This window comes from Corvus moneduloides, chromosome 3, assembly GCF_009650955.1.
Source record: "Corvus moneduloides isolate bCorMon1 chromosome 3, bCorMon1.pri, whole genome shotgun sequence".
Classification (NCBI taxonomy): Eukaryota; Metazoa; Chordata; class Aves; order Passeriformes; family Corvidae; genus Corvus; species Corvus moneduloides.
The window spans coordinates 113,405,303-113,549,481 of NC_045478.1; the positions used below are offsets into that span (position 1 = coordinate 113,405,303).

The following is a 144,179-nucleotide window of genomic DNA, read 5'->3' on the forward strand; positions in this document are numbered from 1 at the left end:
TTCCCGCATTTGAAATAAGCTCTTACTGCAGATCTTCTCAGAATAAAATTCCCTGAAGGGAGATATCCCTTATAAAAGCACTATTTGTCCTTCACCACCACAACTAAGGTACTTATGAATGCCAACAAGCTTTTGAGCAGACTGCAGCCAAAGACTGTGTTTAGGTATTTTCTTGTTAAGTATTTCCTTGGACTGTAGAGTTTAATACTGCCACAGGATCCTGTCTCAGCCCTGTCACTTGCAGTCACATGGAGCTCCTCCACAGGACTGTTGGAATAAGCAGTACCTTTCCACCTCCCCATGCCTGGGGAAGCAAAAACCAACACTTGCAGCAACAACAGACTCTTACAGCTCCCAGAAACCTTCAACTCAAGAAAACAAACAAAAAAACACAAACAAAAAATCAGGGAAAGGAAATCTTTCACCTGTATGTGTGCAAATACTGAGCTCTACTTAAAGTGCTCATACATCATTTAGGGCCTCAGCTTGACTCCAAGCACACAAACGATCCCACTAAAGCCCAGGACTTATTGAAGGGCTATATTAGATTAGTCTCTACACATTTCTTGTCCAATCCTATCCCAGTTCTCTTAAGTTTTCATTTATGCTTCCAGCATTGTTGTGCCTTTTCTTTCTGCCTGTTAGTTCCTGTCAGCTGCAGCAAGGCAGGGCTAAAAGCCATTTGAGCTGACAACCCTGAGCTTCGGAACCTCCTCACAGAACCCAAGACTTTCCTTCAGTAATAAGTTGGCTTTGGTTATTTCATTCATGAAGTCCAGGACAGGTGTACATCTGATCTACTGTGACTGTCTAGTAAAGTGGCACCTTATTCTTTGAAACAGGGACAGGTAACTCTCACAGTCACAATTTTAGTCAGGACTTTTTGTCAATGCTGTTTTATTGGAATGCTATGGGAGTAGACATGGCTTACTAGAGTTTGTTGCTTTTCAGTTTAATTTATTAACAGTGTAAATAACTGCAGAGAAGGCATTTATCAATGCCTATGCAGGCTGGGCTGTGGTGAGCTGGGACTAACTGCTCAGAGTAACTGCTGCTGAAAGAGAGTTTGACTGCTGCAAGGTAAACAAAAAATCAAAAAAAACCCTACCCTCATTGCAGCAATAGGCAGGCTGCTTAATAATTCTGTCACAAAACAGGGTGCAAACAGGTTCAGGCAGTACAGAGGTGGAACTTCCCCCTCTCCCAGTCCATCTGATTTCACTGCAATACAGTGGACCCAATGTTCAGAATACAAAAAGCCTCATTCAATGGCAAGGAAGCAATGTCAGGACAGCCTGGGCGAGGTGTCCACTGTGTGAATACCTCCACCAGCTTAATCTTTTTTGTGTTGTGGTGTCACCACTGGCTGCTGACCCAGACCTGGTTTTTGATGCCTGTAACCATTGCTCAGCAGCTCAGTGTGATGTAAGAACTGCTCCTAAAGTGGGTTTGATGTCATTTATTGCTGAAGGAAGTCACATCTGCATTGCCTGGGCAGCAACCAGCCGAAGTCAAGGACCAAGAAGAGGTGAGGGCTAAATTCTGCTACAATCTCTGACCTGCCTTCCACGGACACTGCAGTTGCCCAGTAAGGCCACAGGTCACAGGCCTGTGCATGAAAATTATATAGAAAACCACTAGTAGTCTCTGGTTCACAGTGACCATGCTGAAGTGTATAATAAATCTCATGATTTAGGGGCTAACCTCTTCATTAAATGCAGATTCTCAATGAAGTGCTTATGCTCAAGTTTAATGGTGAAATAGTTGCAAGCATCTATTCAACAAGACACTGGAACGAGATTCAGGTTACTAGAGGTGCATTTTCACTTCCGAGGCAACCAGAACTAGATCAGGAGGTTCCTTGCCAGCTTGTACTGCTGCAGACATGGTAAGATATAAAATGAAATGTACTTTCTGCCACGGGAACACATGAGCTAAAAAGTACCCAAAAGGTATGGGTGGAAAGTAGAGATGAAAATGGAAACAGGGTTTCATGTGAATCAAAGTGCTCCAAACAGCAGAGGAAAAAAATCTGCTGTAGCATTTCCTTGGGACCAGAGCTGCTAATGAGCTACAGTGCAAAACTGTCACGGTGTCTATTCCTGATCATCGCCTTCCCAAAGCAGCTCAGCACATGCACTGCTGCTGCCTTTGCGGAGCAAAAACATCTTGGAGCCAATGGATTTGAACCACGTAAATAATGTTATGTAAATAAAAACAGCTCCTCTCAGCCTGTGGCTTGACTCTTGTATGTCCTAGAGTTTCACAGAGTTAACATAAAGCACTTTACTCTTAATCTGTTGCTATCAACTCTTTTGGAGTCTTTATTTTCTCCATATCCAGTATATGCAGGATACACATTTCTTTATCAGTGTAAAAAGTAGAGAAGTAGGAAGTCATCCCACTGAGAGCAGCATTTTACCTCCCGTGTACCTTCAGATAGGCGATGATGATAGGACCTGCCAGTTTGTAACAGCTCTTTATTTTGCTGATATTATCAAACATCATCACAGGGCTCACCTGTTTTGCATCATGAGCTTCATCTTTCCCTTTATTATAAATACTAACAAATCAACTTTATCTTCCATCAGCAATACCATAAAAACTCAGTCTAACTGGACATAATTTTCAGTGATCATTGAAACAAAAATCCCCAAGAATTTGAAGTAGATCTCTATATTGTATATACATCTAGTTTTATATATATAATTATATCAAAACTCACCACTTCTGTATATCACTCATTATTGTGATTTTTCAATTACTAAATTATGTCAGCATTATGAAAATATGAACAGCCATCTAGTTATTTTGCTGCTTCATAAGATATTTAATAATTGAACAGAGAACTGCAAAATTACATGAATGCAATGGAAAGTCATGTACATATTCATTTAAGAATTCCACATGGACTTTTCTTATTCCAAAACTTTTCCACATTTTGGAAGTCCTGTAAAAACCTTCAGTAATCTCTTTCTTTGATCACATACACACAAAAAGTTACGATGTATGTGTATTATACCTTACATACCATATGTAATTCTAGACATATTTATATGCAAATATATGTAACGTACTCTGAATATATATATCGTATGTAATATATATATGTATATATATACACAGAGAGAGCAATACCACAGGTGTGTATGTATTTAGTCATACAGGTGTATGCAGTAATATATATATGGTAAATTTTTCTGATGGGACTGCTGCACGCAACGAGGAACCTGTGAGTAGTGTGAGGCTGCTTGGCTTGGCTTTAGGGTGTAATTCGCATAGACTTTGAGTAGGTTGAGCTGTTTATTTTTCATTTGGAAAAGGAAAGAGCAGGCCTCTTATGGAAAAATAAAAGATGGATATTCACTTGAATTAACAGCACAGGTTATACATTCTTAGGCGAAACACGTCCACCATAGAACCTTTGGGTTATGTTTTTAATTTGTTAGACAAGTATTTACTTACTGAATGTGTTTCTACTACTATGCACCGGATCAACCAGGACAACTCTTATTAAAACATCTTAGATTAATACTCTGCATATTAAAAATACATAATAAAATTCTGAAACTAGTCACTGCTAAAATGTAGATCTTGGATCCTGCAAAGATCTGAAATACCTGCTTAAAATTACCATTTGAGTAGGTCCACTGATGTGGTTTAGTGTAAGTGCCTGAATATTTGCAGAATCAAGACCCTTTATTACTCAAAGGTTAAATTTAGGATGTCACACCTGAGAACATGTAGTGGTTGCTTCCATAAGTAATTCCACCAGGGAGAATGTTATATTTTGCAGCAATAGCTAGAGCATATTCTGAGGGTGAGAGAGATGGACTTTAACTCATGTCCAAAAAACTGAGGTGGGACTGACTTTAAACAGCAAAGAACAATGCCAACAAATCTTCCCAAATACACTACATTTTATTTCTCAAGAAGGCCAATTTTGCATTACACTTTAATAACTTCAGCATATTTTTCTCCTTAAATATATTCGTATCACATAATATCAACAAATATGTAGCTTTAAAAAAAGAAATTTAAATTAAAAATTGCTTTGGGACTTAAACTGTGTGCTTCAAATTTTCCCCACAGCAGTTTACTGGCAGCTAGGTTGTAAACCCCAGGAAACAGGTGTCTGTGGTTGGTACTGCTGACACAGTCTCATTTTACAGTGCTGGAGAACATCTCAGTAGAGAAACCAGCAGATGCACACAAACTGCCAGAAATCCTACTGCTTATCCCTGTGTGCTTGTTCTGCTGTAAGATGGTAAATTGATTTAAATTGCCAAAATTGCAAAACAAAAAAAAAAATCAACACAGGAAAAGAACCCCTAAAACAACCAAATTTAAAAAACTCCAGCAAAACTGGGACTTGTGCTTCTAGAATGCCCTGACCCAGTTTGCAAATCACTTCTCCCTGCTACTCAGCTTTGGCATCACTTTGCCTTCCTTATTGCATGTCTGTTGATCCATCCTGTAGCTGAATTTTGTATGTAGTGTAACTGTAGTATGAAAAAAACTCCCAAAAAATTGCATTTCTGCAAATTGGATTGGTGAATTTTCCTTATCTCTGGATTATTTCTTTTTGTGGGGTATAGTGCTACTTTAGTTGAACCCAATGGAGGAAGTCCCACTGAAGTCAGTGATGCAGAAGGAGCTGTTAGACAGTTAAAGACCTCACCAGACAACCTCTTTGTGATTCTCTCTCTCAGTGTCATTTTTAAAAATGTGCTCATTATCACCAACTTCCAATGTTAAAATTCACTCTTTTTTTAATACAAACCTCTACGACAGAAATATGAAGGGAAAAGACATTAACTTCTTTGCAGGTTATTACCTATTTGTATGACACAAAAGAAAAATCATCATTTACAGTCACAAACTGTACATAGTATTTGGTGGGAGTATATTTTGTGGTTTAGAGCTAAAAAATGGACTGCTTCAGTGGCAATTTAAATAATTACTGACAAGATATAAGACTTTAAAATCAAAAAAGGGTGATAATTTGGCTACAGAGACAATCATTGTAATACATCTAACAGAGAGGTTTGGATAGTAGAACAGTGAGTAGAGGGGTCTGGGGAAGGAAAGACACTGTCATGCAACACAGCACTAGTTCTTGCTCAGTATACTCTTCAGGCTTCTCTCCACCGCTTCATCTAATTCTTCTTCCAGCTCTTCCTTCTTGGACATGGCCAGTTTGGACTGATAATCTTTTACTATTTGGTCTATATACGGTGCGCTCTGAGTCCCGTGCAGCATCAGTGTCCACTCCTTCAGCACACCCCGCTGGGGCTGGCTGCCAACAAACCCAATCTCCAGAGCCCAGGTGCCTCGGGGGTCTTCTCCCCAAGTGTGAGTGGTCATGAAAGGCCATTTGTCAAAACCCACCTTGGAGTCATCATCCCGGGGGCGCCAGCTCAGCAAAATGGACTTTGTTCCCATTGGTGAGGTCATGTTGATATTGAGGTCTCCTCGTCGAGTGGAATTCACAGTTATGACTGCCTGGACATGTTCAAGGTATCGGACAAAGTTTTCCTTCCCCTCACACGCGTCGGTTGTCAGTGTGAGGACCAGTTTGCCAGTTGGTGGTATCTTTCTGTGGATCAAAAGATAATTGAGCAAATTAAAACAGCACAACATGGCTTACTGGGTTTTGGTGCCTCACAGAAACCATCGTATTATTTTTCTTATTAATACATGAAAAAGTAAGGAAATAATAGTTGCAAACTTAGCCAAAAAGTGAATGTTCTCTTTTTAGAAAATTACACCAAAACCTTAATTTGAAAATAATTATGAAATGTACACCTACACGAAGAGAGAAGTAATACAACTAAGAAGCACATACTGCTCTTTAAGAACTAACATAAATGGTTGTCTTCACTTATCACTCCTTTATTGGGTAATTGCATAATAATGTGTATACTCAGTAAAAGAACCGTGAGTAGTCAGTCATGTCAGTTTCCTTAAATGACAGCAGCAAATGGCTCTCTGGTGTTGGAGGAACCAATTGCACAGAATTTCAGTGCAGTCACATTAAAGCCTATGTTCTTGTTCTGCTTTGGAAACCAGCACAAACATGGGATCCCAGAGTCGGTTTATTTGAAAAATACTTTTTCATGAAGATTTCTATTCTCTAACAGCTCCTGTACATGAGCACATACACCAAGGAAAGAAGTCGCACGTGTTTACTGAGTTGCCAAAGTGCTGTCTGGCCCAAGAGCCAAGGCTGTCAAGTGCCTTCTAAACCCCTTGGGGTCAGGATGCAACTTCAATTACCCACTGCCTCAGAAACTGGCTGGCAAAACACATGGAAAGTGTAAAAATGCTCTACATCTTCATCATCAGTGTTCTGTGAGCAGTGTGACATCTTCCTCTGTGTAAAAGAAATAATTGAAAGACAAGAATTATAGCAATCATTAAAAAAGGGACTAAGTCACAAAATACTCCAGTCACCTTGTCATTATCTTGTCTTTCAGTGGCTTCTCCCTGACCTCAATTCTGCAGCCTAATTGAGAGTCTTCTGAAGGGCATTGATCACACGGTGGTAATGAATACCTTCTTTTCAAAAGAAATCAGTACCAGCTTTTTCCCTCTGCTAATGAAATATTGTCTTCTTTAGAGACCAGTGAAAGCATTTAATTCAAGCCTAGCTTCCAGGAATTCTTTTCTTCTTGAGAGGAACTCCAGATATTAGAGCTTAGTACATCACTAACTGGCTCAGGCCTTTCATAGCGTATTACCTTCTTGGAAGTACTTGCAGAGTAAAACGTCATTCAAACCCAGATCCTCAAGGCATTTAAACACTTACCTTAAACTGAAAAACCCATGTTGTTCTGAGTATTATGGAGCAGAAGTTGGTATAATATAAATATTGTATAGATAAAATATTTGAGCATCTAAGACACTTGAGATACTTACTTTACATGCCAAAGCACAAGAAAAATGCACTACATGGAGACAGAGGTGAAGGATCATAATTTCAGTTGCCATGTGCTTGCAGTTTCTCTGCATGGGAAGCCTCAATCTCAACTTGATCTGAATTCCTGTTGTCTCACAGCCTTCTCACACAGTGGATAAAGCTTTGTCAAATACTGCTTCATTCCCAGATATGTGATAAGTGTTTTATCTCCTCCAGTTAATGAGGAGGGACATCACAGTGTGAGTCTTTTCTTCCTGTCAAGACTAAAACCAAAGAAACAAGGGCAATGTGTTCCCACTACATCTGCTCTGCAGACAGCTTGACAGCTGTAAAAAGCTTTTCTCTCCACCTTCTCAAGTACTGCAGTGCAAAAGTTCTCTCAGCCCTCTAAAAACACATGAGAAAAGGCTTGCTCTATTTCCCCCTTTCATATTAATTAGGATCTAATAGTCTTTGCTTCACTAGACTAATTATTGTAGTCCAGGTGAATTTTCCCAAAGAAACAAAAAGAACCAGGGGTGGTGGAAAAAGCCTGACATAAAGGAGCAGAAGTGAAGACAGCTATTCCACAGCCTTAAAATGTGCCGCTGCCCAATTTATGTGTGTGTATACATATAGTACATCCATGGCATAGTACCCAGTGGGAGATTATCTATAGTATATCCACTTCTGCATGTGTAGTACCTAGTGAGAGATGAGCAGGGGGAGCTCCTGTGTGCTCCTGTTCCTCAGCTAATGGACTACATTATTTTAAAACTTTCTATTTCCCTAAACCAGCCAGAACCCTTGTCAGGAAAAGTTCCTATTGCTAACAAGTGTTTCTATTTTAAATACTGATTGCTTTCAGCACACCGTATATTCTGTCTATTAAGTATTTCCTGGCCTTTTGCTTAATTGACAATGCTGCTCTGAAACACACCTCCATATCAACTACTCACCTTCATAAATCTATACTAAATACATGTTTTATGTATACAAATATCTATACTTAACTACAGAGAAAATATATAAAAAATGTTGCTCCAGCAAACCAAAATGAAAGAATAACCCAATTATCCACAGCAGAAGTGCAGAGTAGTCTTCATTTCCAAGGAATCTCTGGAGATGCTGCGACTTAGCTAGCTTTGTTTTTTACACCTCATAATGCTTATTATCTCCTGTCAGCAACATTTCCATTGGGGAACACAAATCTTACAGCAGTGCTGTTAATATATAGATATGTCAGGCAGTTGTCAGGGCGGTACTCTTACAGACTACAGAAAGAAATGTTCTCTCCTCCTCTAGGATGATCCCCATTTCAATAAATGGAGCTGCCCTAAGATAAATAAGATTATTTGTCTGCACTTAATTATTAATAAACTAGAGATATATTAAAACTAGCTTCAGTATTCTCATTTGTTTTTTACCTGTGAGCATGCATAGGCCAGATAAATTAAAACTCAGACCTCAGCTGTAGAACCTTGGATCATGAAAATTCAGTCTGGAAGGTTGGGGAAAAACTCATTCTTTGCCTGGTTGAGCTATGTGCTAGGGTAGCATCCTAGTCTGTTTTCTTTTTCCAACAGAATAATGTTGCCTTCAAAAATGGCACTGGAAAATCAAATTTCAAATGGTATAGATATAATTCAGGCCATTATTAGGTAGTATTTAAATTAAACTACAGCTGTTGTAGTCAATTAGTATTAATTCATTCATTTGTTGACTCATTCACTTTAGCACATAAAGGTAAATCAGAAAATAATCTGACTACCTACCCTGCAATTAGAGATTTGAAGATCTTAAGTGCAATTAAATGCTGTAGTGTTCAAACTGTATCACTGGTACCTGCAGATGATTGTTTCAGTCTTCTGGAGATAGAATTGTCTGCTGAAGAATCTCACAATCAGATATGGCTTGGCTGATATATATTTCATGTGGCAGCAGTTTATGTAATTTACAGTGCCAGTCTCCCAGATTTTCATTTGGGGATAGGCTCTTTATTCATAGAAACTTTAGCACAAACATACCTGTGAGTGCCCAGGAGAAATGGATGTTGCTATTAACACTACTGGCACTAGCAATGAGGATACAGATGTGCTATAGAATGTACTCCTCCAGCAAGTCAGGAACTGAAAGATCATGTAGTTTCATCAAGCATTGTTGATAAAAAATATTTTATCAACTTATTACTGGTAACATTAGGGTTACTTAGAAAAAAAACTTCATTAAGTTTCTTTGACTGTCTTTGTCAACGTAATTGTATGCTTACAGCCTCCCACATGCCTGGAAGAAGCCAAACACATCCACTAGACTATTCACTTACTCAGGTTCCTGTATTGACCCTCCAACACAATGGAATCTCTCAGGAACAGTCTTCCAGTCTTTTGCCATTTTAACCATTGCTCCTGCATCTAGGACACCATAGCCAAACAAATGGTTGAACTCCAGCCCAACGCCATTCCTACGCCACCTATGAACCTCATCATGAAGCTGGTTCCTCTTGGAGGTGAGCACTGTCAGATGCTGCATGTCTCTCCATGTCAGATGCAAGCTGTGGAAGAGCAACATGGGAGACAAACATTACAGTATTTCCAAGCAGATATTAAAGAAAAACTGTGTTTGAGTAAGGCTTTGGGTAAAATTTGCTTCTATGAATAATACCAAAATTGTAACTACCCACATATCAATAACAAAGCTTCTACTGATCTCATGGGGACCAAAATAGGTTTGAATTATATAGTACTTTTCCAAATATGTTCTCCAAAACTGCAAAATCATTTCTGATTAAAAATAACTTATTTTAACCAGACATTATAGATCCAACATGCAATTTTTAAACTAACAAAATGAGTAAGATATTATACCAGATCCTGAGAAAAGTACAAAAAATTAAAAGATTATTAAAAACTTTCACCTAGCTTTCCTCTTAGATCTTGCCCCCTTTTTCTTGCCTGCTCCTCCTTCTTTTCCCATGGACCTTCCAAGATGCAACCTGAGAAGCCCCAATCTGATGAAGCAGATGAGCTCTAACGATCCAGGTGTTAGTAATGTCAGGATTCTGTGAATATGGATATATGGGCCATGGGTGTCTATAGCTTTGCACTGTAAGGTATGGCAGAGGTTTGTCACCCATGTTATATTAGCATGGATGGATGCAGTCAAGTAATATTTGCCTAGTTTCAATGGTTATTTTTCATCATCTCCTATTGTCTTCCTAGATGTACAGTGATTATGATAACAGGAAGGGCACTTATTATTCTAAAAAGCTTTAGAACTGACATTCTAATTCTACATAACTAAAGCTTTTCCAGTTGTTTTATGATGAACTCTTTCAACATCACAATATGTCTGATTAAAACCATCAGCCTAAAAGGATCTGCTTTTCAGCTTTCTGTGCCCCAAGTAATAAGCATGTATGCATGCTGAATGTACACTAGAATAGCCAATTAATGTCATTCCCCCAAGGTGACACAAGAGAGCTGAAAAGAAGATATCACTTACATCATTCTTATTGAAATCTTTTAAGAGCTTGCTACATATCTTAGAGCTGTACTTTCTATTTCATAGATTGGTCTGGTTTGAGAGACATGTCAATCCTATATTGTGTATGAGCTGACAGACATAATGCAGGCAAGAACAGGCTTCATGGGAGATTGTCAGTCGTTCCCAGGAAGGTTCATCCAGGATAGTTCTGCACAATACAATTTAATAGAGCCAGAAAGAAATAGGAGACACTGAAAGCTCCTTCTCTCTCCAGTAGCCTTCTCAGTAAAGCCTAGAAATTCTAGTGCAAGCCAGGGATGCTAAGTCTAATTCCTATTGATGATAATTTGGCAGAGTACAGTTCTCAGAAAATTCATTAAACGTTTATATTTTTATGGCCACATTAATATATTACATAGCAGCTGTCCCACTGAATGAGTTTGATAGTAGAAGGAATGATCGTCCAAAGCTAAACATTTGGCATGTGTTTTACATGTATAAAACCTGAAAAATGAGACTTGGCCCAAGTCATGCTCTGAGCATGATAGTCATTGCTCTGCTAATGTAAACTTGGCCTCCTCTCACAGATCTTCATTATTCTGCACTGTTGAAGGAAACTATGCACGCTGTACTCACTTCATGCCATGGTTACAGCAACTGAAGCTCTGTAACTAAGTAAATACTGCCTCAGTTCATGAAAAAATTTAACATAAAGTAAAAAGCTGGTATAAATTATCATAAGGAAAACTTTTCCTAATCAACAGAGAAGAAGATAACGATTCCAAGATATACAAAAAGTTCCAGTGTCAGGAATACCATGGAGATGGTAAATAGACAATGGAAATTTATTCCTTCATGTAACAGAGCACAGAAGCAAGCTACCAGCAATGAGTTAAGAAAACAAAAAAACCATTCTACACCACCATTGCCAAAAAAATATTGAGGAACTGATTGTTACTGGATTACCTAGGTGCCAAATACAGACAATATGAAAAAGAACTAGACAACTTCAAGGAAGATCAATCTGCCTGTGGCTACTAAACAGGAGAGACCGACTGCTGTCTCTACAAACTATGGATTGACAAAGCTCTTGTTGAAAGATCACTCTTAATCCCTGTTCTCTGTCCTCTCCCTAAGTATCTGTCATTGCAGACAGTACCCTGGCACAAGATGAACTCCTGTCTCATACTACAGGTTCATTCTTATGTTTTTGTAGGCTGAGCATTTCGCAGAGGACATGTGGAGAAATTAAATAATCTCTTCCTCCAAACAGTGCTAGAGAAGTCTAATCCCTGGATATAGAGGATGGGGAGGACATAGAGAGAGCCAGACAGCCAAAATACATCTGCCATGTGACTTTGGCAAGGCTGTTGCTCCATCTGCAAGTCACTATGCACGTCACTACTGTATGAGGCGGCTTTTGAGCTGGTTATTGCAGCCTCGTGCCATAGCCAGCCAACTGAAATGATGAACACCATTAAACAAACCACAGGCCCTCTCCTCTCTAGAGCTCATGAGGAATTTCTCAACAGCATACTTAGCCTCCAGGGCAAGGGCGAACACTCCGGCTGCTTCCGGGGCAGCTGCAGACGTGCCTGAATGACGCAGGGTGCAGTTGCCATACAAATCTGTTGTAGCCTGCAATGATATTATATGTAATTAATGAAACCAGCTATCCCTTTTTCGTTGCAGCTACAGACTCAGAAAAATACAGGAAGTGGAGTTTGTAAAGAGCCCTTGCTCTTTAATTGTGTTTGGGCCCACGATCTGTTTTCTTTTTTGAAAGAGCATATCAATTTAAAACCACAGTGAGACACATTTAGAGCATAAATGAAAGAGCAAGTCATCAGGTAGTAAACCAGTGCTCATTACCACTTAGAACCCATTTATTTCTTATAAACTCAGTTTAACCAAAGGCCTTAAATTCCTTTCTGATTACCAAAAAGATTTGAAACTAGAATTGTTAACACTATTGACTTTTTAACATTTGTCCAACTCTAGGACCAGCAGCAGCACCAGGCTTCTGTCTTCTGTGCAGATTAGTCACTAGCAGAAACCAGTAGAAAACCTTAGAAATGCATTTTATCGCAGTAATTACAAAGGTGCCACAGATCATCTTGGCTGGTATCATCACAGAGCTGATATGAAGACAGAAACCAGTGTTCTGTCTGCTACTGCATATGGGTATTTAGGATTGTGCAATGTGTCTTGGGGGTTTGAGACAGGGTCATGGAAAATGTACAACAGCTTTTGGCAAAAACTAACCTTGAGTTAGCACATCTGCATTTTCCACTCTGTAAAATGAACTATGTCCTGGCTAGTCTGACGGTGCTGAAGAGCTGAAGAGCAGTGATCACCACAGTGGAAGAGAATCCCAAATACAATTGAACAGAACCTGCCTGTTTTCCAGCTGTAAGTATGGCCCTGCAGCAACAGCAGGCTCTTGTGGTCTGAACTCCCATATATCTTCTGTGGGTGACTAAATGTCATTCTGCTCTGTGCTGCTTGTACAGCAGAAGTCTGCCAGTACAGGTAAATATGATCTCAGATGTTAACTTAGATTTTTACAGAGACCTTTTGTCACACTGTCCTCCAGGAAGAGGGCAACTGAACTTCTAAATCTGGTTTCTGATAAAGGAAAGCACCAACTTTCCTTTGAAGCTCTAAGAGATGGAAGATCATTGCTGTTCTCAGTATAAATCCCATGTCTTCTCAGCTGACAGTTTTGGCACCATCACATACTGCAGATGAGAAAATATTCATCTCAACAAAGAACCATCTGCTGCCCCAAAGTACACAGAGTTGCAATAGGTCATGCACATAGACATATATCATGCACAAATATAGCAACAACAGCACAATAGTATCAGGACTCACCACGCCAGCCTCTGGATTTCTCTTCCTCCCATTACTAAAGGTGGAGGCTAAGGTTGAAGAGCAGCTTTCATCATACAGAGCTGTCCGTCCATCGTTTATGGCAGAATTGATGGAGATTGTCCACATGCTTGATGCATAACCATCGCAGTTACAGTCATCATAGCTGCCCCCATCTCCAGAGGCCCAGACATAGATGCTGCCTTTTCCACCCCGGCCCTGTGAGAGGGGAAAATCGACCCTCTGGATTTAAACAGCAAATAGAAGATAGCAGCAACTTTAAACTGCTGAAGTACTCAGGCCTGAACAACAGGCCCAAGCCAAAGTTGACTCAGATGACTCCTGAAAATCATGTAATAGACACTGTCTCTGTTAGTCATTTAACAAAAGAACCTTGCATACAGACTGACCATACCACTTTAATGCCTTCACATGACCTTGTGTAATTATCTGCAATATATGTTAATAAAGACATCATTTTAAGAAACCACCTCAGCTGACATCACCAGATGCTTATTTGCAAGAAACCCCTACCCCCACCGTGGCCTGGGCTCTGGCCAAGCCCTGGTCCTGGCTGGTTGGAAGGTATTTTATAAAAGCTGGAACCCTGCCTTGCAGCAACTTTGGAGACCTCACTTATGAGTGGACACACTGTGTAAGACCTCCCAATTCCTGGGAAAGTTCTCCAAATTGCCACTGTAACAGGGGCTCCCCAGCGACTGCGGGTTCTGGATGATTGTAAAGTATTTAGGAAATTGGTGATGTGTCTTCCTCAATCACTATTCTCTCTCTTTCATATAGTACTGATTAGATGCAGTATCTTGCTTATTTTGTTTGTTGCTAAAGCCAAGCACATAGTAAGCTTTTTGTTTTATTAAATGTATCATTTTACCTCTGTGTTACCTTAATATTAGTAGTAGAATAAGACCATTCTTTATTGGTGTCTGTGTCATTTAAATCGCCCCCATCAATTGGCAAAACAACTGTGCATCTAATTGTAAAGCTGAGCATCTATAAAGGAGAAAACTGGTACAAACAAAACATACATCAAGCTTCAGACGAAATACACAGACCTACACAGGTTATTAATCCAGGCAACTGGCAGCCAAAGCCAGTTCTGCAGTCTTGTGTAAGTAGAGCACTTCCATTTATCTCCTGGTTTGCTTCACACCCTGAAGGCTCCTGTGGCAGATGCTAAGACATTTTACGGATTCATCAGCATTTATGTCATGGTCTAAGTGTCATGAGGAAAAGTGTTCTTCTAAAAGGGATATAGGTCATCTCACAGGCGGGGTTTGTAAGATCCAGTTAGGTTCAGACAATGGCTAAAAAGCTCTACCAGCACCTTTTTCTCTCAATAGATTTCTTTTTCCAAAGGTATGATTGGCTCGGAGCTGTTTTTCTGACAAACCAGCTTCTACTTCTAAGGAGAAAATAAAGTTATGAGACCATAAAAATAATCTACAGAAAAATGGCCCAGCAATTATGTTGAGATGGACAGGAGTGACTGAAGCTGAAGGGTCACTATAAAGGCTTCCTGTTAATTAAAGCAAAGAAATCCATACCCTCTCCCCAACTTCCAGATAGGCAGGGAGTGCAAAGGGATCAACTCAGCTCCTTCTAATTCCATAATCAGAAAGAGGTAGGAGCTGCCTGAGAGTCAGATCTGAGAACTACAACTCTCAGGGAAAGATCAGTGCTATGGAATTCAAAGCTCAGATCTCCAACTGATTCCAGCACAGCAACCACTCTGTGTTTAGTTCAAGTAATCCAACATTTACTTCCAAGAGGACCGCAAGTCTGCAAGGCTGGAATTTAACACACTGTTTAGACGCACTGAGCAAAAGACTAAAAAATTTCTTCTGGCCTTCTCAATGCCCAGCATGAAATAGAAGTTAATGAATATACAAACTTAGTAACCTGCAGTGGCATTTTAATAGGGAACCTTTTCAGTCAGGATTTTAAATCAAATCTGAGTTCCCAGCAGTACCTTCTATTTTTCATTGCACCCCACAGAACAGAGCAACCTCATTATTTCAAGCACATTAGTGAGTTGCATTATAATCCACTGAATTGCACAGCAGGTTTGCTGACACTGGGATATGTAACATCTCAGGACACAGATTTTCATAATAAAGATAATGACTATGAAAAGCTCACTGAAATCCATCTAAGAACTTCCACAAAGAGCTGGTATCAGTCGAGTTTTAAGGGAGGATGATATTGTTGCAAAAATATATACTTTTAAGAACAAAATCATGCTAGCAATTTATTTAAAAAAATAAAATAAAAATCAGTAGAACAAGACCAGATACACCTTTTTTCTCTTTGACTTTTTCCATATCCCACCTTGTGCTCTGACTGCCATTAGTTTACAGGACCCAAACATGGTCTTTGGACTGCCTTCAGAGGCTACATCCCAATCTTGCCACCACCATGCCCACCTACACCACCACACCACTTTGCAACCCTCCACCTGCTCTGGGCAGCCTCTGTCCCAAAAAAAGCAGGTAGCTGTCCAACACAGAGATCAGGTGGCTGTTGGTGGCAGGAATGGGATGCTTGTAATGTGTGGACCCATTCTTAAACAATCTCCCTTCCTGTCATTTGAAAGGGAGAGGGAACACTTCAATTTCACGTGAGAAATTCACTGAAGTGCTAACAAGAAGTTAACCTCTGCAGTGTCCAGAACAAAGACTTAACCCTGCTCAGCAGGACTGTTCCATGTTGCCAAGTATTTTACCCCACAGATGGGATTCGTGGCAGAATGGCAGAAAAAGCATGTAACAGATTGCTGGTATGAAGCAAGGGGAACTCACAGAGGAACTGAAACTCTGGGAAAGGTTTTTATGCATGCAATTTCTGCAAATTGAGAATGGCCTCAGGATATCACTTTCATGGGAGTCACATCCACAAGTGGATCTTAGTGTTAAAACCTGTAATTCATCTCTTAATACTCAAATTTCAATTGCCTTTCTTCCTAGCCAGGACTGGAAAGAGGAGCAAATACTGCTGGAATAAACTGATAGCAGCCCAACTGCGTTATTTGCAATGATGCTTAGGACTCGTTGTTTACATGTCCCACAGCCAGACCCCACAGTGGGACTGTTTGCACAGGCAAACTGTTTGCTGGCTGTTCTCAGGCATCATGTAATTTACCAGACAGAAATATATGGCTTCAGGAGAAGAGAATTTTCAATTCTCTGGATGGTAGTAATAAAACAGATCTAGTCCTGATCTAGTGGGTGGCATCCCTGCTCATGGCACGGCAGTGGGTTAGAACTAGATGGTCTTTAAGGTCCCTTCCCACTCAAACCACTCTATGATTCTACGATAAGCCAGAAAAAAAATCCCAGTTGGGTTAACTAAGCATCATATTTAAAGGGAACTGAAAGCTCCTATTTGCATCTCAACCTTATGTGAACCTAGAAAATATTACTAGTGATTCAAGCTGCTGTACATTTGGACCAAAAACAGGACTGGAGAAGGCAGTAGTAACATACACTATAAATACCAGAGGGAGCCTGAAGGAAGAGTCAGGAAGAAGACAACACCAGCAAGATTGTACAATACATTTTAAAGAGTATCTTTCCTCCAGAATCCTGTAGAAACCTGTTCATTTCCTCCAAAAGTGATGCATAGCCTGGCACTTGCCCTTCTGAGCCATCTGAAGATGTATCTCATTCAGAGCTGAAAATCGACCTTGGTGCATTTAGTACCAGCCCAAGAGAGGCCCAGTTCTCAATTCAGGTTAAACCAGAACTAAATTTTGGGCAAGGCTGTATGTTTAGTAATTCACAGATAGTTCCTGAGAAGCTCTCTTTGAGAAAACATCAGGTTTTCTATTTCCAGTGTCCTTGGTGGGAAGCTGCGCTACGAGGAAAAAGTATCCCTGAGAAATATTCTTACCCCTTTTCTCATCTTCCACAAGTGCACAATCCCAGAGAGATGTCTTTACTGAACTACCTTGAAAAAGTGAGCTGGCAGAAGACTTCAGCCTTTCTCACTTTATGTAACTTCAGGCATATCTTAAACTATTTTTTTCCCCCTTGTTATTGTCTTTATTCATCATGCTTGCCGGGCTAGTACCTGAGCCAGTGTTTCCCAAAGTTTTGATTGTTGGATCACACTTTCCAAAGAAAAATGGGTGTATTTGGCAAATAAAGCTCCTCCAGCTTCCCTGACTTTTCTCATCAAGGCTGGCAAGGTCCCATATGAGTAACAGTCTGACCTCTAACACAGCATGGCCTCTGCAATGGCTTCTCCAGTTCTCTCACTACCACCCAGCCACTGGCTGATAATGGGTGGAAGGAATGTAACAGTCTTTAGAGCACATTTTTCATATGGACTTGGCCTAATGCTTCAGTTGTAGATCAGAAAAAACAGCTTCCAACCAATACAAATTCAAAACAAAGAACAGGCTCCTGCCCTGAAAAGCAAAGTACCCGGGAAGGACAGAATCAGGACACCAAGAGGCAGGTAGGAGTGGGGTAAGAAGAAAAAAAAGCGGCACCTGACTGTGAGGAGGTTTACATGCAGTGAAAAGGTATTTCAGGATAAGGATAGCCAAATGGCTTGCTGATGTTTATGGACTGTTTTATTCCTATGAAAGCAAATTAAAATGGAGCATATTTGAAAAAAATGCGAAAAAATTATTGAACTGAAAATTGCTTTCTGCAACAAATTCAAAGCACACATTATTTTATATGCATCTTTCTTTCTGCTTGACATATGATAGCTATTTTGTAATTCTTCCTCCTAGGAAAACAGAGGTATTTCAGCACCTTCTCTATAATTTAATACTAATTTGTGTGCTGGCTATGGCAAGAGATAAACTGGTTTTCCAGGAAAAGCAAAAAATTCTACAGTTTCTTCTCATCTTTCTCAGGGGTCCTACTGACTTATGAATAGGACACAGTTAATTTCTGGCCTCTATTAATTTTGATTGCATTTTCCTCTGAAAAGAGGATTCCTTTCTCTTCATGACTGAATTATGTGAAAATCCTTACACGTTTTGTAATTAAAACCTGCATCCTTCAGTAATGACTGCTAATTATTGCAGAAAGTATAGTTTGCAGCCCACACAGGTAAAATGAAATCACCATTGTATTCCCAGCCTGGGACACGCCAAGGCAAGGACAGACTGGAAGAGCTATGGGACCACTTTTCTGCTGTCGTGAGCTGGTGGGGAGCATCAGCCTGCTCCCAAGACCTCCCTCCATGAGATTACACAGAGACCTCGTTCTGCCTTGGTCTCCCCAACCTTCTTTTTCACTGGCAATCTGGCTATGCAGTATAAGCCAGCTGGAGGCAGCAAGTCCTTGGCGTCCCTGAACTGCTGCCCATTTTTTGCACTGTCAGGGTCTTCTGGAGCCTGCGTGCATGTTCCTGCATTCCTGACATCCCTCGCTCTCCTGGCTCCTCCAGCTGCCAGGATGATTTGCCTAGAGCAATCTGCTAGCCTGTGACTTCTTGGATCCCTTTGCTCCTTTCCTATACTGATGACTTGGGGACTGTTAAAACCTGAAGCAACATCTAGGCAGAAACATTTCTGACAGCCAGCCAAGTAATCTTGATTTAACCTTAGAGATACCAAAGTTTAGGCAGGAAACATATCTGGACTGCCAAATTTGCTACCGCACAAGTTCAGAGGGACAGCTACCTTGTTTTAGCTGAATGCCTTTGCATGTCTAGATCCAGTTCCTTCCAAAAGCCTGGAGATACTGAACTGTAACCGTAGAAAAGCCCAGCACAGCCACAAGTCATGGAGTTCAGCTCAGAAGAAACAGCAGCTGGGTTATCCTCTCAAATTCACCACTGATGAAAGCCCTGTCCCTTCCCTGCTGGCCTGTCTAATCTTCCGGTATTCAACAGTGGAAGAGGAAAGGCTGTTTTGGCAGGAGCAAGAACTCAGTTCAACATTTGGCTACTGTGCAAAGGATAACTGTCACTTGGAACCACATTTCAGTCATGCTTCTCCTGTTTGTGTCCCTTTCACATTTTGCTGTCTTTAATAACTATCTGTCCGGTTTGTCCTAGCAGATTTCTGAAACTATTTGGGTCAAGTAATAACCACCAACTCCAAAAGACTGCTGCATACGAGACTCTCAAAAAACCTAAGCCCTATAATTTGTAAACCCTAATAAAAGGCTTTCTGTAACTTATTTTAGAATTGGTTGCAGAAGAGTACTGAACTCACATCCACCAACCCACAATTAATTGCATAATTGTTAATACCTCCTTTGGCTAAAAATAATGCTTGAGCCATTTTCTACATCTAAATTGCTGTTGAAATTGGATGGACTTCTCTCAGCCAAGAGAAATTAATGTAAAATTATACTTTTGGTGAAGAGGGCAGCATTAGGTCTCAGTTAGGGTTCAGTCTAGCAGGGAAATGAGGAGGGAACTTTGAAAATGCTAGAGCAAAAATTAGCCATTCCTTTTTTGCTGGATGCTGGGCTGTGTACCACAAGTGATAAAATAACAATTCTACAGGCCTAATTCTAGTATTGATAATATTTGCAAAAAAATCAATCTCATCCTCTTCTCATTATCTCTGAGCTAGATTATCCCTGAGAAAGACTCTAAACACCTAATTTACTCTTTACCAGTGACAATGCTGATTTCCTTCCCAGCATTCCCAAGTGGTGTGACGAACTCTGGCCTCATAGCTTCACCTGTGCCCCTGGAAGCACTGTGCAAAGGTTCCCAGCTTGCAGCATTAGCCTTGCTGGGAAGCTAAACCGTCTATCTGCCAAGATGTGGCACAGAGATTAGGCAAAAAACACTCTTGAGGGCAGAGTGAGACAACAAAATTAACATTTTCAGGCTACATTATTGTCTTGCTTCCTTAGAAAACATCCCTGTCAGATGACCAGGGTTCAGAATTCCAAGCAGATACAACATGTGTGGGGTTTTAATAAGGTTTGATTTTATCTTACATGAATAAGACAAGGCATGGAATTATAATGCATATTTCAGACACAATGGCAATATGATAGTAAAGGGCTCCCAAGTTATAAAGAAGCTTATTGGGCTTCCTCAAAAATGGAGTCATCAGGTTGCCATATCATAAATTTCCCTGTCCTCACTTAGCTGTTGAACAAATAAAATTATTTTAGAGGTATCTAACTGTATATACTTGTCTTGGGATGACCTTATGATGTGTATCCCATATTGCTACCTATGGCCAGAAATTAATTCCTGTGCCTTTCTATGCCTCTAAACTGAGCCTGAGAGGGGGAAGGAAAAAACTGAGCAAAACTTTTTCAAAGCAGTTTGCAGCTTGTTCAAGGTCACACACAGATAGCAATTTGTTTTCCCCACTGCGGCAGGGGAGGGAGGAAGCACCCGGCTTGCTGTTTCCCGAGGACAGTTTTTTGGCCAGTGGTTCAGCTGCTTTGTTCTCCAGAGAGAGACTGAGAGTTGAATTTTTCCTTCTCTGGAATTTCGGATTTTTCTCCCTTTTCTACTGGACTGCTTGATTTCTTTAACATCAGAGCACATCGGGAGGACTTTCCACCGGGCACAGAGGGCCTGGCCCTGGCCCAAGCCCCAGCTCCGAGGATACCAAAGGGAGGACTCTAACACTTTCCCAGGTTTTTCCTCCACAGGAAAAGATTTTATCATTTAACATTATTTTCCTTTCCCGTGTGTTTGTTAAATAAATAGTTTTATCTTCTTCACTTTCCTTCGAGGAAAATTTATCTTTCCCGAACCTGGTGGGGGAGGCGTGGTTGTGCCCTCTCTCAGAGGATATATTTCTGAATTCGGCCAAACAAAGAAATATATACTTTTCTTTGCAGAGTATCTTAATACATAACAACCAATAAGCACCATACACAATACCTTTACATTTGCCTATAGCCTATCATAGCTACTACCATCACCATATTATAGTCATTATTATACAATCACAAGAGTAAGTAAGTTACAATTTAAGCTTACAATGGAAAATTCTCAGACCTCTCTTTTTCTTCCTACTTCAACATTTCTTGTTTGCCTGCCATATCTCTCTTTTTGGTAAAGACATGTTTTCTATTTACTTATGCTCTTCTTGAGACTTACTTACTTGGTGAAAAACATCTTTGTTTGTAGTCACATACCTTTGTCCTATTCATAAAAATCTCCTTCCAACTCATCTCCAACCTTTGCCTTCTCAGGTACTCAGCAGTCAGTGTTTCAGCAAAACATCTTTTACTCTATATCAAAACTTGCTTCCATTTCTACCTCATCCTCAGTTTCTACATTCAGAGATCTTTCTGCCAAGCCTACATATCTTTGAAACTTTCTTACCAAACTTTCATCCTCCCCAACAGTATCTAACGGTATATACTTCATTAACATGCTATTTTCAAAGAACAATACCACATTTTCTGTGTACTTGGAGAGAGGCAAATGAGAAATATTTCCTTTTGTGTTTTTACATTGTATTTTCTTCCATAATTGGTAAGCCCAATTACAAAGCCATGATGTGACTATGAATTCTTAGTACTGCTCTCCTGGTAATTTGCACTTCGGCATTACTTTCTTAGGTAGCACTACATTAGGAAAGCAATAATGTTTTCACCAGCACAAGCACGAACAGATCATGTCTTATATATTCTGGCTGAGCCAGTGAAGTCTGAAGGAATTAATTCAGTCCATGAGCAACACCTCACAACCTCCTAATACAAAAGCCTACATCATAAAAATGCAATAGAGACCAGTTTAGTTGATGACTTATTTTTATTGGCTTAAATTCCAATAACTGAAGCTGTAAAAAACTGGACTCACAAAACGGCAAATAAGAAATTTTTACTGGACACTACACTAAAGACAGTATCTATCACAAAATATGAGTGGAATTACTTCTTGACCTAAGCTGTCTTTTCCTGTTTAAGATGATGGCTGATACAACTCTGAATGCAAAGATACTAGAGAACAAAAAGTCTCTAATTAAGAGAGATGTGTTGTCACAGGATTTCCACATACCATCTCTACCTCCCTCTCCAAGCTTTCTAGCCCCCAAAGTGGGTAAGCACAGCTCAGACAAGGGATATGTAAATCACACAGCATTGCTTTGTCCAGTCACACTATACATACAATGAATGCAAGGCCCCCTTGTTAGGCAAGTACTGTATACAGACAAGTTTCAACCTAATCTTTAGGAACTAGACGTTTTTAAAGGTCCTCTCCGATTACATCTCAAGTATGTCTTTTCTAGCAGCTGAAAGTTGCTAGAGTAGTAAGAGTGTTCACCTGTGTCAGGCCAGTGCTGGTAATTGCCAAATACTTGTGGACCTTTTTGTGTATGAAACTCTTTTCAATCTCTATTCTCAAATTCTTGCTAATTCAACTGTGAGCTCATTATCCTTGCAGTGCAACTACCACTACTCAATGACCCAATCACTACTGTCCCTGAACTAAAGCCATGAGATAACACAGTGAAGACAGATCACATTAAAAAAATGAGTGGGATTGTGTCTTAGTAACAAAAAGCTGCTTGAGTACGTTTCCCAATAACTTCTGATTACATGGGTTATGCTGACACCCAGTTCACACACACTACCCCTTTTGTGTTCAGCCTTAGATATACTGTTAGTAAGAGCCCATAAAGGAGTTGTCAGTGTGATGGTAGATTGTGTTGTCCTTAACTGTGCTATTTTAGTGCTGCCTCTATTAATGCTATTTACCTTCCAAGCAAAGAGCACACACAAGGAACGTATGATTAAGACAGAGGGCAAGAATGAGTTTAACACATACCAAGAATGGATAACAGAAGAGGAAACACAGGAAAATAGAATCAGAGAATAGTTTGGGTTGGAAGAGACCTTTTAAAGGTCAGCTAGTCCAACTCCCCACTGCAATGAGAAGGGATACCTTCAACTAGAAGAATATATATCAGAAATAGAAGATCTGTTGGCCTTAGCCCACCTAGTTATAGCTGGATGGCTTCAAGACATAAAAATAGACATATAAACATGAAGTTCCACAGTTTCTGCAGTTTTTATAACATTGTCATTATCAGGTGACTAGTTACTCCCACATCTCAGTAGCTCTGGAAGGAGGAATTCTGAAGGACAAGACAGTGGAATGGAGATTGTGGGAGGGATGAAACACTTGGCAGTGAGTTCCTCCTTGAGCTGGGCTCCAAAGTGTGGTGGCAGCAAAGCAAACATTACCTATGTTTGTCAATTCAATTAAATGCATCACTCCCACTTACTGATTTTTTTTTTTATTGCATTAGAAGCAAGGATATTAATCTTGCTCCATGCAAGAGATCTTATGTTGCCTTCTAGGACATTTGGAAGTATTGCTTTTAGTTTAAGAACATATTTTTATTCTCAGCATGTTGCTTCCTCCTCACCAGTATTTCAGCTTCATCATTAATTTGTGAGCCGTAACTCTGGTGAGAATCAGCTCTAGGCTGAGAAAAGGAATTCCTACATTTATTTGTCTCTCAGTTTACAAAAGACACTTTTTGATAAGACAGGAGGGTTATACTGAAAAATAATCATAAACTAGATTTACATTTTTACAGTCAATAGAGAATTAGATGCATATATTATAGACCTAAACTAGGTAAAAGGGTATTATACCAAAGGCATGTTAGTCTTCCTTTGCATGCAGCCAACTCTGTAGTGGGTTTTTCAGAGCACCATGAGAATACCCAGCATCCACTGATAGTTTGAAATATCTCTAGAAAATCTGGCTCTCCAAAAAAACCAGATCAGAATAAACTATACCCAAAAAAACCATTATATTAGGAAATGTAATGAGCTAAAGAACGGTAAACAAAGCTATGATCACAACACAAAGCAAGTTACTTGGGGTGGAACTGTCTCATCTTCTGTGCACCTATTGCTGGGAGATAGCTGGGATACTGCCACTATAAGATAAAGTGTAATTGCCCCTGGACAACACTATTTTTTTAAGGTAGAATCCAGTATCATTCCTCCTAATTCTGCAATGGCCAACAGAACTGTTTTACTAATGCAGGCTCTCCTGTTAATTTTGTGTCTTCTGATAAGGTATGAGAGCAACCCTTGGCAGAGCACAGCTCACTGTCACTGTTCTCTCGCTTTCCTGAGCCTTCAACCTGAGTGATCTCAGGGCCCCTTCTGCAAATTATTTCTTGAAGAGAACCACAAACACTTCTGAGGGCAAGGTATTAAAAAAGTAATATGCCCAACACTCTGAGTATGGGACTCCAACCAAGCACTAAAACAGAAAAGAAAAATCCCTATGCCAATATTTAACATTCAAAGAGAAGGCTAATTCCAGTGTAACTCCACAAATTAAAGCATAGGGAAATATGACAGCAAGTTAATTCAAAGGTATTTTATATAACAAATTGCAAAAAATCCTCATGATTATGATTTAAAATCTGCTTCTCTTGAAGGGTACAATAACTGTAGTTCAGTTTTCATTCTCCCACTTTTTTGCTACTTTTAGACAAGTTCTCCATTGGAGGAGGACAACGCAAAAATTACATGGAAACTTTTCTGTGTTCACAGTTTATATCTGCTACAATCAACATTAGTGGAAGAGAGATCAAGCAACTATAACACATCAAGGTGCTGCTAAAACTGTCACACACCTAAAAAAGATTCTCCTCAAAACCAAAGTGTTTAAGGGGATCTTTACAGAAACACTAGATAAATTAAAATCACAAAAAGAAACACAGCCTGTGGAAGGTTTCTGGACTTCAGAGGGACTCTGAATTCATCAGAGGTTTGTACAGTTTGTACTACAAAACTGAGCAGACTCAGAAGGAATTTGTGACAAGTCTTCCAGTGTTATTGCATACATTGCCAGTTTTATGGGCAGAAGCATGAAGATGACTATAATCCCTCTGTTATAGGCAAAACATCTGAGGCTCAGCATTTGAGAAAGCTTTAGATGCTTCACTACTTATCACAGCAGTAGATTTAATTATCATGTCACAAAACATGGTAAACTAAATGTGCTGCTTACAGTGAGCTGGTGATGAAGAGTGGGAGAATTTGGCACAAGTAAAAGGAAGAAATAATTTGGATGGAAAAGTGAGTAATTGTAGAGCTCCCACAAAAAACCATCCCAGATGTTCTGGGTAATTTCAGATCTTGTCAATACAGAAACCCATCTATAATCAGCCAAGGGGAGGAGGTTCATTCCCTACAACACCAGGGGCAGCCGTGGTTGTCTTGGCTGCATGACACTGAAGAGGTGGAAATGAAGCAATGGAAGGTTGGTTTGTTTGGGCTAATTTATATTCTTTCTGAGTTGTGGCACACACATTTCCCCCAATCTTCTTACAGTGTACTGTTGGAATTGTAAAAAGAAGAGAGGCCCGGCGACTCCGGCGGGGGGAGTTACTTGCAGACTAGCCAATATGGTTGATAAGAGCAAAACTCCGTTTATTAGCAATCCAAAGGCACTTATATAGTATACCAGCTTGTTAACTCTTAAGTGGCTTAAAACTTATCAAAGCGCATTTCTACTTCTACATAATTGGACTTACATTGGCAAGCTTCTACAGTTATGATTAAAAGAATTCAGAGTTCATCTTCCTTCTGTCTCGGTCTTACCTACACAGCTGTACCTTCTCAAAACTCCCTTCTTGTTCCCAGCTTGGTTCTCACAGAGATTTTTCTCATGGAGAGTTTTTCTCACACACAGGCCTTCTGCTTGCAGGCTCTTGCTACTGTTCTTTTATTGATCCCATAATTCTATGAATGATCCATGCCCCTGATCCTTTAATAATTGCAACAATTCCCTCTTTTTTTTTTTCTTTTTGTACAAGTAATACTTGATGAGTCACAGATGTAGTGACTTCGTATATTATCTTTTGCAAGCATTGGAAGGCAAGGTGAACACAGTATTATTAGTAATATTACTAGTCCTACAGTAATCAAATGCTTCACAAATAAAACTAGCCATGAATTTAAATGTAGTAACTTTAACCATCCCTCTATGTTGAGACCGTCTTCTTTTTTCTGTAATTGTGTAGTTAATTGATGTAACTCACTTATCTGCTTGTGAAGTAGGAAAAAGTGGTTAGAATGATTTATACAGCACATACCTTGGAACCTTTCACAGCCGTGGCTGTGAGCTAATGGTAGAAAATCAATGGCTGCTTAATCTTGTAATATTATATGTCTAACACTAATAACACACACACTTAACTCATTAAGCGTTTGCAAAGTCATATTAAACTTATCCCTCTCCCAGCAAGCAAGTTTATGTAATATAGCGTAAGCCCTGGCTGCTAAGAGTACCAGGTAAAAACAAAAATGCTAACTAAATCAACTGCTTTTACTTGATCTAAATGGGCAGACAGCTGATTGAAAATGTCTGCTAATGCTCTTGTTTCAAGACAGTTAAAAAACAACTTTTCACTTTACTTCTGTGTTTGGTGTTATACTCAAAATTTCATGCAATATACCCAAAAATTTATGCAATTCTTCTTCTTAGTTTTGTCTTTGGAAAGGGTTCCCCGACACCCACCACAAGTCACTAGCAACCACCCCGGGTAGCTGTCACATTTGCCCTAGAGTCTCACTATTTCTCCTGCTACGGAGAGTGGTGGATCTGGCAAGTCCTCAGCTCCTTCACTCAGCCATGTCTGCAGCCTCTCTCAAGGCTCCTCAGGACAGGTCTCAGAGTCCCAGCTGTTGAAGTAGTGGCGTCACTTTCCTCAGGAGCTGATGCTGACTGTGCCTTCTCGTTTCGGGGTCCTGTAGCATGGCACCACTTTGCTGGGCACAGCTCTGGTCAGTGATGCAGAGATGACTTGTTCCTGTTGTTGCAGGACATTCTGTAGCATTGCAGTCCACATTCGTTCCCCAGAGCAGGAACTGTGAAGGGGTTAATAACAACTGTACGATGCTGATGAAGTCATTTGAACACAGGACATCTGCTGTAAAGATAGACTGCAAAATGCTTTGTGTAGATAAGTCAGCAAGCTTTTTGATTACTTTTTGTGTCATTTCTTGGTGTTTCTCCCCGTCCCGGGGCCGACCCCCGGCTGGCTTTGGCTTTGCAGGAGACGAAAGCGCAGAAGCCGCGCTGCTGCCTGACGTCCCGCTGTTCGGCGGGGGGGGTGGTTTACTCTCTGCCGCTTTTGGCCGGGTTTTAGGACCTCTCTGTTGCTCTGCCGCTTTCAGCGGGACAGCAGGACTGCCTGTGTCTCCTTGGCCTGCCTGTGCCCCGCCCCCTGGATCGGGTGTCTCTGCTTCCGCTTTTGCAGCCATTTCTCCCTCGGCCGTCGGAGGGATAACATCCGGCTCTGCCGAGTGTAGCAGCTCCTGCACTGAGCGGATGCGCGCCGCCGCGTTTTTAACCGGTTTTCTCGCGGCCAGCCCGAAGGACCGTGCTACCCCGGACTCGGCTCCGGTCTCTGCCCGCCGCTCCGTAAGACCCATGTCTGTTTCTTTCCCGGAGCTGCTACAGCCAGCACTGCCACTCTCTAAAGTCTCTATGGCAGCTGCGGCCACTATCTGTTCTGTTTTTATTTCTGTGAGAGTGCTAGTTACTGCTCTCCAGGTAATTTGAGAGCTTTTGTTTCTTTAGCTTTCTTTTTAACCGATCTTGGATCAGCTAGTTCCTTATAAAGGTGTACTTCTTTAAGTCCCCACTTTTCTAAAAAGCATAAACCAAGGGCCACCTCAGTTTCCGTAACTGCGTCTTTCCGCAACCCCCCTGCGTCTAACCACAAAATCCACGTCTTACCGCTGTCCCTGCTGTCAGGGTCGTGCAGCCTTGCAGGTTTAGCCCTTGTCAGCCGATTCGGCGGACCCCTGATGTCAGGTCAGTCCAGGCACGGATCAGACACTCGCCAGCAGGTGTTGACCTTTTGCCCTCCGATCGCCGCTTAATCGGTGCCATGTCGGCTGCCACCGAAGTCAAAAAAAACGAAGTGCCAGTCCTCAGTCCGAGTTCCGAGTTCCGAGTTCAGGCACCAAATGTTGGAATTGTAAAAAGAAGAGAGGCCCGGCGACTCCGGCGGGGGGAGTTACTTGCAGACTAGCCAATATGGTTGATAAGAGCAAAACTCCGTTTATTAGCAATCCAAAGGCACTTATATAGTATACCAGCTTGTTAACTCTTAAGTGGCTTAAAACTTATCAAAGCGCATTTCTACTTCTACATAATTGGACTTACATTGGCAAGCTTCTACAGTTATGTTATGATTAAAAGAATTCAGAGTTTATCTTCCTTCTCTCTCAGTCTTATCTACACAGCTGTACCTTCTCAAAACTCCCTTCTTGTTCCCAGCTTGGTTCTCACAGAGATTTTTCTCATGGAGAGTTTTTCTCACACACAGGCCTTCTGCTTGCAGGCTCTTGCTACTGTTCTTTTATTGATCCCATAATTCTATGAATGATCCATGCCCCGATCCTTTAATAATTGCAACAGTGTACAAGTTAAACAGATTACAGGATGACACTGAGTGTCTTTTACAAAGACCCCAGACTACTCCTAGAAGGAGGGGGAAATGCGGGAATAAATACGGAGGCTCCTGGATGACATTAGTCCATGGACATCTGAACCATTGCAGTTCAATCACAGCTATAATAATGACCATACATGAGTGACCTAAGAGACACTCCAAATCCAAAACAATAATTAAATTGGTAAAACACCAAAACAGATAATGCGGTGTCAGTAGCTCAGCTGGCATGTTTCAACCTGGGGAATATTTAGAGGATCAGGATCTTCCATTTTGACTGTGATGGTCTATGAAAAGTATATATAAGCTAACTAGAGATAAACACAGTATGCTGAGACTATACAATAAAAGCAAGAGCAAAATATTGCAGAATGAACATCAAAGAAACTTGAGATACGCTGAAAGTTGGATAATTTGTGCAACTGCACTGTGTTCCCAAGTCACTGGTTTCAGCACAAGCATGTACACACCATTCTGCCACAGAACCCAGATTATTAAGACTGTTACCTTATTCACACCATCTGCCATTGCTTGCAGTGTTAACTCTCTAGGTCCATCCACAGTCTTCCCATTGTCAGTTGGTCCCCAGCTGGCACTATATATATCTATGACTTGAGGCATATGACTGATGGAGGAAGCCTCAATAATGTCTGTCATAAACGGCTGGTCGAGCATTCGAATACCTGTAATTTTAATCAACATAAACATGAAATATGCATTACCTAGCACAAAATGTAATCTCAGCACCTGCAGAAGGCCCCCAGTTACAGGTATTTTAAGTAACTGGCAGTTTCACCCATTCAGTAATTCTGCACTTGAAATTCCCATTTCACCAAGGTGTACTTACCCAGCAGGGTGCCGGTATTAAACACCCAGCCACCAAGGCAGCGTGGCCCAGAAAGACAAAGAACTTTATTGTTAGCTTTCTAATTAAACTGTGTTTTCCATCTACTCTTTGAGAACACTTAAAAAATACCAGAATTCAGCAATCTCAGAAATTCAGTGTTTAAATAATATTAATGGCATTTAAAATAGTATTCTGTAAGCCAGGGAAAAAGAGTAAGGGCACCCCTCATCTAACTTATATTCAGTTTTGTGTTCACATGTCATTAGCTTTTCAAGTAATTTTTCTATTTTTTTTGGTGCATCTCCAGAATATAATCAGAGGAGGGAAACACACTGCACAGCATTTTTCCTGGAAAAATATCATTCTGCCAACATGCAGATGCAATAGCAAAATATGGCCAGCATGTGGAGGGAAAAAGCAAACTCAAACCCACTTCCTTTAACCCATACTGCAGTAGAAGTTAAGAGTTTAAATGATGCAATCTTAGGACATGTCAACTTCATAAAACCTCAAAGTGTTGACTCTAAGCCAGCCAGAGTGCAACAGACAGCAGTGCAAGCCTTACATCCATCGTGCCCCACACATAGGACAACTTCACTGACAGCCAACTTGTCACTTGTCCTCTGGATGAGATCCGAGTAACCAGGGGTTCATTCCAAGTTTAATTTGTAGCCCTGAGTTGAAGTTCAGTTTTTCCCAACAGTTTAGGGCACAGGGCAGAAATCAGTAGCACAATGCCAAACAGTGTGAATGGCGATAAAGATCCTGATTTAGAAGCCAGTAACTTTACTATATTCAATAGAAAACCAGTGTGTCAAATATAAGGCTGGAAAAAAGGTGACAAAAATAGAAATCAGACCAAAGCTGGATGTTCTTGATGGGCTAACTCAAGCTAGAAATGATGAAGTCAAACTCAAATTTTGCTTCCCATATGTATAAAATGCAGATCTGCCCAGAAACCACCATCCTGGTTTAAAAGACAAACGTCTGCCAAGGAGGGTGGGAACCCTTCCTGGAATGGAAAGACGACCCCCTCCTTCCAAGTTATTGTAACTTCAAAATTATGGGGCTTCCAGGCAAAAATTACGGGAAAAGGAATAATAGTTATTTACTAGAATATATATAACAAGACAGACAAACAACAAAAACGCAGTAACAGACTTTTGCCCCCCGTTAAGCAATTTCCCCTTTTTGTGTAGCTATGACCACAGCCGGCAGGGGGCGCTGTTGGCTCAGTCGCTGCAGAGGGGCTGCAGTGACTCCCCACGGCTCCAGGGGGCGCTCCGACAGGAACCCTCAGACTCTCCGGGGGTTAATGCCGGCCCCGGGAAGAGAGAGAAGGTGGGGTTTGGTTTCCCCGGTTGCTCACATCCTGGCCATGGCAGCCACCGAGGTTCCAGTCAAACCAGCAGCATGGACCATGGGGGCCCGGTTTCCCCTGAAACACCTGCAGATGGTGAGGGTCTCTCCTGGCGAGGGCAGGTGCTGAAAACTCCCAGTCAGCTGGCAGCTCCTGCAAGCAGCGGGCTCACCAACGGGCAGCAAGGAGAATTCTGCAGCAGCACCAAGCCCTCTGAGAAGCAGCAGTCCAGTACCCAAAACCTCAACCATCTCCCCTCCAAGCCGGGCAAGGACTATCTACCCCCAGCTAGAAACTACCCAAACCCCCATTCCCCCCTTCTCTGAACCATTTAAATGGCATGTCAAAGCACTTGGCTACCCCTTTTGTCTCCGAATCACTGTCCATTCACCATCTCCCTAACAACAAATGGGAAGATATTCCCTAAGAAACCTAACCCAGAACAACCACAAAATTAATTATTGACCCCAAGAAAAGTGGGGGAACAACAGGAGGAGCCAAACCATCTTCAAGGAAAAAAAGAGGTACAAGAAAAAAACCAAGTGATGCCCCAGATCCTTGGCAACCAACTTCCAGTTCAGTCTGCAAACATGGACTCTGAACCATGACAGCAGCACACCATCAACTTTCATGGACTTCCACTGCCCATGGACCACACAGTGGTGTTGCCAATGCACATTGTCCTCAGGCACGGAAGGCTGGCTGGCACTTCCAAAAACTTCAGGGGATTTTACTACAAAGTGGACAAACACAGATGATTATTTGTAGGCTGTTGGTCATCAGAAAAAGTCTTCACACCTCTTGACTTTTAAACAACCAGCCTGAAGTTGTAGAGTTATATGAATAATATGGACATGGCCCAGTCAAAATCCCATGCCTCAACTCAGATTCCTCTAAGACTAACTATTGCTAGAATGCAAATTTTGTGGAATGTCCCATCCCTGAAGGAGATGTTACCCTTGCTGAAGAAAGGAGACAGTCATTAGACCTGCCCAGCTAGTTACTAACTCTCAATGGTATTTCTTGGGTAACAGCTTAGCAAACATTGCTTGGTGCCCTTCTCTGGTGGAGATTCAGCTTTCAGTCATGTAGGTGACAGGTGAAATGTAGCCTTCCCCAGATTCACCTGACACTACAGTGAAACAGGGACTTGCCAAGCAGAGCAGAACTGTCTCTGAATACACACTGTGGACCATCTCCACGAAGCAATGGGTACATCCATGCTGATGTTCTGGTGTGGATCAAGGAAAGTAAAGTGAAATTCCTAAGCATTTATCTCTGCCTGCTGTGCCTCAGTTCTCATCATGAACAGTCTTAAGAGTGGGAAAACTGGATTTCTTCAGATTCAACTAAACTGACACATGGTTTCGAGAGCCTAACTGACTCCAAGCACTGTATTCAGTATATCTGTGCAGAGAAAAACTCGTTAGAAGTAAAAATACCCAACACACCCAAGGTGTGGATGCTGGGTGCTAGGTACCAGCTGTTTCATTCTCTGCATCTGCTCCTATCACTCCACATCACTGTTAAAACAGAGGAAACCTACGACCAGAGATTTATACCACTGCAGGTCCTGCCCTGTGAGAGCCTAAAGGGTAAGAGCAGCATGACATTTGCCTTTTCAGATAGTTTCTAAGTGCAGCAGGAGTTTATACTCTACCTCCTGAAAAATGAGATTTGCCACAACTGATTCTGCAGCTATGCAGGGAAGAAGCACTGAAAATCAGTATACAAACAAGAGCTGAGCAGGAGCAGAAGGAGCAGAAGCTGCTCTTTTGCACTGTTATTAAAGAGCTTATGTAAGGCCCTTGATTGAAAAGGCAAAGCCATGGAGAAATTCCTCTCCCCAGCTACTGTGAAAGTCCAGTATCAATCTGCAGCCCTGTCCTGGGCAACACTCCCTGGCTCTGCAGAAGTTCTGCCTGAAGCACAGTGGACCATTTACACCTTGGATTGTTACCATACCTGCCACTTTGGAGTTGTACGCAACTCCCACGCCGCAGATGTTGTTGTTGGCAGCAGCAGACACCTCTCCTGCACACCTTGTCCCGTGGCTGTGAAAAGGAAGGCAGAGAGACCAGATGAACCCCAGCTAATGTACGTGTTGAGCTGAGCTGGATCACTGGGAGCTTGTTTTGCCTCAGTCAGCTCCCAGTACTGCGGAGGAAAACCATTCCTCAGGCAAACTGTTGAGTGCTGGATACTGGGATGAGTTCATTCCTTCGTGAAGCAGGCGATACCCAGTTTCCCCTCTGCAGGATGAGTGATGCTTGCTCTGACGTTAACATGTATCCTTACATTGCATTTAGTCGTCAAGTTATTCAGGCCTTTTCTTTTTAGCTTGTGAGATAGGTTCTGCCTCATTACCAACTCTTAGTCAGTAGAAACACCCCCTGACAGAACAGTGTAAATTTAAGATCAATGTTAATGCCTTTATTTTTGTGGCTTGACAGTGTGACACCCATTACTTTGAACCTCAAAGAACAAAGTCTGGTTGCCTTTTTGCTGTTTGAACACGTGCAAAGAGCCTATCGCTGCCCACAAAAGAAATGCTACAGGAAGAGGTGGGTGCAATACCAAGCTGGAGTAGCAGAAAGGAGCCACAATGGTCACTGCACTCCTCAGCAGCAGAGCTGCAGCCTGGCTGGCCAGGCCCAAAGCTGTGGGACTTAAGGGCACATGCATCCCTCTCATCCAGTGCCTAATTCCCAAAAGAACTGACAAGGTGCTCCAGCTCACACAGCCACTGCTGTCTGCTCAAGTGGGAAAAGTCACTGCTTTGATACAGAGGTCTAGGTTTGAGCCGACACATGGTATTTCAATAGTATCTGGTGTCTCTAAAGTGCTTTACAGCTCTTAACAGAGACCCTTTAACCAGCAGTGGCTCCTGCAGGAAGGGAGATTGCATTTTCCTTTCTCCTAATTCATCATAGAAATTAAACTCAGGAGAAGAGAAATACAGACACCATAACCTAGTTTTCAAAAAATAGCATAGCAGCAGGGAAACTACTGAAACCTGTGCTGCTGCCAGGGTTTTTTTCAGTTTAAGATGCTGAATCAATATATGAATCCATCCTACTGCTCACATCTCTGCATTGAAACTGGCGTTGATTCTACAGTATGCTAAGGATTCATGCAATTAAAAATGCTGTATTATGGTTATCCTGAGTATCAGATGGACCACCCTGGGAGGCAGCAGAACTGTTTCAATCACCTTTTCCTCTCTCTTTCCCTTTACGGGCGTCTGGCGAAGATCAGTGTAACATTAATAAAAAGGTAAGAAGCAACACATACATTTTCCTGCTCTACTTGGGAGTATATATTTTTAAAGGCAGTTCCATAAAGGAAGATGACTGAAGATCTTATCCACTTCCTTTTACAAAGGGGGCAGAGAGGACAGCAATACAGATTTTTTATTCAGCTTCTACAGAAATTGCTAGCAACAATCAAACAGATTTTCCCTCATGTTCTTGCTCAAGGAAGTGTAACAGAAATACAACATTCATTGCTAGGTGCTATCAGTGCTAGGCATTCATTACCTAGTCACCTATGGGCCAACTACGAGCCACAGAGAAGAATAAATGGCTTTGTTCAAAATTGGCTTGACTAATGCTGGGGTGCAAAAAATCAGTGATGCTGCCAGATTACGGTGAGAAAAACTGTATTACAACCTTCCTGACAAAGAAGTTTTACCAGAAGGTCCTCTCCCTGTCCTGGCCTCTCCAGAGCAGTGGCCCATACAATGGAGAGTGCAAACAGGCCTATTCCATCAGCTCAGAGTTTCAATATTGTGCTGCTGACTAGAGAGAAAAAAAAAATCATTTATCAGTTAGTGGAAATGCATTTGGTTGAATGATTAATGGTAAATAGCAGACTTTTCCAACTCAGACCTATTTGCTGTTCATGTACTACTGATAAACCCTTTGTGGTTTCTATGAAGTGGCTCATGTCACAGGCACAAATCACAGCCTTTCTCTACAGTGTTCGCCTCTTCCCTATTTCAATATTTAAAACAAGGGGACAGAATACAATTAAAAGTATTTTCGTCTGTGAACAAGCTACTTCAAAGGCCAACCATATATTAGCAAGTAGAGCAAGTCTTCCATAAACTTTATGTAAGTGAAAACATTTTACACAAACATGCATGAAAAAGTAAGGTGGGAGAAGTGGATTTAGTTAAAAAACAGTTTTGCATACTGTATTTTAAAAAAAATCTATACTAGCTATGAAAAATTCACTCTCCTTTGTCTTTGAAAACAATTCTGTTTCTAAAATCCACTACCAATGGTACTGTGCCTGCCTCTCTATTGACATGTTTTTGAAAGTGTCTGAGGTGGCACAGATTTTTATTGAGGGTCCTTTTCATCTGCTTTGAAATGCTTCTGCAGACAGCAAAGAACAGGACCCATCCATCCTATCTTCAGCTGTTTGCAGGGGAGTGCTATGCAGTGCTGCAGTCTCAATAGCTGGGACCATCTGCCTTTGTTGACCACTTTAGCCGCTTGCATTAGGCAGCAATTAAACATGCAGACCTCAGATGGACACTTTTGTGGGGCAAGTGCAATCCCCTGTTTGCTCATATGACATTGTCAGCTTCTGAGTATTTGAGTGTTCACAGAAGGGAAAGGATTCCCCTACTTTGGTTTGGATCCATAATTAGTAAAAGACATTCTTATGTCTGAAGAATATAGGTTTCCAAGATAGCAAATAAATTTTGCCCTGCTAACTCATTAGCTGAATGAGAGAACAAACAGAATACAAAGGCCACAGGCGTGGAAATAATTACTGGTTATTTAGATCGGGGCAGAAATTTGTAATCTCAGTGCTCTAAGGTGGAGAGCCCAAGTTGTGCTTTCTGCATGCTCACAACATGAAATCAGAGAGCTGTAGGAGGCCAAGCAATCACTGATTCCTGTGGCTACTTCCTCACTGCAGAACGTGATACATGCCTTGGCTGAATGTGGTTCAGAAGGAGAGGGTGTTCAAAATCACAGTCAGTCCCCAAAGTGGTTCTTAAAAACCACTGATTTCTGTGGGGCTGCCTCTAGTTCTGGACACAGGGCTTGATTCAGGTTCCTGCACTGCTCCCACTCCTCCTCATGCTCCAACACAGTTCTGTTCAACGTTGCACAAAGTGTACCCTCTCCTGCTGGGTTCCCAAGCTGTGGACCTGAACACAGTCAAACAGTGAGTACAGTAAACATGAGAATAAACTCCTTGGCTGCCAAGCCATCTATGGGCCTCTGCCCATAGCAGCAGCTGAACTGCCTGAAAGCAATTTCCTGCCTGAGGCACCACTCTCCCCTTCCAAAAACCACCCTGCATGGTTTTGTAGGCCAGTGGCTGTTAGATGGAAAGGCCAAAGTGATTCCAGCAGTCTTAAAAAGAATGAAATGGAAGGGGGATCTGCAGAGCAGCTGTGATTAATGAAATACTCCATGCAAAAACCTTTCCTATTTATTCTTAAAGTCTAATGAACACTTTGCACATGCAGCTGGCAGCTCACAAAAGCCCCTTGGTGATCAGTCCTCTGCTTCTTGTTCCACAAATCGCTTGAATTACTCACATAGAAATGTATTCTTTATGGAAAAAAAGGGTATTACGCTATCCTATTTTGAGTGTGATCCTTCTGCATGCATAAAATTCAGTGGGAGATACATGACTGGCTGTGCAAAATGGAGCCTTTATTTCAGGTTTCTCTCAATAGATTTTCCATGTAATCATGCCCTATCCAGATGCACCTGTGCAGCTACACATAGGGACAGATGGACTGTCAGAGGCAGACAGTTGTTACGTATCAGTAACAGTAATTAAGGAGTCAGAAGCCATGGCAAGAGCTTACATAGGAGTATGTCAGCTCAATTAACAGAATAGCAAAGAAATACACAGAGAAAAACAGTCACAGCTACTCCTGGACAGCTGGATATGGTGTGCTGGTTTGTATCTTAACCTGCATAAAACTAAGAATCTTGCATCTTAAAGCCTTCTTATATTGTGAAGGCAGGAAAGGGATGCTCCACTGAATGTGCTGCTCCCTGTCTTGCAAAAGAAATCTCATGGTTCATAGTATCATAGAGTGGTTTGGGTTGCAACGGACCTTAAAGATCATCTAGCTCCAATCTCTCTGCCATGGGCAAGGATACCACTCACTAGATCAGGCTGCTTAGGAGCCCCATCCAGCCTGGCCCTGAACTCTTCCAGGGATGGGGCATCCCATCATGGCTAAGGTTTATTGACAAGCAATGTTATACGTCCTAAGTATCAATTTTAATTTTTTTCTGAAAAGAAAGAATAATAAAGGAAATCTGCAAAGCAATTTCTCTGTTGTTTTCCTCCTCCTGTTGCTGACCTGAACTCCCCATTCCCCCAAGAAACAGAAGAAAGTGTTGCAGTTCTCTGAAAACCTGAATCATGTTTTTCTCAATTATTACAGATCGGGTCGCAGACAATAGTGCTGCTCACCCTCAATTCTTCACTTGAGTGCTTGAAGTTAGCCAGGGGCACCTGGAAGCAGAGACGATAACCCATACCACATCTGGAATGCTTGAGGTGTATTTGAAGAGACTTTGGGAGGTAACTTTCCCTCCAGGGAGAGTTTACCTTGCAGAACAGGTAAGGATGGCAGACGGGGCCCCACTATAAAATACTTGATAGCAGCAGAATCAGTGTTAATGGGACTTGGCAGAACACAATTTTATGAAGTTCACACTGAAAACAACAAGAGCTACCATTACACACTAAAGCTAAATTTAATTTTCTTCCTCTCCAGAGCTAAGTGGTATCTTTCTCCTAAAAAGATCCTCTGCATAAATAAGGCAAGAAAGGCAGCAGACCTTCACAAATTAGAGCCCTAGTCTTTCTCTGACTTCCCATTCACTAATTGGAATCATACTACTTTAAAAGTGTCAGATGTCCTTTCCCAAAATGAAGCAGAAATCTCATCAAGATCTTGCTTTGGCTGAAAAACTGCAGGACTACAAAGAAGAACATCACAGCTCCTAACTCTGTTTAATCCATTCTAGGAGGTCCATATCTGAGGTAGAAGCACAGCTGCTTCTTTGTTGTGTCACTCTGACAGAACTACAATTGATCTCTTTAGAAATAAAAACAAAAAACCCCACCCAAAACTTGGAGACCATCCAGTCATCCTAAATTAGAGATGAAAACCACATCAAAAGCCCTGAAATATTTTTTGATAAACACTCAGTCCCTGAAATCTCTAAAAAGCTTTCAAATCCTCAGCACTACTGGCAACTTTTGTCTAAGGGATATTTGGAAATTTCACTGAAAATATCCTGAAAGCAGCTAGAGCCTGCCATGGGACAGCTACAGAACCCAGGACACATTTTGTAAATAACTGTTGAAACATGTTTCCATTCCATGTAAAAAAGAAGCCAATGAGTTTAGGGAAACTAAAAGTCACACTTCCTAAAATCTTAAGCCTTTTCTTTTGGGCCATCCTTATTTATACCATACCTTGAGAACCAGTCCTTCGTCTAGTGAAAACTGGTTAAGTGGAGAGCTAAGTTCAGAACATACTGAAGAAGGAATGGGTCTTGGGCAATCACTATGTGTTCAGGAGAACTAACACAGCAAGCACAGCTGAACTGTTGATTCCAAATTTATAAACATAACAGAACAGCTTCCACTGTATGTGGACTTTAACTTCTCCAGCAGCTAGAAAAACGCTACCCATGCACACTGCCCTTAAATCAAGGTGATTCAGAACTTAACATACGATCTAATTGTTTTTAAACTGGTCATTCTACACCATGCTGCTTTTCTGGCTTCTTAGGCTACATTAGGATGAAAAGACTTTTTCCCCCAAAGTCTTTCCTCTCTCCAGCTTACTCCCTTTAAATTTAGCTAGCAGATGGGGAGCCAGTTTATACAGGTTTGGATTACTGAACTGTCCTAGGACAGCTGACAAAAAGGTATGTAGCTATCACCTATTCAAACAATCTGAAAATACACTTTTCTGGAGCAGCAACTTCATTTATAAACTACAAACCTAAAAAAATGAAGCTGTAAGTAATCTCTAATTTTCAAGCAGTAGTGAGACTGCAGTGTCTGTTCTGTGACCATTGAATTTAGCAGAAAACAGACATTTCACAAAGATGCAGAATTTCTTACACAAACCAAAGTGAAGGGCAGGTTGCCCAAAATCCATTTACCTGTTAAACCAGTCATCTGTATAGCGGGGATAGGGGTAGGGATCATTACTGCTGAAGTCGTAGCTGGCTTTGGCATTCTGCAAAACACAGGGAACACAGAAAATCAGCTGAAGAACAGACATGCAGGGCAAATGAAACACAAATTGAGTGAGAAGCTGAGAATCAATAGCAAACTTTGCCTTCTTCATTCTGTGAGACGTATCTGGACAGAAGCCTGTCCCTATTGTGCTGTGCCATTTCCCATTTTCCACACCAGCAAGCCTGGGGAACAATGTTTTCTGGCATGCAAAGCCTCCTGCAGACTACTGATATTTCCAGTGTGGTTAACTGTGAGGTGGTGTGAGAGCTCAGGTCACTACTGAGGGACTGTTCATCAACACTTAGAAGAGTATTCAGGTATTAAACTACTTGGTACAGCAAAGCAAAGTTTAAATCCTATTTTCCAAACAGTGATGGAAGTGACAAGACACATGGGTCTTCCACAAAAGAAGTATTTTTGCAAACCTCATTTACGGTACTACAACAGTCAGATTTTTAAAAGCATTTCAATGCCTAAAAATGAAATTTTTTCAAAATTCAATGGTGAAAACTGCATTAATGGCCAGCACATATGCCTGAAAATCTCTTTGCATATTTTCTCATTCCTTTAGTTGGCTGAACAGCTTCACAAATGTGGCTTTCAGGCACTTTTCAAAATGTCATCCCATGTCTCTGCTTTCTATATAAATCTACATCACTCCTGATTTGTCTTATCAGCAGTTAAGGACACTCAGCAACTTTTTGATCTGAAGCAAATGGGAAGTTTCAGAAAGTCAAGTGCCCTCTTCTTTATTCTCTCTTAATGAAAAAATAAAGGGTGACTGAAAATTAGGCTTTTAAAAATATTTAGCAACTTCCTCTCAAGTGTATGTTTGTTGAGTTTATGTTTTAATAATCACCATACTCAAGAAACAAAATTATGTTAATTCTTAATTAATGTGTACTTGTATTCATTTTAAGATTTGGCTGAGCATGCTATTGAAGATAATTTGAGACTTGTGCATGAATAGCTTCACTCCTAAAAACATTCTCCTTCATCTGATTTTCAGTTCCTGGGATACAGGAATAGACAGTCCATTGGTAGCACCCAAGTCCCTGGGTTTTGGATTCAAACCCTTTAACTCCCAAAAACTTGTTCCAGAATGAAATGAGGACAACATTGTGCTTGATACTTGGAGGGTAAAAATAAGTATCTTTCAAGTTATCGTACAGTGGCGTTTTTTGAGTGGTCATTTCATAAAGCCTGGTTGTTTATATTCAGCACAGACAGTAAATATTTTGCAGCATTTGAATGAAACAGAGATCTTAAGAATGGCTCTCAAATGGCTTGATGATGTCCTCCAGCTCAGAGATTAATCCCTTTTTGATTATGGATCTCTCTGTATCTCCACACTAAAGCCCTGATTTTCAGCCTGAAGATGCCTTCCAATCATGTCAGCTATAGCCAAAAATTCTCAGTGCTTCTTTGTGCCAAGGTGTCTGATTAATTTGCTTCTTTTAATTACCACAATTGCTTATACATCACTTTGAATGGCATAGGTTTGCATGAGCTAAGAGTAAACAGAACATCACTTTTCAGCCAGCGAAAAACGGGGAAATTGACAGTTGTCTATAAATCATGAGTAGTACAGAGAAGGTGGACAAGGAGTTATTTTTTACTACTTCTCATAATTCAAGAAATTGAAATTACTGGGTGGGAAACTTAGATGCAGCAGAAAGCAAGAAGTACTCTTCCACAAAACGTGTAATGAGTTACAAAATTCACTGTCATGTAGATACCACACAGACATATTGTCAGCTTCATATTCACTCAGAACTTCTGCTTCCACTCTAAAAATATTGCACAAAGGAGAATTTAAACTCAGTCATGTGTCAACTGTTTTATTTTCCCATCTGGAAGAAATGCAGTCCCACTTACATACCCTAAGCTCAAAGGGGGTCTGGTGAGCCTGACTTTCCAGAACATCATCAAATATGCAAGCACCTTGTACTTGCTATCATCCACTCTTGACTCCAGAATTTCCTTGAGCAAAAATTACAGGTGAAAAGCCCTTCTAGCTGTGCTGATGTACCACTCCTGTTCATAGTAGTAACAGACAAAAGGATTACAGCCTGAATGATTGAGACACCCTACAGGAGACTGCAGCCTTGCTGTATGCCCCAGGTAACCCAGCTTATGGAAAGATGCCTTTTGGCAGGCTACAAACCAAGTTGTGCAGCCACATCCTGTAGCTCTCATTTGCTTCATTTTGGATCACTGCACTCAAAGGAAAAAGATATCTAATGGAGTGGGAACCATCCACAAAGGGCAAAATTAAGAAGAATTCTTGGAAAGAAAACAATGTCTAACTGAACAAGTTATCTTCATTAGGGTCTTTGAGAAAAGACAGTGAGTTTCAGCATTCTGAAGGAGTATTTCACCCACACTATGGAAGCAGTGAAATGGATAATGAAACAGAGACAAATACAAATGGACTGCTTCAAGTTTCTAATTTAAAGATCAAATCCATAAATATCTAAGCCTCAACTTTTGTTGACTTTTTTTTTTTAGCTTAAGTGAGAAATTAAATCAGTTCCAACATTGCACCACAAAGGAAACTGCTTCAGTGGATACCTTAAATATTTCATTTTGTGTTTTGCAAAGTGAATATTAAAATTTGTGGTTTGCCATTGTTCTCCACAGGCTGGAGTCCCCAGCAGGCAGCAAGAGGGCATTTATTGCTAACATGGAGAATAAATCAGCATAGGAACCTGGGAGGTTCCAATCAAAACCAGTGCAGATGAGGATCCACAGTAGCACACTCAAATGAGAACACTTTGCTTTTCCACTCAGGTGATTCAGTGCCCAGATTCATTGCCAAACTAGTCTACTGGCAGTTCCTTCTCTTAGACTTGAAGTGTTTAACATTTGGTTTTCAATATCTAAGGTAGCTGCCTGTTTTTTAACTTCAGGGAGAACTTGAGCCACCAACCTCAGACACTGGTCTGGCCTTAGACCAATCATTGGCACTGGGTGTTACAATGAGGTGAATCTAATCCCTCATGTTCAATCAAAACCAGCTCATTGCTGCAGATTGATTTGATGATTATCAGTCACTATCTATACACAATTACTTATAAATAGCATCTATTATATAATAAAAATGCTACTACAGAGAGGAATGGTATTGCTTTTTAAGGCATATCTCTATTTTTGCTTTCTAGCCTCTATGCCAAATAAAATACTAACAGAAGAGTATCAGATCCCAGGATGAGACCCTTTCAGTCATTTATTAAGCAATGGCTTGTATACCTTGACACAAATAGATTACTTTCGCCTCTGTACAAAATTCTGATTTCCTTAAAAATAAGCTTAGACTAGAATTTCCCAAAGAATTGCCTTGTACCTTTTAAAACACATGCAGTAAAATCATCTGTGGGAAAAATTCATTATGCAAAATATGACACTAACAATAAATCAGCTGTCACCATGCGTTGTTCAGCACTGTAATAAAATTATGTACCTTGAATAATGCAGCAAGCCCATAAATTTTTGTATTACTTCACCAGCCCCTGCAGTGCAATTAACATATACTTCTCTTTTTCTCTGTAAGTCAAGAAATATGCCTATGCTCACATGCTAGTCCAGGAGAAAATTAAAGACACATCCCACTGGTCACAGGGTGATTCTATTCATGACATTAATGTCCTGGACTAGATCTGAGGCAGAAAGATAGCTTTTGTTTGTTTTATTTCTTTACTGATCCAAAGAGAAAGCAAACCCCTGAACTCAAATTACAACATATAATGTCTCAGGGAAACTGTACTAAAATAACACTCAACGTCACGTGGTGGCAAAATGAAATTCAGTTTTGCACGCACAGGCTTAAATAAATGGAATATGTTCACCAGAAGGCGAAAAAGGAGGTAACATATTTAACCTAGGAGAGTTGCGGCAAGGCTTCAAGATCATTAACAAGAAACAGAGGCACTGCTGCTAAGTCAGCCATTATACAATAAGCCCTCTCCTCTCTGCCACGAGAAGCACACTTTTATTTTGGTTTCATTTATGGGGTTTTTAAATGGAAATTAAAAAAACCCTGTAACTTTTTAAATACCTCTGCCTCTACAGGAACTAACATACATGTCCTATATCTCTATCCAGAAAATTCAGAGCTGTATTGAAGACCTTGTAAACACCAAGAATATATCCACAAAGTAATGGGTTTTGTTAAAAAATATTAACTTTAACGAGCAAATTCACAACTGGTGAAATCTACCATGTCTCTCCAGAAACAGCAGCCTTTTACCCAGTTCTTACAGGTACATCACAAAAGTAAAAATACTGAGCCAGACAACACCAGCCAGATCTTGAATAATAAATAAGACAGCAGCACACTTCTCTGCTGTTCTTCTTTTCAAAACAGCCACAGAATAATAAATCAGAACATCATTTGAAATTGATGGAGTTGCGTCCTGGGTCCAGAATAGTACTTGAGGTGCCTGTAAGCCCTCCTGGTACTCCGGTTCCAGGTATTCAGTACAGGCTCTATTTGGCCACAGAATGAGCAAGTAAAGAACTCATCACAGTAGTGATTTCATTTTGTAGTTATTACTGAAAAACTTCAATTTCCTCAACAATCACCAAGAATCTGGGTATAGGTCAAAGGAAAAATGAGTGGAATTACAGTCAAAAGAAGATAAACTGACGGTAAACCACAAGTGACTACTGCTTAATTTTCAACACTTAAAATAGTTAAGATAACAAGAAGTAAGAATTCTAATAATCTAGCTTCAGAGTTTATAGGAAGAGAGGTTGGCTGTCCCCTACCTATCTAACAACTTAGTTTGCAAAGTTGAAAGTTCTTCACTGCTTATGTTTAAAAACAAACAAAAATGCAGTTGAAAAACACATGGAGTCTCACTTTAACATTTGCATTTATCTTCATTAAGGTAGTATTATTTTTATAGTTACAGTTACGAAGAAAAATAGCTTTGCTGAGGTCATATCACATTGTATTCTCTTTCTATATTAAACAGATCTCTTTGTCAACTAACTGATGATCCTCTCTACATATCACTTAGCACTACAATGTCACACAATCACTTATTTTACTTTTTCCTCAGTAACGGCCTTCCTATTTCCCCTGCAGACAAAATGAAAAAACCAACATTAGTTACACTGCTGGCTGGTGCTCTTCAGCATGCGAGCATCTTTAAAAAAAAAGGTGCAGTAAACACACTTTTTATTTCACACAGGGTAAAGTACACGGGCAGTACAGCAGTGCTGTATACCACCCAGGTAGATCTAAGCACAGATATTTCCCAGTTCCAAAGAATTGGAAAGAAATCAGAAATTAATTCTTAGGTACCAAGATTGTCAGGTGTTTTCCCAGTGAACAACATGGAAGTCCAAGTGCATCCAGCTAAATGCCATCTAACCCTGTGGCTGTTTGTTAATGCTTAGCTCAGAGGTGTATGGTCAAACAGGACCAAAAAAATGGGAGTCAAAAAGACTCAAAGAACATGTTAGGTTGGGCAGAATTTTTAAGAGATATTCTTTTTTCAAACCAATTTTTAAAAAGAAAACCAGCTTATTTAAATACCCTCCACTTCTTCTCCCCTGAATCTTTACCTGACATAGGAAAAAAGAGTAAGAAATTGAGGGAGGCATGAGACTTTACTAAAAAGAAGCAGGCAAATGAACTTCTGTTTATAATAAAGACACTGCTTCATGATTCACCTCTTGGCATTCCTAGCCTGCTCCACAATTTTCAGGTTGATGGGGAGAAAACCTAAAGCACATCACCAGTTGTTAATTGCTCACAGCCAGAGATCTTAAGGCAAAAGCAAGTTAACCTACAGAACACTGAAACCTATTTGTGCTCAGCCAAACATTCCTTAATTTTCAGAGGGGGTGCACAAGAATCTTTAAGCTGTACCTACAACATACCAAGGAGGTATGTTCATAGGGAGTCATATGGCTAAGGCAATGAAATGAGTAAAATAAAAATAAATTAAGCAACTAGTTGCTGTTAAAGATTTTCAGGACAAGTAGAAAATGTAAAGCTTTGGATTACGGAGAGAACTCCTTGGTTTCTTTAATTCAGGGGGAAAATAAAAGGAAAAAAAATGGCATATAAGTTGTGAGAGAGATATGAGCCCCTGGATTGCTTTATTATAACAGCATATACAAATTGTGCAGTGACTTCTACCAAAAAATACTCTGAACACACTTTTCATTTAGGTTTAGTGTTCCATTTTATTAAAAACCTGGCCCACATTCCCTTTTCAATACATGGAACGTTTTCCCCTTCAGATACTTTGATTATGCATTAGTATGACCTACTGAAGCTGAGAGACTAAGAGAGGTATAAAGTTGGCAGCAGAGAAATGAGGTCCAAGTCCATTATTCTTAGTTATGTCACTGTAAGAAACAGCTGACAAGTCTGTCAGTGCATCAAATATGTGCTTGCTGGGCACTGAGCTGCAGTAAAGGTTGTGTTTGCAACGTTTTGATGGCAGCCAGCACTTAGACCCTCTTGGAGGGATAAGCAGGAAGGGAAGGGGAGCTAAATCATCTTGCTCCTGCCAATGAGACCAATATCCAGCAAAATCTGCCATGGGCTCTTCTCATCAAAACATAGCAAGATCCAGATCACACCCAGCATCAAGGTCTCTTAAGCAGCATGTGGGGGATAAGGGAGAATTTTTTTCCATCAGTGTAAGAAAATCTATAGCTCAGAGCCTGCAATACAAACTCAGCAGTCCTTCAAGTCCAGCCATTCAGCATGACATGGTCTGGCAAGGAGTGGTCACTTATGCCAGGAGAGCCAACCCTTCCCTGCTGCAGCACATGATCAGCAGGCATTGGCATCCACATTGAGAAGTCCATAAAAACTGACCAGTTATCAGCAATGCTCACAGCAAAGGGCAGGAATACTGGACTTGTGGTTGCAATGGCACTCAGAAAACAAACATGGCAAGTTGTTAAAGATAACCACTTCTTGAGGCTACACCAATCTATTGTTACCAAACAGCCAAACTGTGGCTTTGCAAAAAGGGAAATCAAAGTGACTTAGGTGGTTTGGGGGGCGACCTACAACAGAGAGACCTGGTCCATGTGGGTTATGGAGAGGGGAGGACAGGCAAAGCAAGTCTGGTGATGCAGAGGATCTGAAAGTGAAAGCAGACAAGACAGAAAACTGGTTGGGTATTTTCCTTTTCATGAAAGGCTTCTCAGCTGACAAAAGAACTGTTAACAACCTGTCTTGGGATGACCTTATGATGTGTATCCCATATTGCTGCCTATGCCCAGAAATTAATTCCTGTGCCTTTCTATGCCTCTAAACTGAGCCTGAGAGGGGGAAGGGAAAAACTGAGCAAAACTTTTTCAAAGCAGTTTGCAGCTTGTTCAAGATCACACACAGATAGCAATTTGTTTCCAGCTGCAGCAGGGGAGGGAAGAAGCACCCGGCTTGCTGTTTCCCGAGGACAATTTTTTGGCCAGTGGTTCAGCTGCTTTGTTCTCCAGAGAGAGACTGAGAGTTGAATTTTTCCTTCTCTGGAATTTCGGATTTTTCTCCCTTTTCTACTGGACTGCTTGATTGCTTTAACATCAGAGCACATCGGGAGGACTTTCCACCGGGCACAGAGGGCCTGGCCCTGGCCCAAGCCCCAGCTCCGAGGATACCAAAGGGAGGACTCTAACACTTTCCCAGGTTTTTTCTCCACAGCGAGAGATTGTATTATTTAGCATTATTATCCTTTCCCCATGTGTTTGTTAAATAAATAGCTTTTATCTCTTTCACTTTCCTTGAGGAAAATTTATTTTCCTCGAACCTGGTGGGGGAGGGGTGGTGACCTGCCTTCTCTCAGAGGATGTATTTCCAAATTTGGCCAAACCGGAACACAACCACACAGCTGGTGTTTCACCTAAATTGCATGAATATGGAAGACGAATGAACACATAAAAGTGACATTGTAGGTGAAGCAAGAGGAGGTGAAGATGTCAGAGAAGAGACTCAAAAAATGTAATGCAAACTATTACCTACATGTCTTCTGTCACAAAAAGCAAACACAAGTTGATTTACAAGCCTTAGATTAAAAGGTCTTGAAGACCTATTGTGTTTTATTCCAGTTGCATGCTGACCTCATTAGCACAGTTTGTGAGCATCCCGGGGGAGAATTAACAATGTGACTAATACCTGTCAAGACATGCTGGGCTCTCACGGATTTTAATGCACCAAATTATATGCTTTGGCATTAATTAAAAAATTTGCCTTCCTTATTCTGTGTGGAATCAGCTAAATCCAAAATTACAGAGAGAGAATGTGGAATCTTCAGAATGTGCTCATGTAAATCCACACATACTAAATTTTTCAAGTATTTAAGTACATGATCATTCCAGGTTCTTCTGTTAAAGATTAGCATATTTGATCATAGCTAATATTTTCACAGTAATTTACTGGATGTTTAAATTTAAGAAGTGTCCTACACAACATGAGATGACTGACAGAAAGATTCACAACTACATCTGTCAGACATGGTATCACGGTTGACTAATCCTGCAAATGAGTTAAGTGCCACTGAATTAAAGTGATTTAGTTTCTCACAAGAAGGAATTCTAAAAAACATGCTGGCATTGAAATTATGAAGTCCTTGAACACAGCACAATCCTCGTGCTCACCTTTGTACATATTTAGAGTCACCTCATTTAACAAAATTCAGAACACAATTTGCCTGAAAAGCATTTCCAACAATCCCCAATCTACATCAACGCTTACAAGTAAGGACAGCAGAGGGAACATGTGACTGAGGTATCCACTACCATATCCATTTAAGTTTCACCAAACAACAGCTATACAGCACTTGAAGTAGCCAAAATTTCATCATATACAAGCTCCTGTTCCACAGCAAAACGTTATCCCAGTCAGTCATGTTTCCACAGCCCTTAGTATCATTATTTGCTCTGTTGAAGTCTATGCCTCTTACTGTAATGCTTAAAAAAAAGGCGTTGCATAGTAGAACAAACATTAAAAACCTGCTATTCATATGATCTGTCAAATTGCTGATTTTAATACAAAAACTACCAGTGACTTCAATGTGGCCAGCATTTTATTAGACATTGTGCACTGCTATTCTGTTCCCCAGTAAGAGATGTTCATTATGCGTATTGCTTTTATTGGGAATGAAACAGAAATGACGAACGTTATACTTAAAGCAATCTGAAATAAGGCAGGTGTCTAAAAATATCTTAACCACCTATGTAGCTACCAAGAAGTAAAATACTAATATGGAGAACATAAATGCATACAACTAAAATCAAATAATGCAAAGCAAACCACCATGCCAAGATGAAGTGCCAGGATAGAAAAGATTGAATTATTTTCAAATTAACCAAATTAATTTACAGGTACAGTGAAGGAGAGGTGTTTAAAGTATTGGAGATCATCTGTTGATTTATTTACTGTATTTAGGCCATTTTGATATCACAAAAGAAGGGGCACTACTTGTGAATCCCAGGTCTCCTACCCTCCTTCACTTTGCAAGACTGGCTTATCCAGAGGGCTTGGCCAAAACTCTCCTTTTAAAACCGGTTGCATGTCCAGATTTAAGAGTGGGTTTGTGACCTTCTTTGCCAAAATCATCACTGGGCCCAAAAAACTCTCCCTAAACCCCATCAAAATTTGATGAAGCTTTGTGAGGGAATAGTGTTCTCCACATGCACCATCTAATTCAGACTTCCCTGGTGATACCTTGGTAACCAAAAATAACTACAACATTAATTTTAATTGTTGGGTTTAAATGTTGATGGATATTCAGGGATTTCCACACTGGTTAGGGTCTTAAACACTATGAGCAATAACTATTCTTTGAGAAACAGAAAACAAAGGCTTTCAAATGGAAAAATCTTAAAAAATTGTTTGGGCCATTTTCAATGCAAAATGCGTTACTTTCTTTTTGGGGAAAGGAAAGCTTTCTTCTTCAATTTGTTGAACTTGGTTTTAAAATTACATGGCGTTCACTGCCTCCAGGGGACCATGTGTCTGACCCTCTTCTCTCAAGTGCACCATGCACCAGAGTGGGATTTTGTTGCTGCTGTTTTAATTCAGCACATTCTGCATGTCAAATATTTTAAATTAGGTTAAACTGATCCAAAATTAAAATATTTCACTTCCATTTTCCCATGGACACTTTAATTTTATATAAAGGCTTACTTGGAGAAACCCTGGAGAGAGGCACAAGCCAATTCCAAAAACACCGGCCAGAACTCATGCAGAAATGTCATCTGCTCTTTCATCCTTGTGCATTTTTCATTTCAACAATCTTAATTTACTTTCCACAAATGACGCCTTAAGTGAAAATTAATACTACTGCTTTATGATTAAAACAATTAGCCAGCTTGCACTTTCTCAGTGTGCAACTGATTAATTAAATGCATTGATTATAGAGACAAATAAATGCTGCAGACAATGAGTGGTTGTCAGCTTGCAAAGTGAGTATCTTTGGCACCATCTCATGTTGCTTGCACACCAGGCATGCATTTAACTTGAAAATTCCCCTTTCAGGTGGTTCTAATACAGAATAAAGCTGGAAACTTTTTGAAGCATACATTGATCTGAAAATATTCTCGGGCAAAGGCAACTACAATATGTGAGTATCTTTTGATTCCAAAGGAACAGTGTTTTGAGGCTATTTTATAGCCAGTATAAATCAGTGCATCCCCCTGGAGAGGCCAACATCAGCAGAGTGGTGCCAACTTCAGCTGCATGGATGGTACTAAGCACCAAGTCCCAGGTCTTGCCAAGTATTCAGGGTCCACATATCTTAAAATGGGCTTTAGCAAAGCCATTCACATAACTTTCAGTGGAAGAAATCCAGTTTTCAGCTGTAAACACAGGTCTGTGACACAAATCATCTCTCCATAAGGCAATCACAGCCTCTTTTGCAGAAAAAGCCTCTTTCTGTGCCCTCTGGCCATATGAAATAATCCAGAGGAGAAACAGTCTTCAAATTCTTTTTGCTGTTCCATCTTTTTAATCAAGTTGAAAGCTAGAGGGTTGTGGTAACAGCTACGATTATAGAAAATTTTTATCTTTCATTAAATAGGAAGACCCTGACATATCCTTTACACAGGCTTCTCTCCCTCAGTGCTCATGTTAAACAGCAGTAAGGTACAGAGCAAAGGGACAGTACAGTCATCTTATTTAGAGTTTAATACACGAGCACCAATGATATGTACCTTTACGAACAGTTACTGTTGGCAGCAGGGAAGGACTGTTTGTAGGAGCCCATTATGTTTTCCAAGATTTGAAGCATTTTCTGTACGTGACTAATTCAGGACACCCTGCCAGGTACACTAAGAACCTTATATGCCTGGGTGATATGATCAGAGAAGGCATAATCTCTTTTTAGCCTTTAATATGTTCTGAGAAAAAAAAAACAGATTGCACAGAACATAGAAATGAGCCCACAAATTGATCCTGCACAGAATAACAGAAAAATAGCCACGTCTGAAAGAGAGAACTTTGTTCTCTTCCCAGTAACTTCTAATTTTTGCCAGTGAAACTTCATTGTCATGCATGTCCTGAATAATCATTCTAAATGCTAAAACCAGCCCTTGAGCTGCCAGAAGCCACCTGAGCAGCATAAACAGCCCAACAGAAGGCCACCAGTTTTGATTGCTAAGGCATCAGTCAGCCTGGCATTTAAACACTTGATCCATCCTTCCATCCTGACAAAAGAGAGGCTTCATTTTGTGTCAGCAATTTCTTGAAGTAGATTGTGGCATAAATTTCATCAACACCCTTCATCCATCAGTGTTCTAACTGAATTTTCGGTGCTAGCAGAAGGATGTATTGTGACTTTGTCCCAGGGTTTGGCTGATAGTTTTTAGGTTTTATGATAGTGTTCATTTTAGAAAACCTATTAGCAAGAACCCAACTCCAAATAGCACCAAAAAAATGAAAAGAAACCAACCAAGCTGTGCCAGTTTGAACAAATTCGGAGGAAAATATCCTCTGATAGAAGGCAGGTTACAACCATCCCTCCCCCACCAGGTTCGGGGGACAAAAAATTTCTTGGAAGAAAGTGAAAGCGATAAAAAACCTATTTATTTAACAAACACACAGGAAAAGGATAATAATGATAAGTAATAAAACCTCTTGCTGTGGAGAGAAACCTGGGAAGATTTCAGAGTCCTTCTGTAGATGTGGTCTCTCTCCTCCTCTTCCTCCTCGGAGCTGGGTTGTGGGCCCATCTCCGGGGCCTTGGCGGAAAATTCTGCCGATGTGTTCTGATGTTGAAACAGTCCAGAAGAGAAGAAGGGGAAAAACCAAAGTCCCAGGAAAACAAAGTTCAACTCTCTATCTCCCTCCGGAGAAAAGGAGCCGAAAGCTGGCTGAAAAGCAAGAAGGCTGCTTCCTCCGCTCTTGCTGCAGCCACAGCAGAATGCAGAGGAGTATGCATCTGTGTTCTTGAACAACTGCTTTGAAAAGTTCACTCAGTTTTTTTCTCTCTCCCCCCTCTCAGGCTCAGTTTAAAGGAAGAGAAAGGCACAAAGTTAATTTCTGGGCATAGAGCAGCGACAGGGGATACACATCATAAAGTCACCCCAAGACACAAGCCCAAATCTAATTTGTGATATGCTGACACAAGTTTATTCTGTTCTTTATTTTTTTATAATATGTGCTTTTTAAACATTACAATTAAAAATAGGTGCTAGCAATGATGGTCAGCACACAGAGTTTGCCCATAAAATACCTTTGATGTATCAGAAGCAAAGGTTTATTGAAATGAAGTGTCTATTGCACATGCTCAATAGCCCTTTGAAATGCAGTAGGAAATGGCAGTGTAACTGTCTCAGGATCTTTTGAAAATCATGCCATGGGAATCAGATCTCATAAAGCTGCCTGAAATCATTCCCTGACACTAGGCCAGTATGAACCTAACTCTGCTATGGTTTGGCTTTACGATCCCTGAGGATTCCCTGGGTTGATATTAATGTCAGTGCAGAGAGAGTGGGAGCTCTTCAATGTCTTCAGAGTATTTCCAACAAATTTTGCTCTTAGAAGGGTCACATTTTTCTCCCCACCAGTTATATGTGGACTCTACTGGACTCAGGAAAAAAAATCAGCTGGGATTTTGGGGTGGAAGGGTGGTGGGTCACCAAGGCCAAAGCAGTGTGGTTCAATAAATGTCAGTGGAGCTTTGTCAACTCTACAAAATCCCACAACTAGGCCCCACAGATTTTAGTGGAGATACTGATGGTTTGTACTGGTAAATCATTGAGATCAGGCTCATGGCCGCCAGAACAGTTTGCTGGTCCTTTTTGTGGTGCGCAGGGAGGCCAAAGCATACTCAGAAATTCATGCTAATGAAGGAAAACCAGACTTTCTTACAGTAAGAAGATCCTTCATGCTGTTGCTACTCTTTGCTGATCGTATTGCAGTGTGAAATTTATTGGCTGTACTATTTCTTATTTCTTTTGTGGCTGTAAAACGTATTCAATTATGTTTTTGTTCCTCTAGCAAACAACGGCAAATGCAGCTCAGAACAGAAGCGGGACATTTCCCTGTTTCACTACTTATGTGGTAACATAATTATTCCAAAAATATGCTCCCACTTGCCTCTCAGCAAGGCAGGGGGAGCCGTTATGGTATTGGCTGGAGACAAGTTACCAAAAGTTATGAGAGAGGGACTGCTTTGTGTTTGGAGATGCTGACAAAGTGGAAAGAGAAGACAGGTAAGACCATCTGCTGTTCACATCTGAATGAGAAATGGTAGATGACAGAAAACTGACTAACCCTGAGGTAAATCCAAAAAGTCTTCCCTCATTCCTTACATAGGGCCTTTCCTGCATACAGTTCGAGTGACAGCTGGCAAGGACCTTGGAAGGTAAGGCTGCACCATAAGTACTCATAGTACAGAGAAGAAAAGAGAGGAGTGTTGGAGTCACTGAGCCAACAGCTGGGGCAGCTGGGGGGCCAGAGAGCCCTGAAATAGCAAAGGCCTGCTGGTGGAAAAACTCAGATATTTGAGACACCACTCTCACCTTTGTGTGAGTAAAGGAAAATCTTCTCCCACAATTCCTTGCGAATGAAATGTAACCTTATACACTCCCCAGACCCTGATTGAAGAAAACTACCTCTCCCAGCAGCCTGTGTGGTTGCATACCTGACCTGGTCCCCCGCTCCGCCTCTTCCCTCTGCTCATTGGTTCCTTTCCCTAGTCCCGCCTGTGTACCGCCCCCGTGCCCTCAGATCACTGGTTCTGTAACACTATGTAAACCTGATCACGAACGCGATTTGTCCTCTCTCGCATCTGGTTCCGTCTGCGGAGGATGAAATAAACGTCGTCTGTGGAACGCGCCATGCAGCGGGCCCTCCTTGGCTCCTTATCTCGGTAACATTGAGCTATCTGGCTTAAATGTGTGTGTGTGCGCGCGCGCGTGTGTCCGCAGCGCTAAACATCTGCGCGGGGCTGCAAGGAGAAGCTTGCTAGTGGCTATACTGCCGCACCCGAGCGGTCTTGCGCCCAAGACGGTTGTAGGGAACACAGCAGCGATCTCCCTATCACCCTAACACCACACACTTTTATAGAGGAGGTTTGGGGAAGGCCAGTAATGAAGCACTGCTCAGGTTGATGCTTGTTTGCACATGTTACATCTGTGCAATTCTACAGAATTCAAAATCTTTTAAATTACTGTCTATTACTAAGAATTGCTGATTGATTCTCACTCTACCTGTATCAATACTTTGTGAAAATGTTACCTACTCACATAGTTTTCCAGTTTTCCTAAAGGGTTTGGCTTGTTCTTTCTCTCCCTAGGTTTTTTGAAACAAGCTTTCAGCTTCAGGCACAGTTCAGACACTGAAACCAGCAATTTTTTACTCCTGGCATGAGTCTCTTGGTGGCAACCTGATTTTTCTAACTATTGCTAATCAGGGACAAATCCACTTATAGGAGATGATCAGCTCCCCACTGCTCTAAGTGGGATAATGCTGCTACACTGACCTTCACCAGCAGACAGTGGCCAAGGATAAAATACCACAATAAAAAACTGGTATCAGCGAGAGCTCAGCTTATGTTTCTGTTTGTGGCACAACAAATCTCCATTTGGTTAGTTTTTTCTTTAAAATAGTTTGCTATGTCCATCCCCAACAGCTGCTTTTTTCCCTTTTTATTAGACGTATCTCAGATGTAGCCCCTGTAACTTGACTTTTCTTTCTCACTCAGATGCTTGGAGAAGTCAGTCCTGAAAATTGCTGGGTTTATATGTACATTATGATTTGAAAGCAAACCATGGTATACATTAGGCCCTAGCTTTTTAATTATCAGTTCATAATGAAGGGCTGGCTTTGCAGTGTAAAAAGTAATTTCCTGAAGGTTTCCAAGGTTCCCTGCAGGGTTTCCAAGGCTTGGAAGAAAATATAGATCATTTGACAATGAGTCTCTCCATGTTCACAGTGTAGAATGGAAAATTCCAGCTTTGCCATAATTGCCTGATCCCAGAAAAGCAAGTAGCTATATACACAGCAAGCCAGGAGGCAATGCTGGGAGAGCAGTACACCCACACCATGAGCAGGCATATGTCTTTCCATGTATATAAAGAGCATTAAAACCAGAAATGGATGATTCAAGCAGTAAATCTTAAAAAACTACAAAGAAAAATATGGATGGAAGTGCACTCCATATTATAGGACAAAGTTCAGCAGTTTAAAGAGAAAATACAAAGTTTTCTTCTTTAGAAAGATCTTTCTCTTCCCTGGCCCTGCATTTCATCTAAGTGCTAACCTCCATTAAACTATTCAAGCAAGAAAACCAGAAAGTCAAAATCATAAAGCCAAATTAAACTGAGGAACCAACGCCAAGCTTTTACACTTGAAAATGCTCAACTGCCAAACCCACCACCTTTGAGAGACTTTCTGATTGCTCCCAGTTTCCCAAACAAGATGTACAGACACTGCCAGGGTATGCAGGCTTTTCTACAATCAAGAAGCTTTTTATTTCCTAAAAAGAAACAATAGAACTTCAGAGAAAGCTGCCCCAAAGTGCAGATGTAGTGAAACACCACGAATGTGGTACAGGAGCTGTACAAAGATGACTATAATAGCTATGCCAGCCTGAAGCAAGTTAACAACTCACTCCTTAAGAGACTCAATTCACTGCCTTTTTACATCTAAACTGATCTTTTCTTCAGCAGAATTTAAGTCCTCATCTTCAGTTCACACCCAAATTACTACCTACTGGGAAAAAGGCCCCCATGGCCTCTTGAGAGACAGCAGATGCTTCCAGAGCAGGAACTCCTGGGGCCCAAGGAGGCCCGTGCAGCCTCACAGGGAGAGGCAAAGTACAGGTGAAACAAGCCCTGCACTCACTCTGCTGTGGTTCAGCAAGGGAGGTGATGGCACGGTTTAGCAGTAGGAGAAGGAGTCACCCTGTCCCTATCCAGCCACCTCTCAGACACAGCACTGTGACAGCCCAGGACCATAGACCTCATGTGATAAATCCTATTTTTGAATTTCAGTATTAAATCATTGAGGTCTTACCTCCTACAAGATCTTTTGGATGGGGTTTCTGCTGCTCCTTTAATGACTGTCTTACCAACCAGTCATTTGCTTCTGCATTTTGTATTAGCCAGCTAATCTTCTCTTTTCCCACCACAGCCTGATCACTGCTCCGCTACAGAACCTCTCCTCACTTGGACAAAGTCACTTCTACACAAATCTTTTCAGATCCTCAGTTTCACAGTGTCCTCACAAGTCTTCCATGACTGCCATTAAAGATTTGCCATTCCTAGACAGCTTTTCTTTCCAATTTTCATCCCAGTATGTCTTATCTCAACTCTCAGATTTCTCTCCAGCTCCATTATTTTGGATTTCTATCATCATGTCTGTGCATTGTCCTTCTCTGTGTCGTTTTCCATTAATTTCCACAATACTCACTATTGCCACTCTAAAACCAATATATTTCTACTAAGCCTGACAAATATTTATCCGTCAAATAGAACATACTTTGGAATTAAAAGAGAAAACACTATATTACAGCAGAATCTAGTTTTGGTTTCTGGGCATGATCCTAGATTCACTGCTAACAACAGAACTGTTATATCAGGCATGTTGTGCAGACTTTTTACTTGTTTATTTGAAACATGATTTTTGGAAACAATATTCCCACATACTTTCTCCACACCTGCTGCTGAAATATGAGTGTAGAGCATGTGCTTTGTCCACATCACAAGCTAGAACATACACAGAGCACAATTCCTGCAAAGAAAAAAGCTGCTTTTTACAAACTTTTTTTATTTCTATCAATTTATGTGAATATCCTACTGAGTTATTTCACTTAGGAGAGAACTCTGCAGTCAGGGCATAGGGTTTAATTAGCTGCTATCAAGTTATTAAGCCAGTTCATAAGGTGTGAAACTGGCTAATCTACATTCTGTGGTCAGCTGTTTCCCACATTCCTTCTCCAAAGCAAACACCTTCTATACCCACTTATTATTTACCAAATGTGCTTTGTTACTTGCAACATAAATAGGTTTTCATCCTGTGTGTTATTATTTTCCAAACTGCAAGTTTGGAAAAATTACTTTCTCATTTTGAAGCTGTTCTATCCAAATGGCTGATATTTTTTTCCAAAATCTCCAGCTCTCCTTGTTCCTCTTTTCATTTGATTGCAATTGCAAACTAAACCACAGTTTAGCCTGGGCTTCCCTCAGGAAGGGATCTGCAGGCACCGGGAGATAGGAGTGCTAGTGCTAATGGAGGGTTGGAGAGAGACAAAGTGTTAAGAAATGCAAAAACCCTCTAGTCCAAAGGTCTGAATCCTGAGGTAGGTTTGAGGAACAAACAATTTCCACAGCATGTGCTGAGAATACACAATCTGCCCTGCATATACTTTGAAGCACTGGATCAAAACACCTGTTATAAGGGAATCAAACTGTTCCTGGAGGTTTCAAAGGCTAATACATGCCTTGCTGCAGCCCACAGCTCCATGACCCTCCAAGTGGTAGGGGCATTCTGCATCTTAATAGCAGGACTTAGAGCCAATTCACAGGTTACTAATTTCTGTCCTAAATCCAATATTGCAAGCTGGAGCTTATTTAATGTGACACAGGACTGTCATTCCTCCACCAAGAGCCTTGTCACATTTCCATTCCTTGCACAGGCAGTCCCATTTTCAGTCTACTTCTTTCAATGGAAAATGTATCATCACTAAGATCAGGAGTCCAACTGTACTGCTGTTCTACTCCCTATTTAAAATTTTGTAGCAGAAGGACTATAATAGTAAGAAAATCCACATCTTACAGAAAAGGTCAGCATGAACTTACGTAGTTTGATGCAAGATCTGGATGCAGATAATCAATTCCTGCAATAAAACAATGACAGAACAGAAACCAAAGGTTAAGAGTTTCAAAAAAGATTTTCTAATGATCACAGAACAAGATTCCTTTACGACCACAGGAAAATAATCATGCCAAATAATGCAACTGGTTGAAGTGAGATTCCAGTTTTAAAATGTGGACTTTTCAATTATTTATGTCAAAATCCAGATGCCGTTTGAAAAAGTGAGCTGAATGACAAAGTTTACTGTTTTGTAGACTAGATCACATTTACTTATAAGGATTAGTTTAAATGACAATTTATCTTTGTATGAGTTTTGTCATCTCAAAGCATACCAAAACTAACAAGATTGGTAAGCACTGGATCAGTACAGGATAGAAAAACAAGTGTTTTTAACCACTGAAAATTGTAAACTAAGTAGAAAACTACCTAGAGTAGACTTGGGGTGATCACTAAGGCAAACATTTCAGATTATGTGCATGAAAGAGAACTTTTAATATTGAATTAAACCATTTTAGCAAATACCTGTGCATAGGCTTCACATTTTGGTAGCATGCTAAGGATTCTAACAGAGCACTGATGTGTAATATACTCATTCTATTGCATGGCATCTTTCTACACATGGCAAATGTACAAATCCCAGGGGATGGTGTAACAGAGGCAGCAGATCTACACTCAGCTAGGATGACCTATTACATAGCCAGTTAAAGCATACAAAGAATGGTCGCCAATCTCATGTTACATTTTCATCATCACGACTATCCTGTTTTTCCAACCACCTCACCACTATAGATTATATTTTATTTGCAAGGAGAATGCCATATTGTCATAGTTATTCTGATGAAAAGATTACTTCTCATTTTGTAGGGTCCTTATTACTCATTAGGAAACCCTTGTTACTGATCCACATAGTAGATGGACAATAAAAATCTCAATGAAGAATCCTGTTATTCAGGCCCTCTTTTTTAGAGTTACTGGAAACAAACAATAAGGCAAATTACTCCCTTCTCTAAAAGCTGTATCTGATGGACCATCAGTTTTATTGACACGAAACTCAAATAGTTTGCCATCATTCCCATCGCAGTCATGCCTTACTAATTTGAAAGCCAAGTCCTGCCTTTGTGAGATCAGTGAAACTGTGACTCAAGAGATCATCTCTCAGATGAGATTGATCTTTCATCAGTACACAGATCAGGTTGCTCAAGGCCTTATCCAACCTGGCCTTGAACACTGCCACAACCTCCCTTGGCAACATGTTACAGTATCTCACCACCCCCATAGCAAAGAATTTCTTCCTAATATCCAGATGTCTGAGTTTACTTTCTTGCTTCCACAAAAACCTTGCCATAGAAGTAAGCAGGTGAGGATAGATCCCAGCTGACCCTAGAAAACATATATGGATACAGACATTTTATTGATTTTTAGTATTATTCAGCCCCATTACAGGAATATACTCAAAATTTATTCCAAAGAAGAGTGTTGAGAGACTGCATGGAATTCCTGTACTTCAGCAAGAACCCATAAGTAGAACAGCTGTAATTTCAACTGTACCTTTTATATTGATCTTTCCTGAACTTAGTCTCAAATTAGTAATATATATAATATGCAGATCTTTATTGGCATTCAGCATGAAAATGTTTAATTATTTCAGCTACCAAGTATGACTTTGAAAATAATGTAATCCAAAAAACATTTTCTTAAATGTTTTTTGCACAGCAATTACATCCTCCAGTCACTGCCTACAGAAGTTAAGGGGAATTTTTCCTTAGGTTTAACAGCCATTACAGTGTGCCCTGGAAAATATCTGAGTGGTAATTGCAAGCTACTTTTTATGCTTGGATATCCATGCTTCAGTACCCCTATCTTTGTATCATATTTTCCCTGAAGATCTCAAAGTATTTATGTAGGCTGGCAGTCTCACCACTACAAGCAATCAATTACTACTTTTTAATCTTTTTTTTACTTCAATTAGACGAAAAAAGTCTACTTTAAAGTATTAAATTAACACTCAGTCTTCACTTACCATCATCCATAATTCCTATGGTTACTCCCTTCCCTGTGTATCCCAGCTCCCATGCTTCAGCTACATTAAGGTCAAGTCCAGGAGTCCCATCTGCTTGACCAGTGTTAATCTAATACATCAGTGAAAAAGAAAAATAGCTTTTTTTACTTGACTGATTTTTTCCTTTATGTCTTTGCATGTATCTTTGGTATGGAAAATACATCTCATGTTTTAGAGTATACATCTGTCCATAATCATATCTACTGCAATAATGCAGCTGTAAAAAAAAGAAAAAACCTGAAAAAATCCAATACTGGCAAAATTCAAGTTTTTGTGGTTTATAAGATTTGGTTAAACACTGAATTTTCTGAACCCTAAAAAAGGACTTTTCTACTTAACATGTCAGGCCAGTGGGTCAATCCAGGAAAAAAGATCAATTGATTTTACAGAGTACTTTTTTATGAACAGGAAATGCTTTCTTCTTGAAAGCAAGGATCTACTGTATAGCTTCCTAAATTGTTATTTTCAGCATTGCAACATTTTGATTAACTACCAGAAAATAAGTGAATTAATTCTCACTTTAGTTTATTGACTCATCAAGGATAAAATCCCATCCACACTAATGTGCCCCCATTCATTTGAAAACTTTTGCCTTAAAAACAAGAAAAACTGCAGCCATATTGGATGGATTAATGAGATGTAAGAAATTGATTAAGAGGAAAAAACATTACTCTTAAGCAAAAATACCCTTCTTAATTTAACAAGGCATTTACTGAGTATTTCATCATAAATATGTTGCAACAATGTAACTGACCAGAAATACTTTATCAACTTTTTAAATAAAAAAAAATCATTTCATTTCAAAGTAAAAATATAACTTTTCTTTTATGACTAAAGACTTCTCCCTCTAAAAAAATGAAACAGAAAAACTGAATTAATTTAGCAAAATATTAATTTCCTTTGACATTAGCGTAAACCAAAATTCATCAGTTTTCAGCTGTTCTGTTTTTGACAAAAGAAATTACATTCAAATTTCCATAAGAAAAGAAAAGCTTCAACTTTTTAGCAAACACTAGAATCTTTTGTTATAAGTCCATAACAATATTTTACCTGGCAACAGCTCAGAGACATGATTCATATGCAGTTTTAGGGGTCACATCAGCACACCAGCAATGCCCGCAGGACATCAATACAGTTCTCTTTCAAGCCTTTTAAGAATCTTTCCATTGACTGAAATGAAATTTTTCTCTTGAAATATGCTGGATCTTCCCAATATAAACGGCGTACAATTAAAACCAACACAACAGAGCCTTGGATCCATACCCAAGTCCTCATGGTGCATTTGGAAAGAACTGTTGGAAAACACTGCAACTGCACAGAATGGCTTGGATAACATTTATTTAGTTATGATTACTGTGATTTTCTCTCAAAACTTACCAGGTACCACTGCTTTGTAAATAAAGGATCATTCATGTTGATGTCAATGTCATTGATGTCTCTATATCCTCGCTTCCTTCTGCTGAAGCCCTCCTGTTGCACAGCTTTCCTCACCTGGAAGGGTTAATTTTTACATCTTTAGCTTAGCATTCTTGACACACATAAAAAGCTTTTTTTAGACTTGTTTTCATGAGAGATAAGGGTTATGAAAACACACTATTTGTGTCTGTGTCATTCATTTGCAACTTCTAAACCAGGGACTGATTCCAGTCAGAATTTATAAAGAGGGAGAAAGCTCCAGGACTACTGCAACAGCTGTGAGGGGAAGACTCCCCCAGAGTGTCCTATCTGGAGAAACGCTCAGCTTGAACATGTTTTAGACACCAAACAATCAGCATAAGAGTGAGCACCTCTCCAGGCATCATTATTATCATGGGTCTTCTTGCCATAGTTGGTTTTTTTTGGTTTTTTTTTATTGCCACCAAAAGAGAAGCTAAACTTACTTAACTAATTCCAACTATGTCACAGCTCCAAGTTGTATACATTTAATAAAATCACGATGCAGTTCTCAACCACACTTCTACTTTTTCAGATTTTTCTTCAGGGCATTATCAGATTATTGGATAGCCTTTCCTGCCTGAGAGGGACCAATCTGATTTTCATTTATACCTCAACATATGTTATACATGAGGTGAAGGGATTCCTACAGGGGCTGTACACGTGCTGGCAGCCCTGTCCCCAGGGAGACTTCACCTGGCAGCCAATCAGGGGAGAGAGAGCTTGCACGATCAGGCTGCGAGCAACCCCCCACTTTCCGGCAGAGCAGAGCCGCAGATGCCCGGGAAAAAAATGCTCGGGAAATCGGGCTATGGGAGGAGCTTTAGCAGATAAAAGCAGTGAACTGCGACACAACCGGGGGCCATTTTTTACTTTGGGTTTCTTGCAGGGAGCAGGGACCGCCCCCGGAGGGTTAGCTTGGCCACCCTCCCTCCCTCACCTTTTTCTCTCTGCGGTCCTGCTTCTTCCCTAGCTGTCTTCTCTGTCCGCACCCTGTCCCGCTCTGCTTCGCCACTTCCCCCGAGGCAGCTTGTCGCCGCGACAACCTAGTACTCCACTGCTTCCCTGACAGGGCAGACGGTGCCTGTAGCCAGCCCGCAGCCGCCGCCGCCCGCAGCCACCATGCCCCAACCCTGAGAACCCGGAGCTGCTCCAGGAGTGCGTCCTGAAATGAATGAGGGACTTGTCTTTACAAACAAGCTGTGGGCCTGCTGGAAGATAAAACTAGTACTGAGAGATAAAAGAAACAATGGGAAGGATTCCACTGATTGATGAATGGAAAGAAAGAGATTTGTCTTTACAAATAAACTATAGGTCTGCTGATAAGTGAAATTGGATATTGAGAGATGAAAGAAACAATGAGAAGAACCATAAGAATTAAAATAAAGGCGGGGTTATACATTAGAAGGGAGTCTTAGGTATTAGGCGTTTCGGGAAGTCTGTACCTCTCAAGTTCCTCAGCCAATGGGGAAAGAGAGGGAAATGCGGTCAAGAAATTAAGAGAAATAGGAGGCTGCGCCCTCCAAAAATTTGAGAGACCCCAGAGGAAATGCCCCATGGCCTCTCCCTTTATTCAAATAAAGTAACAGGACTCCTCTGTCTCCATTTTGGACACAAACCTCTGGTGTTTGTGGATTCATTTTCCTGACAGTCTGTAGGCACGGCAGCCTGTTCTCCGCTGACGGAAGGGACACGGAGCCTGCTGCTGCTTGGAAATCATGCCTAGCCCACCATGGGAGCCATGCGGACTCATCGCAGCTTGCGACATGCATGCTCCATCTGCTGAGCTGACAACGACATAGTGCCCAGGGTTCTTGCAGTAACGCTGTCCCTGTCTTCTGTTTCTTTCTCTGTATCTCTTTTTCCCCTCTCTGCTCTGTTTTGTATCCCCTTTCAGTAGGAACACTTACCCTTTTTTATCAATGAACGGTTCTCAGATATAATGCTGCATTTGCGCTTTATTTTCGTCCGAGAAATCTATCAAAAAGAATCCCCCCCAACTCCCCTTTTTACAGCAGGACGGGACACTACCAAAGAAATTTTCTGGGAGAAAAAAACCTGGTGTTGTGAGCTTTCATCATAATTCTGAGGCTCTCAAAAATGTCCTGTAAAGTGATCTACTTTCATGCATTATCCTTCCAATAAATAAGTGATAAATAAATATACTGGCAAGAAAAAACTGTATAGCAAAAAAGCCACTAATCTGACCACACTGGCTGAAGTGTAGGATATGAAAATACAGGTTATGAAACACAAGTCGTCACAGTTTTTTAGAAATGCTTTTCTTTACGTACTGGAAATCCACAAAACATTTAAGGAAGCACTGCAGAATATAAGTTAAACATGCAAATATCTTTGGAGGCAGGAACTTCAAATGTCAGACCATAATCACCTTATTTGTACCTATGTAAAAGAGCATTCCTAAAGGAGAAGACTCAGTGGTTGTAACTGGAGTTGTAACATTTACTAACATATTCACAGACCTTGCAAAAGTGCTGTCATCTTTGGCATACTCATTTTGTACTCTTCAGCCTAACACCTGGAAACAAGATAGCATGAAGAGTACCAACATTTAATTGTAAAAAAAAAAAAAGGAAAAGAAAATAAAAAATCTAGCCTTCCTGATCAAAGAGAAATGCTTAAAACCATAAATTAAGTACACGTTTAGGTGCAGCAAGAAAGCAGTAAGACCCCTAACATTTACTTAGGCATGTTCTTGAAAAGAATCTATGGTTATTAAATAAATCTAGTAACTCAGAGAACCACTTCTACATGTGTGACTTTGGCATTTTTGATTAAAAATGCATACATATGAGTTACACTGCTGTGTCATAGCAACCTATATATATATAGTGTCAGTCAAAATCAACAGAGGAGAAATTCATCCAAAGGTTCAATCAGATCTTAGAACCCAGTTTCATCTCTGTCTTAAGACACCTCACCAAGCACTGTCTTTTATGCTCCTGCTTTAATTAACTGAGACAGAAAGACGCCTCCAAGAATGATTCAACTGACCTAACTGATAGGGGCTAAAAGCTGTTTTCCTCACAGCTATATTGTTTCATTATAACCCCAAAAACCTAATACCAATTCACAATGAGCAGGATGGGGCACAGCATGGCCTGAAAAGACAGTGTCAAAGGTTTCTAACAATCTACTTGTATGAATTTTAAATCCTTAACTAAAGGCACCAAATGGTAGAATACTGAACTGGTGCTTTCATTTATATGTGTGTTCCCAACACTAGTGCAGGTTCTTTAGAAGTGGAATGGATTGAAAGTAAAGAAAAAACCTAATATGAAATAACCTCGTAAGAGGACAGTGACTAAGCAGGACCCATACAAGGTGTACTTTGTGGCACCAGGTCGCTGTACACAGTAAAGAAATCACAGTGTTTGACAGTTCTAAGATAAAGCTCAGTGATGCCATGGAGACAGAGTGATCACCTGTCACTCTGCCTCCCCCCTCCCCAGTGTCACCCCTGCCTCTCTGCTCACCACTGCAAACCCCAAGATGTCACCACAGAACATAATTAGGAACAGAAGACAAGCCTCATTCACAGGGATGCAAGAGAAAAAGATTTCAGGCATTTGTGCTCCCACGTAAGCTTGCTGGCTCTGCAGGACATGCTGCATTAAGGCACTGAATCAGGATTTAGTACAAAAGGATTTTTACTAATTAAAAAGCAATGCTGGGGAGCCCTGGCTTGTCTTTAAGACAATGGGGAGGAAGAGGGGGAGCAATTTGCAGAAATAGCACAGGCTGTCTTCCCTGTTCAGTATCATCTTGTTTGTCTGATTTGTTCCATCTTCACAATACAACATAATGTATTTTTTGTGAAACATTAAAATTTCCTGAGACAAGGAAATACACTCCTCAAAGAGGCATAATCTGTGCTGAACTGAAAGCACTCTGCAGGCTTTTTTCTGAATGTTTCACTTGGAGAAAGGGCATACAGGATGTCACCATCCACAGACAGAACATTCTCAGAAATTCTGGGACCTGTTCTTCACTACAAAAACAAAGGGGGTTTCCTCATTTTCGCAAATGACAGTAAGTCACACAATTGAATCCGGAAAAGATTACGCATTTTTGTAAAAAAAAAAAAAAAAAAAAAAAAAAAGAGTTGAAAGTTTTGGAAAAGGTCTTGGTAGTTTTTTCCATGAGCTACAAATTGCCTCAGTCAGTTGCCTTGTAACATGATCTTAACCAGCTCAAGGTAAGAACTTGCCTTTCTCCTCACAAAGATGTGTTTAGAAAGCAATGAACCCAAGAACAGGTAACATCCATCTACTCCAGAAAAAAAGATCCCCAAAGAACAAACTTGGAAGATGATAATGCAAATCCAGTGATCTGGGTGGAAAACTGCCCATTTAGGGCTGCACACAGATGATTCAGCAAAATCCTAGTCTTCTTGTCAACTGGGTACCTACATTAGAAAAATGCTTTTCCTTCTGAGAAGGAAATTCCTGCTTTCATATCTAGTCTAGATCAGGAGAGGGACTGCATCTGATTCTGCTTCTATTTCATGGTTTTCTTCTGAAAGAAGAGTAGGCCTCCCCTGGACATCAGTAATGCAGAGGTGTCTTGGAGTGATTTTATGACAATACTGTGTTCCCCTATTGTCTGCTTCATGCCGAGAAATGGATCCTGCAGCTGTAAGCTGGGTCCGAGGAAAGGAGGGGGAAGCCAGGCGAATTCCTCAGCAAGGTTTGTGTTCAAGGACACTGCACACACACTCCCCCACGTTCTCACCGCTGCAGAGCCGAGGCAGCAGCTTCCTGCTTTTAGCTGGCCTGTTAGCTGAGGCAAGAGGTTTTTTTCCCAGGACTGCATACCGGCATACCAAAATCCTCCGGAACTTCTTCCTCCCCTGGAACTGTTCGGCCTAGCTGTGATCTGAGAACCAGATCGTCGGATCCTGTGGACTGGCATGCAGGCTGCAGGGACGCCGCATCCCGACCTCGGGAGAGGCCGAGCCAGCTACAGAGGGAACTCTAAATCCACCAGCTTTCTCCGCATCGAGGAGATTATCTGACATTACTCATATTTTTCCTGTGCCCTGCTGGCACTTTGTTAAATAAATAGGCTTTTTTCACTTTCATACAAGAAAATTCCTTTCGTAATTGGTGGGGGAGGGAGTGCCGAAACCAGCCTTTTCTTTAGAAAACATCCTGTTCACTTCAGGACGTTTCCTCCTAAATTTGTCTTAAACCGAGGCAAAAGGCATTAAGTACCACATCACGGTTTCAAAAACACATGCAATAGAGAACATGTCTGCATGTCCAACAGTAGAAAAGTATTGCAAAACATTCTCATCTTGTAACATCCATAATCCCATCTGCTTGTGTGACATTCAGACCTGGAACCCAGCCCTCAATCCCACACAAAATGCAACCATCTTTTAAATCCTTGTTTCTCTAAATGAAGCAGAAAAACCAGCATTCATAGGACTCAGGCTTTTGATAATAATCACGAAATTATTCAAGCCTGTAAAGTATGATATTTATTAGAACCCAATGAAGCAACAAGATTTTCTTACCAAATAGCATGAATTTTACCATCTCAAACTTAGGTTTATTTATTTACAATAACAGCCTTTTGTTTATTTCATTTTTAATTAATTTCTTCCTTTTTCATTAGGATACAAGATTAAGTACAGATCAGGTTCTGAGCACCTGCTATATTAGCATAGGACTAAACCATGAAAAAGTTACTAGCTTGTTGCAAGCAGAATGAAGGTCATGTATCAAAGGGAGCCCATGGATGCTAAGATCTTTACAAGAAAAACAGTTTTCAAGTATCGCTTTTTACTATACTTGTACTTATGCATGGTACATAAAGTTCCTTATATGATAATAAACCAGCAGGATACCGATGCAAAACCAGTTAACAAAATAATCAATTGACTGCAGTACTGCTCTGGAAGGGCCAGAAACTGCAGCACTCTACTGTGCTCTCTGCTCCTATGAATGCCAAGACAATCAGTTCCTCATTTTAAAGGAATAGGGTTAATTGCACTGATGAGATCCTGCAGTTAAATTACTCTGTTATATGGCACATAAATGACAGATTTACTAAATTATACCAGTGGGTGTACAAAAGTGAAACAGTACCCACAACTTGAACCACAAATATCAAGAACTTCAAACCAGGAGAATTTGAATCAAATTCCAGAGGAAGAAGGCAGTCCCAACTGATGACATCAAATAGGCATGTTGGGGGATTTTTTTTTAAAACCACAAACAAACACATAGCAGTGAGCTGATCAATCAGAGGAAGTAATGGTTCTTTTTTCTCTAAAGCCTCAGGGTCAATACAGGTCTGTTCCTGAAGGTGAAGTAAGAAGTGGAAACTGATAACCTGTATTTTTAAAGTAAGGCTGGTGGTTGGACTTAGGCCCTATAAACTTTACTGAAGATCAACATCCCTTGAAGGTGGTTTGGAACAGTGTGTCCAGATGCACAAAGGCATCACCAAATAAACCAACTTCAGATAGTGGAAAACTATGTCCTGACTCTTGGCAGCATTAATTTCTGATATCCAAAGAAACATGGGGGCAACAAAAGAGAGAGACAGAAAAGTTCAACTGAGCCAACCCACACCCAACCCTTTAGAAAATAATGAGAATGGGACAACATGTACATACAGGAGCTTTTAGGGGTATTATCCATAAATGACATCCCTCTGTTGCTAAAGCCAATACAGAGTTACTGAGTGTATCTTTTACCTCTGATTTCTAAGTAAACACAAAGGCATTTAATTTTACTGTCCACTCCATCTGCATATCATGAGAGACATATATATTAGAGAAATACAATGTCAGAGAGGAGCACCCATCTCACACTCTACATTTTTGTTAAAGGCCACAAAGTAACCAAGTTTTCTGTGACTCTCCACCACAAAATAAAAGGAGTAACATTGAAGCCCCTCACTAGCAAAAAGAAAGTACAGATCTACTTGAACTGCAGCAAATCAGATGAACCAAGCAAAACTGAATCACTTTTAAATGGCAATGGGGACAGCTCATTTCTATAAATGAACCGATAACCAGGGGTGGTGAGGCTGCTAAATGCCACTCAGCCAGTCCTATTGGGTTTGAATGGCCTGGTTTTGGCAGCAGTGGCGCTGCAGGGGTGGCTTCTGCAAGAAACTGCTAGAAGCTTCCACCATGTCTGGCAGAGACAAGCCCTGGCAGCTCCAAAGACAGACTTGCCACTGGCCAAGGCTGGGCCAGTTAGAAATGGTGGTAATGCTTCTGTGATAACACATTTAAGAAGAAAGAAAAAAAAAGTTATTGTGCAGTTGTAATTGCCAGAAAAGAGTGGGGTGAGAGTATGTGAGAGGAACAACTGCAAACACCAAGGTCAGTGGAAAAGGAGGGGCAGGAGGTACTCCAGGCATCAGAGCTGGGATTCCCCTGCAGCCTGTGGTATAGACCATGGTGAAGCAGGCTGTTCTCTGTAGCCCATGGGGATCCATGGGGATGCAGAGATCCACCTGCAGCCTATGGAGGAGACCCATACCAGAGCAGGTAGAGGCCTGAGAGGAGGCTGTGAACCCATGGGAGGCCCACGGAGAGAGGAACCCACGCTGGACCAGCCTGTCCTTGGAGGACTGCACCCCATGGAAGAGTGACCCATGCTGCAGCAGTTTTGGGAGGACTGCTGCCCATGGGATGGAATCCTATTGTAGCAGTTTGCAGGGAACCATTGCTCATGAGATGGACTCACGCTGGAAGTTTGTGGAGAACTGTCTCCTGTAGGAGGGCCCCCACAGTGGTGCAGGGGAATAAGTCCTCTCCCTGAGCAGCGGGAGAAACCACGGGTAATGATGCTGACTTCGGCAGGGGAAAACACGCAGACAATCAATGTGATTGATAAAGCAAGCTTTGTTTATTAGCAACACAGAGGCACTTATATAGTGTGAAAGTACATGCTTATCAGTTCTTTAATTAGTTTAAACTTACAAAAGCGCATTCTTACTTCTACATAATTGGGTTAGATAAAAGACTACATTTGGCAAGCTTCTATTATTTATGTTTTGACTTGAGAGATCAAAGATCTTCCTCCCTTCTCATGGTCAGTACATCTTATCAGCACAGGACTGTACCTCCTTAAAACTCCCTTTTGGTTCTCAGGCCTGTTTCTCACACAGGCATTTTCTCATGGAGGCATTTTCTTGTGCAGGCTTTGCTTGTACAGTTCTTTTATTGATCTGGTTTTATCAATGATCCATGTCCCTCATCCTCTAACCATTCTCCAACATAATGAACTGACCATAACCCCATTCCCTGTCTCCTTGTGCCACTGGAGTAGGAGGTAGAGCTGGGAAGGAGGGAGGAGTGGGTTGGGGGGAAGGTTTTTTAAGGGTTCATTTTACTTCTCATTATCCTGCTCTGATTTTGTTAGCGTAATAAATTCAATTCATATCTCTAATTACAGCCTGTTTTGCCTGTGATGGTATTTGATGAGGGATCTCTCCCGGTTCTTACCTCAGCCCATGAACCCTTCATTATATTTTCTCTCCCTTGTCCCGCTGGGGAGTGAGAGAGTGGATTTGGTGGGTGCCTGGCATCTGGCCAGGGTTAACCCATTACATGGAGCAATGCAGAAAATTGATGCCTTTTGTTGTGACAGAGTTGGGTCCATCTGCTCAATTTCAAACTTTCTGAGTCTGTTATGTGGCCCAGAAAGCACAAGCAGGGATATCAGAGGGCTTGTGAGTGTCACTGGCATCCAATACTTACTAATAAAATGAGAGCTGGTCCTCTCAAGCAAACTAATGACTTTCAAAGGCTCTCATGGATCTCTCCATACCTAGCAACAAGTCCCTGTTGCTAAATGTAGGTGTTTCTGGAGGATTATTCATAACAACTTCTCCAAGTATCTCTTCTAGCTGTATCCATTAACCCCTGTGGAGTGTTTTGTACAGGGACTCGCCCTATAGCAAAGACGTAGCAGCTATTAGAGCACAAATCCTTAGAAACTTGGAAGTTTATCAACACAACTTTCCCCACCACTTCTAAGCAAAGGACAGATAAAGAATTTAATTTTTTTTTTGCAATTTCAAAGATTTCATTAAAGGAAAAATGCATCTCTTTCCATAAAATACTTGTATCACTCTTGGTTTATGTATTTTTAAATGGCTATTTTCATAATGACAAGCACAGACTGCATGAGAATTGCTTTGATTTCTAGGAAAAGTAATGTTCCCTGTAAAATAGATCTCTTTTCCATTGTTTTTAGCCATCCCTCTACCTTCCTTTTACTTTTTTGTTTTGTTACTAGTTGAAACAATGTCACTGGATATCAAGGACCTGCGGGGTTTTTTTATTATTACACTTGGATGTTCTGGATCAGTTCTAGTTTTGGGGCAAACCAGCCCCATTTGCCTGCCCAAACACTTTTAAGCTTACACAGATCATAAGCAGATACTAAAGTCTCTGGACACTCATGCTGTCCCCAGTGACCCCTCTTGACACGTCTTTTCATTTTTACTTGACTCCTGCTTGTGTTCCTTGAACTTTTGCTCTATTTCTCTGAACTTGGTATTGCAAAAGTGTCACACTTGTGGGTGAACAAAACAGGGACGAAACACTGTACAATAAACTCTTACAAAAGACTTACTGATTGCATTCCACATGAAAATCTGGCATAGCTGGGACTGCTCATTAACTTCTCTGCAAAAATCACAGAAAATCATAACACCAGAGGTACAGCCATTTAGGAAACCACCCCAGTTCATCATCAATCAGACAACAGTAAAGTATGAAGCTGAACAGCCTGAGTTCAAAGGTTTCACACAGGCAAATAACCTTTCTTGATGGAAACACAGCCTAAAGGACTTCAGTTTCAACCAAGTTCACGTTTTTTAAAAAATACACAAAAACTACCGTCCTTCTGCCTTTTTTTTGTGACCTTTTGTTTTCCTGATATTAGTTCAGTTCTTGGTAAATAAGGAGCTTTCGAAAATAAAAGAAGGGGAAAGGAAATCAATATTTTTGTCCATTTAGCAGGCCTCTCACAGTTCAGTGACATTCAGGAAGCAGAAAGCAAAGAGACAAGGAATCAATGTGTAAGAGGAGACTGCAGATCATATTCAACCTACTCAGCTAAGCAATCAATAGCTCCTCTAGCTTCTACTTTGAAATGCAAGTGAGCTGGCCAGGCTGCAATGTAAAATCAATGCTGAGTATGGATGGTCTACAGTGGAAAATGCCAATTTGGTAAAACAGAGATTTTCTTGGGATCGTGCCCTCTTTGACAAGATTTTTTTGCCCCAGGATAGAATTTATTAAGGGGAAACACTGAGACAGAGGAAAAAGCCTTGCATATCTTGATATTCTGTGCACTGTCTCAAGAATGAGCAAACTGGTTCACACCTCTACTTTCTCTTCAGTTTGGCAGGAGGGCCATATCAGGATCTACACTATCACAGGGCAGGCTATTCTCAGATTCCAATTTTTTTTCCACTGCTTAGATGAGCCAGCACGAGAGCCAAGAGCATTTCTGAAATCTTAAGAGGTTTCCAAAGGAATGAAAAACTGCTTCTTATTCTCTACATAATACCAAAAAAGACAAAGCAAATTATATTTTCTTCAATGTCTTGCAAGATGGCAAGACAGTCACTTCAGTTACAAAATCAAAGATCTCTGTGAGAAAGAAGTTCCCTGGAGATGGGCTATAACCACATACATTAGTCTTTCCAGTAGATCTGCAGAGACTGCAAACCACAGGGACACTTTATCAGTGGGTAAACTGTGGGTAAACTTGTGGGTAAATTTTGCACTTTGCTGTCTCACCAGTTACATGGGTCAAATAAATGATCAGCCTTTCCAAATCAATCAGAATAATCACCCCTCATGGGTATAAACCACATGCCCTGTGGCAGGAAAGAAAACTGGGCCTTGTGTATATAGGTCATTATCGACTGCAGATCCTCCCTAGCTGCAAAATTAGGAAAACTGTGACTTGCACAAACTTTATCTTTTATTCCTTTGCCAAGTACTGCAGATATGACTTTCTTAAAACATTATGCTTGGAAAAAAACCAAACCTGCCTTCTTCTTCTTCCTCAATAGTAAAAGTCTTTTTGTGGAGTGATTTCTACTTATTACTTATTATTCGACTTTCTTAAAACATTATGCTTGGAAAAAAAACAAACCTGCCTTCTTCTTCTTCTTCCTCAATAGTAAAAGTCTTTTTGTGGAGTGATTTCTACTTATTACAAAGGCCACCATCAATCTTTGAGGTGATAACCAGAGTAGATCTAAGTTATATTTGCACCCTCTCTGGTATAAAAAGGGTTTTAATTTAAGTGGGAATCAGGCCCAGATCATCTTTAAGATTGCAAAACTTTTGGCTGTGTCTGTGCAATACAAAGAAGAGAGATGTGCACATGATGGTGAATCTTCTAATTTAATTATTCTCTCTGTCATCACTTGTAATTTTGGACCATTTCTTATACCCCTGGGCAGTCATCCAGCACCGGACTTCCATCCTACTCCACAACTCACTGGTCCTTTAAGGAGATATGTACTACACAATCCATCTTTATATAACCTCCTTTGTAGTGATTCCATTAGTACAGTTGCTGCTTCCAGACAAGCGATAAATATCTGATACATCCCAAGAGAACAGGAGTGCTCACAGGCTAAAGATTTCTCTAACTGTTGATTTAAAGTTAATTTATTTCACAAAACATGTCTCCAGATATGTGGGGACTGTGAGAAAATACCACCTGCAGAAAAATCTGCTGAATTTGGTTTGTATGGGAAGACTCAACTAAAAGGTAAAGTTATTATTTTTGTTGAAATGTAGCCTTGACCACTCTAACACAGAAGAGACTTCTTGTAAATGTGTGAATACTTGTGCTAATGCCCAAACACATTTGGAGTCATAAAGCACCGCTTGTAGCAGCTTCACCTCTAACTTCATGTATTTCCCTTTTAAAGATGCAAATTTGCTTTACAGACAATAAGTTTCGCTGTACTCCATATGGACAGATTAGAAGTGCTTTCATATACACCTGTGGAGGTAAAGTTTAGGGAAACCGAGTAAGCAGGATGAGGTCTTAAACTAAGTCTGCAGCATATGCTGAAAATACACCCCCTCGTCTCCAAAGTGATTCTGCACTTAAAAGCCAGCTTCTGACCTTTACTATAACTCACCATACTTCCACTTCACTCTCCACAGCCTCTTTCCCACTCAAATTTTATCTAAATAGGTCTTCACTCAACTTGAAACAACTGCTTGGAAAATTAAAATATGCATTTTCTCTCACAGAATTACTGGCACGGATTACCCTGTTTCCATGTTACAGGAAATCCGCCATAACGACCCACTCATGGAAGAGACACCTACTGCTCTGTCTTTTATGTAATTTATTTTGCTCTTCACCTGTACTCCATTTCTAAACCCAGACATTTTTATATAGCTGAGCCCCAAACCAACTGACAGCACTCAGTCATGGTAATCATGGCAGGAGCTGTTGGAGACTTCCCTCATGCCATGGAGCTTAGAGTAAAAGTTTACTTCAGCTTTCTCTGCTCCTTCTGAGCAGTTGGGCCCCACTAGATCCAGAGGTAGTGAAATACTTTCACTCAAAATTGTTGCCAGAATCTCAGCTGAAGAGCAGTTTCCCAGAACAAAAATGGTATCACAGCTCTGGGAAGGAAGGGAGGCAGACTAGTGTCAGTGCTGCTGTCCTACATGCAGTGCATGAACTAAGCTGAAAATCAATCTGACCTAAATTAAGAAAGTCTGAATCAAAAGAATTCTTTAAAACTAGCTGTGGGTCCTCAAACCTGGAGTCAGGAGGTGACAGTGAAGTAAAGGTTGGCTCCACCATGCAGAATCCAGGCTTTCTCAAAAGTGGTTTCAGAAAGTGCACCAAGTGCCTTTTGATCACTTTTTCCTGACTGCAACCCTTGGGAGTGCCCTGCAGAATGTAATTATTCTCTTTTGCAACCTCTTCTGCACTGTCATTCCTCAATACAATTTTTCCTTTCACTGCTTTTCCTGCTCTGTGAGGAAATGATGTAGTTTGAAGCTGAGGAGAAGAGGTGTTTTCGCTACTATGAAAGGGAGCACCTCTGCACAGGCAGAAGAGGACACCACAGCCAGCCACATACTCCTCCAGGAGCTCCTGTGGTCCCTGCTCTGACTCGGGTCCCCACTGCACCATGCTGATAGGTTGCTAGCAGGGATTACGGCCCACTGCTGTCAACAACTTCCAACCAGGTGGTAATGACATCTGCAGAAGATCCATTTAGCTTTAATAAAGAACAAAGGCTATTTTTACAAAGCTGCCTGCCTGGAGTGATACAGCAACAATTGCCAAAGAAGTCTTGTAGCAGGGGGGGGTCCCGGGAGCAGGGGAATCCAGCCAGAGTCACGATACGAACACCGATACGATTTGAGCATCGTGCTCCCCTTTATTATCCCATTACACCAAGTTATACTTTTTCCAAAGTTCACGCCCCTTTCCCATGAGAAAGCCTCTAAGCAGCGGGGGAGCTGACCAGTGTATACCTTTTCCCAAGGCTGTTCAAGGCTGCCAGCTAGCAGGTGCCTTGTAAGCCTGTTTTCATCCTGAGGCCCTGTCAGGGGTACTTCTGCAACAGCCCTGGGATGCCCAAGCCCTCCTGGGGTATCCTATATTCCACAAGGAATCCCTCTACAAAGTCTAAGCTTATTCTAGTATTTCAAACCTGTAATACTTAAATTTCAATGTTACATGAGTGGTAGTGATATAGTGAGCCTTTCTTGTCCATTTGCAACACCTTCAGAGCTCTGTTGCTTGTCGCAGTGGAAATGAGATAAAGAATTGCAAACCACTGATCTTCCTAAAGTGCTGTCTGGTGGATATTACACAGGCTGCACAATGTCTTCTCTGAGGAAATTTCATAACTAGAAGCCAGACACAAAACAGAAGCCAGTCTTTTGACAGAGGGAAAACTGCAATTATGCTGCTGCTGACATTCACATATCCGCTCATGCAACTAAAAGCAGAGCAGTTGTTCACAGCTACTTTATTCTATCACCATAATACCTGGGACAGAAAAGACATGGGAGCTTGCTCCCATGCATGCCTTTCCCAGCCCAGTAGGAAGCTACTGATGATTTATATTGATTGAGCTTCACAGGTTGCAATTCCACTTTTTCAGTTCCTAGGTTCAGAGGTTTATGGATCCCCATCACAAACCACATTAATAAAATCAGCAGAGGTTTATGTATCACTGTAGTACAGCACTGGGTTAGTAGAATATAGCTGCCAGGGACAAGCCATCTGCCACACAGAATCATTTCTAGAGAACAATTTCTGTAATAAGAGGAAACGTAGGAAAAACTGGGAAGTAAGAGACTGGCCTATAAAAAGGAAAGAAACAGCCAGAGTCGTACTGTTCTGGCCTTTATCCAAACTAGTTTTTGTTTTGATACTTTCAAAGGATTGTGCTTGACCCTTGTCAAGACATATACATCAGAATCCTGTCTTTTAATTGTCAAATGTTCTCTTTCAGTTCCAGCCTTGGAGCCTGCAGAATGCAGTTGCAGAGCTTGCTGGTGCCCAGCACCAAGGCAGGGATAGCCACATCAGTGCACTTTTCCCACCTTGTCCCAGATTCTGGCGGCCATCAAGTGGCAGAACAGCACCACTCTGCACCTGAACTCCTGAAGTGTCCAGTGCTCAGCTTGAGCAGCATATTGAACCCATATCCCCCAGAAAAGCCTAACAGTTCTTTCCTTGACCAGAGATGCACCAGATGATGAGTGATTTGGCAAAGGGATCACATCCAACATGAAACTGTAGGCAGGAGAGCTAACACAATGCAGTGGTGAGGTCAATATTGCAGGGAGAGACACACAGAGCTGGCCCAAGCACAACAGAGCCCACAGAGAAGGAAAAACCTGTGAAACTGAGACAAGTATTAATATGCTCAGTTTATCCCGGAGAAAACTCTCCTCAGTGACAACACAAAGACAGGGCAGTAAAAGGCACTATCCCTGGAAGTATTCAAAGCCAGGTTGGATGTATCTTTGAGCAACTTGGTCTACTGGAAGGTGTCCCTGCCCGGGGCAAGGGGATTGGAACTAGATGGTCTTTAAGGTCCGTTCCAACCCAGATCATTCTTTGATACTAACGCACAAAAGTGTGGTCTGAATATTCTTTATGGGTTTTCTCAAGACCCACTTTAGCAGAGAGGCTTTTTACATCCTTGCCCAGGTTTTCCAGCAGCCTGTCCCACAGACTGCTGGCCAAGCCTCTCTCTAAAGCACATCTGCACAATTAAAATTATTTTCAAAAATCTTAAAGGCAAAGGGGTTTCTGCCTTGATTTCAAGGACCAGGTCATCCAAGTGGTTTGGAGTTGTCACAAGTCCCTCTATTTATCCACTGCCTAGAGCAATGGAAAATGGTTCCTTAAGAATACAAAACTCATTATTAATTGCAGTTTCATGTGCACTAGCAGGGATTTTGGTACCAGAATTTTTCCTAGTTCCCACTGGGTCAGAGCAGAGGCTGGTTTAAATGAAGTGATAAAATGATCATCCTGCTGAAAATTCTTTGAACCACTGTTGCTTTTTTTGGCCAGGAATGAGGAAGTATCTTTTCAGTTCAGTTATTAGCATAAAATAATTAGACTTTGGGGTATATTTTTCTCCCAGTGCATATACATAACTTGTATTAATATTAATAGGGACTTCTCTATTCACAGTCATTGAAAGGAGCCCATACCCCAAAAGACTGAGAAAAGCAAAAGCATATTTAGAGTTTAGTCTATCACCAAAGATTTCCACAGACTCCTGTAAACTGCTGTCTTCATAATATACTTCTTTCTCTTCCTAGTTTATTTCCAATGAGACAAATGTTTAGCAAATCATGGAAGAAAATAATTTGCTCAGGATTCCTACTGCAGACAACCAAAAATGATCATGTAAATTCTGTGGAAATTGCTCTTTGTGTCCAGACTTTGAAACCAAATTCATGTTATGGTGTCCACAGCATAAAAAATTAACAGAAAAGCTTCCCTCGTGAAATTGTATTTCTTCCGTATGAGAAGTGATAAATCTCTGATTAATACTAACAGTGCCTGCTGCATGCCCATTTAGCGGCTCTTCATATTTCCAAAAAGCCAGAATTAATTTGTGTTATGGCAAGCACTAAAGCAGTATCTTCCCAGAGCAACAAAAGGGAGATTTGGGAAGATAAACTATTACAGCAGAAGGATTCACTTCCTGACAATTTGAAAAGATGCCTGGACTGGCACCAGGATATAAAGTCCCACGTGTCTTGGGCCTGAAGAAGCATAAAATATCCATTGCTAAATGACAGAATCATAGACATGGCAAGTCGTCACCAATGCAATGACATCAGAGATAACGTCCTTTGTTCTGGGCCTTTCCCTTAAGGGCAAGGTGAGCTGTACCTACAAATGACCATCACCAAAGAAAAATGACGAACAACAAAGTGATGCCAATGATACAGCAGAATTATATAAGGGATGAAACTGCCAAGGTCTTGGCTCAAAATATCATTTTATGAGACTGAGTGTAATAGTAGTGTTCTGCAAAACAGGGAAACGTGAACAAAAAAACCAGAAAAGTTCTGGGGTTCATGAAAAGGACTGAAAATTTCCTTCATGTCTTCTGGGTAGGGCCCCTCATCATTCTTCACTTTCCTTTCAGGGAAGGTCAAGCCAGTTATTATTGTTATTCTCTCTTGTTTCATCTCACCCCATTCACCATGGACTGAATTGCAAATGAGATCCGAGTAATGCTCTAGCTTAGAAAGTACTTCTTAAAATGCAGTCATATTCCCTATCCCAACACCAGCTGCCCCTCCAATAAAAAAAAAAAAAAAGTGAGAATGGTGTCAGAGGAACAGTCAGGATGGAGGAGGCAGGAATACTTAAACTCAGGAACACCACTGCAAAAAAAGAACTGGTGAGCCTCTACAGTGGAACAACAGTGTACATTTGGTATTAGCTTCTTGGCAAAGATTCAGTTCTCCAGAAGTGCAAAGACCCAGGTTCCACCTCTTCTGGCCCAAGGGTAAATACACTCCATTCATTTCAGTGAGATTACTTCAGATTTTCACTGCTGCAAACTGGAGAAACATCTGTCTCTTGTTTTTAACACCATCCCTCTAAGGAAAAACACTGTTCAAAGCTTCCCTCTGGTTGAACTCAAACTTCACAGGTCCCAAAAGGTGATGAAAACTGTCCAGAGCAATTTTTTCTTCCCTTTATATTAATTCCCAAAGCACGCAGCATTTACAGAGGATGAAAGCATAAGCTCATACCTTACACGAGTGTGTAGCCGAGGTCATGGCTTGGTCAGGGATGAAGAAAGCAGATGGTTATTTTGTTTGGTTTTTTCCTTGAGATCTCATGAAAACACAGTCCTTGAAAGCTACTTTATTGCTCAGAAAAACTTATCTGAGGTCCTTATAGAAAATAGGGCTGGAAAAAAAACCCCACCTTACCTGTTGTCAACCTTCACAAGAAAAAACATAAAGGCAGAACTGAAAAAAGTTCTCTCCTATTCCCCCCTCATATGTTTCCTCTCAGTTTAACTCAGGACTTGACAAAAAAATGCATATAAATATCAAGCAAATTATTCATCATGTCTTTCATCAAAATCATTAGCTCCTCTAGTCAGGCTGGGCAGGCAGCTGCTGTTTTAATCAAGCAAAACATATGAAAAGAGGTTTCAAATCACAAAGGGGACAAAAACTATTTATCATTTCATTTTCCATCTCCATCAGAGTGTAATGCACTCAAAGACAACAGAACCTGGGCCTGGAGGTAGTGCTGCAGTGTGGGATCAGACCTAAGAAGATTCCTGGTCCTGATGATGCTCCTGGTAGTTGGGGCAGGAGGACAGCAAGGAGCTAAATAACAGCTTCCTACCTGCTGAGATCCAGGAGACCTCAAATTTCCATAAGCAAATATTATAATAAAAACCTGCAACACCCACATAACTCTTACTGCTAAGAAATCACTGATTCATCTGTCTGACAAACCATACCTTCCCCAGCCAGTCATCACAAGTTTGAGGTCAGTAGTATAGTCTAAAGCAGGTCTAAGGCAGCAAAAAGACACACAGTTCCCCGAATTTCTGCTGCTTTTCACCTGAAAATACAAAGGCAAGGGGCTGTTGGATTTTACCTTCTGTGCCCCTGTATATTTTAGATATATGAACTAAAACACATTCAGTCAAATAACGTGTGCATAGCTTATACAAAAAGTGAGTCATTCACTGGACAGCAAAGAATGAAAATAGTAAATTTAAAAAAGCTACTTAGGTTAAAGTCTCTTGAGCATGAAGTGTGCTCCTTCAAATCTCTATTAACACTAGAGAGGTTTTCTCCATCTGCTGCTGCTTTTACCCTTGATAAGGAAATACATGGGAATAGCTGGAATGAGCCATGGGGAAGCAAGGACAGAAAACAGAGGCAGGACAACTAGTACTGAATTATACCTAGGGACAAATGACTCCATACAGTTGTGCTGTTATTTTTTGCTTAGATAGCCTCTAGCGCAGTGATTTCTCCCGCGCCTCCAGATCATGCATGTGGAAACACTAGACAACTAATTACAGTTTAAGGTTACTGTCCTTAGTCTTTTAGGCTTCAGAGGATCTGCCCTAATCTCTTGGGTTTCATTTTTCCTCTACTGTTCTCATCTCAGTTTTCTTATTGCCCAGGTGTTGTAAAGACCACAAATGGCTGCAATCCAACTTCTTTTTTTTGTTGTTGTTTTTTGGGGGGTTTTTTTGTGGTTTTTTGGAGGGTTTATTTGTTTTGGGTTTTTTTCTTCCAGACAGTAGATTGGGCATCTCAGAGCTACTCCTGCTTTTGCTCTGCTCTGCTGTATGACCTTTTGGAAAATTTAAGGTCCTCTTCCTCCCACATTTATTTCCAGCATTTGTGAAATACACATAATCCATATTTGAAATGTGCTTTGAAACCTGTACTTAAATATTGTTTCATTAAATACTATAAAAGACCACAAATTATTTCAGACAGACAGATCATTTCAGTGGGAGACCTGCAAGTATTAAATCACCAAAGCAGTCCTTTTCTCACTTTTGTCTATTTTGTAGGCAGACAGAAAGCATTTGGGAAGATTCATCTGACCTTCTGGCTCACACTGTATTATTCATTGTTTGCAAGTCAAATAGGTAATTCACCTTGCACACACTTCTCAAGTGCAGTGCTAATAAGAAAACCTTGAAAAAGAGTTGGTTTTTCTGACAAACAACATTTACATGTAAACAGCTGTCCTTACAGAAATACATCCTCTCTCTATGCAAAAATGTTCAGTATTCCACAGTGAATGGCAGGACACCAGTAGACGTTAGATCAATTCAGACTCCTAAAAGCAATGTTCTTTTCCATACCTTTCCATTTCAATCTGGAATTTGCATTTCTTTCATACAGTTAAACTTTCTTCCAAACCTTGCTGGCACATGAAAGTGAAAACACTTCATCATTAAAATCCGAATTCCACTGAGACAGCATATGGCAATTCTGAAATGAAACAAAAAAAACATTTTCTCCCTATGGCAAGTTGCTCACTCCATACAAAGCTTTCATCCTTAGGGATAACTACCCAAACCCAATCATTTATATCCCCTTTTCCATGTTTTTCATGAACTAGCTTCCAGGATCTAAAAAAAAAAAATACTAGTGATATCTCATCTTCTCAAGTTAAGTGGTGAGCTTTTTCAGTTTGCAGTGAACTATAGACTATGAGTAAAGTGCTTTCTCCTTTGAGGGACTGCATCACCCAGCTTGCATCATCTCCTAAGAATGGGTTCAAGAAGCTGTTAAGTCTGCTCTGACTGAATGAAATCTCAGACTCTACAGATGTTTTTAGAAAAGGCAGAGTGAGCTGAGCTCCCCTGGATTTGTTTGTGAGAAGCTCTAGTCCCTCACAGTGGCACTGCTGCCTGTAAGTTTGTTTTTAGCCATCTAGATCCAATTAAGAAGACAAGCGAAGTGAGCAGCGAGTTACCCAGGAGAAGGCTGAAGTCCTGGCTGATCACATGCTTCTTCTAGAAGTTGTCTCCCACTAGCTATTTTTCCTTGAAACATGCATGAAACATACTTTTCACATTCTGGAAACTGGAGTCAGACCTACAGAAGTCTGGGATTAGAATGTTCATTTGGAAAGAATAATGAAACTGAAGAAAACAGTCAAAAATGACCATGAAACGAAATCTAGAAGGTTCCAACCAGAAACTCTGAAACAAAATGAGACTTATTTTTTGCTAAATAAAATAATTTTTTCCTGATGAAGTATTTCAAATATGAAAATGTAGATTCTACTTCTTTGTGACTCACTACGAACAATATGAGTCAAAGTCTTAAAGATATGTTTTCTTTGGGAAAATAGTAATTATAGTTAGTTGATTGTCCAGTGGAAAAATTTTCATAAGTTTTCCTTATAACACGCCCTGCACAACTTGGGTAAGGACCCTTGAGATTTATGAGCTATATACACAGTTAGAGCTGGAAACAGGGAAGTAAGTTTAAGATGGATATGACCCTTCCTCTTTTCAGAAAATAAACAGTCCAATAACAATCAAGTGAATTATTCCAAGAAAAGCTCATGTTCCAAAAGTAAAACATACTCAATGAATGTTTTCCCAGGAAAGCATCACAATTGAGAAGTGAAAATAGAGCAAGCACTGCACAATTATATTAGTAAATCCTGGCCAAAGATATCCAGCATTTTTGTTCAAATTCTGCCAGTAATACTTGTTGGCCCAAGGGAGCAGGTCCAGGAGATGAGTGAAGGTTTTACAACACAAGTTCAGCTTGTTTTGAGTTGGAAAAAAAAAGCAGCTAAAATGGTACTTATAAGGTTTATACAAGGTATCTCATATTTTTACGTCACTGTGCAGTCACTGACTAGACCATGGTTTTTCCCAAGCACAGAGTGCTACAGTCAACAGCTCCTCAAACTCCTGGTTTTGCTGGGACAAAATGCCTCCGGACATAATAGCCCTGCCTTTGGTGGAGCCATGGGGAGGACAAAAGTGATCCAGAAGCTCTGCAGGGCAAGGCTGGCTGAGCGCCAGGGAGAACAGCAGCCAAACGCAGATGATGGGCTCAGCACTAAGTTTATCGTATTTGCTGGATGGCAAAGCCAAGTTAGATGGGAACAAATGTAATTAATACCTCAGCCTCAGACTCCAAGACAAAACACAGGGCATCTTCTCACCCCAGTGGCTTCTTTTATTTTTCAGGTTCTTGATGTGGTACAGATCCAATGTATCTGTACCTCCTCCAAAGAAAAGGAATAGGAGTGTGAAGAGCTGGCAACCAGGTATTAATGCTGACCATAACACTGCAGTGTTACATAACCTAGAGCCTGGCAGTAATCAGCTCAGTGACACTGCTGTGAAACCAGGAGCATAATAATAATTAGATCTGGCAATTGTGGTTCTTCTTGTCTTGGAGTCTTGTGAAAACTTCATGTCTGCAAAGCTCTGCAAAGCTCATGGATCCCTTACCATGTATTCCTCTGTATGAAAGTATAATGCTCAGAATGAAGTAAGATAAAGAGCATGAAGACAGACTATTTACATTGATGACATATTCAATCTGTACCCATATTAAGAGTGTACTTCTTTTCAGCACTCAGAGAGCAGATAGCTTGCAATATAAAATGCAAAGCTCTATTTTCACAGCAATGTGGCCATTCAGATACCAGTCCTTATAAGCAAAATTGTAATATTTGCCAGAGTCCACTTATAATGGTATGGAATTGATACTATACAAATAATTAGGGAAAATATGTACCATAGAGATGTTTAATATTTCTTAGTCTTTCCAAGGTGTTTTTTCCTACACAGGACTGTTCTCTCCCTCAGTATGAAAGTTCCCAAGGCCAAGAAGCATATATTCAACTTCACCAACCCATGACATACATATTAGCATTTTAATTACTATTGGCTATTTTCAGCTGTTAGAGGCTGAAAAAGCCATGTTCCAATGTAGCATCAAATAACTACTGCAGCAAACTACTCAGCAATAATTTAAATCTAAACCTTTCATTTATTTCCATTGTATCTCCAAATACTGCTATCAACTTTCAGTGACTTTTGTAAAATCCCTTTTTGTATTCACGGAGCACATCATACATACAAACAATGATTTCACAGATGTATTTAAAACTCCATATTGGTTTCTGGGCTGTTGAGTTGGTGGCAAAAAACCCCTTACTGTTATACTTAAGATATTGCATACACACTAAAGATCTGGAAACACAAAATGCCTGTAGCAACAGTGTTTTAGAAAAGACTGCAATAAACCAACAGAGCAAAATGCTGTTCACAAAATAAAACACTCATCAAATTTTAAACAGTAAAGTATGTTAAATGACATGAGTGGATGCACTACATAATACATTTATTATGTGATATAGTAGCATAAGCCATTACATTGATTCTTCTAGCTTAGAAGAAAGGGATTGGGGTTTTTAAAGTTACAGCCCTGTGACGCAAGCTCTGGTACAGCATTCTTAGATACCCAAAAAACTACACCAAAAAATATTCCAGTCTTATGTTGTTATTGATTTAACTGTACACCATCAGTTGCACCACCTTTTATTTACTGCCAATGTCAGATATATTAAATGGTCATTTAACTGTACATACAAGAAACCCCATCAACTGTTGTAACAGCTGATTTTCTGACATCAAGAAAGAATAGAAATAAACTTAAAAATTTCATTCTAGACCTACCTCACTGAATTTCTGATACATTTCTTTTGACATTATCACAGGAACAATTTCAAGACCTAAAGACTAGTTTATCCCCTGCATTCCAGAGGCAGAGGAGTACTCCCTTACTTATATAAGCAGTGCAAGAAGGGCAGAGTAGTAGGAAAACCTTTTTCCTTACTTAACAGACACGTAAATCTCCTCTTTGCAGCCTTGATGATTTCTTGTTTTGAATGACACAGTTCATACGACATATGCAGCATATTTCCTGCAATTACTTATCTCTGCCCTACTGCCTGTATGACCCTTTCTCTTTCCATGTCTGAAGGGCAGGTTGAATTCCCAGAAACTGACTCTAACTGTGTCTGACTTTTTTTTTTTAAACACTTTTAAACAGCAATTTCTGCTGCTTCTTTTTTCTTGTGTTCTCAGATAATAACATTCATAAATCTGTATATTTCAATAACCGCTCACCAACATCTGCAAAGGGTCTGTCATAAAAGAAAAATGCCCATTTAAGCATTAAATTTTCTCAGCAACAAGACACACACAAAATCAATTACCAGATGACATACAGGTGACTAAAGCTCCCTCAAGAAAATTGTCCTTTTTTCTTACAATACTTGGCAGCTGGCTTCATTATGAATTAGAAACACCAAAACCAGCCCTGAGCTGTATGGAAAAGCAGAATAAATACCATTCAAGAGGGTAACTTGAAAAAGGTAGCAGCACCAGAAGAGGCCTCCTTCTGTGAACTGGTACAGACTCTTGGAAACCCTTCCTGAAACACACTGGATAAAGCATAAGACAGCTTACACAAGAAATTGTAATCCAGGGATCCATTCATGGAGGTCACTGCCTGTTTTCTGTACAACATGTTTCATTTCGTCAAGATGACCAAGACAAAAATTTCTTCAGTACTTGTTTGCAGTGCAGCTTCAATGAATAGTGTGTAGGTTTGAGGGTGGTTGGGGGTTTTCTTCAGCTTTGGAAAGAAGACATTTCCTCTCATGAGTTTTCCTTGGCTTTTCAATATTTATTACAGATACTTAAACACAGCTTTTACTACTTAATGTTCCATTTCATATCAAAAAGATAACACCGACGCAGGTGTAATGCTGCCCTGTAGTCTCATAAAATTATGGCAGCTCCAAACTTCTCCTGAACATAATCCTACCAGCATACCAGCCCCATGACAACAGATATTACAGCAAAATGCTAAATAGACTTTACTGGGAAGTCTGTCAACCTCTACCATCTGCAGCATAGAAGATACAAAAACAGGAAGGGCTTTTTGTCCTACCATTCTCCCATCTCTCTGTCATAACACACACACACCTCCCTGCACAGCAGAGAACTGGATGATGAACCTGAATCTTCTCTCTAAGATTTGAGAGGGGATGGCAAGTCTTGGGCATTACATTCACCTATATAATGTTTAGCTCCACAGAGGCTGAAAATTTTATATGAATCTGGGATCACTGCTGTGGTGAACTGCACAAAAACTAATCCCTCTACCCACAGTGTCAACAGTAGGATTACCACAATGCACTGGTCAAGTGATGACCCTTTCTTCTCCAGCTACCTGAAAGCAATCTTCTCCAGCTACCCCTTTGCTTTCAGGAGGAAACCAGCTTTCTTCTCAAATGGAGGAAGCATCTTGGGATATCTTCCAAGCTCCTATCAGAAACTTCCCAGGAAATCAAAGTCACCAACACTGGTCAGGAGTCTGAGAAATCAAGATGTGGGGCATGGAGCAGGAGGAAAGATGCCAAAAACAACTGTAAATTGCTCTTATTGCTTTGCTCTAGGGACAGAATATTATTTGGTTCCAGTAACAGAAGGCTGGAGAAACAAGTTACACCTCCACAGCAATTACAAAGGTCTGAACAAAGGGAAGCTCCAATGGCTCCTACCCCTTGCATCCCCAGATCACTGCACTCCCCACTGGCTGGAGAACTAGGGAGAACTGAGGAAAATGGGATTTTCCTGATCTTATCAGGAAGATTTTAATTTTTGCAACGGGGAAGATCTGTGCTGGCAGCTAAGAGAGAAAGGCAAAAGGCTCCACCATTAGCCCAGCTCAAACATGTCATTAATGCTGCTGGAAAAGGCCCTGAAGATTGATTTATCTTGCACTGCCATTGCTAAGGGCTGCTGTGCTTCTTCCTAAACTGCCATCCATCCCTCTTTTTCCCTGTTAAAGATGAACAGTGGATGAAATATTAACCCCTGGCAGCACTTGACAACCCCTGCCCAGGGGCGGCAGAGGGCAATTCTGCCTTCACAGGTTGCAAGGGTCCAATCACAAACAAGCCACTCACATTAAGGGAGCATATAAAGGATCTCAGGTGACGAACGAGATGAAAGATTTTGATTTATTCAATTAAAGCTTAGATCCTCTGCATGTACAGCCCCCTTTTTCTCCTTGTCCCATGAGACAAGCAGTTTGGGAATACTGTTAACCATAGGCATCTGGTTAACTATTCCTAGAAGAAGCTCTGCATCTACCCACCTCAGACTCCTGGATCAGCACGGTCAAGTCCCCCTTCCTAATCCCTTTCAGAAATGTAACAACTGCCATCACCTGGGATGTTTCTTTCCAAAGAAGTCTTCATCTAAGTGCCAAACTCACTCTCAGTGGAAGATTTTCATTTAACCTTTCCTCCCTCCACACATACATATTTATTCTCCCAATAGCAACACAGATCCACTCGCATAGAGACATCAGTAATGGGACTCAGCTCTTCTTTGTATACTAAAGCTTCTTTCCTGAGTGGGATTAATCTTGGCAGCTGTCTGACAAGAGAGACTGTGTGGGAGGAAAATGGTTTTATCTAAAACTTGAAAAAAACCAAAATAATCTTTGAGAGAACAAACTATGTTTCAACCCTTCTCCTCCAGTAGAAGACTATTTACAAACAGAAAATACCCACCAACAGCAAAAACACAGAAGTATTGCTCTGAAAGGTAGCATAATGACCATGTATTTTCTCTTTCCTTTTTTTTATGTGGCCACTTTTCAAAATGTTTACATAATAATACAGCTGAGACCGCAGCTGTATTTATAATACAGGAGACAGAAGATAAGTCAGCTTTGAAAATAAAAATGAAGCTATATTGGATTTGAATGGCCTGGTTTTGGCAGCAGTGGCGCTGCAGAGGTGGCTTCTGCAAGAAGCTGCTAGAAGCTTCCACCATGTCTGGCAGAGACAAGCCCTGGCAGCTCCAAAGACAGACTTGCCACTGGCCAAGGCTGGGCCAGTTAGAAATGGTGGTAATGCTTCTGTGATAACACATTTAAGAAGAAAGAAAAAAAAAGTTATTGTGCAGTTGTAATTGCCAGAAAAGAGTGGGGTGAGAGTATGTGAGAGGAACAACTGCAAACACCAAGGTCAGTGGAAAAGGAGGGGCAGGAGGTACTCCAGGCATCAGAGCTGGGATTCCCCTGCAGCCTGTGGTATAGACCATGGTGAAGCAGGCTGTTCTCTGTAGCCCATGGGGATCCATGGGGATGCAGAGATCGACCTGCAGCCTATGGAGGAGACCCATACCAGAGCAGGTAGAGGCCTGAGAGGAGGCTGTGAACCCATGGGAGGCCCACGGAGAGAGGAACCCACGCTGGACCAGCCTGTCCTTGGAGGACTGCACCCCATGGAAGAGTGACCCATGCTGCAGCAGTTTTGGGAGGACTGCTGCCCATGGGATGGACTCATATTGTAGCAGTTTGCAGGGAACCATTGCTCATGAGATGGACTCACGCTGGAAGTTTGTGGAGAACTGTCTCCTGTAGGAGGGCCCCCACAGTGGTGCAGGGGAATAAGTCCTCTCCCTGAGCAGCGGGAGAAACCACGGGTAATGAACTGACCATAACCCCATTCCCTGTCTCCTTGCACCGCTGGAGTAGGAGGTAGAGCTGGGAAGGAGGGAGGAGTGGGTTGGGGGGAAGGTTTTTTAAGGGTTCATTTTACTTCTCATTATCCTGCTCTGATTTTGTTAGTGTAATAAATTCAATTCATATCTCTAATTACAGCCTGTTTTGCCTGTGATGGTATTTGATGAGGGATCTCTCCCAGTTCTTATCTCAACCCATGAACCCTTCATTATATTTTCTCTCCCCTGTCCTGCTCAGAAGGGGAGTGACAGAGTGAATTGGTAGGCACCTGGCATCCAGCCAGCGTCAGCCCACTACAGAAGCAAATTCCATGGTTTTGTTTACTTTTAGCTGTGGTGGAGCAGGAAAGGACTCCATTTCCCATCCTGCCTCTACTGTACTATCAAACAAGGCAATATGAAGTATCTTCGTATTTCTGATTCACTTTTCCAGGGCAATCTCATTGATGAAACACACCACTGCCCCTCATTAAAAACAAAGTTTGCTTTTACAGAAGCTATATTTCCCATTGCTCACAGGGAACACTCTCTAAAGGTCCCCTTGCTCTGAGGTTGTGTTGTGACCAGCACTTAGCAAGCTGCGTATTTTGATGTCAATGTAGACACCTTGTTTCCAGTCTGTCTAGCCTACCCCATGCTCCTCCATGTCCCACTCAGCTTATGTGTCCCTCCATACCTACATCACTCAACCTTCTCACTGACTCTGGGCTCTTGTGCCAACCTGTCCCATTCACTCTCTCTTCACATTTACACTGATGCCTGGTCCCATCCTACTCTGTCTCCTCACGGCTTTATTCCACCCAGGGCCCTTATCCTTGCTGTCACCTCTGCCTAGCTGTCTGTGTCCATGGGTCATGGCAAGGGCTGCTTCCCTGTCTGCAGCTTCAGGGCAAAGTACAACAGCCCCTTAAATGAAGTCTTCCAAGGCCAAAAAAGCCTAATGGCTGACATTTTGGTCTGAGACATTTCTGCTAAAGCAATAAACAAATAAAGGCATATGAAAATGCAATTTCCCATGCAGAATGCTTGAGATGTTGCTGCTATGTCTTAGCTCATTAAGAATTCCAGCTTAAAGATGTAAAAATGGTAAAGGAAATCCCTCCCCTCCCCACAATTCATTTAGCGCCAAAGGAACATAAGCTAAAATAACAAAGTAGAATTGCACCTGGAAATCACAGAAATTTGCAACTGATGCAAAAGAGTCAAAGCAAACCTCTCCTGGAAGGTTCTCTGTACCTCAGATAATGTAATTTAAATAACAAAACAGTCTCCATTTGAAGCAGTTCAGTTCACTGTGGAATTTGCCACCTTGACAGTAAGGATCCCCGACAGAACAGTACTGACAGCAAAAGCCACGATGCCTCACGCATCTACACTTTTTTCTTGAACAGTTCAATAGGACAACACACTATGTGACACTACTACATGTACCTTCACCCGCTGCCAGGACTGCTTCAGGCTTCAGTAATATGAATCTATTAAATAATGTCAAAACCATTGTACTTGAGATGGTTCTTCAGAACAAAGATTAGTTCTTGCTGGATTTCTAGGAATTTAAAACGTTCCATTCCCACCCCTTGACTGTAGTGATGTTTATCACATAACTGCTGTAACGTGTTTAGCATAGCTCTGAATTATTTTGTTTAAAACATACAGTAAATTTTACACAACAAAGCATTTTTGAGCATTTTAAAAGACATGCAGAACATGGAAATGATGCAGTAACCTGTTTGCATAGTGCTGTGTCATCTGTCAGACTCCTGAAAAACTGACATGGATCCTCAAGGGACTTACTTGATTAGACAACATTAATTAATTGAGTGAACATCTGTGCTGTTTTTCAGCTAATAATTAAAATTAGCTAAGCATTGCAACCTCCTTAAAAGTGGAAAGTATACAGAATAAGTGCAGCACATGTTCTCACATTTGGGTAGAGCCAAGCAAATTTTTGCAACAGCATTTACCATAACAGTTCCTGAGAGACTTTTATAGCCCTATGGTGGAAGTTTTCTTTCTGGCCAGCCTGACAATAAGAACATTTTATTCTTGGCTTCACACATTAACGTATTAACCATGACAATGCTGACATTTGTTGTTAAGTAAAATTGATTGTAAATGGCCTAGAAAGCTGCCATTACATTTAGAAATTACTTTTAGAGTTTGAAATTAAGTACTGTCAACACAACTCCCATTTCCGTTTATACACAAATTTGACAGGAATTTTTATGACTTCTCCAAACTTCACATAGAAAAGAAGGGAGATAAGACTAATGATTTCAATTGCTCTCAAACTGTATTATATAAAGCAACTGACCTACATGGTATCATAAGAGCTCAAGAACTATTCAACAGGACAGGCTAAATGAGAAAATGTCATGTTACATGTGGAAATTAAACATTGTTTCATCCCCCTTCCATTTTCCAGTGCAAACCACTAAGTTAGAATTCACCCAGGATCATCCTTTTCCTCACATAGGAGGTATTCTCAGTTATTTAAACACAGGGCTTTATTCCCTGAGATCAAAGGAAGAAGCCATTGTAGATACAAAAATGCTGCTAGCAAGGATTTTCTTGCTATTTTCTAAGTCCATGAGAGACTTTTCTCTCATGCAGAAGAGGTAGCAGAGTATGTAAACAACCAAGCCACCTGCAACCTTGAAAAGTCTTGTTTATGGTATAGTAGAAAAATACTTTGACAATGGATGTTTTAGGATTTTAGCCAATCACCCCAAGGGATGGCTGATCCTTTGTCCAATTAGACTATGAAGAAAAAAGTCTATAAAAGAGTTTGTCAAATAATTAAATGAATAAATATTGCTGCACAATTCCTGCCTGCTGGGTCTTCTCTCCTCCTCCTCCCTATAGCTGTGGGACATGGTGATATACCCTAGGGTCTAGGCCTGCGGTAATAAGCCACAGGTATGCAGTACCAGAATGAGGTGGAGATTATCAGGAAAAATGAGATTTCACTCCACATGACAGAAGCCAACTGGGAGTCTAGAAACTGCAAATATCAGATAACTACACTAAAGGGAACATCTCTGAACGAGAAGGTAGATCCACTTAAGCTATTCTTAATACCAGTGCACATACTTAGTCTAGAGGTATCAAAGCAAGAGCCAGTCTGGAATTAGTACAGGAGTGCTCAGATGTAATGTTAGGCTGCAGTGAGAATTAGTGGTTTCATACAAATATCATAGGTATTTTTAAAATTTTCAGAGGCTTACAGAAATACTTACTTCCAAAGAGCATATGGAATGACTGCCCAGTGACTGTACTCAGCCACTACTTTTCAATGTTCTGACTTAATTGTGAGCTTTTTCTCTTAAATTTTCTCATGCATCTTCTTATAAATAACAAGATTGGATGGTTCAGAGAAAGGGAACACTTCTCAAGACATTTGCTTTAGTAGTCACTAATTGTAGGTTTTCCCCAGTGACTTATTTTCTGATCCCCTGCTTACTAAACAAAACAATGGAAGCCTGAGAATTTCCATTCAAGGCAGGTTGGGTGTGTCTCTTCCTCGTAACCCTTCAGCTGTATCTGGTTTCTTTTCAGAGAACGGGACCAGGAAGAGGTACCCTGGAGCACCCAGCTATCAGCATCTTGGGACAGAGTAATGGGGCAGGCAGCACCTGGAACCTGTGTGATTCCCTCACATGGCTCTCAACAACAGAAGGGACCAGCCATGGGCACCCTAGTTGGACCTGGGCCTGGAATCACTTGAAATTTCTGCAGAAGCAGGAAAATTAAGCTGGGAATTCATCAGACCTTGCTTGCTATGGTGTCACAACAACAACTGTGATCTTATTTAACCTATTTTCCTCTTCTTCCTACTCAAGTGTTTCACTGTCATGGGTGTTACAATAACACAAATATGGCAATCACATTCTGTCTGGAACAAAATAGTTCCAGCCTCTTCACAGTGCAGAGAGTTGAAATCTTACTGAAGGATTAAAAAATAATCTATCTGCTGTCATGATATCATTCCTCAGACCAATCTACTTTCTTTGGGCAGTAAATATACTTTTTGTGCTACCTGGCCCAACTTCAGATCAGTATTAAACTGGTGCAAAACCTCTGCATATAAGGAGAAAGAATTTGTCAGTGCCAGCTCATAGCCTTCCACAAATGGGGCCTTTTTCTCCTGTCTGAGAGGTTTATGCTTCTGAAAACTGAGCACACCATTTGCAGACTGCAATCAAGAACCTCTAAAAGAACTACTGAAGTTTGACAGCTTACACTCCTCTAGTAACTGGTGTTTATACTACTCCTTGAGAAGGAGGGAATCTATGGTGATTGCAGAGAAAGTGCCACCCACCATTCACACCACAAGGTATTCAGGGTTGAATAACCCATGGGTAGCAAGATTCATGGAGGGGACAACCAGGAGATGTACCTCGGATGGCTTCTCCCCACATTACAGAGTGCACAGAGATGTTCTGGAGACCATGGCATCACTGAGTCTTACTGGAGAGAGGATACATCTCAGAGAATGTACGACTATTTGAAACAGTGAAATAATAAAAGCTGAGGCTATTTAGGAAGTGTGTGCATACAGAAGCCACCAAGCTTGAAACAAGCATGGGGAAAAAACCCATAATCATAGCCACAGATTTGATCATCACCCTGATCTCATAAAAAATGGTCTGCATCACAAAGAAAACATGACAGCTGCACATAATGATGAAACACTTACCCTGGAGTCCTTTTCCAGACGAAGCTTGTGTTGAAGGCTGCGTCTTCTCCTGGCTTTAGCAAGACCATTGTGATAAAAAAAGTATCCAGAATCTAAAAAAGGGAGCTGAGGAAGAGAGAGAGGAAAAAAAAACCATCATGGAACTATTGGCTGTTAATAAGGATGACAAGAAAACTTTTACCTTTGAAGTGATTCAGGAATCTACAAGACTTGTGAAGAGTTATGCCAAAGAGCCCCAATCTTGAGAATGCTACTCCTAAGTTATTTTTGAAAAGTGCACCCAGCAGCACTGAAGTTGTTTGCTACAGGTTTACAGTGCGTAACTTCACTTGTATACACTTAGTACTCTTTCCACCTCACACTTAAGGTCAACAGTGCCAATATTTCTGACGGGCGCCCCAAATCACAAGAGGAAGCATTCCCTGAAAAAGCCAGAAAAAACCAACAAAATGAACTGCAAATGATTTGAAACTCCGGAGAGCATCCCTCACCAAGAGGGCCTTACATAAGTGCTTTGCTGAGCTGTTGTAACACACCCGAACTGGTATCATAAGATGGAAGGCAGAAAGCAAAGAGATTTCCACTTTCAGAAAAATATGATACTTGGAATTTCTTCTGAGCACCCTGAAATGGAACATACAAAGCATATTAAGAAAACAGACAGCTCAGTGTTAAGGTGGAAACAGTGTTCTGCACCTTTAATGTCCAAGACATTTAAGGAGCAAGCAAACACCTCTGGAGGGCTTCCCATTATTAAATGTATTTTTCTCCTCAGGATTGGCAGAGAGCTTTTAAAAGGCTAAAAGACACTGTGTTAGGAGAACAGCATCTCACTTCCAGCACTTGATTAGGAAGCTCCAGTTGAATCTTGAACAGTTCTTTCCGCATTTGAACTTAATAGGGACATTCCAGTTGAACATTTTAATGTAAGTAACTGCACATTTTTAAACTAAGCTTGTCCTTGTAAAACTTGAAAAGAAATGGTTGGGATATGTTAATGCTGTGAACATTTCAACTTCAAAGGTTCAACTGCATTTAAAATAACTTCTTAAAAGAGATTCTAGAACAGCTATGACAACCTGTTCCTCTCCTTTTTATTATCTATACTTCAGGATAACATAAACATCTTAGCAGTTCAAAGTTCTTCACTGAAATACCAAGGCTGATGTCTAGACAGAAAAATTGTTGTGAAAACCTGGGCTGAATACAGGTAGCAGCATCATGCTGCCATAAAACAGATTTTGTTCCTGTATACAGGTATATACAGTGCACAAACACAAATTACCTTCTATGAATTTATCTCCTGTTTCAGTCAATCTATCACTATATCTGGTACAGTTCCACAAACATATTTTACTATACATGTGAAGCAGTGTGGAAATAGAAGATAGTGAAGTCTGAAAGTTTAAATCTGGTCATTCCAAAAATGAGTATGCAAGTTTGGGTTTTCTTTTTCTTCAAAGCACTTTTTTATGTTAATTGAAACATTGACTGTCACTGAAATGAAAGCATTTAATCTTCATGTTAAAGTTTCATTCTGTAGGATACATAAATGCAAAGTAACTTAAAAAAAAAAAAGAAAGCATTCTGTTCTGATAAAAAGACCTCTTTTAAAGTCTTTATAAACGATTAAGGAGATTTCATCAAAATCATTATGGTTCCCTGGAGCTGATCTGCATGGCTGACTGGAGAGCTTTTCTGGGTGAGTAATCAAATTATTCAGCTTCAGCTCCATATACCTGTGAAAAATACAACAGCTGAGGTAGAAGGAGAATGGAGGCTATAAGAGCTCTCAGTAAAGGCCACAAAAGTCTCCATCACTTCCTATATATCCTCAGAGTCACAGCTCTGAAGGTTTAAATTCTGTCTGGGTTTAGGTAATTGTTTTAAAAAGCAGATTTACATTTAAACTTGTATCTGACATGTTTACCAGCTGGGTGATAAGGCATTTATATAATCCAGAGTTTGGCAATAGATCTGTCTCTCCAGGAAAATGCCCTTCCCCCACATTGGATACATTACTCTATGCCTCAAAAACATGCACAGGAAAAATAAAAATCTAAATAGGAAGATCAGTTACAGCTTGAAATCCATCCTGGTGTGCTAACCATTAGTGTCCTTTGCTGTTTGTGGCCCAATTACCCCTCTAATTCTCTCTGTGAAATCATGCTACTTTTCTTCCTTTTATCTCAGTATCAACCACTAAAATCAATTCCAGTCAAATATTGATTCCATTAAGGATTAGTCTAAGTAATTTTGAAAATATCTGGAAATATATAACAGATACTTGCTGTTTATTTTCCATACAAGGTTAGTTTCTAGTACCTCTTAGCATGAAGCAATATCGTATATAGTAACCTTTTAAAGCTGGTGTATTCAAGTTTGACCACAAGCAATTACAATTAGTACAACAATGACCAGATTTATGGACAAAGAAATGAATAAGTTTGACTAAGACTATTCCACTCTTTCCTCAGTTATCCCAGTAATCTCTGAGGAACTCGGATATTTTATGCCTCACATGGTTTTTCACACTGCATCAATTAAACCTAGAGGGGGACACCCAGGAAGGCAGCTCAGTGAGGCAATACCTGAAAGATTATGTGATCTAGTACTGAGGACTGTGAATAATTAATAGCAGAAACCAAGCAATTTTCAGGAAGAATCTAAACTCTGCAGTAAATCCTTGAAATTAATGAATGTCAATGTGGGAGAAATCAGACACCAGGGAAAGGGCCTAAAACGTCAGGCTTTGATAAGGATTTTGCACTGAGATCTGCGAATACCACAAGAAATGACTGAAGCTTCCAATTCTGAGCGACTCCTGCTACCAAGCCAGTAACTTCTTGGCAGCAACCAAATGGAGGACACAGGTAGCTCACAACAGGATTTACATTCCCACTATCAGCTATTCCAGGAAGTCTCCTCTGATTTGGAGCTACAGCAAAAGAGCAAATAGTGAAATGAACAGTGCATATAATGAAGTGAAATGAAAACAGATCTCCTGTACATAAAGACTCCAAAGTGTCATAAGCAGTATCTGCTCTAGTAGCTGTAAAGCTGGAATTGCTATGGAGTAAAATTCCTATTGTGGCAACAGCAGCCTCAGCATGTACCATGGAATAATAATGCACTCAGCCTGGTGGCTCAGGTTCTTTCTGTAAGAAAAAAGCAAAGCTTCCTGCCCTCAGAAAAAAATCAGCAATTAAGTAAGATAACTAATTACTGGAAATCACTTTAATATTCAAGTGAGGAGGATTATTTAGAATTAGAAATGGGCCTACTTATTTCCTTGATGTATAATTATTGTCCATTACAAAACACGGCTTTCAGAATCTCAGGAATTACAAGCACTTCATTACTTGCAATATTTGTATAAAAGTACTGGTGAAAAATACACACAAGCAAAACCAGAACCACAAATACAAAACAGCAAGTAGAGCAAAACACTTTATATCCACCTGTCTCCTTCTTTTCTTCATATTTGCAGACTCCTTGTGGTTATTAATAACACTTTCTGAAGTAAAGATGAAATCTGTTTAACCCTCTTCCTGAAAGAATGTGGACCAGAAAATAACTTCTAAAAATTCAGTGTTCAGCTAAATGCAGGAAAGAAATCTCTTTCAACGGAAGAGGCATAACTGAAAGCAAAATAGATTTGATGATCTTAGAGTCTTTTCCAACCTTAACAATCCATGATTCTATGAAAATGGCTAGGATGTACCATTTGGTACAGAAAGAAGCAGGAAAAGTATGTCTGAGGTATCTTAGCTGTTCTCAGGCTACTGCTCAACCACAGAAGTTGAGGTGTAATTACTATTGAAATAAAAATAAGTAAGTTAAATTCATGGTTCTCAACCTTTCTTCACTCTCCTCCTTACATATGACAGTCTTTCCCCAGCAAGAAAAGGGAGTGACTCTGGGCTGTCCTAAATGCCACTGCTGGGAAGAAGGGCTGTAAACAGGCAGCTACAATTCTCCCCTGCCAGGCCCAGGCATTGCTCCTGAGAGAGGTCATTCCCCAGTATTGAAAGGGAGAAACAGACAGTCCACTGCTGAGCCCTCAACTGCTCCAAGAAGGAAAAATCAGGTATAAAGTAGCCTGTTCCTCAGGAACACCCAATCTAGGACTGGGCAGCAGACATGATTCCCTCAGAGCTGATGGCTCCCATCCCATCTTGACAGAGAAAATCAAACTGCCCTTCTTTCTTGGTCTTGCCTTAAACAATATGCACAGTGACACCAGTTGCAGTTTTACCTGTCACAAAGCAAAGGAAATCAATATCAGCTGCAAAGCAGCGCAGAAGTTTGAAGAAAAGCCACAGAAAAACTAAAATCTGATACTGTTCCTCATTGTCAAACTGCAGCAACTGAGGCCACCTTGGGCAGAGCTAACACTGAAAACAAGCAGCAGCATCTCCTGTCCAGAAAAGCCCGTCCAGCAAAGGTATTATGAAGCAGCAATAAATTCTTAAGAAAATACCCAAGTCGAATAAAGCTGCCAGTGGCATTAGTACTTTTTCTGGCTCTCACTGAGAGGTCCAGCATTCACAGCCTGTCACTAATTTTAAGAGATAATATACAATACAAAAATAAAGATGAACATTGGTTCCAAGGCTTATCATTAACATCAAATTTTACAGGCTCCTTTAACATTGCATTTTACTGACTCACAGCAGAGTTCTATCTACATACATTGTGGTGCCCACAAAAAAGCTTAAGAACAACCTGGATTGCCCCCTCTTGTTTTAATGGGAATTATCTCTGCCCAGCCTTCCCATACTGCAGAATCCCTACAGCACACTGCTGGCTTTTGTGCATCATTTCCAATGATTTCTCCCCAACACTGTAATATTCTAAAACCAGTTAAGGTTTCTCTCCCAAGTTACTAATGGGAACAACAGTCTGCAACAACTTTCTTTTGAGCAAAATCATTTATAAATACAAGCAAAGGGCAATTTATAGCAAGTTACTGCCTTCTTTGATCACCAAAATCATCATAAATGGATCTGTTGGTGAATGGGATTCAAAGAAAGCCCTCATTCAGCCAGGCTGATAAAGACCCTCCCCAGAGCTCCTTGCCTGCCTTAGTATGAATATGTGGCCATGGATGCGAGGGTTCAAACAAACACTGGTGCTAAAGGGAAAAAAAGATACCCATCCCCCAAACAATAATTTTAAAATAATTTTTTCTTTTTTTTTTTAAGAAGTATAACACAAAACATCTCTCCTCACAGAGTCCAAGCACTGCCCAAGCATCACTCCTGACTTTGAGAGGAGCCATAAACTGGCACAGGTGAGCTCTTTCATCCCACCAAAGCTCAGTAATTACACCAACAGAAAATATGATCTAAACCCAGTACAAATAAATGTATTTGGAGCCTTCATGGGCCCCACAGGCCTCACACCTTCACTTACCATTGTAAGTGAAGCACAACAGAGTGCCTCCCAGCAGAAATTAGAAACCTTTTCGAAACCTTTTCATCCCAGTTTCACCAAATGCACTGAGGATGCTTATAAATACTCAATATGAATTTTTAAACTCTCTCTCATTTTCCTTCACCCCAATTAGCATTAGAAATCATTTTACCTTGAAATACACAGATGGGAGCCAAGTCTAAAGTCAAAACCACTCACTCACTTTAGCGATGAGGGCCATGTAAGAGAAGAGCCAGCTAGAAATATAGGCAGCCTCAGGCACCAAAATAACACAGAACAAAGCACAAACAAGAAAGGATTAATTCGAACATTGGTAGAGAAATGTGAAATAGCACAGAGGACTAAAGCTGCACTAGAGATCACCCAACATGAAATCCAGTCCACTGTGTCCCCATGGCCCCAAGCACAGATTTCACACTTTCTCATTTGTGTGCTATAATTATTCTGAAGGCTCAAAATAAGGATCTCAGGTGGAGCCTGGGTTCTGCACAAGCTCCAAACAGCCCCAATGACTGGCACAGTGAGGCCCAGGTCTGAGTGCTATGATTCAGTTCTCACTGTACCCGTGTCTCAACCAGCTGCCTCCACCAAAGCCTGATCTGCTTCTCTTGGCAAATCTGGCAGGTGGAGGTGTTATAGCCATAGATTCAACACTCCCAAAAGGTATATTTTGTACTAAAACATCATCGGATCATCCTTGTGAAATCAATTCATTAACACAAAGTGAAACATTCCCTTACAAATTAATTCATAAATGCCTGACTTAGACATTTTCATATGTTTTCAGCTCCATTTCATATAAATATCCAACCATCTCTTAAAGGAATCACCAACAGGTGGTGGTAGTAAGAAGGGACCAAGACTAAGTAGAGAGATACAAAAGTCAATGGAAATATTGTAACACACATGATAACAAGGCCACCTGTTACTGTTACTCAGAATATTGGTTGTCCTGTAAGAACACAGCAATCCTGCTTAAAAAGTTCTATTACATCTTCTCAAGCCAGCAGAAGTAGTTTCCAATTATTTCTGAAAGGTTTCCTGACCTCCACAGCAAAATATCTTTTCCTCTAGAAAGTGTAAAGTCAAAAGTGATGTCCAAAGATTTTGCGGAATATATGCCTTTGGATTTTATTTTATCCAAAAGGATAAAACAAATACTTTAGCCTATCCCCTCTTGCATGCAGCAAGAACAAGGTTACACTGTCTTCTCAATAGCTGGATATGAGGTATTAAATAAAAACCTGGAAGTAAATGAAAGAAACTGAATTGGTTGTGGACTGCTATTACACTTATATGTCCATGTGGAATTCACCTAAACGCCCTGTACAATTCATGGCAAAAGAAAAAGAGGCCCTTTCAAAGCATGATTCATCTCACTTATCTGAGGTAGCTATGAGTCCCAGGAGCTCTTTCACTACGAAGTCTGTAAGAGAAGCACTGCTGTCTAGGTAGATCAATTCTGATGTTAAATGGCTAGTCTCATTTTCTCATCAGTTTTGTTGTTACATGACCCCACCCAGTGCTTCCAAGCACATACAAACCACTGCTCCATTGGTTTGGTTACAAGTTTGTGATATTTGGATTTTGATCTGCAATTGAATGAATCACACAGGTGTAAGGTTTTACAGTATCTGTATCACTGTTAAGTTTGTCATTAAAGAGCTCCATCCTGCAACCACATAAAGTCATACAAGTCATCAGTGAGAAGACTGTGGATTTGCTGATAGTTTTATCAGTGAATTGGATAAGCCATTTGAAGCTTTTAAAACAGTTATTGTTGTTTACGGGAAAGGATCTGTGCAGTTTAGAGAGTTTTATCCATTACTCCCCAGTAACTGTAAACACCATTATCAATTCTACCACATGCCCTGTTGAAAGCAGGATACTTCCCAGATTTCAAGGAGAATGCTGTTGTTTATACACTAGCCCTCAAATTGGACTGTCTGGGTTAATTCAGACTGTCATTACCTGGAGTAGGTGATTATTATTGTTTGGCTGACAGGCTGAAGTGAAGGCTAAGCAATCATCATTATGTCCTCTTACATAAATGGTGGGGGGGTGTGTGTGCGTGTGTGAAAGAAGAGCACCTCAGTCAAGCCCTGGGCACCAGAAAAAATTCTGGAGTTCAGCACCAGAAAAGTCACTGAGAGAATCTACCAATTGTGTTGTCATTTTTAGCAGCAGCAAATGACCACTGGGAAAAGGAGACAGCCTCTCCAATCATTCAGCTACACAACTCCATAACAACCACATAAACAACAGATAAACATACACATCATTTAGAATAATTAAGTAAATATGATTCCATCAGAAGGTGAATCAATTAAATTTTCTTAAAGCAGGTATATATAACACAAAATGGGTTTTTTACACAAATTGGGAGAATTTTACCATCCCATTAAAACAAAAAAAACCACCCTCACTCCCTAAAAACAAAACAACAACAACAAAAATGAACAAAAGAAAATAAACAAACACCTCCCACCCCACAAACCTAAACAAACAAAAATGAGAAAAAAATACGAACAGAAATCAGACTCCAAACATTCTTTAGAGACAGTCTATCAGTACTTGACCCAGTTAATTAACCATAATTCATTTAGTCTGGAGCAGTCAGTGCTGTAAGAATAAAGGGGGGAAAAAGATGGTAATCCAGAAGTGGCTTTGCCAGTTCTACATTTTATTAACAAAGGTGAATAAAATGTTGGCTATGCCTGTCTCCTGCTTGGAGCAATGGAGCACCTCGGGGTATCCTGTCACACTTTTGATGTCCTGCTGTGTTTTCAAAGCATCTCTGAAGATGTTAATATTCTGTAAAAGTTATCACACCTCAAACGACCTTCTCCCATTCAAAAGATCATTCAGCCCACGACCATTTCCTTTGCTATTTCCCTCTCTGCTCTTGCTTCACATGGTAGCAACTCTGCTCTAGGACAGAGCCAGGACATGAGTTTCAGAGTCAGAAGACGTGAGTTTCAGCATCTCCTAATATTAGGAGAATCTTGGGCAATTAGAGCTGTAATATTCTTGTTTAGGTTGCCTCCCACATAAAACAGCATAATCTTCTAAGTACTAGTTTAGTGATTTTATTTATTGATAGGATTCATTTAATCAATGTTTGCACAGCACTAAAGACTGTGATATGAAACTCTTAACTGTAAAATGCCAAGTGCCATTGCAAACTGTTGGGGTTTTAGTTTTCATCCTGTTTTCTTTTTCTCTTAAAGGAATTTTCCCAATACATGTTGCCAGGGGGACAAATTCCTGGGTGCTTAAGAAAAACAAAAGACCTGGCCACAGGCATGGGGTGCATCTGGCTACTCTCTTTCACCTGGGCTTGTGGGCAGCCAGTTCCCGGTGTTTGGGCGGAGAGAGAGGCTGCTTCTTCGGCTGCCTTCCTCCTACTGGAGAAACCCTGGGATTCTCAAGCCCATCTTTCCCTGCCCCACTGGGAGCTGGGCTGGGGCCACCATGCCCTGCCTGCTGAGACCTCCTGGGGGTTCCCACTGCAGCTCCTGAGTTTGGATACATCTCATCTGCCACCCGGGATTTGTGCTCATCCCTGCTGCTCCAGCCTGCTGTTCCTGAGGGTCTGGCTGGACACCGGTGCCAGCTGCCCAGGGGTTTGTGAAGCCTTTGTTCCATCCCTCCCCGGGATCCCAGGCCACCAGTACCGCGTGCTCCCCGAGCTCGCTCCGGAGCGCCCCCTGCAGCCGCGGGGGAACCATCGCACCTGCCCTGCTCACCGGGAGCCGCCAGTGCCCCTGCCGGCTGCGAGTGGAACTGCACCCGAGGGGAAAGGGCCGGACAGCCGAGAAGGCTGGGACTGGGTTTGTGATTGTTTGCTGTTACTGCCATAGTTATTGTTGTTTGTTTGACTGGTTATACACATATAGATATATAATAGTAAAGAACTGTTATTCCTGTTCCTCATATCTTTGCCTGAAAGCCCCTTAATTTCAAAATTATAATAATTCAGATGGAAGGGGGGTTGCAATTTTTTTCCTTCCATTCCAAGGGAGACTCCTGCCGTCCTTGGCAGACACCTGTCTTTCAAACCAAGACACAAACATATATTAATGGGTATATCTACACATGTAATGTTATCTGTGTGCAACCAGGTATCTCTTTAGTAACAAATATTTTTTAAATGTTGTAATATATTTAAGCAATATAAGATGGAAATCTCTTCTTCATATCAGTATACCTTCCTTAGGGAAAATTCGTAAGAAACAGTCTGATTCAGTTAGAGTCTGGAAATTTAAATGGCCATGGTATACTTCGGAGATATATCAATATTGCTGACAGCAATTAGCACTGCTTACAAAAGACCACTTTGCCTCACTCCTGATTTACAACCCATCCCTCCTTTTAAGCATGTAACCAAACAGGTTGACTATTGCTGTCACACAGGAGCCTGGTGTCACATCAGCTCCAGAAACATAGAGACAAAACCCATGACCTAAAGTTTTGTCTTGGGGTGACCTTATGATGTGTATCCCATATCGCTGCCTATGCCCAGAAATTAATTTTTGTGCCTTTCTATGCCTCTAAACTGAGCCTGAGAGGGGGAAGGAAAAAACTGAGCAAAACTTTCTCAAAGCAATTTGCAGCTTGTTCAAGGTCACATAAAGATAGCAGGTTTTTTTTTTTCCCCAGCTGCAGCAGGGGAGCGAGGAAGCACCCGGCTTGCTGCTTTCCAGTCAGCTTTTGGCCAGTTGTTTCAGTTTCTTGTTCTCCGGAGAGAGACTGAGAGTTGGACTTTGCTTTTCCTTCTCTGGAATTCCGGATTTTCTCCCTTTTCTACTGGACTGCTTTCAACCTCAGAGCACATCGGGAGGACTTTCCATCGGGCACAGAGGGCCTGGCCCTGGCCCAAGCCCCAGCTCTGAGGAGACCAAAGGTAAGACTCTAACACTTTCCCAGGTTTTTCCTCCACAGTGAAACATTTTATTATTTAGCCTTATTTTCTTTTTCCCGTGTGTTTGGTAAATAAATAGTTTTATCTCCTTCACTTTCCTTCGAGGAAAATTTATTTTTTCCTGAACCTGGGGGGGAAGGGGTGGTTGTGCCTTCTCTCAGAGGATATATTTCTAAATTTGGCCAAACCGGAACAAAACAACAAATTTAAAAAACAACATGAAGATGCAGTGTTGTCCCAGACACAAATTACTGGTACTTAAACCTCATGGATGAAGAAGGGGCAAGACATTGCTAAACGCTGAGATCCTGAATTTCAGTAAGGCACTTCAGCATTATTTTTAAGTCTACGTTCATGTAACAAAGTGGCTACATAAATATGTGTACAAGTGCTCAGCTCATTCAGCATCTAAAAGCAGAGTCAGGAACTCAAGCTCTAATGGAGTAGAGCTATAAGAGCAACTCAGAGCAAAAGTAGTTGGTTACTGACAGAAGATGTGAATTAATCTAATGCAAAGATTCTAGCTCTACCAACACTTTAAGATCTGACCTGTCTTGCAATTCAAAACCTTTACTCTTTCCTTTTTACTCCGTGTCTGCTTACTTACTCTTGCTAGGCTGCCAAGCAAGAGCTGATAGACAGAAAGTGCTTCACAGAGAGGTTTCTGTTACTACACCACACTGAAAAAGTCTTCCAGTTGCCAGAGAAGCAGTTGAGTAACAATTAGAAACAAAACTGTGATATTAAAGGACAAGAGGGTGACTTTTTTTTTTTTTATCATAAGGTGGTAGGCTTGAGAAGAGCAGGGGAAGGAAGCTTTAAGACATTTTCAGCAGAGCCAAGTAAAAGAACACTTTGAGACACTTGTTTCTTGATTCTGCTAGGAGGAAGTCACAGACATTAATCCTCACTATTACAAGATCAGGTCAGAGACAAATCCTTTACTTATGCCACCACAACCTGGAGAGAGCTCCTGTTGCCTCCTGTACACAACAGCACAATGGTCACTTCACAACAAGGAATAACTGCTCTGAGTGGGGTCAAGAGCTCTGTGGTAGATGTAAGAAAAAGGATGACTCAAACCTAGCAAAAATGATGAGAAAAGAAAGCAAACAGCAACACCACCTCTTACCCTTCCTCCCAGGACCTCCCTCATTGACCTTTCAGGCAGCTGTGAAATAAGTCTTTTACTACCAATTAATAAATGATGGAAGTTTACTGATGGCAGAAATTGTTTTCAGTCCAGCATGTGCTTATACGTTATCTTGCTCCTATTACATTAGTCAAGCAAGGAAAATGTAGGGTTTTAATTAATCATTCAGCATTTCAGCCTTTAGAGCCTGAAAAACTGGTTTCTCTATCAAGGTATAATATATTTAACCTGAATAATATATATTCAGTTAGAAGGGCAAAAGGGATTTTACAGCATCACACTGAGTATTTTAATCTCCATCAACAGAAAGAGAAAAAAATCCACCTGCTTTTCTGACCAGGTTTTATTCTGAACTGTATCTTAATTGTAGGAGAAATTGAATGGTTTTACAGTTAAGAGATGAAAAGTACATTTGCCTGTGAATTTTGGGGGTTTAAACGGCAATATAAAAATTAAAAGATGGAAATGCTACCAAGATGATGATGTCACAATCCACGACCATCATTCCATCAGCGAAGTCTTCCAAACCTACAAATGTGTTCCAGTTCTGATTTTGATACTTCTTCACCCAAATTCTGAGCTGACAGTTCCACTTTACAACTGGCTCAAAATAACTTCTAAATAGCTAAATTCAGTTGAAATACAGTCTAAAATTAATTGATACAGGGAATCATAAGGTCCCCATGAGACTGATTGGAATCCAACAGTCATGGTTATAGCTAATTCACCATATCTTGGCTGCAGCTAAAAAGAAGCTTTTGCTGCACTTGATGTTGCACAGTAGGTGACAGAGACAGTACTCACCCACAGAGCAGATTTCAGAATCACACTCTTCTGTTTCACTGGCTTTTCATAAAGAATGAGTAGGCAGAAAGAAGGATCCTCTGTCATCAGGAAAGGGGAGGCTATATTCCACCTCTTTCACTACCCATACAAGGAAGAGATTTACCTCTGTGGCTCTAGTTTGGCATCCAACAATCATCTGAAACAGTGCAAATTTCTCTACTTAATAATAATAATAATAATAATAATAATATTTAAATATGTATTTTCTGGGTTTCAGGTTTTCACAGGTTGTTTCTTTGGAGAAAGCAGCTCTGATATATTACCACCTTATTCTTCTGGTAAGCAATAATCTAGTTCAGTCATGAGTATCTGGGACACATTTGCCAACTGGTTTGATGTCAACACTGAGGTCATTACTTCCATTTGCTTTCTGTGGAAAAAATAGTTAAGAATGTAACATTTCCACAGAAGTTTTGTTTGAGAAGGTAGGTAATACATGACAATGTCCCAGTTCACTCCTTGTGAAAGAGCTATCACTACCCAATTCATTTGTTTATAATCACAGTGTATAAATGGAGAGATTGGTCAAGCTCATAATTTCAAGTCCAAGTTCCGGCTACTTGCTGAACACAGCCAGTGTTCAGCTGAGTTACACTGTTGAGCTACTGTTGTAAATCCATGACCAAATTGTATTTCACACTGCATGATAAACTGTGTGTCATGGCCACTCAACACAGTACACACTGACTTCAGCTCTCTCTGGACAGTGCCTTCTGTCACAAAGCACAGCCTAAGCCTGCTGAGCTGAAATTAAATCTCCATTTCAGTAGCATAGGGTTTGCTTTTTCAATGAACTTATGAGAGTTAAATGCAGAGCTCGCCTTGATTTACAAGAGCAACACACCAGACATTGACAAATAGTTGAGCAGTTCAGCTTCCTCCCACCAGAGGCCATGGATGGATGGATGGAAGTGTTGGGCTGCTCACTGTAATATTTATAGCCACCACGCAGCAGCATCCTGTAGAGACCTGACCCATTTAATTATCTGAAAAAGTTGAAAGAAAAAGAAAAAAACCCCAGAGTTTCTGATGACTGGAATAATATTGCAGGACAAAGGTAATTTTTACATCTATCAACAGCACTGAATTTGCTGCTACTGCTAACACAGAAACTACCCAACCATACTGTGGACTGGAACTGCACAAAAGGGTTTCCCCCTACAATATTTTAATAAGAACTGGCAGAATTTATCCTTCATTTTAACAATTTGGCTTGATTTCCAGATCACAGAATTTTCTGTGAGCATGGATATTTCTCACAGCTTACTAACGGAAACTATCTACCAGATAAATTCTATGTTTTGGCAACTACTTTGCAACTGCTTTATTACAAGCATTTGAAACTTGAGTTGCATGTATTAATTTTAATTGAACAATTCCATAGATAGATGAGTTTAAGGGTCACATGCAAACTTCTACTTAGCTACACTAAGTAGTAACTATTACCAGCATAACTATTCCAGGAAGACTGGAAGCTCCTTTTTTTGTTGTTGATTTTGGTTCATTTTGTTTGTTTGTTTGTTTAAATCAACATGGTCTTACTGTTAAAAGCTCCAGAGGAAATTAAATTTCTGCTAATATTGGTCTGACTTAGAATGAGTTAAACATGTCAGTACTCCTACACTGATAGTAACAGCACTGCAATTGGGTTTGTTTCCCCACTTTAACCACATCAGTACAGTTACAGCAGTAAAAGTTTTCCTAAGAGTTGGTAGGGTCTTATATCTTGTCACCTGTCACGTTTTGTGAAAAAGATAGAAGGCTATCTCTCACCTTCATGCAACAGTTGATTCTCAAAAAGATAACACAAATTTAAACACTTCTGTCCTTTTCTGAAGGAGCCAAGCAGCAGACTCTCTGGGACCATTTGTCTGCTAATAAATGCCAAGGGTGCCACAGGATCACAGAAGGAAGCATTTCAAGCTGGGAGTGAATTGATAATTTCTTTTGGTCTAGAACTTAAATGTGGATTTGAACTGCCAAACTACAAACAAACTGCCCTCCCTCATTTGCAGTACCCTAAACCATCTGGGTCTGGTTAGACATGACAATGGGATCTGTCCATCTGATGCAAAATCCCGAGTCTTCAAAGCAGGGGACTCTTGCAATAAACAGTTATCCTTTCACTGCACAGCTCTGCAGACAAAGGTCAGGGGACAAATTCGATTCTGGATATGTTAACAGCTATAGATGTCCATATTGCCTCTCAGTAGACTGCTTTCAGCATCTGAAAAGCCTACCTAGAAGAATAAGAGCTTTAAGTAGGACCACAGAAAGACCCACAACATACGGGATCCCAAAGGTCAAACACGCAGAGGCAATTCATATATCTGGATGTTGTAGAGCCCAGGAATAGTCTGACAGTCATCTGCCAGAAAGTTATCTGGGCAAAAGGAAGGAGACCCCAGACTGACAGGTACTCTGGGCTAGATTGCAGGAGATAGGCTAGTACACAGCATGTTCAGTCCTGGTATGCTGGCATCACAGTGTTCAGGGAATGCTGTCCACTTCTTTAAATGTTTTCTCCTTCACACTGGCAAAACTAAATATAATGTAAATGAAAACCCATAACTGCACATTCCCCGTTGGGCTGCACCATCAAGAAAAAACCAAGTGCAAAAAGAACTGCACTTGTCTCTACCACGTGTTCTATTTTGCAAATGAGTCCAAATAACATGCAATAAATAAAATTATAAATGCAGGCAGTTTTAAAAACAGCCAGAATTTCATACCTCTGTTCACTGAACTGCAGTTCAGGAAACAAAACAAAAATCTATAAAGGTAAGGTTTAATCTGCATGTTTTGCTAAGAAACAACTACACCGCGTATTCAAAACAGTAATGGAGCAATTACAGCGGGGATCTATAGTAGGGGAGACTAACCTTGTTTTACACTCAAACAAGTGTAAAATCTGACAAGGTAATTATTTTATAGCTCAAATAGAACACACACCAGCAAACAATTTGAGTCTCTGGTAGAGAAGGAGCTTTACAGAAACTGGGTTAGGGATGTAGTTGAGCCTGTGGTTTACAGATGTTCTCAATTTACAGCTTTCATGTGCATAATTGATTACATTTAAGTAATAGGGTTTTCTTTTGCTTGTTCCAAGTTATCCAGTTAGCCAGTGTTTACTCCTGGAGCTGTTTACGCATCCAAGGCAGAACACAAAATAAAATTAAAAAAAAAAAAAAAGGCAACATTTCCAAAGAAATACAGTATTTCCATATATGAGGCAAACTCATTTCTAGCACAGCAAAATTCTTTTTTGATTCCACTAACATTTGTCTCAAGTGTAAATAGGAGCGAACAGGCCTCTCCAGACCATACCCAATGTCACACCTGGACTCCACCTGTGAGGAGCCAACAAGGCTCCCTCCTGATGCAGATAGCTGCTCTCTCACTGCATTTCCCCAGTTACTTTTTTCATGTGTTTTTCTGGAAAAGGGAGGTCTATATCACCACCCAGCAGTGTGTCTGCCCACAGCAGAATCAAACTTTTCCTGCTATTCAAATGCTTCTTCCCCTTAATTTACACACATCAGGATGGAAACTGAAGCATTCGTTGCTACGGTGAGATAGCCTTTTTTTTTTTTTTTTGTCTTACTAAAACAGAACTGCAACAGTGAAATCTAGAAAATTAAAGCTCTCGGGTTCCTCAGAAAATTTACATTGTATCCTCCATGTCTAAGAGGTTTTTCTGTTTCTATAATAAAGGAATGCTTTTGCAAGCAAACATCCTTTCCTCTAGACCAGCATAAAACACAAGCTAATAAATTATGAAACACATATTAATGCACAGAAACACTGCATTCTGAGGCTTGATCTTGAGTCCTTGGACTCCAGCCGGCCCATGTCGGGAGGCCTGAGCTTTCTGCCTCCTCTTTGCATGGGATGTTCCATTGCTTCAGCAACGGAACCACACTGGAGCACTCCTGCACCCTCCATGCTGCCTTTACTTGGCCACAATTACACTTAATTACACAATTAACATTTCCACCAGCCCTTGGATTAGCAGCACATGCGAAAGTAACACAAGCATGTTTAACTGTGAAGCACAGACACAGGGTGTGCCAGGACCCTGGCTAAGAATTTCCCTTTCCCTTCTCTTCTTTACACCAAGGTTAGGTATTGGGGGAAAAGGAACAAGAAAGATACATATGTATATAAATACATACATCTATAAACACAACATCCAAACCCACGTCCACAAACAGCATTTTTCACGTGCACTGAATGCCATCTGTCCATCACAGTGACTCCTGGGCATGCAGAAGCAAGGCAAACACCTATTTCCCAGATTTAGAAGTTGACCTGCCCAGGAGGGCATTTTAAGGCTTTAATATGTGCATTCCAGGATGAAATGTTCAGGATCCCTGATAGAAATCCCTACAAAGAGCTCCCAAGGCTGCAAACTCATTATTCTGCCTCTAGGTCTGCCTTCTACACCACATCAACTCCCACCTCACAGGCTCTCAGCCTAAATGCAGGGAAGTGGGCTGCTGCAGCAAGAAATACAGCTTCTTTACCTGTTAAGTCTTGCTTTTGATAAGTCCGTATTCATGCAATGTAAAGAAAAAACAAGAAAACCTGAATGCTCCCAGTGTTTCATCAAGAAATTACTGGTTGGTTCCACAAAGCCTAGTCCTCAACCAGCAGTCTCCTAAGCAAAAACAGGAAGCAAAGAGGTCACAGCTGTGAGAGGTACACTGATTTAGTGAGAGATAGGATGAGGTGATACATCAAGGAAGAAATAGACCAGCTTTGGGCAACATAAACATAAAATTCTCCACATTTTGAAATCCATGTTTGGTTCTTATTTTAAAACCTGAGGCCACTGAATGCTAATTGTTTAAAACCCTTCACACCTCAATGCTACTAGAAGCCTTTTAGTTATGGTGGCATTTTGTGGATTGTCTCAGTCTCCCTATTGTTGATGAAATTGAAAGAGATGCCTAAACTCTGATCTCCAAATAGAAGACCTTTCTAAATGCATCTTCCAACTCTCCTTCTTAGAAACTAATTGAGAATTGCAAGGCAAGGTCAGAAAGCAGCTTTTTTCAGCCTGCATTAAGAAATGTATTCTGGTGGCAACCATGCCAAGAGGCAAATAAATAAATCAATCAAAACCAAAAACTTGTTCTTTTTGCACTTCTCACAATATTAGGGGGGCATTCTCACAATTCCTGAATGCTTAAGAAAAAAATATGTTTTATCACAGTTATTTGTTTCACCAGAAATACACAGAAGCAATTTTAGCAGGTAAAAATGGATTGAAAAATTGCAAACATTAAAAATAAAAATCAAAGAGCACAATAAGCAGTACAAAGAGGTCTGTATTCAGGATTAATTCAGGGAAGATTAAAGAAAAACTGACTACTCTTTTTGGCACTGACTCATGTTAGGATCCTAGACGTAAACAAAAGCACCTGTTTATGTAAGCACCAAGCCCTTCTTAATCAATTCATGGAGCACTGAATTTAAAGCACACATTTAGCCCACCTGATAACTTGTAGTCGTTTCAGAATGATGGCAGGAAGCATGGCCAAAGAATCAGTTAGAAAGCACATCATGCAGTTCATAACATTAATCTTAAAGGCAATGCTTTCTCATGCATTTCTGCAGAAATCTGCTGTTAAGTAAATGTAATATGCACTTGCTCAGAGATTGCTTATTGGGGAAAAAAACATGTGCACTTAAAATACCTCATTTAAAAAACAGCTCCCACAAAGTCATGTTAAAAGAGATCTGTGATACCCTAACAGGCATAAAAGAGATCTTTCTCATACACATCTTAAATTCATACACAACTAAAAAAAGCAGAATCTGCTCTTGTGTTCGTACTGGGAAAGTCCCTGCACTGAAAAAAAAGGTGATTATTTTCAGACAATGGCTCTTCTCCAATATGGTTAAAGTTAAACTCATTTTTTTTTAAGTAAATAACTCAATTTATCATCCAAACAGCATGTGTCATTGAAGTGTATAAAAGATCACTTCTGCTTGTGGTGTAATTTGGTGGGGGTGGGGGGGGGGTGTGCTGGTATTTTTTGAATATTTCATTAGACAGCTTATCTACACATAGTACTTTCCCTCAGGAGTTTCCCACCAACAGCTCTGTGCTTCTCTTCACACGGCCACGTTCATCCTCCTGCACTGTCGTTACCACCATGAAAGCTGAGTCTGCAGACTGTGAGCTGCTAGACAAGCCTGATGATAGCAAAACAGAGAGGAGACTCTTCAGCAGTACTGAAGAGCCATTGGCATAAACGTCACGAGCTTTTATTAGCGGCCAATTATCACCACCCAAACCCCGTTAAGAATGAAGATTGCTATCAACCTCTCATGAATTATCCTCCAGCACAGCCAGCAAAATGTCAAACCCTACCAACCTTTCCTCTTCCCTAAACTTAATGCCTTGCAAAAGGCAGGGTGGTACTTCCTTTACAGCTGGGGAGGAGGGATGGGAGGCTTACTAGCTTTCCAAGGACTGGGACAGTATAACCCAGAAACCTTGAGACAGTATGTGCTAAGTACTGCAACCACCTGCTGCCCCACGCCATGAGCACACACACACATCACACTGTGACTCTGCTGGGCTTCAGAGATACCCATACCCACATGAAACAGCCCTCTAGTGGCACGTCCTGGAAAGCAGGTACTCTCCTCTTGCACTGACTTACCCAAGGGATTTCCCTCCAGTTCTCTCCTGAGATGAGCTACAAGGCTGATTTCCACGAAGAAGTTTCCTAATGTGGCCAAGGCATCCTGGGTAGAAGCATGGTAGAGGGGAGAGGATTCTAGCAGCCCAGAAGCTGCATTTCTCCATCCTACAAAATCCTCTCTCTCTCCCTGTCTCTTCCCCACTTGGACTAGAGGATCATTTGAAAGCATCTAGCAAATCATAAGAAATTGAGCTGTGCAGGAACATACCCTTCTATCCTAATAAGGCCTTATCTGTCAGATAACCCCAGGATAGGAGGAAGAGAGCACAATCAGGAAGAGACTAGAAGAGGAAAACTGTTGACCAAAAAGCTGTATCTAAATTTCATATAACCAAACCTAATCCCCACAATTAATCCTTTCCCAAATGTATCAGCAGCCCAGCTCTGTCACTATCAGGACAAGGCTGCGAGCCTAAAACAAAAGCATCTTATCAAAAGCAAGAGTTAGCTGCAATCACAGCAACAATGATCTTGTCCTCATTTCTCTAACAAGCTCCCACTGGAGTTGAAATGAGGCAACCTGAGGGAGGGAGTCTCACTTGATATGCTTTTTTAATTTTTATTTTTAAATCGAGGTTTAAAGCCATTTCACTCATTCAAGTTCAGGGTGCTATTATAATTCATTTCCTTGGATGTAGGACCAGGCTGTCATTGCATAACTGCCAGGAAAAGAAAAAAAACAAACAAGCAGCAGCAACACTCACAGCCTGCCTTCCTTCTACACTCCAAGCAAGTCTGCCAGGAATTTTATTGACTAGGGCACTCTATCAGCCTCTCCCTGTTTTCACCCCAGGTCTTACTGTACCCTGAAATATTTAGAGGTCTAATTATTATTTGAATGGGAGAGATTTCTAGCAGAGCTGGACACTCTAGGAGCCAGGAGGAGACCTGCCACTCTGGCTGCGTTTGATTTTCTAGGACCTCAGGAGCAAAAACAACCTCCAATGGCACTTGAAGTTTCCCAACTTACATTCATTAGTGAGAAGCATTCATTGCTTATCATGCTTAATATTAAGCAACTTCCTCAGCCTAGAGTAATCCTATTTCTCTAGGAGAATAATAGGGATATTAAGAAGCCCACGAGCATCACAAACTTGAGTGTCAAAACCCCTGTGAAATCTTCTATTTAAATTGTGTGCAGGCTTCTCCATAGAGATGAGGCTTTCATTTTTTCGCAGGTGCTCCGAGCAGTTGCACTCGCGCTCAGGAAGCCCTGGGCGGCAGCCCTAGCCCCGCAGGATGCCCGCTCCTCCGTGGCAGGATGTTTACATAGTAAGTCAAAAGGCACCGAGTTACCATGTGGGAAACTCCGCTCTCTCTCCAGTCCAATATAACCACCCTGCTGGGCCAGTGCCGAGGAGCACTTGCAATGGCTCCTGGCACCGCTATTCCTCAAAGCCCCTCGGGAAGCGGGGATTAACGCGGGCACAGCGGGACGCGCTCCGCACTGTCCCTTTCCCCAGGTGAGCGGCGGGCAGAACCGGCCTGGGGCCACTCCCGCGTCGCCGGCCTGCCCACGGCATCACACCACACGCCCGGAGCCCAACGTGAAGGGCACCGCGGCGCTCCGACCCTGCTTACCTTCCGCACCCCGCCAAAGCCGTGCTCCGCCGCCACCCGCTCGGCCTCCGCCTGGCCCCCGTCGTACAGCTCTACCAAGAAATGGTTGGTGTAGACGGCTCCGCGGGCTGGGGCGCCGAGGAAGTGCAGAAGGAAGAGGAGGAGGAGGGAGCCCCGAAGCAGCGGTGGCCCCGCCGGCATGGCCCCGCGCTGCGCGCCTGAGGAGGCAGCCCGCCGGGCGGGCGGGCGAGCAGGAAGCGCCCAAAAGACGGGAGGGGAGGAGGAGAAAAAAAAAAATTAAAACAAATGAGAGCGACAGAGTAGGAGGAGATCGGCGTGGAGAGCACCGGCCGGGCGGTGCGGATCTGTATTCCGCGGCGGCCGAGGGGCAGCAAGAGCCGAGGTGGATGGAGGGGGGGGGGGGGGGGCCCCCCCGCGCTGCCAATCATGGGCGGGGAGGATCGCCCCGGCCCCCCCCACCCCCCCAGCCCACGGCTCCCGGAACACTCCGCACGCCTCCCCAGCACCCCACCCCCGCCTCACGCCCACCTTCCACAGTCCTGCCCCTAGGAAGCCGCACCCGCCGATTGCTCCCGCACAGCACGCACCAGCCCCCCGCCATACCTCTAGCCGAGCCCGGCTCTTCTTCCCATGGGGCTGAGGGGGAGGGTTGCCGAGTGGAGGCAGACGGCCCGAAGCTGGAACCTATACACGGTTGACTGTGGGGACAGCAGAACGAAAGACTTTGGCAGGACCTTCACCGCTGGGGCTGGCACTCAGCTTATGTCTTCGGCCCAGCAAACACAAAATATCTGGAGTTCCCCCCAAACCTCCCTCTCTAGCCAGAAGCCTGCACCAGCTGGTCACAGGGTCATCAGCAACCAGTCCCCATCCCTCTTCTCGCAAAAGCAAAGGGACAGGGAGGTGGTCAAACAGTCCTAGGGCAAAGCCAGGGAAAACCTCAGGCCCAGGGCTCCTCACTGTGCACTGACTCGCAGTCTATACTGCCAGGATGCTCAGGAACACCCAGGTGTCCAGGCTCCCTGAGCAATCCCCAAACAGTTTTCAGGGGATGACTGGCAGGAAAGTACTTGGGCCTTCCCTGTGCTGAGACAGACAAGGAATGAGAGTGTTCCATGCACTAGTGGGATTGCAGTGATAGCAGCACATAAAAAGTTTGGGAGCTCAGTTCTGTAAATAATCTGCCATCTGCATAACTCTGATTGGAAAGCAACAGTACAGATTATGTAAATTTATGGCGAAGTATAGCTTAGCTTGTTCCTACAGATACATCTGGTAATTTGTCGTACCAAAGGTTGATCCTTTGATGGATCCCTGAATGATCCCCTGGGAAAGACTTGGGGCACAGAAAGCAGAAAAACTTAGTATCACCTTTAAAACAAACAAAATGATAGATTTACTGTAATCTGTCCAGCAAATGGTCAAATGGAGTACAGATGTTAAATAAATTGGGGAAAACAAAGGAAAAATCAGAAATCACAAAAAAGACTTCTTCCATTATCTTAAAATGCTTTAGAAAATGACAGAAGAGCTGACCACATGACTGTGAATCCAAGTGAGCATTGGTTTGTCATGACAAATTATTGGTTTCCTTCCTCTGGATAAAAGAAATCCCTATTCAAACAGAAAGGAAATGGCAACTTGAAACCTAATCCAAAGCCGAGTTACATCAACAGAAGTGTTGTAAATGAATGACTGATGTTGAAAAAAATCAAACATGGGGGAAAGGTAAAACAAGGAATGGCACAGGAGAAAAGGAAAACAGCTTTGCAGTCTCATTAAGAGATTATGTCTGTAGAATTCTGCTTTTAGATGCTTGTTCTAAGCAGAGACAGCTATTAAAAACAACTTTATATATTATTTTTTTAAGCCAAGTTATTTGTTTTCATCAATAGTCAGCAACCCCTTTCCTTATAATATCCTTCCCAGTATTAAAGTGTTTCCGGGTAACTTGGGGCCTGTGAACTCCTGGATCAATAATACCTACTGGTGACTGCTTGACAACCAGTGGAGTCCCTACTGGTTTCCATCCACAGCTGTTCCTTGGTATCAGAAACAAAAGGAAAATAAAAGCTGGGGAAAGGCATTTTCTCTACTTTAAATTCCTGTATGTAGGTTTTTCTTTCCCCAGAGGTCTTCCCTTGGTTCACACACCTCTTTTTATTTTGTTGCCAGTCCATAGAAAGAGGAACATCAATAATAAAGGCAATGGAGCAGCCCTCCTGGCTCCCTCTAACCAGCAAGGCAAGATCCTGCACACATTCAGAAATGAGGATCATAACACAGGTCTGGGTGAGGGGTGTGACTAAGTCATTCACTGAGCATATTCTGACAGTCCCAACTGCCACCTGGCAGTACTGCTCTGCAAGCTGGTGCCACTAAAGAGACATTGCCAACAAGGGAGCACCCACTGTCTATAGCTTGTAAACCTCACAATGGCAAGCTTTGATGGCTTTGTCTATGGGATGTTAAAAAATAATACAAATTTTAAGAAGGATTAGTTTAGGAAAGACTGGTTTAAAAAGTAAAATCTAAACACCGAAAAGAGAAAACTCCATCAAAAACAGCAATTTAAAGAAAAATAGTCATTATGTTGATGACTACAGAAGTTTAAGACCAGAAAGGACCACTGGGATTTCTCACCTAGTACTTTAGGTTAACTGTAGGGCTTACTGTCATTTGCTCTTGCATGTGGTCTGTAGTCCTTTTTTTCCTTAACATACAAATGTTGAATTAAGAATCAAGACTGATCTATTACAGGGGAAATGTTCCAATGAGTGCTTACAGTCATTTCTAAAAAGTTATAACTCTGCCTCTCTTTAAAATGCTGATCAGTCCTACATTGACTTCTAGGTTTTGTTGTCACTATGAATTTTTTCATGGAACTGCTGAACTATTATTTTCTCCAGATGAGTTTTAAGGTTGTGATGATAAAGACATAGAATTAACACTCTGTTGAATGTCTTCCTGTAAGTCATATTTTCCATCCCTTCAACCATTGCCATAAATCTTGTTACTCCTTGAATTGTGAACTGTAAGTGCATCAGATATTTTTTCAGCAGGGGTCAGGCCAGTGTTAAATGGATGTTACATCACAATTCAGATATTTTTTCAGCAGAGGTCAGGCCAGTGTTAAATGGATGTTACATCACAATTCTATTCTTACTGGGTACCCAGTCTTTCACCAGCTGAGGATTTGATTCAGCCTCCATGCTACCGAGTCTCCCTGATGTGCAGCAAGTGCTCATGCTGACTCACAGACCTCTCACCCTCCCTGAGTGGTCTTCAGGCCTGCTGCTCTCTAAGAGATGGCCAACAATCTTTGTACCTAGGTATTTATTACTCTACTTGGTCAAAATACACATAATTTACCTACATGGAGCTTTCCAAACAGTCCAGATCACTCAGCACTCATCTCTTTTATACTTTATGGCTTTCTTCTTTAACCTACTTGTGGTGGCCAGTGGGCCTGTGGTATCAAGGAACAAAGACAGTCCACTGGTGAGACAGTCCCTAGTATCAGAGAACCTCCCCAGGTTAGGGTGACAAAAGAGGCTTCTCCCAGGATGATCTGTTCTGGTATGTTAATGTACCCCAGTTCTGCTTACCTGGTTGGCTTGTTGACCTCTCCGCCCCTTGTTACCATATATGTCCCTGCCCTAAAGGATCTCCACTCCAGGTTCCCCCCATTGGCCCTTGCGCCATCACCACGCCCTCAGAGTTTCCCATTGGCTCCCATACCCTAGTCCCGCCTGCGTACCGCCCCTGTGCCCTCAGATCATTGGTCCCTGATGCTTGATCCGCTGCCATACTTAAACCTGGACCCTGCGTTGTTCTCTGGCTTAGTTCCTGGAACCTTCATGGTGTGACTGCAATAAACCCTGTTTGTGGAACCCCACACAGAGATCCTTCCAGGCTCTTTGTCATCGATCCATTCCTGGAGCTATCTGTGCATGTGTGCATGTACGCGTGTGAGTGTGTGGCGGTCCTGCTGAGTGGCTTCACTAAAGAGACGCTTTTAGGAAGGTTGCGGCACCTCATGCTCTGGCACCGACAAGCCGCTGCAGTCCACAACACCTACTCACTTTATCAGTAATGAGTTTATATTGATATACTGGATTAGCAAGATCTTACAGAGATAATTCTCGGCCCCAGTCCTTTGGAACCTCTGCACAATCAAATCAACTCTGGCAATGATTCCCAGTTTGTAATTATACTTAAGAACCTAGCATTTAATCAGTTTTTAGTCTGTGTCTTAAAGGCCATTTTGATTTTTGTATCCTATTTATTTACTGACACATCACACAATATTAAGGGTCTCCCAGACACAACCAATGTCATAGATACAATGGATAAAAAAAACTACAATTTTTTCAATTTCATCAGGTACTCCAGTAAAAGAGACTAAGGTTCCCCCATAAATTCTGGCTTGTCTAACAGAAGGCAAATAAACAGCAATGCTAGCTTTACCAGTGAAAACTAAAACAGTGCTTTAAAAAATGATATAAAATTAGTTTAAAAATTCCAGTTCCCAAATGGATTGCTGACTACATTTTTAAACAACCATTAAATACTACAATTATTTTACAACAAGTAATTGGCATTCACTATGAGGTCCATGAAGTACTAACTTTTAAGGAGATGTTTCTTTCCCTGGGGACTGCAAAGGATGGTGCCATGCCAAGAGACTAGTATGTCAGAGAAAGTTGCAAGAACTCATTTCCTTGCTGTGGAAGTGAACAGAATCCTAAGTCCAAGATTTAAATTGCTTTCATCTTTAATCATTCATCCTAGCAGATGCATGAGCAGTAGTGTTCTGAAAAGCTGGATACAGAATATTGCAATAATTAAATTTCACGTTATGAGAGAACAAAACACATAAGCATCCTTTGGCACAACTCTGAGTCTCCCTTAAACCTATCTTTCTGAAGCTGCGAAATGAGCATATATGCTTTAAGTGGACTCTGGAACAGGCTCAAAGATAATACCCACATTTAGAGGAACAGAAATGGGATTAAAAAGGCTTGAGATTTCCAAAGAAAAGAATTGGATGCATAGTTAGAAAAGCCACAGTTGAAAGAAAGTGAAACAATATTATTTGACATTTTTATTTAGGACAGGGAATGAATAGACCTATATGAAGAAAAGCAAAAACTAGAGAATATAGAAGAATATAAAGCTTATATTGTTTGTTTATAGGAGAACATGCATAACTGAATGTACAGAATTAAAAGAATGGAGTAAAATACTATGAGGAACTGCCATGGAAGTTGAGCTGAAAAATCCCCTGCTGAGTTGGCCCACTACAGCCACAGGATAAAAGTCACTTCAGGACTCTAGAAGCTCTCTAAAGGTATGTCTATCTGTTAGCATTGCTGTGGATCATCTTATGACAGTGTATAAAGGCAAGTTTTAATTGGTTTTTTTGATAATGAGCACTGTAGGTATGAGCAAAGCAAAGCTGAAACTATGAGTAAATGAGTTTAGAGAGAGCACAGCTACCATCATTCCACTTTGGGCTGATTTGGTAATCAGCCATGACTGTCTTAAAGAGGATTTTCATAAAACACATCTAGGCCATTTTAGTACAATGATGAAAACGTGGATGTATGAGTTACGGCAGCAAAGCCAAGCATGATGAAGCCAAGCAACAGCAGTGTTTCTGTGTGGAGGTTCTAGATTAAAGAGCTTGGGATACTTTTATCTTAGATGACTTCAAGATAATTTTCTCTATGTAAAAATACTTCCCTGACCATTTTCATTGCTTTGTACTACCAGAATATTTTATTACTGTTACAAGTATATTAACAATGGCAGCATTATTTATAGTCACATGGATCCTGATCTGTTGCGTGTTGTGTTAAATGTTGTTAGTGAAGAGAGAGGGCTACAGCAGGGACTCCTTCTGTGTCTAAGATATGTGAGCCCAGGAAGGTTAGTAGTTACCAGGCACAGGAATGAAGACCAAGGATAAAATATTTTGTGCCATCGCCATGTGAAACTGCATGGATCTTTCAAAGTTAAAAGACAATTGGAAACTGGGAGCCTATTCCACAGCTTTTAGTTACATAAACTTTAAGTTGCAGGCAGAATCTTTTCAATACGCATTTATTTATGCAAGTGTTATGCTGCCAAGTGTCAGAGTGAACATATACTAATTTAGTGACATGATAATGCAGACAGTAAACAGTGCGGTTTTCAGCATCCATTGCCTGCAGGCCAGCAGGGCTGTGCAAAGAGAACAGGAGAATGAATGGTGTAATTACCTCTTCAAGCAATTTGGGTTTTCTTTGATTTATTACTTCCAGACATAAGGACCAGAGGGGCTGTTAAGCAACATGGTACCTGACAGGGAAGTGAAAATTCTTGAGATAACCAGTGAACGTAATCTCCTACACTTATTTAATGAGGGTACAATCCAAACTGAATAGAGAGGAATAGCTTACAGGCAAAATATACATTTACAAAACAGAAAAATAAAGCCCTTGAAAGAAGGGTTTGAGGTTAGGCCTGTGCTGAAAGCCTCAAGAGACTATGGCATGTACATGTCTGCTTGCTAAATAGGAATATGATTATCCATGCACAGAAATTGTTTCCTGAATCCAACTCTTAGCCACTGTTTAATATCCATGTAGACAAATGTTCAGCTTAGGCAGCTATGGCAGAGAGGTACTAAAAGTAATGAAAATATGTGGTTCGTTTATTTTAAAAGGATATGCTTGCTGCTTTTGCCAGACTTGTTTGCTTTTTCTGCGACTGAGTTCTTTGCTGAAGACTGTCTGTCTGGAAAAATAATGTCTATGCAAATGATCTTAGAGAACTAGAATTGCTCAGCAGTCAGTTAGAAGCAGATGGTCTCGGTGACATTTTAGAAGATAACAATGGGTGAGAGAAAGCTTCTAAGCAAGACCTGGAAATACTAGCATAAAAAAAAAAAGCCAAAACAAAACCAAAAGCCAACAACAGACTTAAGGGAAAAGGGTACAAGAAATCCAAGGTAAAAAGATGTCTGTTGACCATGGGAATGGTTGCACTGAAGGAAAATGACTGGATATGTGGAGTTAGGGACAGAGATCACGCATCAGAAAAAAAGATTGAAAGTGGAACTCAAAACAAAACATCAAAAGATCCAGAAAGTTGATCTCCAAGAAGTTCACCCCCACAGGTAATGAAAGTTTCATCAATTACTAACTAATCTAACTGTTTGCTTTGGGACGCTCCCAACTGTGTCTCAGATTAATTACAGAAAGGCTGAGAGATAGAATGAAGTAATTACAGTTTGTTCAACTCCACCTTGCAACTGTTCATCTCTTTGACAGAGAGGAATGTGTGACAACATGCAGGTGGGACATAAATAATAAAGAGCTCTTCAACTTTGGTAGAACACCAATAGTGAACATCTGGCTCAAACAACAAAACAAAACAGATGTCCTCAAAAATGCAATTTATTGCAATCATAACTCGTATGTGGTGTCAACAGTTCCATGACACTTTTTTGGGGTGTTTGTTTCCTAATAAAAAAATGTTGAAAAATCTTGTATTTACTGTTTCCTTTTCATTCTAGATTTCCATTCATTCAAACATGTTATGCTCCCCACAGAAGGCTTGATAATTTTTATCTTAGCAGTTAACAATCATCTATATATCTATATGAAACAAAGATATGTTTGTAGAACTTTTTTTATTTCCATGCATTAAAATTTCAGGCTTTGCTTCCAACCAAAGATAACAACTCAGTAGAAGATCCATAATCTGTTTTTTAGCACTTGATTTTAAAGAAAAAACAAGAGGAATGATCCCAGAAAAGTAACTTTAAAAGGCAAGATTGAAAATAAAACAAGAAGTTGTTCCCATCTGAGCTAAAAGCTCTCTATTGAACAGACTTTAGTTTGCGCCCATAAATTAGAGATATGACACCATATATCCAGATAAATATAGATTTCTTTCAAGTTCATCTTTGAGATTTCAAGTTTCTAAAATGCAAATTAAACTTTTCCACTACTAACTTTGTTCTACATATTGATAGGAAAATAAATATATCAAGACTTCTTTGTATAAATATCCCTTTGCTGGAATTTACAAAATTTCTGTATTTTCTATTGTAAATTAAAGCCTTGCAGCCCATAGAAAAGTACAGGCCAAGAGAAGTAAATTATCTCCACCATCTCTGCTGGGCTGCTTTGATCACCTTTCTCACAATTCAGCTGCCAAGTACTACCAGACTTAAAGTTCTTGGTTAATGGCTGAGGTGAATTAGTCTGTGATCTTCCTAGTACCAATTTCACACACCTGCAGTTCACCTTCCACCCTGGAAAAGACTACAGACCAGCAGCTTTTCCATCATGTCCAGCATGAATTCCAGCAGGAATTAAAAGAAAATCCACAAAATAGCTTAAATCATCATACCAAAATACCAGTTTTAAGTTATAGATGTTTACCCCTGTTGAGATGCATTTCCTTCAGGATCTCTGCATAGCTACCTTTCCAGTTTTGTCATATTTGGGTGCCTCATTCCCAGCCTCTGCCTGAAAACCTTTTCCTTGAAACCAGTGGTGTTTTTACGCTCCTGGTAGGGAGGCACTGGAGCTGGAATGCAGCAGGCACAGCCTAAAAACTGTGAAACAAAGTGCAGAGGATGCTGCAGACAGTCTACTACAGATACTGGTTTGGGAATTAGGAGAGTCAGTGTGCCATATCTCAACATGGTAGGATTGAAGTTAGGCTGCCACCACCCATCAGCCCAGCCCTCTGTCACCAGTTGTGCCACAAAAAGCTGTTACTAGAGGCCACAGCTGATGCAGAAGAAACAGGTTAGCAATGGGAAAGACATTGGGAGAAATGAAAACTTGGCTTTTTCCCTTCATCTCATATGCATCTGGTGTAATGATTACTGAGACTGTTTGGACAAAGAAACCTCATTCCACTCAGAGGTTCAGAAGTGCTTGTGCTGTAGACAACAGCAATAAACAACCTTTTGTAAAGAAAAATGGAGGATTTTCTAAAAGGCAGGCCATACAAAGCCCACTGAAATTCAGTGGGAGATGGATAACAAAGCTGTCTATTCTTTGAAATTCTCCTCTGGCAGAAAAATTTTGTCTGGATTTTTAGCATGTAAACAAACATATCTATTCCTCCACCTTTGTTTCTGTAGTGCTGTCCATTTCCAAATCATTAAGAAGTGTATGCATATTGTCACGCTAAGCAGTATCATGGCTTCCTAAACAATTCACCAAAAGCCACTACACGTCTTGAATTTAAAAAGCCAATTTTCAGTAAGAAAAAAAAGAAAAAAATATTAACAAGTAAATCACTAGGAAAAACACATGACTAAGCCCCTAAATGCATCTCCTATCATCATTCTGTTCACAAAGAAATGCATTACCTGTTACTACTTCTGCTGTGAGATAATATAATGAACACAACAAATCATGTGCAGGCTGTGCTCAAGAGTTCATTTCAAAACTACTGCAAGAAGCTGGTGTTTGGCTACAGCTTTATTTCACTTGTAGAAAATAAAGAAGCCTCAAGAAACAGATGAGAATGCAAGTCTTCAATAAACATCTTAGTATGGGAAAACTGACATTTAGTTTACTGTGTGGTTTGGTTTGGGTGTCATTTTGGTTTTGTTTTTACTTTGCTACATGATCAGATTTCAAAAAATGAGAACCTCTTTTCCATCAGAACAACCATGCTGGCTTCAAGGTGGGGAGCCTTTCAAGAGAGTTCTTTGCAATCCTTATCTCTTGATGGGAGCAGAGCTGCATTAGTGTCCAAAGGGAAGACTTGCTATTCAGGAAATTTTCCATTTGAATTTCAGCTCAGAGAAGAGAGTACAATACCAAATAAGGAAGAGAGGCTGCCACTTCATTTGAGACAGTGCCAAAATCAAGGTAAAGGAATTTAGATGGGAAAGGAAATACGAGGTCTGGCCTTCAAGACAGGTTTGCCTTTGTATGCATATCTTGCCCACTATATGTGATAGGACACTGGTCTTGGCAGAGCCATGGACCACTATTTTTAAAAAATGAAAGAGAGAGAGCATCTGTGTGCATTGTTGTTTTGCCCAAAGGCTTGTTTTGACAGGTTCTTTTAGTCATATCCTGTTCAGGTTACTCTCAGGAGCCATCTCTTTGAAATATGGTGATACCTTCCGTGGAGAAATTAAGCAAAAGGATCACCAACATGAAGGGCATCATGAGACAAAAATAGTCTCAGTGGGAAATATATCAATTCTGTCTTCTTATGGAAGTGCGTAATGTAGAACAGTCCTAATAACTTTTGGTTATTAAAGGATCACAGCAATGCATTGCACATACTGAATAGCTGTTTGTATAACCAGAAAACACAAAAAGGAAAAGAAATTTAAAAAAAAAAAAAAAAGAAACAACCAGAAAAATGGAAAAGGAAAAGAAAAGCCTGCACTGTTCTATTTCATATGTAACAATCATGGATCTTATAAAATCATTGTATCTTTGTATGGACTCCTCTGTGTGATCACTGCCAAAATGTGGGACTAAGTACGTCCTTATATTAAACTGATACAGGCTGAACACTGAAAAAAGGATTTTTTTTTTTTTTAATAAGGAACAGATGGTCACCTTATTCAAGCAGCTGTTGTGGGGGGAAAAATTATTCACCATCAGGCATCAAAGGCTAAAAATGGTCAAATTCAGATGCACACCCTCCTGCTAAGTAGTGGTACCAGCATCCAGCCACTAACTGAGACAAGACAGGAGAAGTGAGGTGAGAAGGTTCCTCCTGGTCAGCTGTCCCTGCTGCTCTCAGTGGGATATGAGCCATACTTTCAAATCCAAGCTGGTGCTGAGCAAATCCTCCAACTATGCCTCAAGGTGGTTTTTTGATGTACAAGTTTAATGCTAACAAGTGGAATTGCCAAAAAAGTAAAGAAATAAACAACATGCAGCCTGCAAAAATTAAAATATTTCTTTCAGGAGATTTAATTCCAGCACTAGGTGGCATTGCTCTAAATCTTTCAGTGCCTCTCTCCTGAGCTCTTTTCTGCATGGGTAATAATCTAATGGCTGCTGAAATACACAGGCTTCACTGAAGTGGTGCCAGCCATGCTGCTCAAAATGTGCGCAATGTGTCAGGCAATCTATAGAATAAGAGATTTTGTTCTGACTGTGATCTCAACTCTTCTGTTTGCTACTGTAAAAATAAACACAGTCAATAACCAGATGTTCAGTTTCTCCCAACTGAAAGCCTCAGCCTACCTCAAAGCTTCTATAAAACAACCCTAGCACCCTCCCCTTCACAGTCACTCTCAAAAATCTTCCTGCCAGGGACAACACAGTGGGTTGTAGCTCATCTTCATGTGTAACATGACAGCTGTAAGGCCAGGGCTTTTTATCAGTTCACCGCACTACTGGGTTGACTTATTGGTCTATGGAATTTGAAAAGTATTTTTTAAAGTTGTCTTCCTTTTCTTTTACTAGAACTATTGAATTGTATGTAAAAGCCATTAATGAAAAGTCTAGCAGTATAAGAGGAGTAAAAAGCATGAATATTTGCATTATCTCTAAGCATGAACATTTGCATTATCTCTAAATGTGAATAAAGTTTTCAAGAGCATGGAACTTATGCAAGCCCTCAAACCTTCACTTTCAAACACCCTTAGCAAAATGTGTCCCTAATTCAATTTTGAAAACTACTGAAATCTCGTTCTGACTGCACCAACCAAATCTTAGGTACTGTGTCTGAGGCTTATGACCCTATGTACAGTGGTACTATATCCCAAGGAGGGTTTAAAGCCTCAAGGAGATAAAGTTTAACCAAGTCCAGAAAGGTAATGCTGAAATCCCCTAGCCTGTAATCACCTAAAGCATAGACTGGGTCAAAAGACTGTCTATGCACTTCATATTCTGGAGTTACTGAATATAAAGTAATAAAGCAGAGTCTTGGAAAAGTGACTAGAGCCTAGAACTCCTCACGCTCAGCTGAAGACCTCAGGCACCAGATAAATCATGACTCGTCCACTTTAACCTTTTCAAAAGGACAAATGAGGGCAATTCAGCCCCTCACACAAGAAAGTCCTGCATGTTTTCTACCTTAACTGCCTCATCTTCAGTTCTACTGCTAGATTTTCTCTTCCTTTCCAAGACAAACCCTTTAATAAAATGTACTCTGAGGCCTGGGTGACACTGTCTGCTTTACTGATTTGACAGGATGATTTGTATTTGCCTCTGTTTCAACAAATCAACTCCATTAAATCAGCAGCAATGACCCTTCCCATTTTCCTGAGCTATACCAAGTCAGAACAGCACTGTGACCAGTGATGCTTCTGTTCAACAGATTTTATCCTAGGAATTAGGTGATTTGTAACACTCAACATCCCTAAGTTTTAAGAGAAATACATTCCATCTTCTTTCAAACCATTTCAAAGACAGAGTGCTGTTCAGTAGAGGAAAACAAGACAGTCAAACAAAAAGTAGCTATTTTCACTTTCGATATTCCATGGAAATAATTTCTGAAAGTGAAAGAATTGATATAAAACAACCTTTATCTCCTTTACATTCTTCCCTATGTGTCCTCTCACTCCAACAAGCACGCACACAAGCATCTCCAGCTCCAAGGAGCAAGACACAGCCTCACAGAAGGGGGTCAAGGAGTCGCTCCCCACTGTCTGATCCCATACAGCCTGAGCTTCCTTCACAGGTTCTCCAATAATTGCCTCAAGTCTATGTAACTGAGCAGGTGGAACTGTTCAAACAGACTGGTAACACTCATCTTTCCAAAGCACTTGAGCTCTAGGGATAAAAACATCTCAGCTCTAATGGTAATTATTGTTTATTCTACAAAGGCCTTGAATACATACTGGGATTAAAAAAAGGAATAAACGTTTCAGCTCTTTAACGGAATCAGTTTAGAAACAATTTAGATAAAAATCAGTGAACTTCCCTTATTCTGGCTTCCATGAAAATGTATGTAAATCAGTTTTTGAACCCTTTAGAAGGAGCAGGAAGAACTGTGTGCTGTGCTCTCAACTCAAGGTGCATGGCACAATGCCGGTATGCTCCTTGCCTGAGAGACACCACTGATGTCCTGATACAACAATCCTCCTTCTCTCCCTTCTTTACTGAAACAAACTCCTTGATAGCTACAGTTGGGAAACATCCCCTCCTTCATGAATGGTATAGGGTTTGTGCCGGTTTGTACAAATTTGGAGGAAAATATCCTCTGATAGAAGGCAGGTTACAACCACCCCTCCCCCACCAGGTTTGGGAAAAAAAAATTTTCCTCAAAGGAAAGTGAAAGAGATAAAAACTATTTATTTAACAAACACACGGGAAAAGGATAATACCGCTAAATAATAAAACCTCTCGCTGTGGAGAGAAAACCTGGGAAAATTTCAGAGTCCTTCTGTAGGTAGCTTCTCCCCTCCTCCTTGGAGATGGGACGGGGTGGGACCTCCTCCAGGGCCTTGATGGCAAAAGTCCTCCTGATGTGTTCTGATGTTGAAACAGTCCAGAAAAGAAGAAGGGAAAAATCAAAGTCCCAGGAAAACAAAGTTCAACTCTCCAGAGGGAAAAAAAGCCAGAAAAACTTGCTGAAAAAAGCAAGCAGGGTGCCTCTCTGCTGTCTCGCTCCGCTGCCGCAGCTGAACACAGAGAGCCGTCTCTATCTCTGTGTGTCCTTGAAACACTGCTTTGAAAGTTCTGCTCAGTTTTTTTTCTTCCCCCTCCCAGGCTCAGTTTAAAGGCACAGAAAGGCACAAATTAATTTCTGGGCATAGGGCGGCAGTATGGAATACACATCATAAAGTCACCCCAAGACAGGTTTTATTTGTTTAGGGATTTTTTTTGTTGTTTTTTTGCTTCTGACTTCCATCCAATCACATAAATGGCAGCCACTGGTTAACATCTCATTTCCACTCCTGCTACCTTGCAAGACCATTTCTTCCTGAAGTAGCCCAGTGCAGATGGACCAGTATCATTCATTTGTTCATACTTTGAAAATCACACATTGAATCACTGTGATTAAGCGGTGACTGTCACAGCTTGGCACTGCTGTATAGACATGGGTTAAGTGTACCCATTATACCATTGGAGGACAATTAAGCAGTCTGTTAATAATCTTTAAACTGAACGTGATTGCTAGTAATATATTAGTCATTTTAATAAAAGTACCCACATATCCATGATAAATAATGGTCCTAACAAAAGGATTTAAAAAAGAAAACCTATGTGGTGATTGCATGCCCTCAAAGGGAAGTGGTTAAACACATGAATTCAGAGACTGAATTCCCTCAATTCCAGTGTGAAATTCACCTACAAAATGGGGACATATATATAAATTAGGGAGATCTAATTTAATCAGGCACCCAGTATTGAAACACTTGCATTCAATTTTATGAGGAAACATGAAGCGCCACACTGGTTCTCTCTAGAAGAAACTGACTGGAGTCTACAAGGATTTTAATTTTTCGGCAGAGAAACAGTCTTTTCCTTCTCAAGAACAGAGTATTCTTATTTATCCTTGGCTTCTCCAGCTGCCTATTTAAGGTCTGGCATTTCTCTTCTGAGGAAGCGATTCTGTTCATTTCTGTAACATCCCTCATGAGAGTCTCAACAGGGCTGAGCACTGAAAGGAAAGGTCGCCAGCAAATCAAAGCAGGAGTGGGTTGTGAGCTGGCACTCACAACAGCAGGAGAAGGATGTCTTTGTGGTTACAGGCACATGGCTTATTGCAGCTTTCTTGACCTCCACAGATTTGGCTAAGATGTTAGATCTGAATTTCTTTTTATTGAATAGACACAGTGAAGTCAAGCAAATGCTAGGAGGGAGAATGACTTCTGGAAAAAAGGCATAAAAATCATAGGAACTACTCACATGTGTCTAAAGGAAATTATATCTTAAAATCAGTGTTTGTTGCAAGGTTAAAGAGCATCTGAAATTGAAGTATTTATTAGCTATTTTTCTTCTGATAGTCATTGATAATTGTTAGTACCTAACACTTCTGACAAAAGCAGGCTTTCTCTGTAGTCAAGAATGTAATGGGTTGCACTGGGAATATTTGAAATAATGTATATAATTCTGGTCACTCAGATTCAAGAAAGATTGTGATTGCTGCAGGTATTTAAAAAAAACAATGAAGGCAGTCACGGGAACCAAGAGGCAGCCCAAACATTGCAAAGTCCAGCTGTGGTTTTTCAATCAACCAAAACAGAAGAGAAGGGATAAGGCTGCTCTGAAAAACACAGAATCACACATGTAAGGGGAAGCACTGACAAAGAAGGGGCATTTAAGACTAGGCACATTATTTTTTTAAAAACATATCCCTCTGGCAGGATAACACCTGTACCTTTTGTACTTAACTTTACCAGTTCTGACTACATTAAACCAAGGACAACTGAAGGCAAAAATCCAAAAATATATGGCAAGAATATCTTGACCTGACCTTCTCTACAAAACAGTACAGGAGACCTTGATCCAAACATGACAGCTCGGGTTGTAGTTGTACCTTGAGGGCCTCCTTGGGAAAAGATGGAGGTCTCAGAGCCTCCTTAAGGAAGAAACTGAGCTGCAGCTCCCCTTCTGAACTGCCTAGGATCAGTCAGGATCCATTGTGCTGGTCCTCTCCTTTCTCAGAGCCCAGGGGTGTCTGGAAGATAGAATGGTTTTAAGGGCTCAAGAAACTTCAGCCCTGCTCCTGTTTGGATGTGGCAAGGGTAATTACACCCTACCAGCTGGGCCATGGATGCTGCCAGGAAAATGTAGGGATGGAATTAATTAAGAAAAAGTGGCAAAGGTGCCTGAAGAAAGAATGTATGAGTCTGAGGGAAAGGAAAAGTGAGGAGAGAAGGCAATGGGAATGCAGAAGAGAATGAAAGAGTTGAAGTGAAAGATTGATAAACCAATGAAAATTTAGAAAAGATTTTGGAAAGAGACACATAGAGAAGAGATGGGGCCAAAATACGTGCAAAGCCCATGCGAGAAAGCCACTGTGAGAAACTGCTATGGGAGACTAAAAAACTGAGCAAACGTGAACACAATGCATATTTCTGTCTGTTGCAGTGGGGATACTGCAACATACATATATCAAACCAGGAGTCCCGTGGAAAGGAAATATATATGGACAGACAGATTCTTGATAGCTGTTTCAGAGATGTTTATTTCTCCAGCCGCATGGCCGGAGCTCTGCCGAGGAACTGTTCCAGTCACGGGACCAAGGGTCCTTCTGCCCGCGCAGGGAACACAAACCAACCAATGGGAACGAGGCTGAGCAGGGACAGGGAAACCCCGTGTCTGTGCCCTCAGGGCCCCTCTCCCAGGGCTACACAGTGGGGAGAGGAGACCCCAACATCTGTCATGCCAAACAAGAAGCCTCCTGTTTGCCTCCTTCCACACATTTTCCCTGCAACAGTTTCCATTTCTGGTACAGCTGCCCAGTGTTCATCTCCATATGTATTGGTTCTAGTATTTGACATAGTATCTTGCAAAGCACCTAACACCAGCTCTAAATAATCAGCTAATGCAGTCTCTGTTCATTTGTAAGGGCTGGAATGCAGCACCTTTTCAGCACAGCATCATCACAGTATGCCCTTAAGACTCTTCAAACAAATCCAACTGGTGAACAGTTATTAACTTACCATACAGTTCCCTGGAGCCACTGTAAGGTTCAATCTGCCTACTAGATTCACCACACAAATTCCTGAGAGGTCAGTTGAATTACATTTAGTCTTTGCTGGAATATAAAAATGTTGAGGTGTGAGATGCCTCAATCCCTTAAAATAAAACTAAATTACTTCATTCCCGGAAAAGGAAAGGTGCTGCTTCAGCTCCGTCAGACAACACAACTTCTGCTGAAGTCAACAGAAATGTCACTGATGCAAAGGAGGCAGAACAGATTGCAATTCTGCACTGTTTTTATTTGGTAGTAGTCATCTCAGACATGCAGACTGTGCCCCAGAGTGTGTTTGCACACAGCTCTGCTGGTTCTCCAGCAGGACTGCTTATGTGAACACAATTTGGCACTAGCTGACTTAGGTATAAAGCTGCAAATTTACTACTCCTAAGCTTTCAGCACTTGTTTGCTTCTGGCTTCCAAAAATTGCCAAAAACTAGAAACTATACCTTCTTTTGTGAAATGACAGAAAAGTGGTAGTCCTCCCAGCTGCAGAGCTGTAAAAAGATGATCGCTGTTAGACGTATTTTTCTGACTGTATTTTTACAGGAGGAAATCTGTGCAAGTATGTACAATTCAAGGTCACTTCCTTGAAGATGTTAGTTGAAAACAGGTTGGTTTAGGTTTTTTTAAGCACACAAAAATCCTCAGGAGAACAAAGCTTCTTTTATTAGAGAAGCTGTCCCTATCTTAAAAAAACTTCTTAAGAGTCCATTCAGGCCAAATCATTCCTGGGATATCTGCAACCACCCATTTGCACACACTATGACTGTCTTCTAGCAGTCATCCATCTCTCATGCTATTCCTTTGCTAAGGGAACACCACTCAAACTCAGGTGTCTCTTCCTCGTAAACCTTTAATCTAGTGCAGCTTTAGTCTCTAATCTGTTAATACTCAGGATTACAGGGATCCCCAAGCCCCAACTATGTCTGCCTGATACACGCTCTGCTGCTTGTATTTGTAGGGCTACTAGAACATGTTTCAGAAACAGCTGTCTGAAACAAAGAAAGAGAGCATTGAGGCATATCTGAAGATGCTTGGCACAGTATTCCTTGGCTCTTCCTTGGGCTGAGATAGTATCAGTGACTTCTTTATCCAAGGACAATAATGAAAGGAGAGTAAAGATTTTTGAAATTTGGCTTGCTATTTTTGCAACAGAACTAACAGAATGACAAACAAAATTCATATATGTACCTTATAAAAACAACATAAAATTTCTAAAAGCTTTAAAAATTATATAGATAATTTCTGTCCTAATCAGTCTGTTAATCTCAATCATGAAAAATCTACAAAAAGCACTTTCTAGAATTAGGTTCCCTAATGCACTATGGTACTCAAGCAGGTTATCTTTGCAGAGGACCAAGGATATCAGTGACAGCAAAAATACTCTCTAAGTTGGGAACTTTTTATGAGAATAATTTTAATTTAGAAACGGAGCAAATACTTCTGCAGAGATGGAACAGAAACAGTGGGCAGGTAAAGACTTTTTACCTTGAAACACATTGTGTACTCTTTTCTAAGTGATCTTTCAGTCCTGCAGCTCACTTACTTGCCTTTTCCCATCTAGCACTGCAGAGCAAAGAGCAGGGTTTTGAAAACACTGTGTCCCAATGTTAATAGCAAGAAAAACATCACGGGGATGGGATAGGATGCTGACGGTAAGTGTTCAAATCTGGGTTTAAGGTCCCGAAGCAGATTAAATTTACCACTCATTTTGGCTCCAGGATTCCTTGCACTGGTCATTTAAGTGCCATGCTGCACTTAAACACGCAACTAACACTTGGGGCTTTTAGAAACCTTTCTCAGAAGAGATCCCACGAGTAAGGAAGGAAGCTGACTCCGGAACTCAAGGCACAGTCAAAGATAATACCTGGGGGAGAGCTGGGGACCCTAGTGGCTCCACCATAGGGTGAAGAGTGACCATGTGCCACTGTCAGACATGTCATGCGTCCACCACCATTAAGGCACTGTTTGTATAAGAATGGTTAATGACATGTGAAATGCTAGAAAAGAAAGTGCAAAAGTTTGTGCAAAGGAAAAAAAAGGTGAATAATTTCAGCAGCCTTTTATGTTTTATGCCATAGAATTTGAGACTTTGCCCACAGCAGGAGGTATTTGAAGTTTTTCTCTTCAGAGGTTGCAGAGGACGAGGGAAGATGCGGACAATCAATATGATTGGTGAGCAAGCTTCGTTTATTAGTGATTCTGCGGTTACATTTATAGCCGGCTTTATTAACTAATCATAGTTGTCTTTAGTTGATTGGATAATTCTTAAAGGTTACATTTTCTTAGCTCTGCCCAGCTGTGGTTAGGGCTGTAACTCACATCTTTGTCTCGCTGACCGCAAGATCCTATCTTTGTCTAGCAGGCAGGCTCACGGTCATGCTGACCTTGCTCATTCTTGTGGTTTGCTGCTGAGCTTTGCAGCAGCTCTCAAGGTTTCATGTCCTCTTTCTTGCAGCCATTCTTCTACAATTCCCGTTTTTTCTTTTTGCACAAGCAGGACATTGTTTGTGATCTTTGTTACCTGGCGCATAATGCAAGAATTAGCTATTTCGGATAATAAGCAGCATGGCAAAAATTATACTGAGCCAGCGAAGAGCTTCTGTTAAAATGGTTCGCATCCAAGGGGAAAGATTACCAAAGAGGCTAGCAAGCCATTGATCAAAGGGGTTGCTTTCTACAGTAAGCTTCTGAGTATGCTCTCGCAGCCATTGCAGTTGCTTATGGATGGAAGTGCCGTGATCGGATAGATTAAAGCAGCACATTCCTTCAAATTCTTGGCAGCCATGGCCTTGAGCTAGTAATAAAAAGTCAATGGCTGCTCGGTCTTGCAGTAGTGCATGGCGAAGGCTATCTATATCTGCAGCGAGCTTACCCACCACATCTGAGGTGGCATTCGCCTGCTTGCCTGCTCAACACGCGAGCTTTTTGAGCTGGGTGAGGGCGTGTGCTGAGGCAACCCCTGGTGCTAGGAGTGAGGCAAAAAAGACAGCAGGGGGTTCCCATAATTCCACATTTTCTCTGCAATCAGGGCCTAACTGATGAATGCTCCATCATGATCGTTTGGGCGTGATGTTTAGTATTTGCTGGATGCTAGGGGCAAACATTGTTAGCTTCCCAAAATAACACAGTCCTCCCATCAGCTTAGAAGGCACTCCTGGCCATGCTCTATCTCCACAAATAAGGAAGGTTCCCGAGGGTAACGCCCTAGGTTCTTGTGGAGAGTCATTAACTGGCCACACTGAGCCATTGCAGTCGGCTGTGCCATTGGAGTACCATGAGGTGGTGGGGCTCAGCCATGTGCTATCATTGATCGGCTGTTGGGGCTTTAAATTGCCGTTATAGCCATAGTATCCAAACATAAGGCAATAGGGACCAGGCTGGGAACCTAAGAGATCTAGCTCTTGTGGTTTGAGCGTAGATGTATTAAGGCCTAGGGTGATCTTTTGCACTTGGGCGGCCAAAGGGTTCTGCTTAATTTGAAGGGTCTCACAGATGTCAAGCGTTGTGCTACCCCTCGTCACAACACAAAAGGCCAAGAGCACGGCTTCTGGCTCTTGATATTTAGAGGTGTAGCTTTTGAGGCTACTGGCCTTTGTCAATGGGACCCCAATAAGGCAGGTACGAAAGGGATCAGAAGGCGTGGCTAGTGATAAGCAGAAGGACTCTTGGCCTGTCTGGTTAGCCCAGGTGACCCACATGTTCTCTCGGTGGTCTATGCGGTGCACAATCGCGCTGGCGGTCCACCCTAGGGACCACAGCAAAGCGACGGCAAAGGCGGTCCCAATCCCCATCTTCAACCTCCCACAGCTGGGAAATTTTGAGCCCTACTTTGCAGCGATGCCCGATTATGTAAGTGGCGGTTTGGGCTGTTAATCGAGCCACTGCTTGCCAAAGATCCCACACCAAAACCCAATTTGCCCTTTGGTTCACGTCTTCAATGAGGTTGACTGCTATCTCGGTAGGATACCCTGTCCAGTCAGCCAAGTCTCTGGCCCAGGATCTTTGGGTCCCCCTGGTGTAGCAGTTGTGACACAACCGAGATCGTAAATGCCCTTGGAAAATCCACACCTTATGATGACAACTCCCACACAGCATTTTTACCCAAGCGTGACACCTTATTTGTCCGCAGCGTAAGCAAGTGTTACACTGCCCACCTTGCCACCCTTGCCTCTTAATCCAGCTTATTAGGTCCAATAGTTCCCGCTGAGTAGTCCAGTGGAGGGATTGACCCAAAAGTTTCTCGAGTTGTTGAAGCGGATCTCTAGTTGCTAGGTGGAGTTGGAACAGATGTCTTTGCCTGATCTCGTGGTGACTCTCTGTCATCTGCTAGAGCAGGTCGGGTCCAACGGCTCAGTACCCACAACGGACCTTTGGCATTCTGGTGGAATGTCTCATGGGCTTGCCGTGCGAGCTGAAATTGATCGAGGGGCACGGTGATGGTGGTCACTAGTCGATCTGCAAGGGCATTGCCTTCTCCTAGGCCTTCGTTCCACTTGTGACTGCGGATGTGGAGTACTGCGTAGGCTTCTTCTTGCTGCTGTACTGCTTGTCTTAGCTGGCACAGTAGGGTAAACAACCTTTTATTGGACACTTCTTTAATGCGAGCGGTTTCAATTCGCTGTGCCACGCCCGCAATGTACAGGGAGTCTGTAATGATGTTGATGCGGTCTTTCAGCCAGTTGCTGAGTGCCCAAACGACAGCGGCCAGTTCCAGTGTCTGCAAGGAATCATCTGGGTCTGCTGGCAGGACATGTTGGCACCACTGTTTGCCGTCGTGCCATACGGCGGCGGCTCTCATCGATCTTCTTCCTGCATCGGTAAACACTGTCGTGGCATCTCGCAAGGGTTGTAGCAAGAGCTTTGGCTTAGGCACCCAAGGGTGTAACTGCATCCACTGTAGCATAGGCACTTTAACTGGCCGGGTATCGACTGGAGTCCCTTCTGTGAGCAGGCTGGCGCAGAGGGCATTGGAATGCTGTAGATACCAATCTAGTGCGTCTTTCTTTATGGGGACATAAATGGTGTTGGGTTCTCGGCCCGTTACTTAAAGTGCTCGGTCTCGCTCTTTTTGGATCAGCCCGGCCAGATTTTCAATTTGCTCTTGCAGAGTTGTCTTTGGCTGCAAGGTCGAAAGGAGCCATTCTAGGACTTGTGGCTCCCCCGTTTTCTTTTCTTGTGTGAGAGCGGCGGCGAGCTGCTCGGGACCGGTAAGGATTGTAAGGTCTATAGGTGCTGTGAGGTCCCGATGCGCTACTGCGCACTGTGTGACTAGATCACTTATTTGTTGAATTTGTGCTTCTTGTTGAGACGTCAGGTGCACTGGAGCTGCTGGGTCAACACCTTTGAGTAGGGGGCGCAGGCAGTTAAGGTTGTCGTTGGACAGGCCGACAACTGGTCGCAGCCACAGCAGATCTCCAAGCAGGCGTTGCGCATCGTGGAGTGTGCGCACTTTTGTCTGCAGCGCAAGTTTTTGAGGTTGAATGTGCGATTCTGTGATTTCCCAGCCAAGGTATTTCCAAGCAGGAGTGTGTTGAATTTTCTCTGGCACAGCTACTAGGCCGTGCTGCTTCAGTTGCTTGATCAGTTTTTGCTCTTGCACTGGGGTGAAGGGCTCTGGCTGAGCTAGCAGGATACCATCCATGTAATGATAAATGATTGTTTGTGTCCACCTTTGCTGAAGGGGTTGCAAAGCAGCGTCTACAAAGAGCTGGCACAGGGTGGGAGAATTACGCATGCCTTGCGGCAGCACAACCCATTCAAAGTGTTGTGCGGGGCTTTGTTTATTAATTGATGGTAAGGTAAAGGCAAATCTCTGCATGTCTGCAGGGTGCAGGCAGATGGTGAAAAAGCAGTCCTTTAGGTCTATGATCAGCAGGGGCCAACCCTCGGGTAGCATTGCTGGGTTGGGCAGCCCTGGCTGTAGTGCTCCCATTGCTTGCGTCTCGGCGTTCATGGCCCTCAGGTCATGTAGTAGTCGGTACTTGCCAGATTTCTTCTTGGTTACGAATATGAGCGTATTCCAGGGACTGGTAGACAGCCGGACATGACTTGGTTTAGCTGCTCTTGCACCAGGGAGTGTGCTTGGACAAGACTTTCCTCTTTTAGCGGCCACTGCTCAATCCATATGGAATCGTCACTGAGCCACGTGAGTGGAATAGGGAAAGTCCATGCAATGGCCGCTATTGAAAAGCCGTTTCTGTAGTGAGTACTGCTCCGATTTGGCTGAGTACATCACGTCCGATCAAGGCAGACACGCCCTTTGGCAATGGCATAACGGTGACTGCAAGGGTTAGCCGGCGGCCATCAAGCGCTATTTGGACGGGGGCACTCCGTTGTACTGCTGATGCTCCCCCTACCCTTTCTACTGCTCTGGCTGCGTTTTGAAGGGGCCAATGTGGTGGCCATTCTTGGTGGGAGATGATGGTGATGTCGGCTCCAGAGTCTAGGAGGGCTCGCAGGTGAATTCTTTCTGGGCCATGGCTGAGCGTAATGCGGACTACTGGTCGAGAGTTCATAGGTACTGTCAAGAGCGCCAGGCCTCCTGTTGATCCAAACCCTCGGTTGCCTCTGGGCTCTAGGGCGCAGCTATTTGCATCTTGGATGAGGTGTGGCAGGGGAACTAGTTGAGCTATTTTTCTGCCGGCAGGTATAATCAATGGGGGGAACTGCGCTTGAACCGTGATTTTAATTTCCCCTGTGTAGTTGGCGTCAATGAGTCCGGGAATAACGAGGAGGCCCTTCAGGGCTGCTGAGGAGCGGCCTATTAGTAGTGCTCCATAGGTTTGTCCATTGTGCTTTAGAGGGCCACGCACCCCCGTGGGTGCACATATGACTTCTTTGTTTGCAAGAACAGTGTCTACTGTGGTTGCCAAGTCCAAGCCGAGGCTTCCTGAGGTGCTGGGACGGAGGCGACTGGCTGGCTGGAGTGGTTGGGGTGGGGTGCTGATGCTATTGCGGGAGCTGCTGTTGGTGCCATCGCGCCGCGGCTCCGAGCGCTCGGCTTCCTGTTTCCCTGTCTGCGTTGGCATGCTGAGGTGCTATGGTTGTCCATCTGGCATCTCTGACACCAAACTCCTGAGGTGGTGCACTCTCGACGAATGTGTCCCTGCTGTCCGCAGCGGAAGCATCGAGGACGTGTGGGGTCCCTCGGCGCTGCCGCTGGCTTGGCCTGCAGGGGGGCTAGGGTGGCCAGTACTTGCCCCTGGTTTTCTTTGATACTGCGCCCTACCTCTCTTACTGCCTCTACGAGCATGGCACGCTCTCCTACGGGGACCCTGATCATTCTTTCTAGCATTTCTTCTACTGTGGTGTTCCCTGGCAGAGTTATTAAAATCGCCTGGGTGCTGGAGTTTGCGTTTTCCATGGCACATTGCCTTAACAAGGCGCCTTTCATCCATTCTTGCACATCAGATCTGTTAATGGCATCTGTAACTCGATCAATGAATGATGCAAAAGTCTCATCTCTACCTTGCTTTATTCCCATGTACGAGGGAGTTGGCAGGGCAGTCCTGACCCGACTTAGGGCAGCCCTAGCTAGTCGCATGGCTTCTTGCAGTAATTCTGGTCCTAGCTGAGTTTGTTCTTCTATGGAGGCATACATCCCTATACCTGTGTACTGGTCTGCTGTGAATCCGGCTAGAGGATCGCCAGCAGGTCTGGGCAGATGGGCCGCAGTGATCATTCCAATGAGATGGCCATAGCATTAATTGGGATTGGGTTAGAATCATTTTCATAATGGTCTTAATATCTTCTTGCAGTAAAATGCCAGTTCCCCAAATATAATTTAGCATCTGTTTTGCTGGCTCTCCGTGGATGCCAGACTCAGCGACAGTGCTGCGGAGCTGGAATAGCAATTTCTAATCCAGAGGGCTGTATGTGGCGGTGACATTTCCCCGATTATCTTGGCCATATACCACAGGGAATGCCCAGTCATCCTCAAGCTCCTTTAAAATAGTGCTGTCGCTGGCTTGTAATGCTTCCCTTTTTATATGGTCCCAGTCTACCCCTTTTACTGCGTGTTTGTGAGGCTCATTGGGGTGTGGTTGTCTCAGGGGATCTGTTTTTGAATGTGCTCCTTCTGCTGGCGGGGCAGAGGGCTCTGCTGTTTGGGTTGATGACGTGCTCTCTGCTGCTGCATGGCTAGCTCAAGCAGCGACTGAGATTGTTCGAGTGGCTGGGGGTATGGGGACATTATCATTCCCTGGGACTAACTGCCCTGGTTTTATTTCTGGCTTGCCTGTGCTCGAACATGGGGCTGTCCCCCCGTTGTTCGAGTAGGAATTGGCTACCGCGGCTAGGTTTTCCTCAATATGATGCTGCTTTAGACCATTAATGACCGCTCGCCACGGTTTCATAACCCTTTTTGCGGCTTTGTTGTCATCTATCACCTGCTCCCACAGCTGGTCTCCATACTGCCTCCACTCTGCCACATCAAACACAGTATTAGGGTCCTTGAAAAACCCCTGCACGTTTCCGTACGCGAGTAACCCTGGCAGGTCCTTTTTTAAATCGAGGTCCTGAACTCTACGCTTTTCTAAAAAGCAAGTGAGTAAATGAAGAGCTGCCTGTCTTTCCATCTTTCAGCCTGCTAGTATGGGCGCCCGTTGCAGCCTTTCCCCTGCAGGCAACTCACCGAGCGGTGGACACTCCGTTATTGGGTTGGTCCAGGCACGGGAACAAGAAGCACCAGCGCTGCGGTTCCTTTTGCCTCCCAGTCGCTGCTTACCAGAGTTTTCTCACTCGTCCTCTTGTCGTGCCGTCCTTGTATCACGTCGGCGTCACCATTTGCGGATGACGAGGGAAGATGCGGACAATCAATATGATTGGTGAGCAAGCTTCGTTTATTAGTGATTCTGCGGTTACATTTATAGCCGGCTTTATTAACTAATCATAGTTGTCCTTAGTTGATTGGATAATTCTTAAAGGTTACATTTTCTTAGCTCTGCCCAGCTGTGGTTAGGGCTGTAACTCACATCCTTGTCTCGCTGACCGCAAGATCCTATCTTTGTCTAGCAGGCAGGCTCACGGTCATGCTGACCTTGCTCATTCTTGTGGTTTGCTGCTGAGCTTTGCAGCAGCTCTCAGGGTTTCATGTCCTCTTTCTTGCAGCCATTCTTCTACAAGAGGTTAGCACTTGCAGGTGTTGATTTAAACTAGGATTTATACCATGACTACCACTTTTATGAAGGGCATAATAAGAGAGATTAGCAAGAAATTTTCAGGCACACCATCCTTAATCAGCTGCAAACTGTTTCCATCCTAAATCTGCAGGTTTTTCAATGAAAGCAAAATGCTCATTAACTAAGTGAGGTAGCAGAAAAAGAGCATTCAGCCCAAGAGAATACAAATAGCCACTGAGAAAAGCTACTATAAGAGAGCTTTTAATCTTTTCTTTTTAACCTAGAATAGATTCATAATTCATACTCAAATCTTATTATCTGGTTTGGATTAAAGTTCCTTCTCAAGCACCAAGTTCTCCCCACACCCTTTATAGGACATGAGATCCATCTGAGCATGTCAGAAGGCTGCCAGGCAAACTTCTCATATCCAGGTCCCTTGCTGGACACAGTCTCAAATGATGTGCATCCCTTTTTTAGCCCATAGAGTCTTCCTTTGGAAAAAAAAAAATAGGTTTAAAACCACAATATACAAGGAAAAAATCCACCCAGATCTATGTGAATGCAACCTGAGGACTGAATACATCATTAAGAAATATTTTCTTTTGCACAAATAGAAATAAAAGCCTTGCTCCTTTTCATTTTTGGAAAGAGTTCAGCACATACTTTGATCTCAGTGAAATTTTCCCAGGTGCTTTTCAGCAAGTTTTGTCCATCTAAACAGTTCTGAAAATCCTAATTTTGCCTACTTGGCAGTTGTGGGAACATTTGCTACAGCCAAGTGTATTTTAATAACAAAGAATAAAAATTGCAGGGAAAATATATTACATTTTCTGCCTCTCTTCTAGTTACCCAACCTCTAAATTAAAAGTGGGAAGATAGGTACCTCATTCACTTCTCAGGTCTGCTTGGAAGTTGGTTACCTGTTTAGCCTGCACCATGAGATTTAAATTATTATTAGTTACAAAGCACCAGAGGCTCTTGCCACTGAATAAAATGTATTAATATTTACAACAATTATATTTTTCTTGATAAAGTTTAACTGGCATAGCCTTATATCAATGGTGCCCTGATAGGATAGAGCTGTTTTTGTTAAGGTTGGGTTCAGGCAACAAGTAGAGCAGGTTTTGTTCACTTTCTGCCTTCTTAGCTAAAGCACAGTGCTAGTCCCTATGAGGCACAAGTGATGTTCTGAATGCTAAAAACCTTTGATATCTCTTCTGCTCTGTCCACAACCAATGAAAATTTCACAACCACCTAGTTAAGGAACCAATATTTTGAAGCAGCTATCACTCATACTATCTTTTGAGGTCATGTTATTGATAAAAAGATCATTGAAAATTCATCTGTTGTAAAAGGAAAGCAATGGAGCCAAGAAAGTGGGAGAGCTGTCCATGGTGCATAGGGATCATTATGGGTGTAGAGACCTGTCTCAGCTGGGCCTGCATTTCTTCAGTGTCTCCAAAGCTGTTCCTCCTGTAAGCAGCCATCTTTGGAGCTAGATTTCCTCTCATCCTGTGGTGAAAGGTCACAAAGGCCAGGCTATGCTGGGCTACTTTTGTCACAGAAACTGAAGAGCAAGAGAAAAGAGGAAGGGCGGGGACAGAGACCTGGAGTCTTAGTGGGCTGTTTCAAAGGGAATCACAGAGGTGAGGCACAGTCACACCTGTCTTCTACCCCAAAGAGCAATTTTGCACCTTGGAACAGCAGCAACCAGCTTGACTTCTCTCGTGGTTTCACCTCAGCCAGCAGCTAAGCCCCAGGCAGCTCACTGCCCCACCAGAAAGATCAGGGAGAGAAGGGGAAAGGTAAAAGCTGGAAAACTCATGGATTGAGATAAAGACAGTTTAATAGGGAAAGCAAAAGCTGCATATGCAAACAGAGCCAAACAAGGAATTAATTCACTGTTACCCATGGGCAGGCAGGTGTTCAGCTATCTCCACCACATATAACAGTTCTTTGGGTAGACAAACATCATCACTCCAAACGTCCCCCTCTTCCTCCTTCTTTCCTCCACTTTACATACTGAGCATGATGCCGTACAGCATGGAAAATCTCTTTTGGCTCTGTGTAAGCCTGGCTCAGCAATAACTAAACCATTTCTATATTATCAGCCCCATCTTCAGCAAAAATCCAAAACACAGCCCCACACCAGCCACTGTGAAGAAAGTTAACTCTACCCCAGTCAAACCCAGCACAGGCCTCTGGCCTAAAAGTAAATAGGGGAAACACTTTGCTCTATGGGGGTTTTTAAATTTTAGCTATAGTCTATAGTTTGAGGAAACTGCAGCTGTCCAGTGGGAAGTACTCAAAGGAAATACTCAAAATGCAATGCACCTCCACAGCCTACTGGGGCAAATTTATGATGTCGGAGGATCTGACCCTGACTGCTTCTCTCATTCCTCTGCTACTCAGTCTACATTCAAAATGTTATCAGAGGCTTATCTTATGAAATATTAATACTACTCTTATTCAGTGCTTACTAAGTTCTTCCCCAAATAAGACCTACATGAGAACAAAATCCTGCTTAAACTAGCACTTTGCATTTCTTCTTCAATATAGGCAGAAATTATTCCATAAAGTGAAGGAACTGTCATGGTTTAGCACAGTTTAGGTTTTTAATTAAGGATGGCTCCATCAGCCACGGAAGTGATTCTTTTGCAGAGAGGTGCTTACAGATTCCTCTAGACCCGACAGAACCAATCAACTGGCTAGTTTGAATACTGGCAACTTTTTTAAGCCACTTAAGAAGCTCGACACGCCTCTGTGGTCCACATTTAAGAACGAACAAACCCCGGGAAAGCTCTCTTGCTTCCAGCTTTTGACAGGTAACTTGGGGGCCGGGCGTGGCTTGGCTAAGATCTCAGCCGCTTCTGCTCGCTGGACACCTGGCGCAGCCCCCTCAGTGCAGGCCGGGCCAGCCAGGAGACTGCCACCCTGGAACAGCACAGCCCTGTTCACCCACGGCCCTGCTCCGTGCAGGTGGCCCTGCGCCACGGCGCGGCTCGGCCAGGCCGGCCCTCACCCATTGCGGCCAAAATTCATCTGAGGCCACTGCCTGGCAAAGATCACGTGACCAACAGCGAGAGGCGAATTCCAGCTGAAAGGCCTGGGCGAGATTAACTCTCTTAGTGCTGTAAGATTCCTCCAGAACAGATGAAGCCTGCAGACATCAATCCTCTCCCAAGTCAAAGGAAGGGGCAAGGTAAAGGCACATGAAGAAAACACTATAGAGACACCAAAGTCAGTGAAGAAGGAAGAGCTAAAGCCCAGAGAGAGGAGAAAGAGGAGATGCTTCAAACCTAGAGCCTTAAACTCTTTTGTAAAGCTGTGGTGATGAACTACAATACATCAGAATACCTGTTGTAATTTCATGAAAGCATGGGGGCTGGAGCGTTCAAACTGCAATCATGAGCAAAACTACCTGTGCTGAAACTGCTGTGATCTGGTGAGAAGCTTGAACAGAGAGAGGCGAAAGTGATGAAGACCCTTGCTCCCAGGGAAGAAGAAGATCTCTGTTCCTAGAGATGAAGATGATCCCAGAGATAGGTGAAGAGAACCTTTGCTTCTGAATAGCTCAACCTTAAAATGGTACCCCATTAGCTAAAGATTGGACCCTCGAAAGCAGTTGTGGGGAAAGCTGTAAGACGAGGGAAGGGACTTTCACATGCGAGCAGAGAACCATCTCTGGTGGCTGTCTCTCTCTAAAACTGAAGCCACGAGAGAACTGTTTCTTGTGGAGTATCTCCATAGCATGAGCAAGAGAGACTCCTTTCCCTAAGTGAACTGAAAAAAGATTATTATAGAGGTGGTAAACTGACTGAAAAATCTCAAGGGTTGTCTTTTCATGATGTCAGTGGGAGAAGGGAGAAAGGTGGGGGGAGAGAAGTGTTTTGAAGGTTTAGTCTGATTCTGACTTCTTTTTCTTTTAGTTCTGTTAATAAACTTCTTTATATTCTTTTAAGTTTTGTACCTGCTTTGCTTTCTCCTAATTCTTATCTCACAGAAGGAAAATAAGTAAGTAATGGATATTTTGAACCAAACCTCTACACTTAATTGGTGTTTCTGCCCGGTTATACGAACTGAACCTACTACAGGAACGAAGAGAAGCAAAGGAGTAGCCCCTCATGCTGTCTGTTGAGGCATGTCCAATGCAGCCAGGCAGCAATCTGTAATGAGTACAAAACATTTTTAGAAACACTTTGACTTTCTCCTGCAGTCCCTCAAGGGGAAATAAAGCTCAGAAAACCCCTTTATTTAATAAAAACTTTTATCCAGGAAGTAGTACAGCAACCAAGCCCAAACATAACATTATCTCCTAGTACTGACAAGGTAAGATGAGCACTTTGCTCCGTTTGCCTTATGTAGCCTTAGAAATCTCTTAGAATTTGGTAAATCATTAAGAAAGTCCAGTAAAGATGCATATTAGGTTATTGCATGCATCTGTATCAATATCTGTTTAAAAATATACAACACTGTTAATTCTTACCAGTTTTTTAAGAATGCCAATGCAAAGACTAAGTGGTAAATCTCTGGTTTTTATGTTAATCATGGGGGGTATCTGTGTTACACCATGGAAGAAACTGCACTTTTTATACACACCTCTTCTTTTGGATCCGGCTCATTTCTTGACATGCCACAAAATGGTAAATCAATACATTTTAGATTGAATTTAGTGCCCACATTATTGTGGTAAATCAATCCATCAAGAAAAATAAGACCTACTAAAAAAATATGGGTTGAATAATATGCAGAAGTATATTAAACAATTTACCCAGATCATTAACAATCTCACAAGATTATTAGTGGAAGACTGACTTACAGGCTCAAAATACTCTCTCTCTCACCTCTAAGCCCGGGTATATTACCAGAGCAGAACATACTGAATTTAAAGCTAACCTGATCTAGGCTTTGCTGTCCCTCTCTGAGGACAAGGAGTTCTATGACATTTGGAAATGGCAACTAGTTACACGCCATGCATTCTTCAGTAGCATCTATTTCAAATTGGTATCATTACATGAATGATACTCATAACTTGTGGAGATCTTTGCCTGGTCTGGTTTGTTATTTTTTCTTTAAAAATGATTATATAGCATAAAGTTCTGACTAGCCTACATTTATGAACCTGAGTGTCAGTGTGCTGCTATTGTCACAGGAAAACTGCCATTACAAAAAACCCCAGCACATCCTTATGTCACTTACCTTCACAAGACAATTGGTTTCATGGAGCAAACATCAGCAACTGCATTATCAAATAATGTGAGGACTGTGCTGAATAAATAATAAAAATTGGATCTGTTTGTGAGATGAAGGAGATGGAAAGAAATTAATCTTTGCAGCTCCTCTTCAGAACATCAAATATGACTAATGAAAGATTTTACAGCTGCACACACAGACAGCATTTGTTTTAATGAGACCATGTAAATGCACCCAAAAGCACTAGAAGAGGGAGTTCATCTTGTAGTTTTGAGAATTTGGTATTTAGCCCAAAATTCTTTTT

General features: G+C 41.4%; 1 protein-coding gene and 2 long non-coding RNA genes across 11 annotated transcripts; 2 read left to right on the top strand and 1 right to left on the bottom strand.

The window, feature by feature from the left end:
* Positions 1–2,298: 2,298 nt before the first annotated feature.
* PCSK2 (proprotein convertase subtilisin/kexin type 2) lies at positions 2,299–113,328 on the bottom strand. 8 transcript variants are annotated; one of them, XM_032103622.1, is made up of 14 exons: positions 112,914–113,328; positions 92,252–92,356; positions 61,859–62,083; positions 60,862–60,975; positions 59,446–59,554; positions 58,743–58,805; positions 57,410–57,447; positions 39,055–39,131; positions 32,846–32,934; positions 29,181–29,356; positions 13,262–13,477; positions 11,922–12,022; positions 9,225–9,452; positions 2,299–5,599 (listed from the first exon to the last, which is right to left on the bottom strand). In XM_032103622.1, the coding sequence occupies exons 1-14, from the start codon at positions 113,091–113,093 to the stop codon at positions 5,113–5,115; spliced, it is 2,208 nt and encodes a 735-aa protein (XP_031959513.1). In that variant the 5' UTR covers positions 113,094–113,328; the 3' UTR covers positions 2,299–5,112. The 8 variants fall into 8 exon arrangements, with proteins under 8 accessions (XP_031959513.1, XP_031959515.1, XP_031959514.1 ...); XM_032103624.1 differs by lacking the exon at positions 112,914–113,328 and adding an exon at positions 104,572–104,673; XM_032103623.1 differs by lacking the exon at positions 58,743–58,805 and having other exon boundaries at positions 112,914–113,327.
* LOC116441569 lies at positions 53,338–57,944 on the top strand. The gene is made up of 2 exons (XR_004239149.1): positions 53,338–53,478; positions 53,905–57,944. It is a non-coding gene; the product is annotated as an uncharacterized LOC116441569 (long non-coding RNA).
* Positions 102,557–118,885, top strand: LOC116441570. Of its 2 annotated transcripts, XR_004239151.1 has the most exons (4): positions 102,557–102,596; positions 104,831–104,891; positions 112,511–112,604; positions 118,113–118,885. It is a non-coding gene; the product is annotated as an uncharacterized LOC116441570 (long non-coding RNA). The 2 variants fall into 2 exon arrangements; XR_004239150.1 differs by lacking the exon at positions 118,113–118,885 and having other exon boundaries at positions 112,511–112,968.
* Positions 118,886–144,179: the final 25,294 nt, after the last annotated feature.

Excerpts from the sequence above, each read along its gene's own strand:
- PCSK2 (XM_032103622.1), bottom strand. The coding sequence starts at position 113,093 with ATGCCGGCGGGGCCACCGCTGCTTCGGGGCTCCCTCCTCCTCCTCTTC. Across the intron at positions 57,448-58,742 it reads GTTTTTGTGGAAGCAAGAAA|GAATTGATTATCTGCATCCA; the intron begins GTAAACTCAGAC and ends GTTTTATTGCAG. Across the intron at positions 32,935-39,054 it reads ACAGATGACTGGTTTAACAG|CCACGGGACAAGGTGTGCAG; the intron begins GTAAATGGATTT and ends TCCTTTTCACAG.